This window comes from Rutidosis leptorrhynchoides, chromosome 2 (assembly GCF_046630445.1).
Source record: "Rutidosis leptorrhynchoides isolate AG116_Rl617_1_P2 chromosome 2, CSIRO_AGI_Rlap_v1, whole genome shotgun sequence".
In the NCBI taxonomy this organism is placed as follows: Eukaryota; Viridiplantae; Streptophyta; class Magnoliopsida; order Asterales; family Asteraceae; genus Rutidosis; species Rutidosis leptorrhynchoides.
Genome location: NC_092334.1, coordinates 621,476,077 through 621,620,255, shown reverse-complemented (window position 1 = coordinate 621,620,255; position 144,179 = coordinate 621,476,077). Strand labels below are relative to the sequence as shown.

Below are 144,179 nucleotides of genomic sequence, written 5' to 3'. Positions count from 1 at the left end.
TTTCAAAAATCTGAAAAATTCGAAAAATGGATGTTTGAATTAATGTTGGGAATTGAAGCATGAGTTAGTATAATATAATGACACTAGATCAACGTGATTATATTACAGTAAGTCATGCTAAGTTTCTAATGAAACATGATGATTCACAGTCCATACCGTCATCATGTGCCATGTTACACGACTCTTACATTCTATCTAATCTCTAAATATATCAGGAACATATTTTTTTGATAGTTCTATCTTTTCCTTTGAATTCTAGTAATTTGACAAATCAAGATCGTGCCATTACAATTTCTTTCTTAGAACATTAGTTATGTTCATCCAAAAATTCATACCTACGAATTCTGGACCATTATTCGCTTGATTTAAAGTCGGGAAGATAAAACAAAAGCATGAAGCTTCAAAATATCAATGAGAGTATATATAAATCACAGTAAATTGGAGAGAGTATTAACTGTGGATGTCAATGATTATGAAAAGACAAAAGCAGAGACATTGAAATATAAGGGAATATATAAAACCCAACAACCACCCAGAAATTATAAACCGTATATATCGATGAATATAGCAATATAAAGACAAGGGAGGACTAAAAATACTATAAAACCAAGAGTATAGTAGAAGTGAATAGATTCTTCTGGCGGCAGATGGAAAAGAAGAATGACGGATATGAAGGTTAGAAGTATATCAAGAATCAGAACTGGATGGAGCATATTGACGAATGCTTTAAAATAAGAATTAAGGGAGAAAGAATAAATGGTATGAGCTGTGGAAAATAAGGAAACTAAGGGGGTAGATTTATAGTATAATATCAGATAGGAAAATCGAGACAGATCATCGCATTAAATTGAAAAGAATCATAATTTCTTTAATTACCGAAGAATCAAATCTTATTACGAAGATTTTCTCCAAATCTTTTGAACTCCGGAAATCAACCCATCTACGTCAAAAGATATGATGAAACTTACTTTTTCTCATTTCACTCTTTTGTGATAACTTCACTCGTACACTTCACATAAACAAATTGTTTTATCCATATTACTCAATGATTATAAAACTCTAATTTTCAACTTGTATGAGTCATGAAAACATACTTATTGTCATCCATGACCATCCCAACCAAATTTCGGGACGAAATTTCTTTAACGGGTAGGTACTGTGACAACCCGGAAATTTTTGACCAAATTTAAACTTTATCTTTAAATGATTTAATGTTTTTGACACGATAAACAAAGTCTGTAATGTTGAGTCACGAAAGTTTTGGAACTATATTCATGTAATCAATTATTCTTTGACTGTTCTCGAAGATTCACGAACAATATATATATATTTAACTTAATGTGCATATATATATATATATATATATATATATATATATATATATATATATATATATATATATATATATATATATATATATATATGATTTCAAGTTATTTACTAAACGATAGTAACATTCGATTATTGATTCGATTGATATTTAGATAAGTTAACTAAAACGTTTAAGATGAACCAGTAAAACACTAATTTGCTATAGTATTTTCGAATTTCTACAGTACCCGAAAAGCTACAGTGTTTTCGAAAATCACTATTTTCTACAGTAAAAAAAACTTTTCTACAGTAACTTTGCTACAGTAAAACACTATTTTAAAATGAAAATGTATATATGTATATGTATATACTACGAGACGATGATTTATAGAAGCAAATAACCAAAACACTTAGTTGATTAAAGCTACACTTCGAGTGACATAGTTTATCAATGATTAAGTTTAATTTTTGATAAAGGTACACGTCGCGTAACGAAAAGTACTAGTTTTCTAAGCGTACGAAAATGCATTCGAGAAACCGGAACCGGGACATAAGTCGAGTGACAAAGTACGAGTCAACGGACCAAAAATTACAAGTCAACTATGCACGTGAATATAATATAATATATAATTAATTATATAAATTAAATATATTATATATATTATATAAAAATATGTCGACAAGCTTATGGACAAAAACATACTGAGCTGGAAAAAGGGGCCATGCGATCGCATGGCCATTGCACCTCTAAACCATGCGATCGCATGGGGCTAAACAACTGGCTAGGTACTATAAATTCAAGTGTTTTTACTCGAACGAATATCACACACACATATTTACACAGATATAGATATATACTCCTTAATATTTATTATTATTATTATTATTATTATTATTATTATTATTAAGATTAAGATTAATATTATTATTAATCTAATTATTATTAGTAATATTATTAGTATTATACATAAAATACTACGACGAGGTCATGTCCAAATAATTTCAAACCGAGTTTTCAAATGAGTCAAAGCTAAGGAAACTATGGGCTATAGCGATGGAGGTTATGGGTAATGTACGTGGGTATTATTCGCAAGTCTAACCTAGTGTTTATCATCTCTGTTGCGTCTACATACTTTCCCTGCAATATTGAATCACAATATTGATATGTGAGCATTCATATCTTATCTTTTATATATTAATTGTGTATCCATGTCTAGTGCTCGAGTATATATAATTATGCATGCTTGTATGCTAAATTTCGTCGTTAAACAGTTTATAATGAATTACGAATTAAATACATATATTACTGGTAAAAGGTATATGTTATACATGTTTTTGGAAAGTTGGCGAAAAATCAATAACTTTTCATTTAGAAATCGCGTAATTTCGATGAACGAATTAAAAGATATGGTCAACTGAATTATGATTGACGTTAATCTGTAATTAATATTTAAACAACTTGTTTGTAAGATTGATAAATTGAATTTTTGAATATTACCAACCGAGTAAATGAATCCTTATATAAGGTACGTCTCGTTTTATTGAACTATTGTCAAAATTAACTTTTTGAAACGACTTTGGATAACTTTTGTATGTCGATCTCGAGCATTAGGATTGTGATACACTATGACCTGACCTAGCTTGATAGACATTTATTGATCAACATATGTTCTCTAGGTTGAGATCTACGGTTATTTGGTAATCCGAGTTTCGGTCACATTTTGGTGAACGACTTTATATGCCGCTAAGGTGAGTTTCATTTGCTCCCTTTTTAATTGCTTTTGCAATATATATTTTTGGGCTGAGAATACATGTACTTTATTTAAAACGCAATGGATACAAGTACATACTTAATTCTACACTGAGTTTGAACCGAAAATCCCTTAGCTTTGGTAACTAGTAACTGCCGGTTATAAGAACTGGTGGACGCGAGTAGTTATATATGGATCCATAGGGCTTGACATCCCCGTCTGTTCCAGGTATAGAAACCCTAGCCTGAACTATAAAACAGACCTATGCTATTTGAGTTTAGTACACGTTGGTTGGTGTGTATTGTACATGTTGGTTGCATGCATGTTAAAATAGGGGTACTTATTATAACGTTAAAGTTTAGTTACCAGGGTGCTCAATTTTGTAGAATATTTTGATAAACGTTTCTGGATGAAACAACTAAAATCTTGTGATCCACCTTTATGTACAGATTATGCAAAACATTAAAACTATGAACTCACCAACCTTTGTGTTGACACTTGTTAGCATGTTTATTCTCAGGTTCCCTAGAAGTCTTCCGCTGTTTGCTTATATGTTAGACAAGCTATGTGCATGGAGTCTTACATGGCATATTTTTCAAGGAAACGTTGCATTCACCAAATCATCACCATGTATCTTATTTTGACTGCATTGTCAACGGAAGTACTATTGTAAACTCGGTGATTTTCTATATGTAGAAATCATCAGATATCGAAATCCTTTGATTTAAATATTCATTTATGGTATACCTTTTCAAAAGAGTGCAATGTTTATAAAACATATCATATAGAGGTCAAATACCTCGCAATGAAATCGATGAATGATGTATTCGTCCATATGGATTTGGAGTGATCGTCACATATACAATGTTTTGACATATCATATCGACGTCATCTATATATATTATTTGGAATAACCATAGACACTCTATATGCGGTAATGCTCGAGTTAGCTATACATGGTTGAGGTTGATTCCAAAATAATATATATACTTTGAGTTGTGATCGAGTCTGAGACTTGTATACACTAGGTCGTGGATTGATTCGAGAAAATATATTGATTTATGTACTACTAACTGTGAACTACTAATTGTGGACTACTAACGTTGGGCTGCTAATTTAACAACTTAACACGTCAACACGTAATAAAAATGTTGTGAATATATTTCGATCATATTTTGATATATATATATATATATATATATATATATATATATATATATATATATATATATATATATATATATATATTTGTTATAGGTTCGTGAATCAACCCGTGGCCAAGTTTAAATCTCGACGAATTGGTAATCTGTGAAAGTGAGTTATAGTCCCATTTTTACTATCTAATATTTTTAGGATGAGAATACATGCAGTTTTGAAAATGATTTACAAAATAGACACAAGTATTTGAAACTACATTCTATGTTGAATTGTTATACCGGATATCGCCCTTGTTGAACTTGGTAGCCTAAGAATTGGTGTTTATTATAATTGCCACCAATTGACGCGAATCCTAAAGACAGATCTATGGGCTTTGACACGGCCCAGTCAGAGAATTTGAACTGCTTTAGTACTTCGATATTTATATGTTTGGGGATATTCTAGATGCATTTTTGTTAATGTCGGTTACCAGGTGTTCAATCATATGAATGATTTTTATGCAGATTGCATGTTATTGAAAGATGAAATCTTGTGGTCTATTATTACGATTTGATAAATATATAGGTTAAACCTATAACTCACCAACATTTTTATTGACGTTTAAAGCATGTTTATTCTCAGGTGATTATTAAGTGCTTCCGCTGTTGCATGCTAAATAAAGACAGGATTGGAGTCTGCATGCTTGTATAATATTGTTTAAAAACTGCATTCGAAGACTAAGTTGTTGTGAAATATTATTGTAAACCATTATGTAATGGTCGTGTGAAAACGCTGTATTTTAGATTATCATTATTTGATAATCTTCGTAATGTTTATAAACCTTTATCGATAAAATAAAGGTTATGGTTTGTTTTAAAAATCGAATGCAGTCTTTGAAAAACGTCTCATATAGAGGTCAAAACCTCGCAACGTAATCAATTAATATGAAACGTTTATAATCGATATGAACGGGACATTTCAAGTAATGCCATTTCAAAGTGCGGCGGTGATATCGGCCAAAAAGGCACGTTTTAACCCCCGATATTGAGCCCTAAAACAATAAAGTAATTACCTTTATCGAAGAAATGAGTGTTTGTTTGCTTTATTTGTAGATCAAGTGATTACGAAGATGATGCAAGAAGAATCGAAGAAAACTGACTTAGAAACGAAGAATCTAGAGCGAAAATGGTGAAAACCAAGTTTCGATCTCGGAAACAAGAAAAACTACAGCCATACGGCCTTGGAATACGTCCCAACCATACGGCCTGCCACCAGCCATACGACCTACCATGACCAGATTCAAACGGCCAAGGAACACGGCTTGCCAGTGTGTACGACATGGAATACGACCAGTTCACACGGCCTGGGCCTGCCAAGGTATGGAATCTCCTATTTAAAGGCCACCCGTTTTCTCATTTTATACACACTTCAACACACAACTATTTTATCAATCTCACTTCTCTCTATAGGATTATGAAATAATTATCGGCAAACGGAGTTTGTAACGATTGGGGGTGCGCCTGAAGTGTCACTTTTGTACTTTCGGAACTTGATTAATCTATTGGTACTTCTGTCCCTTTTATATATCTGATATAATGTTTTCCATTATTATTATGATAGCTGATATTGTTGTCATGATTAGCGAGTAGTTATCTTTAAGTGTATGTTACGACGTAGTTAGTTACGATGCTGAAATAATGAGATGTTGTTGAAATGTTTTCCGATTATGCTTTAAGCTCAATCACTTTTCCAACTAATAGAATGTAATTATAGGCTTTGTTATCGGGAAGTCACGAACCCCGATTTAGAGTACACTATATGTGTCCTTCTTTGGTAAGGAAACTCTGTCGGATACATAGTGCGCTTGATGGAGGCACAACGTTTGCAGACAACACTTGATGTGTGTAAAAGTGTGTGCAAAGTGCTTAGCTTATTCTCAACTTTTAAAATTATAATATCTAAATATTTTTATTACTTTTAACACATTACATGCAACAATCCTGGTCAGTGTAGTATAGTAAATCGTAATTTAGGTTATCGTCTCAAGAGACGCGAAAGTTTTAAGAGTTGTTATTTATATTTAGTCCAGCTCTTGCGAAAGAAGTAGAAGTATTTATTATCATAGATTATAATTAACTTTTGATAAGACTATGTTATGAAAGATAGAATATGAGAGTTGGTATATATTAAAAGAGTGGTTGTTCGGTTTTTTGAGTCGTAAGAGATTTCAATGAATTAGTTTTATAATTTATATTGGGTCAAGCCTAGGGCCCGTTATCTAGGGCCCATTAATCTTTGGGCTTTAATGAGTTTTTAAAATTGTATGGACCCATTTAAGACCTTAAAGTAAACCCATATTTTTTGAGATTTTCGGTATCAGGATTCAGCCCAGCCCATGTATTATATTGTTGATACTAGGGGTGTTCATTTTCGGATATCCGAAATTCGGATAGTGAAAAACCTCATCCGAAATCCGAAACTTCGGATTCGGATATCGGATTATCCGAATATCCGATATTTTTTAAGAACTTCCAATATTTTCGGATAATTTGGATATTTTTCGGATATTTCGGATATTTCGGATAGTTTTCGAATATTTCGGATAATTTTCAAATAATTTTCGGATAATTTGGATATTTTTCGGATTCGGATATTTTGAACACCCTGATTGATACCGTACTCGTTACCCTATTAGGTTGTGGACATTAACAGCTGAACAATCGGTGCTGAGCTGAAAAGAGACTCGAGATTTGGTCTTTGAGATGAATTCATCCTTAATTCTGAAGCTTGGTACGTATCTTCTTACTTTTATTATTCTTTGATATCAGAAGCTTTAATTATTATTATTTTCTCTAATTTTTCAAATATAAATTTAATTTAATTGTGTCATACCTTCGTTATCCCATTCAACAGGAATATAACATAAATCTTTAGTAATATATATATTTGGAGTTAGATTATAAGCCCTAAAATTAAAAGCCGGAAGTACAATCGAATTAGTTTAGGTTTCGATTGATTATTTACACAAGCCTAATTTAGAAGGTCTATTTTTATGTCTATAATAATTGTTAAATATAGTTGGTAAAGTAAGTATAATGATAAATTAACTAACTTTGATGATTATCGTTGATAAATTAGCCAACTTTGATGATTATTTGTTGATAAATTAACTAAATTTGATGATTATTTTGATAAATTAACTTTGATGATAGGTAAACGTAAGAGGAGGATGCGTGCCGAAAAGGACAGACTGAGTAGATTGCCAGAGTACTTGATAGAATCAATTTTAGAGCGGGTCCCTGTTGAAGTTGGCTCAAAAAGGGGGTGCTTTTGGTTATAACGGTTTTGTAGGGATTACAAACCAACTGTTTAACTTTGTTGAGGGACCAATCTTGAATGTGCATCGCCACATACCAAAAAAGATGATTATAAATAACTTACAAGATGTCAACCAATGGATTTTCTCCTTGTTAATAAAACACAAGAGTGTGCGGGAACTCGTCCTTACTAATTCAAACAAACGCCCGTACCAACTTCCGTCTTATTTGTTTCATTGTTCAGAATTGAGAAAGTTGCATCTTAAAAACAACTGCATCTTTAAGCCTCCTCCTCCTCCATTCGAGGATTTAAATAATGGATTTCCCTATCTCAATGATCTGTCGCTAGCCTATATTGCATTTGAGGCTAACTTAGGTGAAACTGTCATCAAGTTACCACAACTCGAGAAGTTAGAGCTGTATTTATGCACCAATGTTTACAATTTAAACATAAAGGCTACAAAGCTGAAAAGTCTAAGGGTGGTAGGTTGCCATGATGCCAATTTTATCCGGTTATTGGACAGTGAACGGCTTACTAACGTTGATTTGTTTGTCATTAAACCTGTACCCATTCCACGATTTGAAGAAAGAGTAAATATGGCCACAATGTTAAGTAAATTGCCGTATCTCAGTGTCGTTATCTGCGGATGGGTGTTTTCTCAAGGTATAGTTTGAACTTGGAATTACTCAGAATTAATGATTATTAATAATAATAATAATAATAATCTTTATTTGGGTTGGGTTGGGTTGAATTGGGTCAAAGATCAAACGGGTTTTGGTCGAAACGGGTCAGCTTTTAAATGGGTCAATAGGGTTGGTTCGAGACCCGGGTTGAGTTTGGTTGGGTCGAGACCTTTTTTTTTTTTTTTAAAAAAAAAGAAAGTAATATATCCTTTTCTGAAAGTTTCGCGATTCAGTTGAAAGTTTTGCGTTTCAGTTTTGTGTATCTCAATTCAATTTTCTGTTTCAAACTTCAGTTTCGCGTTGCAGTATATATTTAGTGGCTTATGGATCTTAAATTATTAACTACTTTGTATATAATTATTATTAACTGCAATTTACAGTATTCTCTTGCGGAAAAGATTCCCAAGTGGCTTCGATGTGCATCAGCAGCTAATAGATTACAGAATCTCTACTTCGTTGACTGCAATTTTGGTGAGTTGGATCTACTTCAAGGTGCTTTACTTTTGCTTCGGAATTCACCAAACTTAGAACAACTCTTTCTGTTGAATGTGTGCATGGTAAATAATGCTAATTGCTAAACTTTTTTTTTCTTTATCGCACGTTTTTTATAGTACGGAGTAGTAATTTATTAAGGTAATTATTTCTAATGTTTGAATGAATGGTGTTTGTTTTGTATATAGGATCGTCAGCAGCACTTGCATGTGGATATGGATATGGATTTGAAACCAGCACTTGCTTATTTGGAAGCAGCGTCTTCTGATTGTTTTGATCAGACATTGAATCGATTAAAAACTATAAGAATCAGACGTGTAGCAAGATCAAGACCGGTTTTGCTCTTGATAAAGCTTTTACTTGATCTTTCTCCCAATCTTGAAATGATATCAATCGAACCAGGTGTGACTACTGCTGATGATGATGATGATGAAAACGACAAATTCCTTGAGGATGTTATGCGCTTCCCACGAGCTTCATCAAAAGCAGAGCTTCGCTTAATGGTCCATTAATAACTTAACTAGAAAAAGGAGCCCGCACGATGCCGCGGGCTCTTTGGGTTGCGTATTCATAGTTAACGGAGCGTATTATAGGTGTGTATATGTATTGAATATAGTCCGATGTATTGAGCGTTTTTTTTTTTTTGAAGTGTCCGTTTCGCGTATAGTTAGTCCCGTTGTTTTCGTAAGATTTTTTTTAGTTGAACGGTGGGCTCGGAAAAATTTAACTCGCACCGAGCGAGAAGATAGGACCCGCTAAAAATTCGGGTGGAATTTGTTTCTTTTATTTTAATAAAATTGTATATTTACATTTTTTACCCCTGAGAAAATGTAAACTTGAGGGGTCGTTGTGTAATTTGAGGCAAAGTTGAGAGGCTGCAGTGCGAACGCAAAGTCAAAACTACAATAATAAAGAATTGAAACTACAAAATTCTTCGTGACTTTTAGCATATAGAGATAAATAAATAAATAAATTGAAACTATAAAATTTTAGTATATAGGGATAATAATAATAGTAGTGGCTTTGAAAACTTTCTTGTATTGTCCCTAATTATTATTTAAAAAGTGTACGTAATTGTATAATGTAATGTTTATTTAAATAATGTAATATTTTTAATTTTAATAATGTTATAATAATAATAATAATATAGATATGGATAGTCAATTTTGGTGTATACATATAGTCAATTTTGGTACACAAAGTATGTATTTTTATATTGAGATTTTAGGCTATAAATACTCATGAATGCAAGCATTAAACTTGCACCATTTCTCACACTTACAAAGTGTTTCTTTCTTTCTCTCCATTATCATCTTTGTTCTTACACTTCATTATTAGTATTCTAAATCAAAAATCAAATCACTAAAGGTAGTTATAAGCCTACTGAATTATAACATCAAGAATCAAACCACTAAAGGTAGTTATAAGCCTACTGAATTATAACATCAAGAATCAAACCACTAAAGGTAGTTATAAGCCTACTGAATTATAACACGTTATCAGCACGATAATCTTAATACTAAATATGGTTGGCTCTGCCACCAAAATGATATATGGTCGGTTATACCACCAAAATGATATATGGTCGGTTATACCACCAAAATGATATATGGTCGGTTATACCACCAGAATGATATAGGTCGGTTATACCACCTGAAAAAATATATGGTCGACACTGTCGCCAAATTTTCATTTATGTTTACTAATATTTATATTTTTGTTATATAACATTTATTTATGATTGCTTACACATGGTCGACACTGTCACCTACTTATCATTTATGTTATATTAAATTTATGTTTAATGTTTATATACTTATGAATATAAATTGACTCTAATTTATCATGATGTTTGTTTTAATTTTTGATAATAGAAAATGTCGAATCTGGAAAAGCTTAAATTTACTCCTTTAGAATCAACTGGAAACAACTACATGCCATGGGTTATAAAAGTAAAAATGCATCTTAAATCAATGGGCATTCTTGAAACCATAAATGAAAACAACACTTGTTCTGAAAAAGAACAAGCTACGGCATGTTGCTTTATTCATCAACATATTGATGAATGCTTACAAAATAATTATGTGACTGTAGAAGATCCCCATGTTTTATGGGAAGGTCTGTAGTGACCCGAACTTTTCCATGTTTATATATATTAATTGAGATTGATGTTTACATGATTAAATGTTTCCAACATGTTAAGCAATCAAACTTGTTAAGACTTGATTAATTGAAATAGGTTTCATATAGACAATTGACCACCCAAGTTGACCGGTGATTCACGAACGTTAAAACTTGTAAAAACTATATGATGACATATATATGGATATATATATAGTTAACATGATACTATGATAAGTAAACATATCATTAAGTATATTAACAATGAACTACATATGTAAAAACAAGACTACTAACTTAATGATTTTTTAAACGAGACATATATGTAACGATTATCGTTGTAAAGACATTTAATGTATATATATCATATTAAGAGATATTCATACATGATAATATCATGATAATATAATAATTTAAAATCTCATTTGATATTATAAACATTGGTTTAACAACATTTAACAAGATCGTTAACCTAAAGGTTTCAAAACAACATTTACATGTAACGACTAACGATGACTTAACGACTCAGTTAAAATGTATATACATGTAGTGTTTTAATATGTATTTATACACTTTTGAAAGACTTCAATACACTTATCAAAATACTTCTACTTAACAAAAATGCTTACAATTACATTCTCGTTCAGTTTCATCAACAATTCTACTCGTATGCACCCGTATTCGTACTCGTACAATACACAGCTTTTAGATGTATGTACTATTGGTATATACACTCCAATGATCAGCTCTTAGCAGCCCATGTGAGTCACCTAACACATGTGGGAACCATCATTTGGCAACTAGCATGAAATATCTCATAAGATTACAAAAATATGAGTAATCATTCATGACTTATTTACATGAAAACAAAATTACATATCCTTTATATCTAATCCATACACCAACGACCAAAAACACCTACAAACACTTTCATTCTTCAATTTTCTTCATCTAATTGATCTCTCTCAAGTTCTATCTTCAAGTTCTAAGTGTTCTTCATAAATTCCAAAAGTTCTAGTTTCATAAAATCAAGAATACTTTCAAGTTTGCTAGCTCACTTCCAATCTTGTAAGGTGATCATCCAACCTCAAGAAATCTTTGTTTCTTACAGTAGGTTATCATTCTAATACAAGGTAATAATCATATTCAAACTTTGGTTCAATTTCTATAACTATAACAATCTTATTTCAAGTGATGATCTTACTTGAACTTGTTTTCGTGTCATGATTTTGCTTCAAGAACTTTGAGCCATCCAAGGATCCATTGAAGCTAGATCCATTTTTCTCTTTTCCAGTAGGTTTATCCAAGGAAATTAAGGTAGTAATGATGTTCATAACATCATTCGATTCATACATATAAAGCTATCTTATTCGAAGGTTTAAACTTGTAATCACTAGAACATAGTTTAGTTAATTCTAAACTTGTTCGCAAACAAAAGTTAATCCTTCTAACTTGACTTTTAAAAATCAACTAAACACATGTTCTATATCTATATGATATGCTAACTTAATGATTTAAAACCTGGAAACACGAAAAACACCGTAAAACCGGATTTACGCCGTCGTAGTAACACCGCGGGCTGTTTTGGGTTAATTAATTAAAAACTATGATAAACTTTGATTTAAAAGTTGTTATTCTGAGAAAATGATTTTTATTATGAACATGAAACTATATCCAAAAATTATGGTTAAACTCAAAGTGGAAGTATGTTTTCTAAAATGGTCATCTAGACGTCGTTCTTTCGACTGAAATGACTACCTTTACAAAAACGACTTGTAACTTATTTTTCCGACTAGAAACCTATACTTTTTTTGTTTAGATTCATAAAATAGAGTTCAATATGAAACCATAGCAATTTGATTCACTCAAAACGGATTTAAAATGAAGAAGTTATGGGTAAAACAAGATTGGATAATTTTTCTCATTTTAGCTACGTGAAAATTGGTAACAAATCTATTCCAACCATAACTTAATCAACTTGTATTATATATTATGTAATCTTGAGATACCATAGACACGTATACAATGTTTCGACCTATCATGTCGACACATCTATATATATTTCGGAACAACCATAGACACTCTATATGTGAATGTTGGAGTTAGCTATACAGGGTTGAGGTTGATTCCAAAATATATATAGTTTGAGTTGTGATCAATACTGAGATACGTATACACTGGGTCGTGGATTGATTCAAGATAATATTTATCGATTTATTTCTGTACATCTAACTGTGGACAACTAGTTGTAGGTTACTAACGAGGACAGCTGACTTAATAAACTTAAAACATCAAAATATATTAAAAGTGTTGTAAATATATTTTGAACATACTTTGATATATATGTATATATTGTTATAGGTTCGTGAATCAACCAGTGGCCAAGTCTTACTTCCCGACGAAGTAAAAATTTGTGAAAGTGAGTTATAGTCCCACTTTTAAAATCTAATATTTTTGGGATGAGAATACATGCAGGTTTTATAAATGATTTACAAAATAGACACAAGTACGTGAAACTACATTCTATGGTTGAATTATCGAAATCGAATATGCCCCTTTTTATTAAGTCTGGTAATCTAAGAATTAGGGAACAGACACCCTAATTGACGCGAATCCTAAAGATAGATCTATTGGGCCTAACAAACCCCATCCAAAGTACCGGATGCTTTAGTACTTCGAAATTTATATCATATCCGAAGGGTGTCCCGGAATGATGGGGATATTCTTATATATGCATCTTGTTATTGTCGGTTACCAGGTGTTCACCATATGAATGATTTTTATCTCTATGTATGGGATGTGTATTGAAATATGAAATCTTGTGGTCTATTGTTACGATTTGATATATATAGGTTAAACCTATAACTCACCAACATTTTTGTTGACGTTTTAAGCATGTTTATTCTCAGGTGAATATTAAGAGCTTCCGCTGTTGCATACTTAAATAAGGACAAGATTTGGAGTCCATGCTTGTATGATATTGTGTAAAAACTGCATTCAAGAAACTTATTTTGTTGTAACATATTTGTATTGTAAACCATTATGTAATGGTCGTGTGTAAACATGATATATTAGATTATCATTATTTGATAATCTACGTAAAGCTTTTTAAACCTTTATTTATGAAATAAAGGTTATGGTTTGTTTTAAAAATGAATGCAGTCTTTGAAAAACGTCTCATATAGAGGTCAAAACCTCGCAACGAAATCAATTAATATGGAACGTTTTTAATCAATAAGAACGGGACATTTCAGTTGGTATCCGAGCGTTGGTCTTAGAGAACCAGAAAATTTGCATTAGTGTGTCTTATCGAGTTTGTTAGGATGCATTAGTGAGTCTGGACTTCGACCGTGTTTTCTTTAAAAATGATTGCTTAACATTTTTGTTGGAAACTATATATTTTTAACATATGAATATTATGTGATATATTAATCTCTTAACGTGTTTGATATTATGTGATAGATGTCTACCTCTAGAACAAGTCCCATTGACTCACCTAATAATAATGAAGAGTCAAATGTAAATTGGAATGATTTGTGGACTGATTCACAAGTTCCCGAAGAGGAACCGGAAGAAGAGTCGGAACCGGAAGAAGAATCGGAACCGGAAGAAGAATCGGAACCGGATGAAGAAATAGAACCGGTGGGGGAAATAATAAAACGGTTAAGTAAAAGAAAATCCTCAACCAACCGACCAAAGTTAATTATGGTCAATGGTGTTTCCGCCAAGGAAGCAAAATATTGGGAGGATTACCAATTCTCCGATGAATCGGATTCCGACGAGAATTCCGATGATGTTATAGAAATTACCCCAACTGAATTTAAAAAGGCAAAAGAAAATAATAAGGGAAAGGGCATAAAAATAGAGAAATCTAATTCCAACCCCGATGAACTTTATATGTATCGTCAACCCCCGAAGTCCTTAAGTTGTAACAATGACCCGGGAACCTCTAAACCACCAGGTTTTTCTAAACCAATGTGGACAACGACGGTTCGTATTAGGGGAACATCATATATCCCTAGAAACTTGGCAAAACGAACCAAAATCGAAGAAGAAGAAACGAGCGAGTCGGAATAAGATAGTTGTATTCGTGTGGTGTAATATATGGAATATAGTGTTCTTATGCTTTATGATATATGTAAAAATTGCTTGTATTAATAAGTATTTTTTTTATTTTATGAAACTAACTCTTGTCTATTTTACAGTTTAAAAACACAAAATGGATAGACAACCCAATATTTTAAGAGACCTACCCGGAGACATGATTGATGAAATCTTGTCTAGAGTCGGCCAGAATTCTTCGGCACAACTATTTAAGGCGAGATCAGTTTGTAAGACATTCGAAGAACGTTCCAAGAATGTCTTGGTTTATAAGAGACTTTCGTTTGAAAGATGGGGGATATCACATTGGGAAACCCATAAGTTACGATGTGTTTACTTTGACGCATATATTGCGGGGAACCCAAATGCTATTTTACGCAACGGGTTAAGAAATTATTTTGACTCAATATATCCGAATATTGGACTTCGTGATTTAGAAAAAGCGGCTAACATGCAACATAAAGAAGCATGTTATGCTTACGGATTAGTAATGTTCGCTTCTCACCAAAGTGAGAACAAGAACATCGGGCTACAACTATTAAACAAAACGTTTCCACAAGTGACGGAGTCGGTAATTGGGGTAAGAAATGAGGTTTTTAGATTGTTACGGGACTGTTGGACATTACGTAACCCTCGTCCCTTTGATGACGTTACAACACGCTGTCTTATCAACGGCCATAACGGTTATGTTGCACAAGACCAAGGATGGGAAGTAGTCCTAGTAAAACCAGAATGCATGACTTGTTTCTGGACGTATGAATTACGTGTATTTATTGCCTTTGCTGAACGACTTGTGTACTAGCTAGAATTGTCTTCACAACTATCTTGTATCAAAGTTATTGTGTGCTATATTTCATGCTTTATGTAAAATAAGCGGTATTGTAAGTTTGTAAAATATTGTATAAAAGTTTGAACGCGAAATATTATTATAATCAGTTTTTCATATAGAATTGTAGTAGTTGAATTGTATATTAGCTACTAAGTATGAACTTAACGGGTAAGTACTACCCGAATTTAAACTTATAAAACGCTAATATGAAGAAAAAGCTTTTATAAATGAGTTCATATTATGCTACGAAATACTATTAACTACTCTTAATATTCTGTATGATTAACTTGTTCCATTTAACTATTTTGAAGGAAATGGCACCGACTACTCGACACACCGTGAATATGAATGAAGAGGAATTCCGTACTTTTCTAGCTTCAAACATAGCCGCAGTACAGGCTGCACTACATACCAACAATAACCTTGGATCTAGCAGTACAGGAAATCGTGTAGGATGCACCTACAAAGAATTCACTGCCTGCAAACCTTTGGAATTTGATGGAACCGAAGGACCGATCGGATTGAAACGGTGGACCGAGAAGGTTGAATCGGTGTTTGCCATAAGTAAGTGTACTGAAGAGGACAAAGTGAAGTACGCTACGCATACCTTCACAGGTTCTGCGTTAACATGGTGGAATACCTATCTAGAGCAAGTGGGACAAGATGATGCGTACGCACTACCGTGGTCAGCATTCAAGCACTTGATGAACGAGAAGTACCGTCCCAGAACCGAGGTCAATAAGCTCAAGACAGAACTTAGAGGGTTACGAACCCAAGGATTTGATATTACCACGTACGAAAGACGATTCACAGAATTGTGCCTATTGTGTCCGGGAGCATTCGAAGATGAGGAAGAGAAGATCGACGCGTTTGTGAAAGGATTACCGGAAAGAATCCAAGAAGATATAAGTTCACACGAGCCCGCCTCCATACAACAGGCATGTAGAATGGCTCACAAACTAGTGAACCAGATTGAAGAAAGAATTAAAGAACAGACTGCTGAAGAGGCCAATGTGAAGCAAGTCAAAAGAAAGTGGGAGGAAAACGGTGATAAGAATCACCAATACAACAACAACAGCAATTACAACAATAATCGCAACAATTATCCCAACAATCGCAACATCAATCGCAACTACAACAAACGGCCCAACAACAACAACAACAACAGCAACTACAACAATCATCCCAACAACAACAATAACCGCAACAACAACAACAATCAGAAGCAACTATGCTAAAGGTGTGAAAAGAATCACTCGGGGTTCTGCACCAAATTTTGCAACAAATGTAAAAGAAATGGTCATAGCGCGGCGAAGTGTGAGGTCTACGGACCAGGGGTTAATAGAACGAAAGGAACAAATGGTGTCGGAACGAGTAATGGCGGAGCAAGTAGTGTCGGAGCAAGTTATGCCAATGTAGTTTGTTATAAATGTGGAAAACCAGGCCACATTATTAGAAATTGCCCGAACCAGGAGAACACGAATGGACAAGGCCGTGGAAGAGTTTTCAATATTAATGCGGTAGAGGCACAGGAAGACCCGGAGCTTGTTACGGGTACGTTTCTTATTGACAATAAATCTGCTTACGTTTTATTTGATTCGGGTGCGGATAGAAGCTATATGAGTAGAGATTTTTGTGCTAAATTAAGTTGTCCATTGACGCCTTTGGATAGTAAATTTTTACTCGAATTAGCAAATGGTAAATTAATTTCAGCAGATAATATATGTCGGAATCGAGAAATTAAACTGGTTAGCGAAACATTTAAGATTGATTTGATACCAGTAGAGTTAGGGAGTTTTGATGTGATAATCGGTATGGACTGGTTGAAAGAAGTGAAAGCGGAGATCGTTTGTTACAAAAATGCAATTCGCATTATACGAGAAAAAGGAAAACCCTTAATGGTGTACGGAGAAAAGGGCAACACGAAGCTACATCTTATTAGTAATTTGAAGGCACAAAAACTAATAAGAAAAGGTTGCTATGCTGTTCTAGCACACGTCGAGAAAGTACAAACTGAAGAAAAGAGCATCAATGATGTTCCCATTGCAAAAGAATTTCCTGATGTATTTCCGAAAGAATTACCGGGATTACCCCCACATCGATCCGTTGAATTTCAAATAGATCTTGTACCAGGAGCTGCACCAATAGCTCGTGCTCCTTACAGACTCGCACCCAGCGAGATGAAAGAACTGCAAAGCCAATTACAAGAACTTTTAGAGCGTGGTTTCATTCGACCAAGCACATCACCGTGGGGAGCTCCTGTTTTGTTTGTCAAGAAGAAAGATGGTACATTCAGGTTGTGTATCGACTACCGAGAGTTGAACAAACTTACCATCAAGAACCGCTACCCACTACCGAGAATCGACGACTTATTTGATCAACTACAAGGCTCGTCTGTTTATTCAAAGATTGACTTACGTTCCGGGTATCATCAAATGCGGGTGAAAGAAGATGATATTCCAAAGACTGCTTTCAGAACACGTTACGGTCATTACGAGTTTATGGTCATGCCGTTTGGTTTAACTAATGCACCAGCTGTGTTCATGGACCTTATGAACCGAGTGTGTGGACCATACCTTGACAAGTTTGTCATTGTTTTCATTGATGACATACTTATTTACTCAAAGAATGACCAAGAACACGGTGAACATTTGAGAAAGGTGTTAGAAGTATTGAGGAAGGAAGAATTGTACGCTAAGTTTTCAAAGTGTGCATTTTGGTTGGAAGAAGTTCAATTCCTCGGTCACATAGTGAACAAAGAAGGTATTAAGGTGGATCCGGCAAAGATAGAAACTGTTGAAAAGTGGGAAACCCCGAAAACTCCGAAACACATACGCCAGTTTTTAGGACTAGCTGGTTACTACAGAAGGTTCATCCAAGACTTTTCCAGAATAGCAAAACCCTTGACTGCATTAACGCATAAAGGGAAGAAATTTGAATGGAATGATGAACAAGAGAAAGCGTTTCAGTTATTGAAGAAAAAGCTAACTACGGCACCTATATTGTCATTGCCTGAAGGGAATGATGATTTTGTGATTTATTGTGACGCATCAAAGCAAGGTCTCGGTTGTGTATTAATGCAACGAACGAAGGTGATTGCTTATGCGTCTAGACAATTGAAGATTCACGAACAAAATTATACGACGCATGATTTGGAATTAGGAGCGGTTGTTTTTGCATTAAAGACTTGGAGGCACTACTTATATGGGGTCAAAAGTATTATATATACCGACCACAAAAGTCTTCAACACATATTTAATCAGAAACAACTGAATATGAGGCAGCGTAGGTGGATTGAATTATTGAATGATTACGATTTTGAGATTCGTTACCACCCGGGGAAGGCAAATGTGGTAGCCGATGCCTTGAGCAGGAAGGATAGAGAACCCATTCGAGTAAAATCTATGAATATAATGATTCATAATAACATTACTACTCAAATAAAGGAGGCGCAACAAGGAGTTTTAAAAGAGGGAAATTTAAAGGATGAAATACCCAAAGGATCGGAGAAGCATCTTAATATTCGGGAAGACGGAACCCGGTATAGGGCTGAAAGGATTTGGGTACCAAAATTTGGAGATATGAGAGAAATGGTACTTAGAGAAGCTCATAAAACCAGATACTCAATACATCCTGGAACGGGGAAGATGTACAAGGATCTCAAGAAACATTTTTGGTGGCCGGGTATGAAAGCCGATGTTGCTAAATACGTAGGAGAATGTTTGACGTGTTCTAAGGTCAAAGCTGAGCATCAGAAACCATCAGGTCTACTTCAACAACCCGAAATCCCGGAATGGAAATGGGAAAACATTACCATGGATTTCATCACTAAATTGCCAAGGACTGCAAGTGGTTTTGATACTATTTGGGTAATAGTTGATCGTCTCACCAAATCAGCACACTTCCTACCAATAAGAGAAGATGACAAGATGGAGAAGTTAGCACGACTGTATTTGAAGGAAGTCGTCTCCAGACATGGAATACCAATCTCTATTATCTCTGATAGGGATGGCAGATTTATTTCAAGATTCTGGCAGACATTACAGCAAGCATTAGGAACTCGTCTAGACATGAGTACTGCCTATCATCCACAAACTGATGGGCAGAGCGAAAGGACGATACAAACGCTTGAAGACATGCTACGAGCATGTGTTATTGATTTTGGAAACAGTTGGGATCGACATCTACCGTTAGCAGAATTTTCCTACAACAACAGCTACCATTCAAGCATTGAGATGGCGCCGTTTGAAGCACTTTATGGTAGAAAGTGCAGGTCTCCGATTTGTTGGAGTGAGGTGGGGGATAGACAGATTACGGGTCCGGAGATTATACAAGAAACTACCGAGAAGATCATCCAAATTCAACAACGGTTGAAAACCGCCCAAAGTCGACAAAAGAGCTACGCTGACATTAAAAGAAAAGATATAGAATTTGAAATTGGAGAGATGGTCATGCTTAAAGTTTCACCTTGGAAAGGCGTTGTTCGATTTGGTAAACGAGGGAAATTAAATCAAAGGTATATTGGACCATTCAAGATTATTGATCGTGTCGGACCAGTAGCTTACCGACTTGAGTTACCTCAACAACTCGCGGCTGTACATAACACTTTCCACGTCTCGAATTTGAAGAAATGTTTTGCTAAAGAAGATCTCACTATTCCGTTAGATGAAATCCAAATGAACGAAAAACTCCAATTCATCGAAGAACCCGTCGAAATAATGGATCGTGAGGTTAAAAGACTTAAGCAAAACAAGATACCAATTGTTAAGGTTTGATGGAATGCTCGTAGAGGACCCGAGTTCACCTGGGAGCGTGAAGATCAGATGAAGAAGAAATACCCGCATCTATTTCCAGAAGATTCGTCAACACCTTCAACAGCTTAAAATTTCGGGACGAAATTTATTTAACGGGTAGGTACTGTAGTGACCCGAACTTTTCCATGTTTATATATATTAATTGAGATTGATGTTTACATGATTAAATGTTTCCAACATGTTAAGCAATCAAACTTGTTAAGACTTGATTAATTGAAATAGGTTTCATATAGACAATTGACCACCCAAGTTGACCGGTGATTCACGAACGTTAAAACTTGTAAAAACTATATGATGACATATATATGGATATATATATAGTTAACATGATACTATGATAAGTAAACATATCATTAAGTATATTAACAATGAACTACATATGTAAAAACAAGACTACTAACTTAATGATTTTTTAAACGAGACATATATGTAACGATTATCGTTGTAAAGACATTTAATGTATATATATCATATTAAGAGATATTCATACATGATAATATCATGATAATATAATAATTTAAAATCTCATTTGATATTATAAACATTGGTTTAACAACATTTAACAAGATCGTTAACCTAAAGGTTTCAAAACAACATTTACATGTAACGACTAACGATGACTTAACGACTCAGTTAAAATGTATATACATGTAGTGTTTTAATATGTATTTATACACTTTTGAAAGACTTCAATACACTTATCAAAATACTTCTACTTAACAAAAATGCTTACAATTACATTCTCGTTCAGTTTCATCAACAATTCTACTCGTATGCACCCGTATTCGTACTCGTACAATACACAGCTTTTAGATGTATGTACTATTGGTATATACACTCCAATGATCAGCTCTTAGCAGCCCATGTGAGTCACCTAACACATGTGGGAACCATCATTTGGCAACTAGCATGAAATATCTCATAAGATTACAAAAATATGAGTAATCATTCATGACTTATTTACATGAAAACAAAATTACATATCCTTTATATCTAATCCATACACCAACGACCAAAAACACCTACAAACACTTTCATTCTTCAATTTTCTTCATCTAATTGATCTCTCTCAAGTTCTATCTTCAAGTTCTAAGTGTTCTTCATAAATTCCAAAAGTTCTAGTTTCATAAAATCAAGAATACTTTCAAGTTTGCTAGCTCACTTCCAATCTTGTAAGGTGATCATCCAACCTCAAGAAATCTTTGTTTCTTACAGTAGGTTATCATTCTAATACAAGGTAATAATCATATTCAAACTTTGGTTCAATTTCTATAACTATAACAATCTTATTTCAAGTGATGATCTTACTTGAACTTGTTTTCGTGTCATGATTTTGCTTCAAGAACTTTGAGCCATCCAAGGATCCATTGAAGCTAGATCCATTTTTCTCTTTTCCAGTAGGTTTATCCAAGGAAATTAAGGTAGTAATGATGTTCATAACATCATTCGATTCATACATATAAAGCTATCTTATTCGAAGGTTTAAACTTGTAATCACTAGAACATAGTTTAGTTAATTCTAAACTTGTTCGCAAACAAAAGTTAATCCTTCTAACTTGACTTTTAAAAATCAACTAAACACATGTTCTATATCTATATGATATGCTAACTTAATGATTTAAAACCTGGAAACACGAAAAACACCGTAAAACCGGATTTACGCCGTCGTAGTAACACCGCGGGCTGTTTTGGGTTAATTAATTAAAAACTATGATAAACTTTGATTTAAAAGTTGTTATTCTGAGAAAATGATTTTTATTATGAACATGAAACTATATCCAAAAATTATGGTTAAACTCAAAGTGGAAGTATGTTTTCTAAAATGGTCATCTAGACGTCGTTCTTTCGACTGAAATGACTACCTTTACAAAAACGACTTGTAACTTATTTTTCCGACTAGAAACCTATACTTTTTTTGTTTAGATTCATAAAATAGAGTTCAATATGAAACCATAGCAATTTGATTCACTCAAAACGGATTTAAAATGAAGAAGTTATGGGTAAAACAAGATTGGATAATTTTTCTCATTTTAGCTACGTGAAAATTGGTAACAAATCTATTCCAACCATAACTTAATCAACTTGTATTATATATTATGTAATCTTGAGATACCATAGACACGTATACAATGTTTCGACCTATCATGTCGACACATCTATATATATTTCGGAACAACCATAGACACTCTATATGTGAATGTTGGAGTTAGCTATACAGGGTTGAGGTTGATTCCAAAATATATATAGTTTGAGTTGTGATCAATACTGAGATACGTATACACTGGGTCGTGGATTGATTCAAGATAATATTTATCGATTTATTTCTGTACATCTAACTGTGGACAACTAGTTGTAGGTTACTAACGAGGACAGCTGACTTAATAAACTTAAAACATCAAAATATATTAAAAGTGTTGTAAATATATTTTGAACATACTTTGATATATATGTATATATTGTTATAGGTTCGTGAATCAACCAGTGGCCAAGTCTTACTTCCCGACGAAGTAAAAATTTGTGAAAGTGAGTTATAGTCCCACTTTTAAAATCTAATATTTTTGGGATGAGAATACATGCAGGTTTTATAAATGATTTACAAAATAGACACAAGTACGTGAAACTACATTCTATGGTTGAATTATCGAAATCGAATATGCCCCTTTTTATTAAGTCTGGTAATCTAAGAATTAGGGAACAGACACCCTAATTGACGCGAATCCTAAAGATAGATCTATTGGGCCTAACAAACCCCATCCAAAGTACCGGATGCTTTAGTACTTCGAAATTTATATCATATCCGAAGGGTGTCCCGGAATGATGGGGATATTCTTATATATGCATCTTGTTATTGTCGGTTACCAGGTGTTCACCATATGAATGATTTTTATCTCTATGTATGGGATGTGTATTGAAATATGAAATCTTGTGGTCTATTGTTACGATTTGATATATATAGGTTAAACCTATAACTCACCAACATTTTTGTTGACGTTTTAAGCATGTTTATTCTCAGGTGAATATTAAGAGCTTCCGCTGTTGCATACTTAAATAAGGACAAGATTTGGAGTCCATGCTTGTATGATATTGTGTAAAAACTGCATTCAAGAAACTTATTTTGTTGTAACATATTTGTATTGTAAACCATTATGTAATGGTCGTGTGTAAACATGATATATTAGATTATCATTATTTGATAATCTACGTAAAGCTTTTTAAACCTTTATTTATGAAATAAAGGTTATGGTTTGTTTTAAAAATGAATGCAGTCTTTGAAAAACGTCTCATATAGAGGTCAAAACCTCGCAACGAAATCAATTAATATGGAACGTTTTTAATCAATAAGAACGGGACATTTCAAGGTCTCAAAAGCAGATTCAATAATCAAAGAGAAATTTTACTTCCAGCTGCAATGGAACAATGGAGAACATTAAGGTTCCAAGACTTTAAGAAAGTAAATGAATACAGCTCAGCTCTGTATAATACATGTTCACAACTTAAATTCTGTGGACATGAAATTAGTGATGCAGACATGATGGAGAAAACTTTCTCCACAATGAATGCTGCAAACATCACAGTGCAAAGAAATTTGAGAATGCTAAAGTTCAAAACATATCCTGAACTTAATTCATATCTCTTAGTTGCAGAGCAAAATGATGAGCTATTAATGAAAAATCAGCAATCCCGTCCTACTGGTACACTTGCAATCCCTGAAGCAAATACTGCAAATAATTATAAACAGGGACAAGGACGCGGGCAAGGTCGTGGTTATAATAACCATCACCATCATCATGCCAAAAGCCATAACTATGGTAGAAACCATCCTTATGGTAATGGTAATGGGCGTGGACGTGGTCGTGGTCGTGGCCGTGGTGGTCAAAGAAATAGTAATCCACGAAAATATAAATATCAACCACAAAACAAGCCCATTAAACAAGATGTTGAAGAAAATTCTTCTAAAAATTCTGAAGAATCTTGCTACAGATGTGGTAGAATGGGCCACTGGGCTAATACTTGCCGAACATCTAAACATCTTGTTAAGATGTATCAGGATTCGCTGAAAGGTAAAGAAAAGGAAGTAAATTTTGTGGATAATATTGATCCAACAGTCACTGAGAAACCATCTGATTTATATGAAGATTTCTTGAATGTTTAAGTTGTGTGTCTTTTGAAAAATAAACGATTTAATATCGTCTGTCTTTGTCATTATGTTTGCTAAATGTTTCAGTACTATCTATTTGCGTTTAAAATATTGTGTAATATTAATGTACTCACTATTTATTTCTTATATATGAAGTTCAATATGAATTTTGCTGGAATACAACATCAATCAAGTGGTGGAGATCTCTGTATAGCAGACAGTGGAACTACACACACTATACTTAAATCCGAGAAATATTTTATTGATCTAAAACCAACGGAAGGAACTATACATACAATATCAGGACCTGCTAACTTGATAAAAGGGATAGGAAAGGCAAATTTCATACTACCAAATGGTACAAAATTTTTAATAAATGATGCCTTATTTTCTCCCAAGTCAAGCAGAAATTTATTGAGTTTCTCCGACATATACCTTAACGGGTATGATTATCAGTCAGTGACAACAGAAAATGAGAAATATTTAAGTATCACTGACAAGAGTCATGTGGTTGAAAAACTGCCAAGACTTAGTTCTGGATTACATTATACACATATAAATGTACCAGAAATACATATGGTAGTTAACGAAAAATATATTGATCCTGGTGTATTCAGTTTATGGCATAACAGATTAGGCCATCCAGGATCAACAATGATGAAAAGGATTATTGAATGTACTCATGGACATCCACTAAAGGATAGAAAAATCCATCATGATACAATGGTTCCATGTACATCTTGCTCTCTTGGAAAATTGATAACTAGACCCTCACCACTTAAGGTTGAGAAAGAATCACCAATGTTTCTTGAAAGAATTCAAGGTGATATATGTGGACCAATTCATCCACCATGTGGACCATTTAGATATTTCATGGTTCTAATAGACGCATCTAGCAGATGGTCTCATGTTTGTCTGTTATCAAGCCGTAATGTGGCATTTGCAAAATTTCTTGCCCAAATTATTAAATTGAGAGCTCATTTTCCTGATTACACCATTAAAAGGGTGAGACTTGATAATGCTGGTGAATTTACATCTCAAGCATTTAATGACTATTGCATGTCTATAGGAATTGTTGTTGAACATTCTGTTGCTCATGTGCATACACAAAATGGTTTAGCCGAGTCATTAATTAAACGTTTACAATTAATCGCTAGACCATTGATAATGAGAACAAAACTCCCTGTATCTATATGGGGTCATGCAATTTTACATGCTGCTGCATTGATTCGCATCAGACCAAGTGCAAGTCATAAATATTCCCCCCTACAACTTGCTTTTGGTCAAGAGCCAAATATTTCCCATCTTAGAACATTTGGTTGTGCAGTGTATGTTCCAATTGCGACACCACAACGTACAAAAATGGGTCCTCAAAGGAGGTTGGGAATATATGTTGGATATGAAACATCTTCAATATTAAGGTATATTGAACCTATGACAGGTGACGTTTTTACAGCACGTTTTGCTGATTGTCATTTTAATGAAACATTGTTCCCTAGATTAGGGGGAGAAATGAAAAATAAAGAAAATGATGTTTCATGGTGTGAACCTCAATTAAAGTATCTTGATCCTCGCACAAAAGAATGCGAGACAGAAGTTCAAAAGATAATGCATATACAAGAACTTGCAAATCAATTGCCTGATGCATTTACAGATACAAAAACGGTGACAAAATCATATATACCAGCAGTAAATACTCCAGCTCGAATTGAAATTCCAAAAGCTGGCAATAACGTCACTCATGAATCTTTGCCACGTCAGAAACGTGGAAGACCAATCGGTTCAAAGGATAAAAATCCTCGAAAAAGAAAATCAGCTGATAATGAAGTAAAAGAAAGTGTTCAAGAAGAACCACAAATCAGTACTCCTACTGCAGAGGAGATTGATGATGTCAATACAGAAATTGCAATCAATTATGCATATTCAAAAATATTATGGAACCGAAATGAAATGAAAAATCTTGATGAGAAATTTTCATTTAATGTTGCATATGACATCATGAATAATGATGATGATCCAGAACCAACATCTATGGTTGAATGTCAAAATAGACATGATTGGGCTCAATGGAAAGAAGTAATACGAGCTGAATTAGAATCACTCAATAAAAGAAAAGTTTTCGGATCCATCATTCTCACTCCTAAAGATGTGAAACCTGTAGGATACAGATGGATTTTTGTCCGAAAAAGAAATGAGAAAAATGAAGTTACAAGGTATAAAGCTAGACTTGTAGCTCAAGGTTTTTCTCAAAGACCGGGAATTGATTATGAAGAAACTTATTCTCCTGTTATGGATGCAATTACTTTTAGGTACTTAATCAGTCTGGCAGTTTCTAAAAATTTAGAAATGCATCTCATGGATGTTGTGACTGCTTATCTATATGGATCACTTGATAGTGATATATATATATGAAGATACCTGAAGGATTTAAGGTACCAGAAGCATCAAATGCAAAACCCAAAGAAATGTATTCGATTAAATTACAAAGATCTTTATATGGGTTAAAACAATCGGGACGTATGTGGTATAACCGATTAAGTGATTACTTGATAAGCAAAGGGTATACAAATAATCTTACTTGCCCTTGTGTTTTCATTAAGAAAACAACATCCGGATATGTGATCATAGCTGTTTATGTTGATGATCTTAACATCATAGGTACAAATAAAGAGATCCATGAAGCCATTCAACTTCTAAAGAAAGAATTTGAAATGAAAGATCTCGGAAAAACCAAGTATTGTCTTGGTTTACAAATTGAGCATATGCCTAATGGTTTACTTGTACATCAAACAACATATACTGAAAAGATTTTGAAACGTTTCAATATGGACAAGGCAAAACCATTAAGTACTCCTATGGTTGTTAGATCACTCAATGTTGAAGCTGATCCATTTCGTCCATGTGAAGATCAAGAAGACATTCTTGGACCAGAAGTACCATATCTTAGTGCAATTGGAGCTCTTATGTATCTTACAAATTGTACAAGACCTGACATTTCTTTTGCAGTTAATTTGTTGGCAAGGTTCAGCTCTGCTCCTACCAAAAGACACTGGAATGGGATCAAATACATATTTCGATACCTTCGAGGAACTACTGATTTAGGATTATTTTATTCTAACGAATCAAAACAAGATTTGGTTGGTTATGCAGATGCAGGTTATTTATCTGATCCACATAAAGCTAAATCTCAAACTGGATATGTATTCCTAAATGGAGGTACTGCAATATCATGGCGTTCTCAAAAACAAACACTTGTTGCTACATCGTCAAATCATGCCGAAGTGATCGCATTACATGAAGCTACTCGAGAATGTTTTTGGTTGAGATCAATGACACAACTCATTACTGATTCTTGTGGACTAGAACGCGATAAAAGTCCAACAACTATCTATGAAGATAATGCAGCTTGCATAGCACAGATGAAAGAAGGGTATATCAAAAGTGACCGAACAAAACACATACCACCTAGATTCTTCTCATACACTCAAAATCTCATTAAGGACAACCAGATTGAAATGAGATATGTGCAATCTAGCAAAAACTCTGCTGATCTTTTCACGAAAGCACTTCCAACTGCTATTTTCAGAACACACGTTCATAACATTGGCATGAGACATGTTCAAAAGATGTAACAGCTGAAGCGATGTCTACTTGAGGGGGAGTCAACTCCATGCTGCACTCTTTTTCCCTTAGCTAAAGTTTTTTCCCACTGGGTTTTCTTTAGCAAGGTTTTTAACGAGGCAGTAATTTATAGTTGATCTTCAACAAAATAAAATTGCTATCCAAGGGGGAGTGTTATAATAATAATAATAATATAGATATGGATAGTCAATTTTGGTGTATACATATAGTCAATTTTGGTACACAAAGTATGTATTTTTATATTGAGATTTTAGGCTATAAATACTCATGAATGCAAGCATTAAACTTGCACCATTTCTCACACTTACAAAGTGTTTCTTTCTTTCTCTCCATTATCATCTTTGTTCTTACACTTCATTATTAGTATTCTAAATCAAGAATCAAATCACTAAAGGTAGTTATAAGCCTACTGAATTATAACATCAAGAATCAAACCACTAAAGGTAGTTATAAGCCTACTGAATTATAACATCAAGAATCAAACCACTAAAGGTAGTTATAAGCCTACTGAATTATAACAAATAATGTATTGTTTTTTATTTTATTAATGTGTTGATTGATGCTTACATAATGCAAATGTTGATGGCTTAAATGGTATTATCTACGTATATATCTACATTATATTATATTATATTATTATAATTATAAAATATACTAAATTCCATGAACATTTACTGTTCACGGGTTAATTCTGTCTTTTTACACACTTTACAAGGGTAACTTGGTAATTACAAATTATTTACGATGTCAGTTTTTCTTCTCATAGCTACACCTCCTCCTTAGCTACTTTAGGGTTGTTAAGCGCTAATAAATTGAAGATCTAGAGTGTTTTCCTAGGTTGTCTCTCGACCGTCCGTTAGGTAGGGTGTTAACAGGTTAGGATTACTAGGTTGAACACAATTTGGGGTTTGCTTGGTTTTACAGGCCATCGAGGATATGTTCTGGGTTTTTGGTTGCGGTCTCGAGGCGGGTGTTCTTGGGTTGCCCGGCGTGTGTTTTGGCTTCAAACTTTCCAGTTTCGGGTTGAAGTGGTTTGGTGCGTGGGCTCGTGGATTGTGGTTCGCAGTTGCAGACTTCGGTTCAGGTGAGGACTTTTTTAAGATTCGATGGTCTCGGCGGCGGTTACTACACCGAAGCAGTAGCTTCTTATCATTGTGTTGGTTGGTCGTTTCCCGAGTATTATAGTTGATTGGTTATAGCTATATGGTGAACTTTAGTTAAAGTCAAGTTCATGTGGAACATTTGATGTTATTGTAACACTTCATGTAACGCCGTGAGATCATCGTATATCTTTTTATTTATTTATAATATTTGCATTTTTTGCCAAAAAAAAAAACTACACCACCACCTGCCACCTTTAACCACAGATTTCCAACCACCACCACAATCGCAATCCGTCCACCATAATGGGTACTGTCACCACACTGTCACCACCACCATTACCTTTTATGTTGAAAACCCCTAAACCTAAAAGAAAAACTACCAGCGTCAACCACCTCCCCAAATAACTACCGTCAACCGCAAATTACCGACCTTACCACTACCATCACCCACCTTAACGCCACCATCACGGCATCACCCACCGTCCGCCACCACCAAAATCCAACACCACCAACCAAAACCGTTGAATCTACGTCAGCCACCACCACCACGATCGTCAATTTACGATCATCACCACCATCTACATTCATACACCATCATCACTAACCTCCGTCAGCCACCACCTTCCATCAAGGTTGCTTCGAGCAGTGGCGAGTCCACCTTTGGGCATGTGGGGTCCCATGACCCCATTAAAATGAAATTTTTTAACACTATTTATGTATCAAATTGTATGTGACACCACTAAATTCAATTATAGGACCCCATATATTTTTAAAATTTATGGTTTTTTGGGAGTAAACAACCACTAAAATACACTTTACATATAATTATTTATGAAAAAAAAAATTTAGGACCCCATTGCGTTTTCATCCTAGATTCGCCACCGTTCGAGCACCACCACTTCAAGGTTTCCATTTGAGAAAAAAAGATGGTGAAATCTTCAAGGTCTTATGTAACATTGGATGGTATGGTGAATTTATTTAAGTTAGAATAGAGCAAAAAGAGGCCGGAGAGAGGATTAACCCAGTAGCCGGCGAGAGGATTTACCCGGTAGCAGGAGAGAGGATTACACACGCATAAACAAATCGAAAAAGAAGGAATGAAGATGAAGACAACAGCAGCAGCGGCCAAGTAGCAGGGTTGGAAGATTAAGGTTTTGAAAAAATAAAATTGACTCTTGGAAAGGAGGTATTTTGTGGAGAGAGTTTTTACACTGTCAAATGTCAATCTCACAAAAAAAAATTAAAGTAAATAGAGATGGTGGCAATAAAGATTTTACAAGCTTTTGTAATGGATTTGGCCCCACAAACCTATAATCATATCAAGCAAATAAATCAAACAATGTCCCATGTGCTTACATTGACACATAACAGTACATAAGCATATTATAATATTACATACATGATACGGATTAATATATAATAACGATTAATGATAATCAACAGCCTTAAATATCAATTTATAAAAACATGATCCACTATATAACTCTAACTAGAAATAGAAAAACACAAAACCTATCTTTTTACGTTCCTTTTCTTTTTTTCTAGTATTTCTACATATAATACATATAGATAAAGCACATTCCCGTCATTGCACCAAACGTTAGTTTAAAATTGAAAAACTAAATTTGAATTTACACGAACTTCGGGATCTTTTGGTAAGCCGTTTTTTTTTTTTATAAATCGTTACTTCTTTTTCCCTTCCATTTTCATTCCTTTATCTTTTTAACGTTTAATTGCTTGACAATTACATTATTTTACCGTTCAATTAGCCGACTATTAACCGACCCATTAACCGTTTTATAACGTTTAAATTAACCGACCGTTAACTGATCAATAATACCCCGCAGCGAAGCGCGGGCTATTAATCCTCGTTAAGACTACTATTCGTGAACTACATGGGTCAATTTGCATTCAGTTTTTTTTTTTGACATTTAGAATTCCTTAATTTCCAAAAAAGTGCAATCAGAGTCCTTGCGTTTAACTTTCGTTAAATAAGTCCGTTAAGTCTTAACATGTGCATTGCATGTGAGAGGAAATTTGTCTTTTTACTCTTTTTCTTCATCTTCTTCATCTCTTATTCTTCTTCATCTTCCCCATTTTCTTCATCTTTGTTCATCACAAAAATCACAAATTCTAATATTAATCCATATTCTAATCGATAACCATATCAAATTCTAAATTTAGGTTGGGACTTCATAATCATTAGAGATAACTTTCTTTTTTCTTTTTTTTCAAAAAAACCCCAACCCTTGGTTTCAGAGGCGAAACTAGGATTTTTTTCACCGGGGCAAAAAAAAAAAATTTTAACCGTAGCAATTTTTTTGGACAAAATTTGAAGATTTTTGGGCAAAAGTTGGAGATTTTGGGGCAAAATTTGAAGATTTTGGGGCAAAAGTTGGAGAATTTGGGGCAAAATTTGAAGGTTTTGGGGCAAAATATGTAGGTTTGGGGGCAAAAAAAAAAATCCACCGGGGGCAAAGTCGAAAAACCCAAAAATTTTACACTGAAAAAAAAAATCCACCGGGGGCGCCCGCCCCCCCTGCCCCATACCATCTTCGCCCCTGCTTGGTTTATGGATGATAAGGCGAGTGGGTTCCGACATCACATTCGAGCCCGTCAGTTAATTCTACAAGTCAAAAAAAAAAAAAAAAAATAGGTGTTTAGGAAAGAAGTTGTTTTTGGTGGTGGTGGTGTTGTTGTGGACATAAGTGAAAGCATGAAAGAGAAGACAATTGAAACTACAAAGAATGGACTGGTTGGAGTACTCTCAAAGCTCGATCAAGAGGTTTCATTTCGTATAATGACATTTAACCCGTCTGTCATCTGATCGCAACCTACATTTCTCGGTCATGAATGAGAACCGGTCATAACCGGGTCGTTGCTCGATCACTACATACTGCAAACCCGTCTATCACCGTTGCAGTGTGTGGTTCACGACTTCGACCAAGATTTAATTTTCCCGCTCATGACTACGGCACGCGTTATGCGTCTTGAATGACATATTGGAGTTGGACCTAACCTAATAATATGTCTAACAATATCTACCTTTAAATATGGTGTTTTGTGTAGCCTCCGTTTCTTGAATCATAAGCCTCATTTTGTTTTTTTTTTTTGTTGGGTTGGGTAAAACCCAGGTATTGTTAATGAACATCGCATGGTTATCCATCAGACCGGAGCCGAAGATGGGCTTTCAGCTTCTTCAGCAAGCTGCTTTTTCTGGTTTTTGGCTTTCTAAACCGTCACCTCATCGTTTGTGTAACCAAAATGGATGTCGAGAAAGGCATCGAAGCGGAGTTAATCGTTCTTGTTTAAGTTGTTTCAGTGAAGATAGATCGTTTTACCGTTATAAGTACGGTGTAGGAACACCCGAACACTTGTTGAAACTTCCTAGCGGGACGTACACGCTTGCAGTATCAGACCCAATTAACCAAGGAAGTTAGCAGCAGAGCCAAGCGGTTACTACACTTGGGGTTTGGAAAATATTGCGTGTTCGCTAACAACTGTGAATATTTTGCTTTGGGCTTCCCAGGGTATGTTAATTTGGCAACTCATATGATAAAGAAGTTGTTTTTGTTGTTGTTGATATAAATGAAAGCATGAAAGAGAAGTCAACTGAGACTACAAAGAATGGACTGATACGTTGCACTACTCTCAAAGCTTGATCAAGAGGATTCATTTCGTATAATAGCATTTAACGATCAGACTCACATATACTTATCAACCTTGGTGTTAGCAACTAAACAAGCAATAAAAAAATACGTGTCCTAATGGATTGACAATAACTTTGTTGTTTCTGGTGGTACAAAACATATCAATTGCTCTTACTCGGGTTATTATGTTGACTGGTTTGTGTTATTAATACTCGTATGACTTTTAATTCACATTATGTCAATGTTTGTTTTTGACTTAATGGTATGAATCTTAATTCAAAAAGTCATTGAGGAGTGTTTGTTTTTAACTTATTAAATAAGACGCGTCTTAAGAGTACTAGGAGTTCAGTGTTAAATCTCAGTGTTAAATCATTATTTAATTGTTTTTTTTAACACTTTTAATAATATTAATTAAGAAAAAGTATGAAAAAAAAGAAACACGGCGTTATATAAAGTAAATTTATAATATAAATAAATATAATATATAATATAAAGTATAAATATTTATAATTTTAAAAAGACTGAAATTTGTTAATGTCTAAGAGCCCATTTAAAGAATATATATATATAAAGTAAATTTAGCCCACAAAATTCGGCCCACTTAATTAGCAAATTGGTCCATTTGATTTAACCTAAATACTAGCCACTATCTTATTCTTCTTCCATCTTCATCTTCAAAAAATGTCATCTGCAAACAAAAGATACCCCTGAATTACCAAAAGCAAAAACTAAAAATAAAAGAAAAAAATAAATAAAGAAAGAAAGAAGCCAATCAAAAGGAAGGATACATTGAAATATCACCGTCGCATGGCCAACGCTGAAACCCGACGCCGGAGTTTAACGGCGATTTAACGCCGGCTTGGAGTGGGATTCCCACCGTCCCCACCGTTAAATGCGTTTAACGCCGAAAAAAATTGTTCGACTCCTAGAGCTCTTAATAAAAAAAACTGAATCAAGTGTGAATTTCCATTTAAGTTCTTACTTTTTAATAATTGTTCTTATAACTGCTCACATACAGGGTTAATTTAGTAATTCTAATTATTCAGACAATTTTTCAGCACATAAAACAAACACTAGTTATTTATACATCACTTATTCCTCACAGACATCATATATTCGTTCAGATTCAGAACTTAATAAGAAAAAAAATCAAACGGGCTCTATTCCATATGGACATTCACATCCAACTCATTTACATACAAAGCACACAAAAGTGTTAGTCGTGTATGACCAAACACGAACCAGCGCAAAGAGGCACAAAAAATCGGTCACTTGTTACAATTTTCTGTAACAAACTAACAAAGTGCTTTGTACATGCTTCATACTCAAACGAATAGTGTAAATTCACAAAAAAAAAAAAAAAAAAAAAAAAAAAAAAAAAAAATAATAATAATATCATCGTAAAGTATATATTTTGATAAAACGAATTGTGAAAATGTGTATTTTAATTATTATCCCTAAAAGATCCAAACTTGATCTAAGTTGTTGTTGTGACCTATCTTATGTAGCGACACTGAAACCATACCCAACACAAATATATCCATTCCAACACATATGTATTACCATTTGTTTTTTCAAGCGTATTACCATTTGTTGTCTGTGGACTATTAATATGGGACGGAGGGAGTACCATATAAGCAAAACATATCAATCGTATTGGCATATGTCCTAAGCGCCAAGGTTATGGACTATTTGGTTGCAAGAGTAATTCACCACTCAAAATTAATAGAGACACTAATTATGTCATTATGTGTATCCATGACTACCTCACATGAAAAGTTAGCCTCTCCGAAGTTGTTATAGCATTATCAGAAAGAAACAGATGCTTTAAAATGACAAAATTCAAAAACAAAATGATTTCGAAATCTTACTCGATTTCTATCCTTTGCTGGAGGGATCTGTGAATAATAACTTTGACCGGTTTCGACCCATGACCCGTTTAAACTTTGACCAGATTCAACCCAAATAAAGATAAAGATTAATAATAATCATCGATTATGAGTAATTCCTAGGTTCAAACTATATATACCTTGAGAAAACACCATCCGCAAATAAAGACATGAGATAGGGCAAGTTACTTAACATTGTTGCCAGATTTACCCTTTCTTCAAATCGTGGAATGGGTATGGGTTTAATGACAATTATATCAATGTCTGTAAGCCGTTGACTGTCCCATAACCCGATAAACTTGGCATTATGACAACCTACCACCCTGAGACTTTTCAGCTTTGTAGCCTTTATGTTAAAATTGTAAACATTGGTGCATAGAGACAGCTCTAACTTCTCGAGTCCTGGTAACTCGAAGACAGTTTCACCTAAGTTAGCCTCAAATGTAATATTGGATAGCGACAGATCATTGAGATGGGGAAATCCATTATTCAAATCCTCGAATGGGGGAGGAGGAGTCTTAAAGATGCAGTTTTTAAGATGCAACTTTCACAATTCTGAACAATGAAACAAATAAGACGGAAGTTGGTACGGGGGTTTATTTGAATTTGTTAGGACGAGTTCCCGCAAACCGTTGTGTTATCTTTTTTTTTTTTTTTTGGACATCAATTTGGGATCACCAGGGGGACTTAACCACCCACGCGTTCATCTCCCGTATTTGCATAACCCGCCCCCAACTATTGCCCTGGAGGAAACCCGGACCAATCCGAGGGCATGACCGGTAAAAACCCACCCTCCCCGCTGCCCCCGCACTTAGCGAAAGGCGACCTGGTGGATACTTCAGGTCAGGAAACCTGTTGTGTTTTCCAATTATGCTTTTTTAATACAGCATATACATACAACTTGGAAAAGGGAAAGTGATAATTTAATTATTAATTAATACAATAATTTAATATGCATAAATAATAAATAATACGGAGTAAATAGTAATCACAAAGAAAGAATACAAGTAAATTTTCATAGCCATTATTATTATTATTAAGTTGTTAATAATAATGGATGGATAGATTGTGCTTACAGCAGATCCATGGATGGATGGATTGTGCTTACAGCAGATCCACGAAGCGAAGCTTTGCTTTTGAGGAAGCTCGTGGGAAGTGCCTAACATCTTTAAAGAATTTGTCCTTTTCGTGATCATCAGCAGTTATACTGGGTTCGATTAATATCAATTCAAGATTGGGAGAACGATCAAGTAAAAGCTTTATCAACAGCAAGAGCGCTCTTGTTCCTGCTAGACGTCTGATTTTTATAGTTTTTAATCGATTCAATGTCTGATTAAAACAGTCAAAAGACGCTTCCAGATAAGCTAGTGCTGGTTTCACATCCAAATGCAAGTGCTGACGATCCTATATATATATATATATATATATATATATATATATATATATAGGATCGTCAGCACTTGCATTTGGATGTGAAACCAGCACTAGCTTATCTGGAAACACAATTCAGTCAAAGGGAGACCCCCATGCTTTAGAAATACCTACGGAGTAGACATCAAGGCCGGTCTTTCCTATGAACCACATGGGCAATGGCCCAGGGCACCATGAAGAAAGGGGGCACCATTTATGTTTAGTCCACTTAACATACTAGGTTAATTTTAAGTACAAATTTAATATACTATTTGGGAAAAACTTGGCCCACTAATATACAAACTAAAAAAAATGCAATATTACGTGATGTATGAAACTGTAATAACCTCATATTGTAAAACTTTTATTTAATAATAACAATCGATGTGAAGATAAACCACCTATCTTGAATCTATAATAATATCTATTAAATCTTTAAAATGATGATTTCATAAATAAACATTTTCTAAGCATAAAAATAATTCAAAATAAAAAAGAAAAATTTTAAAACATCTTTGATGATGTCATTATTTTATATTAATTTAATTAAAAAAATAATACGAAATCTTTTATAAAAGGAAATAGTAATCTCTCCTAAATTGTACATCTTCTACAGAACACCCAATGAACACATTTACAAATTTTAAAGCATCTTGTACAATCTTTATATAATAATTGTATTTTAATTTTTTTTAAAAATTTCAAAAGGCATTTATTATTACTAATTACTAATAATTATTATTAAAAATATAAATACTCAACTTTGAGCAAACTTTATTATTATTATTTATTTTTATTATAATTATTATATTATTAATATTCAAATATGGATTTCCTTTACGAGATTAATTACGTTACATATGTATGCGAAAATACATGTCTCTATATATTTGTAAAAACAACGACAAGTTTCTTAGTCGAACGGGTCATTAAAAAAATTGACTTTAGCATTTACATTCACTTGATAACTAAAACATGTCATTAAATTGTTCCGTTTAAATAAAAACGTGAATCCACGGGTCAATTCACTAGTATGTTCTAAACTCCTAAAACATAAAGTGTTACTGTATTTGTTTATAAGAGGGGCGTTTTTTCCGACTCGTCCAGGGCACTAGTCTTGGGAGTAGTACTATATAATAAACATAAACTTGCGATAAAGAAAAAGTTTAGCATTATTTACCAGGCACACATTCATCACAATGAGTAGTTCTAAGTTTGGTGAATTCCGAAGCAAAAGTAAAGCCCCTTGAATTTGATCCAACTGACCAAAATTGCAGTCAATAAAGTAGAGTCTGTGTAATAATCTATTAGCTGCTGCTGCACATGGAAGCCACTTGGGAATCTTTTCCCCAACAGAATACTGTAAATTAAATTGCAGTCAATAATAATATAAGAAGTAGTTAATAGTTTAAGGTCCATAAGCCATTACATATATACTGCAATGCGAAACTGAATATTGAATTGAGAAACGCAAAACTAAAAACTGAAATGTGAAACTGTAAAGTGATACGCAAAACTTAAAACTGAAACGGGAAACTTTCAGAAAAAGATATATTACTTCCTTTTAAAAAAAAAGGGTCTCGATCCAACTCGCTTGACCTAATTAAAAGTTGACCCATTTCGACCCATGACCCGTTTCAACCCAAACAAGTATAATTTTTGACCAAATTCAACGCAACCCGAATAAAGATTAATAATAATCATTAATTATGAGTAAATCCAAGTTCAAACTATATATATACCTTGAGAAAACACCCATCCGCAGATAAAGACACAAGATAGGGCAAGTTACTTAACATTGTTGCCAGATTTACTCTTTCTTCAAATCGTGGAATGGGTATGGGTTCAGTGATAAATAAATGAACGTCGGTAAGCCGTTGACTGTCCAATAAACGGATAAACTTGACATCATGGCAACCTTCCACCGTTAGACTTTTCAGCTTTGTAGCCTTTATGTTAAAATTGCAAACATTGGTGCATAGAGACAGCTCTAACTTCTCGAGTCCTGGTAACTCGAAGACAGTTTCACCCAAGTTAGCCTCAAATGTAATATTGGATAGCGACAGATCATTGAGATGGGGAAATCCATTATTTAAATCATCGAATGGAGAAGGAGGCTTAAAGATACAGTTTTTAAGATGTAACTTTCTCAATTCTGAACAATGAAACAAATATGACGGAAGTTGGTACGGGACTTTATTTGAGTTCGTAAGGACGAGTTCCCGCACGCCGTTGTGTTTTCTTGACAAAGAGAAAATCCATTGGTTGACTTCTTGGAAGTTATCTACAACCATGTTTTTTGGTATGTGGAGATGCACATTCAAGATTGGACCCTCAAGAAAGTTAAACAATTGGTTTGTAATTCTTATAAAACCGTTATAACCAAAAGCACCCCCATTTCGAGCCAACTTTTCAGAGAAATGCTCATCAAGAATCAGCGACCTCATTCTCGTCCACCTGTACCTCCAGTTTCTTGATAGAACGCTCGTCCTCACAGCATCTTCAACAGGGACCCGCTCTAAAATTGAGTCTATCAAGTACTCTGGCAATCTACTCAGTCTGTCCTTTTCGGCACGCATCCTCCTCTTACGTTTACCTATCATTGTATCAATGGACTGGATTTTAAATATATGTTTGTTGACAGACATATAGACCACAGCAAGGCGAACCTTTTCCAAAACCAACAGTCACAACTAATGTCGACAACAAAGTCGAGCATGGACTCACAAAGAAAATGCAAGATAAATACTGATGTATAGTTAACAAACTTGTGTTAACATTTTGACAAAATAAGACAATGTAGTAGCATTATGAATAATGAGATTTAAACTTACGCACTTGTGCAGCTAAAAAAAAAAAGCAGAATGCCAAAAGAAACTCAACCAAACAATCATCAAATTACACCTTGACCACGTATATTAATTTATGCAAAACTTAAGAAACTAATTTTTTTTCTTAACAGTAATCATCAAAGTTAGTTAATTTATCAACTAAACATCAAAGTTAGTTAATTTATCAACAATAATCATCAAAGTTAGTTAATTTATCAAAAATAATCATCAAAGTAAGTTAATATATCAACAATAATCATCAAAGTTACTTAATTTATCAACAATAATCATCAAAGTTAGCTAATTTATCAACGATAATCATCAAAGTTAGTTAATTTATCACTATATTTACTATACCAACTATATTTAACAATTATTATAGACATAAAAATAGACCTTCTAAATTAGGCTTGTGTAGATAATCAATCGAAACCTAAACTAATTCGATTGTACTTCCTGTTTTTAATTTTAGGGATTGTAATCTAACTCCAAATATATATTACTAAAGATTTATGTTATATTCCTGTTGAATGGAATAACGAAGGTATCGCACAATTAAATTAAATTTATATGTGGATTAGAGAAAATAATAATAATTAAATCTTCTGATATCAAAGAATAAATAAAAGTAAGAAGATACGTACCAAGCTTCAGAATTAAGGATGAATCCATCTCAAAGACCAAATCTCGAGTCTCTTTTCAGCTCAGCACGATTCTTCAGCTGTTAATGTCCACAACCTAATAGGGTAACGAGTACTGTATCAACAATCAACAATCAACAATATAATACATGGGCTGGGCTGAATCCGGATACCGAAAACCTCAAAAAATATTGAAAGATTGATGGGTCCATACAATTTTAAAAACTCATTAAAGCCCAAAAGATTGATGGGCCCTAGATAACGGGCCCTAGGCTTGACCCAATATAAATTATAAAACTAATTCATTGAAATCTCTTATGACTCAAAAAATCGAATAACCACTCTTTTAATATATACCAACTCTCATATTCTATCTTTCATAAGATAGTCTTATCAAAAGTTAATTATAATCTATGATAATAAATACTTCTACTTCTTTCGCAAGAGATGGACTAAATATAAATAACAACTCTTAAAACTCCCGCGTCTCTTGAGACGATAACCTAAATTACAATTTACTATACTACACATATCGGGACTATAGCATGTAATGTGTTAAAAGTAATAATAAAAATTTAGCTATTATAATTTTAAAAGTTGGGAATAAGCTAAGCACTTTGCACACACTTTTACACACATCAAGCGTCGTCTGCAAACGTTGTGCCTCCGTCAAGCGCACTATGTATCTGTGACGATCGCTCCAAATTCATATGGACGAACACGTCATTCATCGATTTCATTGCGAGGTATTTGACCTCTATATAATACGTTTTGTAAACATTGCATTCTTTTGAAAAGGCACACCATAAATGAATATTTAAATCAAAGGTTTTCGACATCTGATGATTTCTACATATAGACAATCACCGTAAATAATAGTTTACAATAGTAATTCCGTTGACAATGCAGTCAAAATAAGATACATGGTGATGATTTGGTGAATGCAACGTTTCCTTGATAAATATGCCATGTAAGACTCCATGCACATAGCTTGTCTAACATATAAGCAAACAGCGGAAGACTTCTAGGGAACCTGAGAATAAACATGCTAACAAGTGTCAACACAAAGGTTGGTGAGTTCATAGTTTTAGTGTTTCGCATAATCTGTATATAAAGGTGGATCACAAGATTTCAGTTGTTTCATCCGAAACGTTTATCAAAATATTCTACGAAATTGAGCACCCTGGTAACTAAACTTAACGTATATATAATAAGTACCCCTATTTTAACATACATGCAACCAACATGTACAATACACGCAATCCAACGTGTACTAAACTCAAATAGCATATGTCTGTTTTATAGTTCAGGCTAGGGTCTCTATACCTGGAACAGACGGGGATGTCAAGCCCTATGGATCCATATATAACTACTCGCGCCCACCAGTTCTTATAACCGGCAGTTACTAGTTACCAAAGCTAAGGGATTTTCGGTTCAAACTTGGTGTAGAATTTAGTATGTACTTGTATCCATTGTGTTTAAAATAAAGTGCATGTATTCTCAGCCCAAAAATATAGATTGCAAAAGCAATTAAAAAGGGAGCAAATGAAACTCACCTTAGCAGCACATAAGGTCCTTCATCAAAAAGTGACCGTAACTCGGAATACAAGATTAACCGCAGATCTCAACCTAGAGAACATATTGAAATGTCCCGTTCTTATTGATTAAAAACGTTCCATATTAATTGATTTCGTTGCGAGGTTTTGACCTCTATATGAGACGTTTTTCAAAGACTGCATTCATTTTAAAACAAACCATAACCTTTATTTCATCAATAAAGGTTTAAAAAGCTTTACGTAGATTATCAAATAATGATAATCTAAAATATCCTGTTTACACACGACCATTACATAATGGTTTACAATACAAATATGTTACAACAAAATAAGTTTCTTGAATGCAGTTTTTACACAATATCATACAAGCATGGACTCCAAATCTCGTCCTTATTTAAGTATGCGACAGCGGAAGCTCTTAATAATCACCTGAGAATAAACATGCTTAAAACGTCAACAAAAATGTTGGTGAGTTATAGGTTTAACCTATATATACCAAATCATAATAATAGACCACAAGATTTCATATTTCAATACACATCCCATACATAGAGATAAAAATCATTCATATGGTGAACACCTGGTAACCGACAATAACAAGATGCATATATAAGAATATCCCCATCATTCCGGGACACCCTTCGGATATGATATAATTTCGAAGTACTAAAGCATCCGGTACTTTGGATGGGGTTTGTTAGGCCCAATAGATCTATCTTTAGGATTCGCGTCAATTAGGGTGTCTGTTCCCTAATTCTTAGATTACCAGACTTAATAAAAAGGGGCATATTCGATTTCGATAATTCAACCATAGAATGTAGTTTCACGTACTTGTGTCTATTTTGTAAATCATTTATAAAACCTGCATGTATTCTCATCCCAAAAATATTAGATTTTAAAAGTGGGACTATAACTCACTTTCACAGATTTTTACTTCGTCGAGAAGTAAGACTTGGCCACTGTTGATTCACGAACCTATAACAATATATACATATATATTAAAGTATGTTCAAAATATATTTACAACACTTTTAATATATTTTGATGTTTTAAGTTTATTAAGTCAGCTGTCTTCGTTAGTAACCTACAACTAGTTGTCCACAGTTAGATGTACAGAAATAAATCAATAAATATTATCTTGAATCAATCCACGACCCAGTGTATACGTATCTCAGTATTGATCACAACTCAAACTATATATATTTTGGAATCAACCTCAACCCTGTATAGCTAACTCCAACATTCACATATAGAGTGTCTATGGTTGTTCCGAAATATATATAGATGTGTCGACATGATAGGTCGAAACATTGTATACGTGTCTATGGTATCTCAAGATTACATAATATACAATACAAGTTGATTAAGTTATGGTTGGAATAGATTTGTTACCAATTTTCACGTAGCTAAAATGATAAAAATTATCCAATCTTGTTTTACCCATAACTTCTTCATTTTAAATCCGTTTTGAATGAATCAAATTGCTATGGTTTCATATTGAACTTTATTTTATGAATCTACACAGAAAAAGTATAGGTTTATAGTCGGAAAAATAAGTTACAAGTCGTTTTTGTAAAGGTAGTCATTTCAGTCGAAAGAACGACGTCTAGATGACCATTTTAGAAAACATACTTCCACTTTGAGTTTAACCATAATTTTTGGATATAGTTTCATGTTCATAATAAAAATCATTTTCTCAGAATAACAACTTTTAAATCAAAGTTTATCATAGTTTTTAATTAACTAACCCAAAACAGCCCGCGGTGTTACTACGACGGCGTAAATCCGGTTTTACGGTGTTTTTCGTGTTTCCAGGTTTTAAATCATTAAATTAGCATATCATATAGATATAGAACATGTGTTTAGTTAATTTTAAAAGTCAAGTTAGAAGGATTAACTTTTGTTTGCGAACAAGTTCAGAATTAACTAAACTATGTTCTAGTGATTACGAGTTTAAACCTTCGAATAAGATAGTTTTATATATATGAATCGAATGATGTTATGAACATCATTACTACCTCAAGTTTAGTAGGTAAACCTACTGGAAGTGACAAGAAATGATCTAGCTTCAAAGGATCTTGGATGGCTTGAAAGTTCTTGAAGTAGGATCATGACACAAAAACAAGTTCAAGTAAGATTTTTGCTCGAATTAAGATAGTTTATAGTTATAGAAATTGAATCAAAGTTTGAATATGAATATTACCTTGAATAAGAAAGATAACCTACTGTATATAACAAAGGTTTCTTGATCTTAGATGATTACTTGGAATGGATTAGAAAGCTTGGAAGTAAATTAGTAAACTTGAAGGGATTTTTGAAGTATTCTTGAAGTGTTCTTCCTATGATGATTATAGCTTGATTCTTGAAGTGATTTTTGATGAAGATGATGATTAACTACTGGAAAAATACGTTCATAATAGTGTGGGTGTGTTGAGAGAGAATTAGAAAGAGATTTGGAAGTGAAATGGAGTGAATGATGAGTGTTAATTGGTGAGTGGTGAGTGGGGTTAAAAGGAGTTCTAGTTAGTTGACTAGCTCATGGTAGAAGTTAAAATTGATTAGTCATACATGACATAATCAAGAGTGGAATCCCATGCTAGTTCCTATTGGTATATACCCATAGTAAGTACGTTTTGAAGCTGTGTATAATACGGGTAAGAATACGACTAGAATTCTTGATGAAAGAAAAGAATGGGAAAGTAACTGTAACCATTTTCGTTAAGTATGAGTGTTTCGATATATGTCTTGAAGTCTTCCAAAAGTATTTTAATACATCTAAATACACTACATGTATATACATTTTAACGGAGTCGTTAAGTCATCGTTAGTCGTTACATGTAAGTGTTGTTTTGAAACCTTTAAGTTAACGATCTCAATTAATGTTGTTAACCCATTGTTTATTATATCTAATGAGATGTTAAATTATTATATTATCATGATATTATGATATATTAATATATCTTAATATGATATATATTCATTTAAATGTCGTTACAACGATAATCGTTACATATATGTCTCGTTTAAAAATCATTAAGTTAGTAGTCTTGTTTTTACATATGTAGTTCATTGTTAATATACTTAATGATATGTTTACTTATCATAATATCATGTTAACTATATATATAACCATATATATGTCATCATATAGTTTTTACAAGTTTTAACGTTCGTGAATCACCGGTCAACTTGGGTAGTCAATTGTCTATATGAAACCTATTTCAATTAATCAAGTCTTAACAAGTTTGATTGCTTAACATGTTGGAAACGTTTAATCATGTAAATATCAATCTCAATTAATATATATAAACATGGAAAAGTTCGGGTCACTACAGTACCTACCCGTTAAATAAATTTCGTCCCGAAATTTTAAGCTGTTGAAGGTGTTGACGAATCTTCTGGAAATAGATGCGGGTATTTCTTCTTCATCTGATCTTCACGCTCCCAGGTGAACTCGGGTCCTCTACGAGCATTCCATCGAACCTTAACAATTGGTATCTTGTTTTGCTTAAGTCTTTTAACCTCACGATCCATTATTTCGACGGGTTCTTCGATGAATTGAAGTTTTTCGTTGATTTGGATTTCATCTAACGGAATAGTGAGATCTTCTTTAGCAAAACATTTCTTCAAATTCGAGACGTGGAAAGTGTTATGTACAGCCGCGAGTTGTTGAGGTAACTCTAGTCGGTAAGCTACTGGTCCGACACGATCAATAATCTTGAATGGTCCAATATACCTTGGATTTAATTTCCCTCGTTTACCAAATCGAACAACGCCTTTCCAAGGTGCAACTTTAAGCATGACCATCTCTCCAATTTCAAATTCTATATCTTTTCTTTTAATGTCAGCGTAGCTCTTTTGTCGACTTTGGGCAGTTTTCAACCGTTGTTGAATTTGGATGATCTTCTCGGTAGTTTCTTGTATAATCTCCGGACCCGTAATCTGTCTATCCCCCACTTCACTCCAACAAATCGGAGACCTGCACTTTCTACCATAAAGTGCTTCAAACGGCGCCATCTCAATGCTTGAATGGTAGCTGTTGTTGTAGGAAAATTCTGCTAACGGTAGATGTCGATCCCAACTGTTTCCGAAATCAATAACACATGCTCGTAGCATGTCTTCAAGCGTTTGTATCGTCCTTTCGCTCTGCCCATCGGTTTGTGGATGATAGGCAGTACTCATGTCTAGACGAGTTCCTAATGCTTGCTGTAATGTCTGCCAGAATCTTGAAATAAATCTGCCATCCCTATCAGAGATAATAGAGATTGGTATTCCATGTCTGGAGACGACTTCCTTCAAATACAGTCGTGCTAACTTCTCCATCTTGTCATCTTCTCTTATTGGCAGGAAGTGTGCTGATTTGGTGAGACGATCAACTATTACCCAAATAGTATCAAAACCACTTGCAGTCCTTGGCAATTTAGTGATGAAATCCATGGTAATGTTTTCCCATTTCCATTCCGGGATTTCGGGTTGTTGAAGTAGACCTGATGGTTTCTGATGCTCAGCTTTGACCTTAGAACACGTCAAACATTCTCCTACATATTTAGCAACATCGGCTTTCATACCCGGCCACCAAAAATGTTTCTTGAGATCCTTGTACATCTTCCCCGTTCCAGGATGTATTGAGTATCTGGTTTTATGAGCTTCTCTAAGTACCATTTCTCTCATATCTCCAAATTTTGGTACCCAAATCCTTTCAGCCCTATACCGGGTTCCGTCTTCCCGAATATTAAGATGCTTCTCCGATCCTTTGGGTATTTCATCCTTTAAATTTCCTTCTTTTAAAACTCCTTGTTGCGCCTCCTTTATTTGAGTAGTAAGGTTATTATGAATCATTATATTCATAGATTTTACTCGAATGGGTTCTCTGTCCTTCCTGCTCAAGGCATCGGCTACCACATTTGCCTTTCCCGGGTGGTAACGAATCTCAAAGTCGTAATCATTCAATAATTCAATCCACCTACGCTGCCTCATATTCAGTTGTTTCTGATTAAATATGTGTTGAAGACTTTTGTGGTCGGTATATATAATACTTTTGACCCCATATAAGTAGTGCCTCCAAGTCTTTAATGCAAAAACAACCGCACCTAATTCCAAATCATGCGTCGTATAATTTTGTTCGTGAATCTTCAATTGTCTAGACGCATAAGCAATCACCTTCGTTCGTTGCATTAATACACAACCGAGACCTTGCTTTGATGCGTCACAATAAATCACAAAATCATCATTCCCTTCAGGCAATGACAATATAGGTGCCGTAGTTAGCTTTTTCTTCAATAACTGAAACGCTTTCTCTTGTTCATCATTCCATTCAAATTTCTTCCCTTTATGCGTTAATGCAGTCAAGGGTTTTGCTATTCTGGAAAAGTCTTGGATGAACCTTCTGTAGTAACCAGCTAGTCCTAAAAACTGGCGTACGTGTTTCGGAGTTTTCGGTGTTTCCCACTTTTCAACAGTTTCTATCTTTGCTGGATCCACCTTAATACCTTCTTTGTTCACTATGTGACCGAGGAATTGAACTTCTTCCAACCAAAATGCACACTTTGAAAACTTAGCGTACAATTCTTCCTTCCTCAATACTTCTAACACCTTTCTCAAATGTTCACCGTGTTCTTGGTCATTCTTTGAGTAAATAAGTATGTCATCAATGAAAACGATGACAAACTTGTCAAGGTATGGTCCACACACTCGGTTCATAAGGTCCATGAACACAGCTGGTGCATTAGTTAAACCAAACGGCATGACCATAAACTCGTAATGACCGTAACGTGTTCTGAAAGCAGTCTTTGGAATATCATCTTCTTTCACCCGCATTTGATGATACCCGGAACGTAAGTCAATCTTTGAATAAACAGACGAGCCTTGTAGTTGATCAAATAAGTCGTCGATTCTCGGTAGTGGGTAGCGGTTCTTGATGGTAAGTTTGTTCAACTCTCGGTAGTCGATACACAACCTGAATGTACCATCTTTCTTCTTGACAAACAAAACAGGAGCTCCCCACGGTGATGTGCTTGGTCGAATGAAACCACGCTCTAAAAGTTCTTGTAATTGGCTTTGCAGTTCTTTCATCTCGCTGGGTGCAAGTCTGTAAGGAGCACGAGCTATTGGTGCAGCTCCTGGTACAAGATCTATTTGAAATTCAACGGATCGATGTGGGGGTAATCCCGGTAATTCTTTCGGAAATACATCGGGAAATTCTTTTGCAATGGGAACATCATTGATGCTCTTTTCTTCAGTTTGTACTTTCTCGACGTGTGCTAGAACAGCATAGCAACCTTTTCTTATTAGTTTTTGTGCCTTCAAATTACTAATAAGATGTAGCTTCGTGTTGCCCTTTTCTCCGTACACCATTAAGGGTTTTCCTTTTTCTCGTATAATGCGAATTGCATTTTTGTAACAGACGATCTCTGCTTTCACTTCTTTCAACCAGTCCATACCGATTATCACATCAAAACTCCCTAACTCTACTGGTATCAAATCAATCTTAAATGTTTCGCTAACCAGTTTAATTTCTCGATTCCGACATATATTATCTGCTGAAATTAATTTACCATTTGCTAATTCGAGTAAAAATTTACTATCCAAAGGCGTCAATGGACAACTTAATTTAGCACAAAAATCTCTACTCATATAGCTTCTATCCGCACCCGAATCAAATAAAACGTAAGCAGATTTATTGTCAATAAGAAACGTACCCGTAACAAGCTCCGGGTCTTCCTGTGCCTCTGCCGCATTAATATTGAAAACTCTTCCACGACCTTGTCCATTCGTGTTCTCCTGGTTCGGGCAATTTCTAATAATGTGGCCCGGTTTTCCACATTTATAACAAACTACATTGGCATAACTTGCTCCGACACTACTTGCTCCGCCATTACTCGTTCCGACACCATTTGTTCCTTTCGTTCTATTAACCCCTGGTCCGTAGACCTCACACTTCGCCGCGCTATGACCATTTCTTTTACACTTGTTGCAAAATTTGGTGCAGAACCCCGAGTGATTCTTTTCACACCTTTGGCATAGCTGCTTCTGATTGTTGTTGTTGTTGCGGTTATTATTGTTGTTAGGATGATTGTTGTAGTTGCTGTTGTTGTTGTTGTTGTTGTTGTTGGGCCGTTTGTTGTAGTTGCGATTGTTGGGATAATTGTTGCGATTATTGTTGTAATTGCTGTTGTTGCTGTATTGGCGATTCTTATCACCGTTTTCCTCCCACTTTCTTTTGACTTGCTTCACATTGGCCTCTTCAGCAGTCTGTTCTTTAATTCTTTCTTCAATCTGGTTCACTAGTTTGTGAGCCATTCTACATGCCTGTTGTATGGAGGCGGGCTCGTGTGAACTTATATCTTCTTGGATTCTTTCCGGTAATCCTTTCACAAACGCGTCGATCTTCTCTTCCTCATCTTCGAACGCTCCCGGACACAATAGGCACAATTCTGTGAATCGTCTTTCGTATGTGGTAATATCAAAGCCTTGGGTTCGTAACCCTCTAAGTTCTGTCTTGAGCTTATTGACCTCGGTTCTGGGACGGTACTTCTCATTCATCAAGTGCTTGAATGCTGACCACGGTAGTGCGTACGCATCATCTTGTCCCACTTGCTCTAGATAGGTATTCCACCATGTTAACGCAGAACCTGTGAAGGTATGCGTAGCGTACTTCACTTTGTCCTCTTCAGTACACTTACTTATGGCAAACACCGATTCAACCTTCTCGGTCCACCGTTTCAATCCGATCGGTCCTTCGGTTCCATCAAATTCCAAAGGTTTGCAGGCAGTGAATTCTTTGTAGGTGCATCCTACACGATTTCCTGTACTGCCAGATCCAAGGTTATTGTTGGTATATAGCGCAGCCTGTACTGCGGCTATGTTTGAAGCTAGAAAAGTACGGAATTCCTCTTCATTCATATTCACGGTGTGTCGAGTAGTCGGTGCCATTTCCTTCAAAATAGTCAAATGGAACAAGTTAATCATACAGAATATTAAGAGTAGTTAATAGTATTTCGTAGCATAATATGAACTCATTTATAAAAGCTTTTTCTTCATATTAGCGTTTTATAAGTTTAAATTCGGGTAGTACCTACCCGTTAAGTTCATACTTAGTAGCTAATATACAATTCAACTACTACAATTCTATATGAAAAACTGATTATAATAATATTTCGCGTTCAAACTTTTATACAATATTTTACAAACTTACAATACCGCTTATTTTACATAAAGCATGAAATATAGCACACAATAACTTTGATACAAGATAGTTGTGAAGATAATTCTAGCTAGTACACAAGTCGTTCAGCAAAGGCAATAAAGACACGTAATTCATACGTCCAGAAACAAGTCATGCATTCTGGTTTTACTAGGACTACTTCCCATCCTTGGTCTTGTGGAACATAACCGTTATGGCCGTTGATAAGACAGCGTGTTGTAACGTCGTCAAAGGGACGAGGGTTACGTAATGACCAACAGTCTCGTAATAACCTAAAAACCTCATTTCTTACCCCAATTACCGACTCCGTCACTTGAGGGAACGTTTTGTTTAATAGTTGTAGCCCGATGTTCTTGTTCTCACTTTGGTGAGAAGCGAACATTACTAACCCGTAAGCATAACATGCTTCTTTATGTTGCATGTTAGCCGCTTTTTCTAAATCACGAAGTCCTATATTTGGATATACTGAGTCAAAATAATTTCTTAACCCGTTGCGTAAAATAGCATTTGGGTTCCCCGCAATATATGCGTCAAAGTAAACACATCGTAACTTATGGATTTCCCAATGTGATATCCCCCATCTTCCGAACGAAAGCCTTTTATAAACCAAATCATTCTTGGAACGTTCTTCGAATGTCTTACAAACTGATCTCGCCTTAAATAGTTGTGCCGAGGAATTCTGACCGACTCTAGACAAGATTTCATCAATCATGTCTCCGGGTAGGTCTCTTAAAATATTGGGTTGTCTATCCATTTTGTGTTTTTATACTGTAAAATAGACAAGAGTTAGATTCATAAAAAAAAAATACTTATTAATACAAGCAATTTTTACATATATCATAAAGCATAAGCACACTATATTACATATATTACACCACACGAATACAACTATCTTATTCCGACTCGCTTGTTTCTTCTTCTTCGGTTTTGGTTCGTTTTGCCAAGTTTCTAGGGATATATGATGTTCCCCTAATACGAGCCGTAATTTTCCACATTGGTTTAGAAAAACCTGGTGGTTTAGAGGTTCCCGGGTCATTGTTACAACTTAAGGACTTCGGGGGTTGACGATACATATAAAGTTCATCGGGGTTGGAATTAGATTTCTCTATTTTTATGCCCTTTCCCTTATTATTTTCTTTTGCCTTTTTAAATTCAGTTGGGGTAATTTCTATAACATCATCGGAATTCTCGTCGGAATCCGATTCATCGGAGAATTGGTAATCCTCCCAATATTTTGCTTCCTTGGCGGAAACACCATTGACCATAATTAACCTTGGTCGGTTGGTTGAGGATTCTCTTTTACTTAACCGTTTTATTATTTCCCCCACCGGTTCCGATTCTTCTTCCGGTTCCGATTCTTCTTCCGGTTCTGATTCTTCTTCCGGTTCCGACTCTTCTTCCGGTTCCTCTTCGGGAACTTGTGAATCAGTCCACGAATCATTCCAATTTACATTTGACTCTTCATTATTATTAGGTGAGTCAATGGGACTTGTTCTAGAGGTAGACATCTATCACATAATATCAAACACGTTAAGAGATTAATATATCACATAATATTCATATGTTAAAAATATATAGTTTCCAACAAAAATGTTAAGCAATCATTTTTAAAGAAAACACGGTCGAAGTCCAGAATCACTAATGCATCCTAACAAACTCGATAAGACACACTAATGCAAATTTTCTGGTTCTCTAAGACCAACGCTCGGATACCAACTGAAATGTCCCGTTCTTATTGATTAAAAACGTTCCATATTAATTGATTTCGTTGCGAGGTTTTGACCTCTATATGAGACGTTTTTCAAAGACTGCATTCATTTTAAAACAAACCATAACCTTTATTTCATCAATAAAGGTTTAAAAAGCTTTACGTAGATTATCAAATAATGATAATCTAAAATATCCTGTTTACACACGACCATTACATAATGGTTTACAATACAAATATGTTACAACAAAATAAGTTTCTTGAATGCAGTTTTTACACAATATCATACAAGCATGGACTCCAAATCTCGTCCTTATTTAAGTATGCGACAGCGGAAGCTCTTAATAATCACCTGAGAATAAACATGCTTAAAACGTCAACAAAAATGTTGGTGAGTTATAGGTTTAACCTATATATACCAAATCATAATAATAGACCACAAGATTTCATATTTCAATACACATCCCATACATAGAGATAAAAATCATTCATATGGTGAACACCTGGTAACCGACAATAACAAGATGCATATATAAGAATATCCCCATCATTCCGGGACACCCTTCGGATATGATATAATTTCGAAGTACTAAAGCATCCGGTACTTTGGATGGGGTTTGTTAGGCCCAATAGATCTATCTTTAGGATTCGCGTCAATTAGGGTGTCTGTTCCCTAATTCTTAGATTACCAGACTTAATAAAAAGGGGCATATTCGATTTCGATAATTCAACCATAGAATGTAGTTTCACGTACTTGTGTCTATTTTGTAAATCATTTATAAAACCTGCATGTATTCTCATCCCAAAAATATTAGATTTTAAAAGTGGGACTATAACTCACTTTCACAGATTTTTACTTCGTCGAGAAGTAAGACTTGGCCACTGTTGATTCACGAACCTATAACAATATATACATATATATTAAAGTATGTTCAAAATATATTTACAACACTTTTAATATATTTTGATGTTTTAAGTTTATTAAGTCAGCTGTCTTCGTTAGTAACCTACAACTAGTTGTCCACAGTTAGATGTACAGAAATAAATCAATAAATATTATCTTGAATCAATCCACGACCCAGTGTATACGTATCTCAGTATTGATCACAACTCAAACTATATATATTTTGGAATCAACCTCAACCCTGTATAGCTAACTCCAACATTCACATATAGAGTGTCTATGGTTGTTCCGAAATATATATAGATGTGTCGACATGATAGGTCGAAACATTGTATACGTGTCTATGGTATCTCAAGATTACATAATATACAATACAAGTTGATTAAGTTATGGTTGGAATAGATTTGTTACCAATTTTCACGTAGCTAAAATGATAAAAATTATCCAATCTTGTTTTACCCATAACTTCTTCATTTTAAATCCGTTTTGAATGAATCAAATTGCTATGGTTTCATATTGAACTTTATTTTATGAATCTACACAGAAAAAGTATAGGTTTATAGTCGGAAAAATAAGTTACAAGTCGTTTTTGTAAAGGTAGTCATTTCAGTCGAAAGAACGACGTCTAGATGACCATTTTAGAAAACATACTTCCACTTTGAGTTTAACCATAATTTTTGGATATAGTTTCATGTTCATAATAAAAATCATTTTCTCAGAATAACAACTTTTAAATCAAAGTTTATCATAGTTTTTAATTAACTAACCCAAAACAGCCCGCGGTGTTACTACGACGGCGTAAATCCGGTTTTACGGTGTTTTTCGTGTTTCCAGGTTTTAAATCATTAAATTAGCATATCATATAGATATAGAACATGTGTTTAGTTAATTTTAAAAGTCAAGTTAGAAGGATTAACTTTTGTTTGCGAACAAGTTCAGAATTAACTAAACTATGTTCTAGTGATTACGAGTTTAAACCTTCGAATAAGATAGTTTTATATATATGAATCGAATGATGTTATGAACATCATTACTACCTCAAGTTTAGTAGGTAAACCTACTGGAAGTGACAAGAAATGATCTAGCTTCAAAGGATCTTGGATGGCTTGAAAGTTCTTGAAGTAGGATCATGACACAAAAACAAGTTCAAGTAAGATTTTTGCTCGAATTAAGATAGTTTATAGTTATAGAAATTGAATCAAAGTTTGAATATGAATATTACCTTGAATAAGAAAGATAACCTACTGTATATAACAAAGGTTTCTTGATCTTAGATGATTACTTGGAATGGATTAGAAAGCTTGGAAGTAAATTAGTAAACTTGAAGGGATTTTTGAAGTATTCTTGAAGTGTTCTTCCTATGATGATTATAGCTTGATTCTTGAAGTGATTTTTGATGAAGATGATGATTAACTACTGGAAAAATACGTTCATAATAGTGTGGGTGTGTTGAGAGAGAATTAGAAAGAGATTTGGAAGTGAAATGGAGTGAATGATGAGTGTTAATTGGTGAGTGGTGAGTGGGGTTAAAAGGAGTTCTAGTTAGTTGACTAGCTCATGGTAGAAGTTAAAATTGATTAGTCATACATGACATAATCAAGAGTGGAATCCCATGCTAGTTCCTATTGGTATATACCCATAGTAAGTACGTTTTGAAGCTGTGTATAATACGGGTAAGAATACGACTAGAATTCTTGATGAAAGAAAAGAATGGGAAAGTAACTGTAACCATTTTCGTTAAGTATGAGTGTTTCGATATATGTCTTGAAGTCTTCCAAAAGTATTTTAATACATCTAAATACACTACATGTATATACATTTTAACGGAGTCGTTAAGTCATCGTTAGTCGTTACATGTAAGTGTTGTTTTGAAACCTTTAAGTTAACGATCTCAATTAATGTTGTTAACCCATTGTTTATTATATCTAATGAGATGTTAAATTATTATATTATCATGATATTATGATATATTAATATATCTTAATATGATATATATTCATTTAAATGTCGTTACAACGATAATCGTTACATATATGTCTCGTTTAAAAATCATTAAGTTAGTAGTCTTGTTTTTACATATGTAGTTCATTGTTAATATACTTAATGATATGTTTACTTATCATAATATCATGTTAACTATATATATAACCATATATATGTCATCATATAGTTTTTACAAGTTTTAACGTTCGTGAATCACCGGTCAACTTGGGTAGTCAATTGTCTATATGAAACCTATTTCAATTAATCAAGTCTTAACAAGTTTGATTGCTTAACATGTTGGAAACGTTTAATCATGTAAATATCAATCTCAATTAATATATATAAACATGGAAAAGTTCGGGTCACTACACATATGTTGGTCAATACATGTCTAATAAACTAGGTTGGGTTATAGTGTATTACAATCCTAATGCTCGAGATCGACATAAAAAAGTTATCAAAAGTCATTTCAAAAAGTCAATTTTGACAATTGTTCAACAAAACGAGACGTGCCTTATATAAGGATTCATTTACCTGGCTAGTAGTATTTTATCAATCTCATAATCAGGTTGTTTAAATATTAATTGCAGATTCAAAAGCAATTCCAATTAACGTCAATTATAATTCAGTTGACCATATCTTTTGATTCGTTCATCGAAATTACGCGATTTCTAAATGAAAAGTTATTGATTTTTCGCCAGCTTTCCGAAAACATGTATATCATATACCTTTATGTATTTAATTCGTGATTCATTATAAACTGTTTAACGACGAAATTTAGCATACAAGCATGTATAAATATATACTCGAGCACTAGACATGTATACACTATTAATATATAAAAGATAAGATATGAGTGCTCACGTATCAATATTGAGATTCAATATTGCAGGAAAGTACGTAGACGCAACAGAGATGATAAATACTAGGTTTGACTTGCGAACAATACCCATGAACATTACCCATAACTTCCATAGTTATAACCCATAATTTCCTTAGTTCTATCCCGTTTGAAGCTTGTTTTGAAAGTGACACGCTCATGACCTCGTCGTAATATTTTATGTATAATATTACTAAAAATATTAAGATTAATAATAATAATAATCTTAATAATAATAATAATATAATAATAATAATAATAATAATAATAATAATAATAATAATAATAATAATAATAATAATAATAATAATAATAATAATAATAATAAATAAATACTTAGGAGTAATATGTGTAAAAAAACATGCGCAAGAAACCTGGTATTTATAGCCATAATTCTTGATTCTGATACCCATGCGATCGCATGGGTTTTATGCCTATTTCTCATGCGATCGCATGGCCGTCAGATCCAGCTCACATATTTTTTTTGTTTTCTTGTTTGTCGACATAATTAAATATAATATATATAATTTAAATAATTAATTATATATTATATTAAATTCATGTGCATAGTTGACTTGTAATTTTCGTTCCGATGACTCGTACGTTGTCACTCGACTTATGTCCCGGTTCCGGTTTCTCGAACGCATTTTCGTACGCTTAGAAAACTCGCAATTTACGTTTTGTGAGTCGTACTTTTGTCAAAATATAGTCTTAAATTATCAATAAACTATATCATTCAAAGTGTATCTTAAACTTTCGAGTGTTTTGGTCATTTACTTCTATAAATCATTGTCTCACTATTTGTTAATATATATATATATATATATATATATATATATATATATATATATATATATATATATATATATATATATAATAACAAATCGTTTTATGACCAAGTTAATATATATTTTTAACATTCATAAACACGTTTTAAATATACGTCGTAAGTTATTCATACAATTAATATTCCAACTTATCATATATATTCAAATAAATATTTAAACCAATAAGTTTAATGTACGGTATCAAAAAAATTAATACATTCTTACGTTTTCAAGTTATAGTATATATATATGTATCTATATACATATAATTGTTCGTTAATCGTCGAGAACAACCGAAAGGTATTTGAATATATGAAAATAGTTCAAAAATTTTGAGATTCAGTTTTACAGACTTTGTTTATCGTGTCGAAAATGTTACTCATACAAAGATTAAGTTTAAATTTGGTCAGAAATTTCCGGGTCATCACAGTATCCGACAGATTTTTCTTACCAAAGAAGGACACAGATAGTGTACTCTAAATCGGGGTTTGCGACTTCCCAATAAAAAAGCCTATAATTAAATTCTATTAGTTGGAAAAACGATTGAGCTTAAAGCATAATCGGAAAGCATTATTTCAGCATCGTAACTAACTACGTCGTAATATACACTTAAAGATAACTACTCGCTAATCATGACAACATATCAGCTATCATAATAATAATGGATTACATTATAATAGATATATAAAAGGGACAGAAGTACCAGTACATTAATCAATTTCCGAAAGTACAAAAGTGACAACTTCAGGCGCACCTCCAATCGTTTACAGACTCCGTTTGCCACCTAATCTAGATGATTATTGCTAATCGATAATTATTTCATAATCCTAGAGAGAGAAGTGTAGTGACCCGAACTTTTCCATGTTTATATATATTAATTGAGATTGATATTTACATGATTAAATGTTTCCAACATGTTAAGCAATCAAACTTGTTAAGACTTGATTAATTGAAACAGGTTTCATATAGACAATTGACCACCCAAGTTGACCGGTGATTCACGAACGTTAAAACTTGTAAAAACTATATGATGACATATATATGGATATATATATAATTAACATGATACTATGATAAGTAAACATATCATTAAGTATATTAACAATGAACTACATATGTAAAAACAAGACTACTAACTTAATGATTTTTAAACGAGACATATATGTAACGATTATCGTTGTAAAGACATTTAATGTATATATATCATATTAAGAGATATTCATACATGATAATATCATGATAATATAATAATTTAAAATCTCATTTGATATTATAAACATTGGGTTAACAACATTTAACAAGATCGTTAACCTAAAGGTTTCAAAACAACACTTACATGTAACGACTAACGATGACTTAACGACTCAGTTAAAATGTATATACATGTAGTGTTTTAATATGTATTTATACACTTTTGAAAGACTTCAATACACTTATCAAAATACTTCTACTTAACAAAAATGCTTACAATTACATCCTCGTTCAGTTTCATCAACAATTCTACTCGTATGCACCCGTATTCGTACTCGTACAATACACAGCTTTTAGATGTATGTACTATTGGTATATACACTCCAATGATCAGCTCTTAGCAGCCCATGTGAGTCACCTAACACATGTGGGAACCATCATTTGGCAACTAGCATGAAATATCTCATAAAATTACAAAAATATGAGTAATCATTCATGACTTATTTACATGAAAACAAAATTACATATCCTTTATATCTAATCCATACACCAACGACCAAAAACACCTACAAACACTTTCATTCTTCAATTTTCTTCATCTAATTGATCTCTCTCAAGTTCTATCTTCAAGTTCTAAGTGTTCTTCATATATTCTACAAGTTCTAGTTACATAAAATCAAGAATACTTTCAAGTTTGCTAGCTCACTTCCAATCTTGTAAGGTGATCATCCAACCTCAAGAAATCTTTGTTTCTTACAGTAGGTTATCATTCTAATACAAGGTAATAATCATATTCAAACTTTGGTTCAATTTCTATAACTATAACAATCTTATTTCAAGTGATGATCTTACTTGAACTTGTTTTCGTGTCATGATTCTGCTTCAAGAACTTCGAGCCATCCAAGGATCCGTTGAAGCTAGATCCATTTTTCTCTTTTCCAGTAGGTTTATCCAAGGAACTTAAGGTAGTAATGATGTTCATAACATCATTCGATTCATACATATAAAGCTATCTTATTCAAAGGTTTAAACTTGTAATCACTAGAACATAGTTTAGTTAATTCTAAACTTGTTCGCAAACAAAAGTTAATCCTTCTAACTTGACTTTTAAAATCAACTAAACACATGTTATATATCTATATGATATGCTAACTTAATGATTTAAAACCTGGAAACACGAAAAACACCGTAAAACCGGATTTACGCCGTCGTAGTAACACCGCGGGCTGTTTTGGGTTAGTTAATTAAAAACTATGATAAACTTTGATTTAAAAGTTGTTATTCTGAGAAAATGATTTTTATTATGAACATGAAACTATATCCAAAAATTATGGTTAAACTCAAAGTGGAAGTATGTTTTCTAAAATGGTCATCTAGACGTCGTTCTTTCGACTGAAATGACTACCTTTACAAAAACGACTTGTAACTAATTTTTCCGACGATAAACCTATACTTTTTCTGTTTAGATTCATAAAATAGAGTTCAATATGAAACCATAGCAATTTGATTAACTCAAAACGGATTTAAAATGAAGAAGTTATGGGTAAAACAAGATTGGATAATTTTTCTCATTTTAGCTACGTGAAAATTGGTAACAAATCTATTCCAACCATAACTTAATCAACTTGTATTGTATATTATGTAATCTTGAGATACCATAGACACGTATACAATGTTTCGACCTATCATGTCGACACATCTATATATATTTCGGAACAACCATAGACACTCTATATGTGAATGTTGGAGTTAGCTATACAGGGTTGAGGTTGATTCCAAAATATATATAGTTTGAGTTGTGATCAATACTGAGATACGTATACACTGGGTCGTGGATTGATTCAAGATAATATTTATCGATTTATTTCTGTACATCTAACTGTGGACAACTAGTTGTAGGTTACTAACGAGGACAGCTGACTTGATAAACTTAAAACATCAAAATATATTAAAAGTGTTGTAAATATATTTTGAACATACTTTGATATATATGTATATATTGTTATAGGTTCGTGAATCAACCAGTGGCCAAGTCTTACTTCCCGACGAAGTAAAAATCTGTGAAAGTGAGTTATAGTCCCACTTTTAAAATCTAATATTTTTGGGATGAGAATACATGCAGATTTTATAAATGATTTACAAAATAGACACAAGTACGTGAAACTACATTCTATGGTTGAATTATCGAAATCGAATATGCCCCTTTTTATTAAGTCTGGTAATCTAAGAATTAGGGAACAGACACCCTAATTGACGCGAATCCTAAAGATAGATCTATTGGGCCTAACAAACCCCATCCAAAGTACCGGATGCTTTAGTACTTCGAAATTTATATCATATCCGAAGGGTGTCCCGGAATGATGGGGATATTCTTATATATGCATCTTGTTAATGTCGGTTACAAGGTGTTCACCATATGAATGATTTTTATCTCTATGTATGGGATGTGTATTGAAATATGAAATCTTGTGGTCTATTATTATGATTTGATATATATAGGTTAAACCTATAACTCACCAACATTTTTGTTGACGTTTTAAGCATGTTTATTCTCAGGTGATTATTAAGAGCTTCCGCTGTCGCATACTTAAATAAGGACAAGATTTGGAGTCCATGCTTGTATGATATTGTGTAAAAACTGCATTCAAGAAACTTATTTTGTTGTAACATATTTGTATTGTAAACCATTATGTAATGATCGTGTGTAAACAGGATATTTTAGATTATCATTATTTAATAATCTACGTAAAGCTTTTTAAAACCTTTATCTATGAAATAAAGGTTATGGTTTGTTTTAAAAATGAATGCAGTCTTTGAAAAACGTCTCATATAGAGGTCAAAACCTCGCAACGAAATCAATTAATATGGAACGTTTTTAATCAATAAGAACGGGACATTTCAAGAAGTGAGATTGATAAAATAGTTGTGTTGAAGTGTGTAATAAATGAGAAAACAAGTGGCATTTAAATAGGAGATTCCATACCTTGGCAGGCCGTATGGGATGGCCGTGTGGAATGGCAGGTCGTGTGCACTGGTCGTATTCCATGTAGTTCACACTGGCAAGTCGTGTTCCTTGGCCGTTTGAATCTGTTCATGGCAGGCCATACGGCTCTTGGCAGGCCGTATGGCTGGGCCGTATTTCAAGGCCGTATGGCTCTAGTTTTTCTTGTTTTCGAGATCGAAACTTGGTTATCACCGTTTTCGCTCTAGATTCTTTGTTTTTAAGTCCGTTTTCTTCGATTCTTCTTGCATCGTCGTCGTAATCACTTGATCTATCAAATAAAGCAAATAAATGCTTATTTCTTCGATAAAGTTAATTACTTTATTGTTTTATGGCTCAATATCGGGGGTAAAAACGTGAATTTTTGGAAGATATCACCGATGCACTTTGAAATGGCATTACTCCTAACACCACCTCTAATGTTATACAACCGACTGGCCATATAGATTTGATATTGAACCCAACGAGCGATGTCATTGCTATCTTTTTCAATTTCCTTATTCCTTCTGGTAGTTGCAAGAAACGGTGTTCGAACATCACGTATGCCCCTGAACCAATGTTCGTATGGATTCTTGCTAGTTGACAGTTTGATATATGTGCCTTTATTATTACTGGATGACTCGATGGACTTATGCTAAATAGAGATGGGAACACAATAGGTTCTTTTTTCCATTTTTTCAACACCTCTACCTTTCGCCTCTGTCCAGTTTTCCATGGGTGAATCATGGATATCTCCGACGTACATAGTGTTTCCCTTGATTCTTCCTTTGTGTGCTCTGTTACTACCTCTTTCTCTATGAGAGATGATTCGTTCGTATCTTTAGATAGTGCCATTTGATCGAACCTAATATGAAATGTCCCGTTCATATTGATTATAAACGTTCCATATAAACTGATTTCGTTGCGAGGTTTTGACCTCTATATGAGACGTTTTTCAAAGACTGCATTCATTTTTAAAACAACCATAACCTTTATTTTATCAATAAAGGTTTTAAAAACATTACGTAGATTATCAAATAATGATAATCTAAAATATACTGTTTACACACGACCATTACATAATGGTTTACAATAGAAATATATTACATCGACATATGTTTCTTGAATGCAGTTTTTACACAATATCATACAATCATGGACTCCAAATCTTGTCCTTATTTTAGTATGCAACGGCGGAAGCTCTTAGTATTCACCTGAGAATAAACATGCTTTAAACGTCAACTAAAATGTTGGTGAGTTATAGGTTTAACCTATATATATCAAATCGTAACAATAGACCACAAGATTTCATATTTCAATACACATCCCATACATAGAGATAAAAATCATTCATATGGTGAACACCTAGTAACCGACATTAACAAGATGCATATATAAGAATATCCCCATCATTCCGGGACACCCTTCGGATATGATATAAATTTCGAAGTACTAAAGCATCTGGTACTTTGGATGGGGTTTGTTAGGCCTAATAGATCTATCTTTAGGATTCGCGTCAATTAGGGTGTCTGTTCCCTAATTCTTAGATTACCAGACTTAATAAAAAGGGGCATATTCGATTTCAATAATTCAACCATAGAATGTAGTTTCACGTACTTGTGTCTATTTTGTAAATCATTTATAAAACCTGCATGTATTCTCATCTCAAAAATATTAGATTTTAAAAGTGGGACTATAACTCACTTTCACAGATATTTCCTTCCTCAGAAATAAGACTTGGCCACGGATCGATTCACGAACCTATGCAAATATGTACATATATATCAAAGTATGATCAAAATATAATTACAACCATTTTTATTATGTTTTAAAGATTTGAGTGTATTAAGTCATGTGTCCTCGTTAGTAACATACAACTAGTTGTCCACAGTTAGATGTACAGAAATAAATCGATATATATTATCTTGAATCAATCCACGACCCAGTGTATATATGTCTCAGGCTAGATCACAACTCAAAGTATATATATTTTTGGAATCAACCTCAACCCTGTATAGCTAACTCTAACATTACTGCATATAGAGTGTCTATGGTTGTTCCAAATAATATATATACATTGGTCGATATGAGATGTCAAAACATTTGCATACGTGTCTATGGTATCCCAAGATTACATAATATATTAGAATACATGTATAATACAATATAAGTTAGCTAGGATATGATTTGTATAGATTTGTTAAACATTTTTCGTAGCTAAAAAGATCAAAAATATCCAATCTTGTTTTACCCATAACTTCTTCATTTTAAATCCGTTTTGAGTGAATCAAATTGCTATGGTTTCATATTGAACTCTAATTTAAGAATCAAAACAGAAAAAGTATAGGTTTATAGTCGAAAATTTAAGTTACATGTCAATTACTAAAGAGGTAGTCATTTCCGTCGAAAGAACGACATCTTGATGACCATTTTGAAAAACATAATTTCACTTTGAGTTTAACCAAGATTTTTGGATATAGTTTCATGTTCATATGAAAAATTATTTTCCCAGAAGAACAACTTTTAAATCAAAGTTTATCATAGTTTTTAATTATCCAAACCAAAACAGCCCCCGGTTTCATTACGACGGCGTATATCCGATTTTATGGTGTTCATCGTGTTTTCAGGTTTTAAATCATTAAGTTAGCATATCATATAGATATAGAACATGTGTTTAGTTGATTTTAAAAGTCAAGTTAGAAGGATTAACTTTTGTTTGCGAACAAGTTTAGAATTAACTAAACTATGTTCTAGTGATTACAAGTTTAAACCTTCGAATAAGATAGCTTTATATGTATGAATCGAATGATGTTATGAAAATCATTACTACCTCAAGTTTTCTGGATAAAACTACTGGAAATGAAAAAAATGGATCTAGCTTCAAAGGATCCTTGGATGGCTTGAAAGTTCTTGAAGCAGAATCATGACACGAAAACAGTTCAAGTAAGATTTTCACTCGAAATAAGATTGTTATAGTTGTAGAAATTGAATCAAAGTTTGAATATGAATATTACCTTGAATTAGAAAGATAACCTACTATAAATAACAAAGGTTCCTTGATCTTAGATGATTACTTGGAATGGATTAGAAAGCTTGGAAGTAAACTTGCAAACTTGGAAGTATTCTTGATTTTTATGAAACTATACTTATGAAATTTATGAAGAACACTTAGAACTTGAGGATGGAACTTGAGAGAAATCAATTAGATGAAGAAAATTGAAGAATGAAAGTGTTTTTAGGTGTTTTTGGTCGTTGGTATATGGATTAGATATAAAGGATATGTAATTTTGTTTTCATGTAAATAAGTCATGAATGATTACTAATATTTTTGTAATTTTATGAGATATTGCTAGTTGCCAAATGATGGTTCCCACATGTGTTAGGTGACTCACATGGGCTGCTAAGAGCTGATCATTGGAGTATATATACCAATAGTACATACATCTAAAAGCTATGTATTGTACGAGTACGAATACGGGTGCATACGAGTAGAATTGTTGATGAAACTGAACAAGGATGTAATTGTAAGCATTTTTGTTAAGTAGAAGTACTTTGATATGCGTATTGAAGTTTTTCAAAAGTGTAAGAATACATATCAAAACACAACATGTATATACATTCTAATAAATTCGTTAAGTCTTCGTTAGTCGTTACATGTAAGTGTTGTTTTGAAACCTTTAAGTTAACGATCTCAATTAATGTTGTTAACCCAATGTTTATTATATCAAATAAGATGTTAAATTATTATATTATCATGATATTATGATGTATGAATATCTCTTAATATGATATATACATTAAAATATCGTTATAACGATAATCGTTACATATAAGTCTCGTTTCGTAATTCTTGAGTTAGTAGTCTTGTTTTTACATATGTAGTTCATTTTTAACACACTTAATGATATATTTAAATATCATTTTATCATGTTAAATATAGTGTATCAATATCTTAATATGATACATATGTATTTAGTAGACGTTATCATAACGATAATCGTTATATATATCATTTCGAGTTTCTTAACTTAATAATCTCATTTCTTATGTATATCACACATTGTTAATATACTTAGTGAGATACTTACTCATCATAATCTCATGTCAACCATATATATATGTCTATATATACCATAACATGTAGTTTTCACAATTTTGTAACGTTCGTGAATCGCCGGTCAACTTGGGTGATCAATTGTCTATATGAAACTTATTTCATTTAATCAAGTCTTAACAAGTTTGATTGCTTAACACGTTGGAAACATTTAGTCATGTAAATATCAATCTCAATTAATATGTAGTGACCCGAACTTTTTCATGTTTATATATATTAATTGAGATTGATATTTACATGATTAAATGTTTCCAACATGTTAAGCAATCAAACTTGTTAAGGCTTGATTAATTGAAATATGTTTCATATAGACAATTGACCACCCAAGTTGACCAGCGATTCACGAACGTTAAAACTTGTAAAAACGACATGACGATATATATATGGATATACATATGGTTAACATGAGATTATGATAAGTAAGTATCTCCATAAGTATATTAACAATGAGTTATATACATATAAACAAGACTACTAACTTAAGGATTTCGAAACGAGACATATATGTAACGATTATAGTTGTAACGACATTTAAATGTATATATATCATATTAAGATATATTAATATATCATAATATCATGATAATATAATAATTTAATATCTCATTAGATATAATAAACAATGGGTTAACAACATTAATTGAGATCGTTAACTTAAAGGTTTCAAAACAACACTTACATGTAACGACTAACGATGACTTAACGACTCAGTTAAAATGTATATACATGTAGTGTATTTAGATGTATTAAAATACTTTTGGAAGACTTCAAGACATATATCAAAACACTCATACTTAACAAAAATGGTTACAATTACTTTCCCATTCTTTTCTTTCATCAAAAATTCTAGTCGTATTCTTACCCGTATTATACACAGCTTCAAAACGTACTTACTATGGGTATATACCAGTAGGAACTAGCATGGGATTCCACTCTTGATTATGTCATGTATGACTAATCAATTTTAACTTCTACCATGAGCTAGTCAACTAACTAGAACTCCTTTTAACCCCACTCACCACTCACCAATTACCACTCATCATTCACTCCATTTCACTTCCAATTCTCTTTCTAATTCTCTCTCAACACACACACACTATTATGAACGTATTTTTCCAGTAGTTAATCATCATCTTCATCAAAAATCACTTCAAGAATCAAGCTATAATCATCATAGGAAGAACACTTCAAGAACACTTCAAAAATCCCTTCAAGTTTACTAATTTACTTCCAAGCTTTCTAATCCATTCCAAGTAATCATCTAAGATCAAGAAACCTTTGTTATATACAGTAGGTTATCTTTCTTATTCAAGGTAATATTCATATTCAAACTTTGATTCAATTTCTATAACTATAAACTATCTTAATTCGAGTAACAAATCTTACTTGAACTTGTTTTTGTGTCATGATCCTACTTCAAGAACTTTCAAGCCATCCAAGATCCTTTGAAGCTAGATCATTTCTTGTCACTTCCAGTAGGTTTACCTACTAAACTTGAGGTAGTAATGATGTTCATAACATCATTCGATTCATATATATAAAACTATCTTATTCGAAGGTTTAAACTCGTAATCACTAGAACATAGTTTAGTTAATTCTAAACTTGTTCGCAAACAAAAGTTAATCCTTCTAACTTGACTTTTAAAATTAACTAAACACATGTTCTATATCTATATGATATGCTAACTTAATGATTTAAAACCTGGAAACACGAAAAACACCGTAAAACCGGATTTACGCCGTCGTAGTAACACCGCGGGCTGTTTTGGGTTAGTTAATTAAAAACTATGATAAACTTTGATTTAAAAGTTGTTATTCTGAGAAAATGATTATGAACATGAAACTATATCCAAAAATTATGGTTAAACTCAAAGTGGAAGTATGTTTTCTAAAATGGTCATCTAGACGTCGTTCTTTCGACTGAAATGACTACCTTTACAAAAACGACTTGTAACTTATTTTTCCGACTATAAACCTATAATTTTTCTGTTTAGATTCATAAAATAGAGTTCAATATGAAACCATAGCAATTTGATTCACTCAAAACGGATTTAAAATGAAGAAGTTATGGGTAAAACAAGATTGGATAATTTTTCTCATTTTAGCTTCGTGAAAATTGGTAACAAATCTATTCCAACCATAACTTAATCAACTTGTATTGTATATTATGTAATCTTGAGATACCATAGACACGTATACAATGTTCGACCTATCATGTCGACACATCTATATATATTTCGGAACAACCATAGACACTCTATATGTGAATGTTGGAGTTAGCTATACAGGGTTGAGGTTGATTCCAAAATATATATAGTTTGAGTTGTGATCAATACTGAGATACGTATACACTGGGTCGTGGATTGATTCAAGATAATATTTATCGATTTATTTCTGTACATCTAACTGTGGACAACTAGTTGTAGGTAACTAACGAGGACAGCTGACTTAATAAACTTAAAACATCAAAATATATTAAAAGTGTTGTAAATATATTTTGAACATACTTTAATATACATGTATATATTGTTATAGGTTCGTGAATCAACAGTGGCCAAGACTTACTTCTCGACGAAGTAAAAATCTGTGAAAGTGAGTTATAGTCCCACTTTTAAAATCTAATATTTTTGGGATGAGAATACATGCAGGTTTTATAAATGATTTACAAAATAGACACAAGTACGTGAAACTACATTCTATGGTTGAATTATCGAAATCGAATATGCCCCTTTTTATTAAGTCTGGTAATCTAAGAATTAGGGAACAGACACCCTAATTGATGCGAATTCTAAAGATAGATATATTGGGCTTAACAAACCCCATCCAAAGTACCGGATGCTTTAGTACTTCGAAATTTATATCATATCCGAAGGGTGTCCCGGAATGATGGGGATATTCTTATATATGCATCTTGTTAATGTCGGTTACCAGGTGTTCACCATATGAATGATTTTTATCTCTATGTATGGGATGTGTATTGAAATATGAAATCTTGTGGTCTATTGTTACGATTTGATATATATAGGTTAAACCTATAACTCACCAACATTTTTGTTGACGTTTTAAGCATGTTTATTCTCAGGTGATTATTAAGAGCTTCCGCTGTCGCATACTTAAATAAGGACGATATTTGGAGTCCATGCTTGTATGATATTGTGTAAAAACTGCATTCAAGAAACTTATTTTGTTGTAACATATTTGTATTGTAAACCATTATGTAATGGTCGTGTGTAAACAGGATATTTTAGATTATCATTATTTGATAATCTACGTAAAGCTTTTTAAACCTTTATTGATGAAATAAAGGTTATGGTTTGTTTTAAAATGAATGCAGTCTTTGAAAAACGACTCATATAGAGGTCAAAACCTCGCAACAAAATCAATTAATATGGAACGTTTTTAATCAATAAGAACGGGACATTTCAGTTGGTATCCGAGCGTTGGTCTTAGAGAACCAGAATTTTGCATTAGTGTGTCTTATCAAGTTTGTTAGGATGCATTAGTGAGTCTGGACTTCGACCGTGTTTAACCTCGCAACAAAATCAATTAATATGGAACGTTTTTAATCAATAAGAACGGGACATTTCAGTTGGTATCCGAGCGTTGGTCTTAGAGAACCAGAATTTTGCATTAGTGTGTCTTATCAAGTTTGTTAGGATGCATTAGTGAGTCTGGACTTCGACCGTGTTTACTTGAAAAATGATTGCTTAACAAATTTTGTTGGAAACTATATATTTTTAACATGTGAATATTATGTGATATATTAATCTCTTAACGCGTTTGATATTATGTGATAGATGTCTACCTCTAGAACAAGTCCCATTGACTCACCTAATAATAATGAAGAGTCAAATGTAAATTGGAATGATTCGTGGACTGATTCACAAGTTCCCGAAGAGGAACCGGAAGAAGAGTCGGAACCAGAAGAAGAATCGGAACTGGAAGAAGAATCGGAACCGGATGAAGAAATAGAACCGGTGGGGGAAATAATAAAACGGTTAAGTAAAAGAAAATCCTCAACCAACCGACCAAGGTTAATTATGGTCAATGGTGTTTCCGCTAAAGAAGCAAAATATTGGTAGGATTACCAATTCTCCGATGAATCGGATTCTGACGAGAATTCCGATGATGTTATAGAAATTACCCCAACTGAATTTAAAAAGGCAAAAGAAAATAATAAGGGAAGGGGCATAAAAATAGAGAAATCTAATTCCAACCCCGATGAACTTTATATGTATCGTCAACCCCCGAAGTCCTTAAGTTGTAACAATGACTCGGGAACCTCTAAACCACCAGGTTTTTCTAAACCAATGTGGAAAACGACGGCTCGTATTAGGGGAACATCATATATCCCTAGAAACTTGGCAAAACGAACCAAAACCGAAGAAGAAGCAACAAGCGAGTCGGAATAAGATAGTTGTATTCGTGTGGTGTAATATATGTAATATAGTGTGCTTATGCTTTATGATATATGTAAAAATTGCTTGTATTAATAAGTATTTTTTTTATGAATCTAACTCTTGTCTATTTTACAGTATAAAAACACAAAATGGATAGACAACCCAATATTTTAAGAGACCTACCCGGAGACATGATTGATGAAATCTTGTCTAGAGTCGGTCAGAATTCTTCGGCACAACTATTTAAGGCGAGATCAGTTTGTAAGACATTCGAAGAACGTTCTAAGAATGCCTTGGTTTATAAAAGGCTTTCGTTCGAAAGATGGGGGATATCACATTGGGAAATCCATAAGTTACGATGTGTTTACTTTGACGCATATATTGCGGGGAACCCAAATGCTATTTTACGCAATGGGTTAAGAAATTATTTTGACTCAATATATTCGAATATTGGACTTCGTGATTTAGAAAAAGCGGCTAACATGCAACATAAAGAAGCATGTTATGCTTACGGATTAGTAATGTTCGCTTCTCATAAAAGTGAGAACAAGAACATCGGGCTACAACTATTAAACAAAACGTTCCCACAAGTGACGGAGTCGGTAATTGGGGTAAGAAATGAGGTTTTTAGATTGTTACGGGACTGTTGGACATTACGTAACCCTCGTCCCTTTGACGACGTTACAATACGCTGTCTTATCAACGGCCATAACGGTTATGTTCCACAAGACCAAGGATGGGAAGTAATCCTAGTAAAACCAGAATGCATGACTTGTTTCTGGACGTATGAATTACGTGTCTTTATTGCCTTTGCTGAACGACTTGTGTACTAGCTAGAATTATCTTCACAACCATCTTGTATCAAATTTATTGTGTGCTATATTTCATGCTATATGTAAAATAAGCGGTATTGTAAGTTTGTAAAATATTGTGTAAAAGTTTGAACGCGAAATATTATTATAATCAGTTTTTCATATAGAATTGTAGTAGTTGAATTGTATATTAGCTACTAAGTATGAACTTAATGGGTAGGTACTACCCGAATTTAAACTTATAAAATGCTAATATGAAGAAAAAGCTTTTATAAATGAGTTCATATTATGCTACGAAATACTATTAACTACTCTTAATATTCTGTATGATTAACTTGTTCCATTTGACTATTTTGAAGGAAATGGCACCGACTACTCGACACACCGTGAATATGAATGAAGAGGAATTCCGTACTTTTCTAGCTTCAAACATAGCCGCAGTACAGGCTGCGCTACATACCAACAATAACCTTGGATCTAGCAGTACAAGAAATCGTGTAGGATGCACCTACAGAGAATTCACTGCCTGCAAACCTTTGGAATTTGATGGAACCGAAGGACCGATCGGATTGAAACGGTGGACCGAGAAGGTCGAATCGGTGTTTGCCATAAGTAAGTGTACTGAAGAGGACAAAGTAAAGTACGCTACGCATACCTTTACAGGTTCTGCGTTAACATGGTGAAATACCTATCTAGAGCAAGTGGGACAAGACGATGCGTATGCACTACCGTAGTCAGCATTCAAGCACTTGATGAACGAGAAGTACTGTCCCAGAACCGAGGTCAATAAGCTCAAGACAGAACTTAGAGGGTTACGAACCCAAGGATTTGATATTACCACATACGAAAGACGATTCACAGAATTGTGCCTATTGTGTCCGGGAGCATTCGAAGATGAGGAAGAGAAGATCGACGCGTTTGTGAAAGGATTACCGGAAAGAATCCAAGAAGATATAAGTTCACACGAGCCCGCCTCCATACAACAGGCATGTAGAATGGCTCACAAACTAGTGAACCAGATTGAAGAAAGAATTAAAGAACAGACTGCTGAAGAGGCCAATGTGAAGCAAGTCAAAAGAAAGTGGGAAGAAAACGGTGATAAGAATCACCAATACAACAACAACAGCAATTACAACAATAATCGCAACAATTATTCCAACAATCACAACATCAATCGCAACTACAACAAACGGCCCAACAACAACAACAACAACAACAACAACAACAACAACAACAACAGCAACTACAACAATCATCCCAACAACAATAATAACCGCAACAACAACAATCAGAAGCAGCTATGCCAACGGTGTGAAAAGTATCACTCGGGGTTCTGCACCAAATTTTGCAACAAGTGTAAAAGAAATGGTCATAGCGCGGCGAAGTGTGAGGTCTACGGACCAGGGGTTAATAGAACGAAAGGAACAAATGGTGTCGGAACGAGTAATGGCGGAGCAAGTAGTGTCGGAGCAAGTTATGCCAATGTAGTTTGTTATAAATGTGGAAAACCGGGCCACATTATTAGAAATTGCCCGAACCAGGAGAACACAAATGGACAAGGCCGCGGAAGAGTTTTCAATATTAATGCGGCAGAGGCACAGGAAGACCCGGAGCTTGTTACGGGTACGTTTCTTATTGACAATAAATCTGCTTACGTTTTATTTGATTCGGGTGCGAATAGAAGCTATATGAGTAGAGATTTTTGTGCTAAATTAAGTTGTCCATTGACGCCTTTGGATAGTAAATTTTTACTCGAATTAGCAAATGGTAAATTAATTTCAGCAGATAATATATGTCGGAATCGAGAAATTAAACTGGTTAGCGAAACATTTAAGATTGATTTGATACCTGTAGAGTTAGGGAGTTTTGATGTGATAATCGGTATGGACTGGTTGAAAGAAGTGAAAGCAGAGATCGTTTGTTACAAAAATGCAATTCGCATTATACGAGAAAAAGGAAAACCCTTAATGGTGTACGGAGAAAAGGGCAACACGAAGCTACATCTTATTAGTAATTTGAAGGCACAAAAACTAATAAGAAAATGTTGCTATGCTGTTCTAGCACACGTCGAAAAAGTACAAACTGAAGAAAAGAGCATCAATGATGTTCCCATTGCAAAAGAATTTCCTGATGTATTTCCGAAAGAATTACCGAGATTACCCCCACATCGATCCGTTGAATTTCAAATAGATCTTGTACCAGGAGCTACACCAATAGCTCGTGCTCCTTACAGACTCGCACCCAGCGAGATGAAAGAACTGCAAAGCCAATTACAAGAACTTTTAGAGCGTGGTTTCATTCGACCAAGCACATCACCGTGGGGAGCTCCTGTTTTGTTTGTCAATAAGAAAGATGGTACATTCAGGTTGTGTATCGACTGCCGAGAGTTGAACAAACTTACCATCAAGAACCGCTACCCACTACCGAGAATCGACGACTTATTTGATCAACTACAAGGCTCGTCTGTTTATTCAAAGATTGACTTACGTTCCGGGTATCATCAAATGCGGGTGAAAGAAGATGATATTCCAAAGACTGCTTTCAGAACACGTTACGGTCATTACGAGTTTATGGTCATGCCATTTGGTTTAAATAATGCACCAGCTGTGTTCATGGACCTTATGAACCGAGTGTGTGGACCATACCTTGACAAGTTTGTCATTGTTTTCATTGATGACATACTTATTTACTCAAAGAATGACCAAGAACACGGTGAACATTTGAGAAAGGTGTTAGAAGTATTGAGGAAGGAAGAATTGTACGCTAAGTTTTCAAAGTGTGCATTTTGGTTGGAAGAAGTTCAATTCCTCGGTCACATAGTGAACAAAGAAGGTATTAAGGTGGATCCGGCAAAGATAGAAACTGTTGAAAAGTGGGAAACCCCGAAAACTCCGAAACACATACGCCAGTTTTTAGGACTAGCTGGTTACTACAGAAGGTTCATCCAAGACTTTTCCAGAATAGCAAAACCCTTGACTGCATTAACGCATAAAGGGAAGAAATTTGAATGGAATGATGAACAAGAGAAAGCGTTTCAGTTATTGAAGAAAAAGCTAACTACGGCACCTATATTGTCATTGCCTGAAGGGAATGATGATTTTGTGATTTATTGTGATGCATCAAAGCAAGGTCTCGGTTGTGTATTAATGCAACAAACGAAGGTGATTGCTTATGCGTCTAGACAATTGAAGATTCACGAACAAAATTATACGATGCATGATTTGGAATTAGGCGCGGTTGTTTTTGCATTAAAGACTTGGAGGCACTACTTATATGGGGTCAAAAGTATTATATATACCGACCACAAAAGTCTTCAACACATATTTAATCAGAAACAACTGAATATGAGGCATCGTAGGTGGATTGAATTATTGAATGATTACGACTTTGAGATTCGTTACCACCCGGGGAAGGCAAATGTGGTAGCCGATGCCTTGAACAGGAAGGACAGAGAACTAATTCGAGTAAAATCTATGAATATAATGATTCATAATAACATTACTACTCAAATAAAGGAGGCACAACAAGGAGTTTTAAAAGAGGGAAATTTAAAGGATGAAATACCCAAAGGATCAGAGAAGCATCTTAATATTCGGGAAGACGGAACCCGGTATAGGGCTGAAAGGATTTGGGTACCAAAATTTGGAGATATGAGAGAAATGGTACTTAGAGAAGCTCATAAAACCAGATACTCAATACATCCTGGAACGGGGAAGATGTACAAAGATCTCAAGAAACATTTTTGGTGGCCGGGTATGAAAGCCGATGTTGCTAAATACGTAGGAGAATGTTTGACGTGTTCTAAGGTCAAAGCTGAGCATCAGAAACCATCAGGTCTACTTCAACAACCCGAAATCTCGGAATGGAAATGGGAAAACATTACCATGGATTTCATCACTAAATTGTCAAGGACTGCAAGTGGTTTTGATACTATTTGGGTAATAGTTGATCGTCTCACCAAATCAGCACACTTCCTACCAATAAGAGAAGATGACAAGATGGAGAAGTTAGCACGACTGTATTTGAAGAAAGTCGTCTCCAAACATGGAATACCAATCTCTATTATCTCTGATAGGGATGGCAGATTTATTTCAAGATTCTGGCAGACATTACAGCAAGCATTAGGAACTCGTCTAGACATGAGTACTGCCTATCATCCACAAACTGATGGGCAGAGCGAAAAGACGATACAAACGCTTGAAGACATGCTACGAGCATGTGTTATTGATTTCGGAAACAGTTGGGATCGGCATCTACCGTTAGCAGAATTTTCCTACAACAACAGCTACCATTCAAGCATTGAGATGGCGCCGTTTGAAGCACTTTATGGTAGAAAGTGCAGGTCTCCGATTTGTTAGAGTGAAGTGGGGGATAGACATATTACGGGTCCGGAGATTATACAAGAAACTACCGAGAAGATCATCCAAATTCAACAACGGTTGAAAACCGCCCAAAGTCGACAAAAGAGCTACGCTGACATTAAAAGAAAAGATATAGAATTTGAAATTGGAGAGATGGTCATGCTTAAAGTTGCACCTTGGAAAGGCGTTGTTCGATTTGGTAAACGAGGGAAATTAAATCCAAGGTATATTGGACCATACAAGATTATTGATCGTGTCGGACCAGTAGCTTACCGACTTGAGTTACCTCAACAACTCGGGGCTGTACATAACACGTTCCACGTCTCGAATTTGAAGAAATGTTTTGCTAAAGAAGATCTCACTATTCCGTTAGATGAAATCCAAATCAACGAAAAACTTCAATTCATCGAAGAACCCGTCGAAATAATGGATCGTGAGGTTAAAAGACTTAAGCAAAACAAGATACCAATTGTTAAGGTTCGATGGAAAGCTCGTAGAGGACCCGAGTTCACCTGGGAGCGTGAAGATCAGATGAAGAAGAAATACCCGCATCTATTTCCAGAAGATTCGTCAACACCTTCAACAGCTTAAAATTTCGGGACGAAATTTATTTAACGGGTAGGTACTGTAGTGACCCGAACTTTTCCATGTTTATATATATTAATTGAGATTGATATTTACATGATTAAATGTTTCCAACATGTTAAGCAATCAAACTTGTTAAGGCTTGATTAATTGAAATATGTTTCATATAGACAATTGACCACCCAAGTTGACCGGCGATTCACGAACGTTAAAACTTGTAAAAATGACATGATGATATATATATGGATATACATATGGTTAAAATGAGATTATGATAAGTAAGTATCTCCATAAGTATATTAACAATGAGTTATATACATATAAACAAGACTACTAACTTAAGGATTTCGAAACGAGACATATATGTAACGATTATAGTTGTAACGACATTTAAATGTATATATATATCATATTAAGATATATTAATATATCATAATATCATGATAATATAATAATTTAACATCTCATTTGATATAATAAACAATGGGTTAACAACATTAATTGAGATCGTTAACTTAAAGGTTTCAAAACAACACTTACATGTAACGACTAACGATGACTTAACGACTCAGTTAAAATGTATATACATGTAGTGTATTTATATGTATTAAAATACTTTTGGAAGACTTCAATACATATATCAAAACACTCATACTTAATGAAAATGGTTACAGTTACTTTCCCATTCTTTTCTTTCATCAAGAATTCTAGTCGTATTCTTACCCGTATTATACACAGCTTCAAAACGTACTTACTATGGGTATATACCAGTAGGAACTAGCATGGGATTCCACTCTTGATTATGTCATGTATGACTAATCAATTTTAATTTCTACCATGAGCTAGTCAACTAACTAGAACTCCTTTTAACCCCACTCACCACTCACCAATTACAACTCATCATTCACTCCATTTCACTTCCAATTCTCTTTCTAATTCTCTCTCAACACACACACACACACTATTATGAACGTATTTTTCCAGTAGTTAATCATCATCTTCATCAAAAATCGCTTCAAGAATCAAGCTATAATCATCATAGGAAGAACACTTCAAGAACACTTCAAAAATCCCTTCAAGTTTACTAATTTACTTCCAAGCTTTCTAATCCATTCCAAGTAATCATCTAAGATCAAGAAACCTTTGTTATATACAGTAGGTTATCTTTCTTATTCAAGGTAATATTCATATTCAAACTTTGATTCAATTTCTATAACTATAAACTATCTTAATTCGAGTAAAAAATCTTACTTGAACTTGTTTTTGTGTCATGATCCTACTTTAAGAACTTTCAAGCCATCCAAGATCCTTTGAAGCTAGATCATTTCTTGTCACTTCCAGTAGGTTTACCTACTAAACTTGATGTAGTAATGATGTTCATAACATCATTCGATTCATATATATAAAACTATCTTATTCGAAGGTTTAAACTCGTAATCACTAGAACATAGTTCAGTTAATTCTAAACTTGTTCGCAAACAAAAGTTAATCCTTCTAACTTGACTTTTAAAATTAACTAAACACATGTTCTATATCTATATGATATGCTAACTTAATGATTTAAAACCTGGAAACACGAAAAACACCGTAAAACCGGATTTACGCCGTCGTAGTAACACCGCGGGCTGTTTTGGGTTAGTTAATTAAAAACTATGATAAACTTTGATTTAAAAGTTTTTATTCTGAGAAAATGATTTTTATTATGAACATGAAACTATATCCAAAAATTATGGTTAAACTCAAAGTGGAAGTATGTTTTCTAAAATGGTCATCTAGACGTCGTTCTTTCGACTGAAATGACTACCTTTACAAAAACGACTTGTAACTTATTTTTCCGACTATAAACCTATACTTTTTCTGTTTAGATTCATAAAATATAGTTCAATATGAAACCATATCAATTTGATTCACTCAAAACGGATTTAAAATGAAGAAGTTATGGGTAAAACAAGATTGGATAATTTTTCTCATTTTAGCTACGTGAAAATTGGTAACAAATCTATTCCAACCATAACTTAATCAACTTGTATTGTATATTATGTAATCTTGAGATACCATAGACACGTATACAATGTTTCGACCTATCATGTCGACACATCTATATATATTTCGGAACAACCATAGACACTCTATATGTGAATGTTGGAGTTAGCTATACAGGGTTGAGGTTGATTCCAAAATATATATAGTTTGAGTTGTGATCAATACTGAGATACGTATACACTGGGTCGTGGATTGATTCAAGATAATATTTATTGATTTATTTATGTACATCTAACTGTGGACAACTAGTTGTAGGTTACTAACGAGGACAGCTGACTTAATAAACTTAAAACATCAAAATATATTAAAAGTGTTGTAAATATATTTTGAACATACTTTAATATACATGTATATATTGTTATAGGTTCGTGAATCAACAGTGGCCAAGTCTTACTTCTCGACGAAGTAAAAATCTGTGAAAGTGAGTTATAGTCCCACTTTTAAAATCTAATATTTTTGGGATGAGAATACATGCAGGCTTTATAAATGATTTACAAAATAGACACAAGTACGTGAAACTACATTCTATGGTTGAATTATCGAAATCGAATATGCCCCTTTTTATTAAGTCTGGTAATCTAAGAATTAGGGAACAGACACCCTAATTGACGCGAATCCTAAAGATAGATCTATTGGGCTTAACAAACCCCATCCAAAGTACCGGATGCTTTAGTACTTCGAAATTTATATCATATCCGAAGGGTGTCCCGGAATGATGGGGATATTCTTATATATGCATCTTGTTAATGTCGGTTACCAGGTGTTCACCATATGAATGATTTTTATCTCTATGTATGGGATGTGTATTGAAATATGAAATCTTGTGGTCTATTGTTACGATTTGATATATATAGGTTAAACCTATAACTCACCAACATTTTTGTTGACGTTTTAAGCATGTTTATTCTCAGGTGATTATCAAGAGCTTCCGCTGTCGCATACTTAAATAAGGACGATATTTGGAGTCCATGCTTGTATGATATTGTGTAAAAACTGCATTCAAGAAACTTATTTTGTTGTAACATATTTGTATTGTAAACCATTATGTAATGGTCGTGTGTAAACAGGATATTTTAGATTATCATTATTTGATAATCTACGTAAAGCTTTTTAAACCTTTATTGATGAAATAAAGGTTATGGTTTGTTTTAAAATGAATGCAGTCTTTGAAAAACGTCTCATATAGAGGTCAAAACCTCGCAACGAAATCAATTAATATGGAACGTTTTTAATCAATAAGAACGGGACATTTCATAATATATATAAACATGGAAAAGTTCGGGTCACTACAGTACCTACCCGTTAAATAAATTTCGTCCAGAAATTTTAAGCTGTTGAAGGTGTTGACGAATCTTCTGAAAATAGATGCGGGTATTTCTTCTTCATCTGATCTTCACGCTCCCAGGTGAACTCGGGTCCTCTACGAGCATTCCATCGAACCTTAATAATCGGTATCTTGTTTTGCTTAAGTCTCTTAACCTCACGATCCATTATTTCGACGGGTTCTTCAATGAATTGAAGTTTTTCATTGATTTGGATTTCGTCCAGCGGAATAGTGAGATCTTCTTTAGCAAAACATTTTTCAAATTCGAGACGTGGAAAGTGTTATGTACAGCCGCGAGTTGTTGAGGTAGCTCCAGTTGGTAAGCTACTAGTCCGACACGATCTATAATCTTGAATGGTCCAATGTACCTTGGATTTAGTTTCCCCCATTTACCAAATCGAACAACGCCTTTCCAAGGTGAAACCTTAAGCATGACCATTTCTCCAATTTCAAACTCTATATCTTTTCTTTTAATGTTAGCGTAGCCCTTTTTTCGACTTTGGGCGGTCTTCAACCGTTGTTGAATTTGAATGATCTTCTCGGTAGTTTCTTGTATTATCTCCGGACCCGTAATCTGTATATCCCCCACTTCATTCCAACAAATCGGAGACCTGCACTTTCTACCATAAAGTGCCTCAAACGGCGCCATCTCAATACTAGAATGATAACTGTTATTGTAGAAAAATTCTGCTAACGGTAGGTGTCGATCCCAACTGTGTTCGAAATCAATAACACATGCTCGTAGCATGTCCTCAAGCGTTTGTATCGTCCTTTCACTCTGCCCATCAGTTTGTGGATGATAGGCAGTACTCATGTCTAGACGAGTCCCCAATGCTTGTTGCAACGTCTGACAGAACCTTGAAACAAATCTACCATCCCTATCAGAGATAATAGAGACGGGTATTCCATGTCTGTAGACAACCTCCTTCAAATACAATCGTTCCAACTTCTCCATTTTGTCATCTTCTCTTATTGGCAGGAAGTGTGCTGACTTGGTGAGACGATAAACTATTACCCAAATAGTATTATAACCACTTGCAGTCCTTGGCAATTTAGTAATGAAATCCATGGTAATGTTTTCCCATTTCCATTCTGGGATTTCAGGTTGTTGTAGTAGACCTGATGGTTTCTGATGTTCAGCTTTGACCTTAGAACACGTCAAACATTCTCCTACATATTTAGCAATATCGGATTTCATACCCAGCCACCAAAAATGTTTCTTGAGATCTTTATACATCTTCCCCGCTCCGAGATGTATTGAATATCTGGTTTTATGTGCTTCTTTAAGTACCATTTCTCTCACATCTCCAAACCTTGGTACCCAAACTCTATCAGCCCTATATCGGGTTGCGTCTTCCCGAATATTAAGATGTTTCTCTGATCCTTTGGGTATCTCATTCTTCAACTTTCCTTCTTTTACAACTCCCTGTTGCGCCTCCTTTATTTGAGTAGTAAGGTTAGTACGAATAATTATATTCATAGCTTTTACCCGTATAGGTTCTCTGTCCTTTCTACTCAAAGCATCGGCTACCACATTCGCCTTCCCCGGGTGGTATCGAATCTCAAAATCATAATCATTTAACAGTTCAATCCACCTGCGTTGTCTCATATTCAGTTGCTTCTGATTAAATATATGTTGGAGACTTTTGTGGTCGGTATATATAATACTTTTGACTCCATATAAATAATGCCTCCAAGTCTTTAATGCAAAAACAACAGCACCCAATTCCAAATCGTGAGTTGTATAATTTTGCTCGTGAATCTTCAATTGTCTAGACGCATAGGCAATCACCTTCGTTCGTTGCATTAATACACAACCGAGACCTTGCTTTGATGCGTCACAATAAATCACAAAATCATCATTCTCTTCAGGCAATGACAATATAGGTGCCGTAGTTAGCTTTTTCTTCAATAACCGAAATGCCTTCTCTTGTTCATCCTTCCATTCAAGTTTCTTCCCTTTATGCGTTAATGCAGTCAAGGGTTTTGTTATTTTGGAGAAATCTTGGATGAATCTTCTGTAGTAACCAGCCAATCCTAAAAATTGACGTATATGCTTCGGAGTTTTTGGGGTTTCCCACTTTTCAACGGTTTCGATCTTTGCCGGGTCCACCTGGATACCTTCTTTGTTCACTATGTGACCGAGGAATTGAACTTCTTCCAACCAAAATGCACACTTTGAAAACTTAGCGTACAATTTTTCTTTCCTCAATACTTCTAGCACTTTTCTCAAATGTTCTTCATGCTCTTGATCATTCTTTGAGTAAATAAGTATGTTATCGATGAAAACAATGACAAATTTGTCAAGATATGGCCCACACACACGATTCATAAGGTCCATGAACACAGCTGGTGCGTTAGTCAATCCAAACGGCATAACCATAAACTCGTAATGACCATAACGCGTCCTAAAAGCAGTTTTTGGAATATCATCCTCCTTTACTCGCATTTGATGATATCCAGAACATAAATCGATTTTCAAATAAACCGACGAGCCTTGTAGTTGATCAAATAAGTCGTCAATTCTCGGCAGTGGATAACGGTTTTTGATGGTAAGTTTATTCAACTCTCTGTAGTAAATACACAACCTAAATGTACCATCCTTCTTCTTGACAAACAAAACAGGAGCTCCCCATGGTGATGTGCTTGGTCGAATGAAACCACGTTCTAATAGTTTTTGCAGTTGGCTTTGCAGTTCTTTCATCTCGCTGGGTGCGAGTCTGTAAGGAGCACGAGCTATTGGTGCAACTCCTGGTACAAGATCTATTTGAAATTCAACAGATCGATGTGGAGGTAGTCCCGATAATTCTTTCGAAAATACATCGGGAAATTCTTTTGCGACGGAAACATCATTAATGCTCTTTTCTTCAGTTTGTACTTTCTCGACGTGTGCTAGAACAGCATAGCAACCTTTTCTTATTAGTTTTTGTGCCTTCAAATTACTAATAAGATGTAGCTTTGTGTTGCCCTTTACTCCGTACACCATTAAGGGTTCTCTGAAATGTCCCGTTCTTATTGATTAAAAACGTTCCATATTAATTGATTTCGTTGCGAGGTTTTGACCTCTATATGAGACGTTTTTCAAAGACTGCATTCATTTTAAAACAAACCATAACCTTTATTTCATCAATAAAGGTTTAAAAAGCTTTACGTAGTTTATCAAATAATGATAATCTAAAATATCCTGTTTACACACGACCATTACATAATGGTTTACAATACAAATATGTTACAACAAAATAAGTTTCTTGAATGCAGTTTTTACACAATATCATACAAGCATGGACTCCAAATCTCGTCCTTATTTAAGTATGCGACAGCGGAAGCTCTTAATAATCACCTGAGAATAAACATGCTTAAAACGTCAACAAAAATGTTGGTGAGTTATAGGTTTAACCTATATATATCAAATCATAATAATAGACCACAAGATTTCATATTTCAATACACATCCCATACATAGAGATAAAAATCATTCATATGGTGAACACCTGGTAACCGACATTAACAAGATGCATATATAAGAATATCCCCATCATTCCGGGACACCCTTCGAATATGATATAAATTTCGAAGTACTAAAGCATCCGGTACTTTGGATGGGGTTTGTTAGGCCCAATAGATCTATCTTTAGGATTCGCGTCAATTAGGGTGTCTGTTCCCTAATTCTTAGATTACCAGACTTAATAAAAAGGGGCATATTCGATTTTGATAATTCAACCATTGAATGTAGTTTCACGTACTTGTATCTATTTTGTAAATCATTTATAAAACCTGCATGTATTCTCATCCCAAAAATATTAGATTTTAAAAGTGGGACTATAACTCACTTTCACAGATTTTTACTTCGTCGGGAAGTAAGACTTGGCCACTGGTTGATTCACGAACCTATAACAATATATACATATATATCAAAGTATGTTCAAAATATATTTACAACACTTTTAATATATTTTGATGTTTTAAGTTTATTAAGTCAGCTGTCCTCGTTAGTAACCTACAACTAGTTGTCCACAGTTAGATGTACAGAAATAAATCGATAAATATTATCTTGAATCAATCCACGACCCAGTGTATACGTATCTCAGTATTGATCACAACTCAAACTATATATATTTTGGAATCAACCTCAACCCTGTATAGCTAACTCCAACATTCACATATAGAGTGTCTATGGTTGTTCCGAAATATATATAGATGTGTCGACATGATAGGTCGAAACATTGTATACTTGTCTATGGTATCTCAAGATTACATAATATACAACACAAGTTGATTAAGTTATGGTTGGAATAGATTTGTTACCAATTTTCACGTAGCTAAAATGAGAAAAATTATCCAATCTTGTTTTACCCATAACTTCTTCATTTTAAATCCGTTTTGAGTGAATAAAATTGCTATGGTTTCATATTGAACTCTATTTTATGAATCTAAACAGAAAAAGTATAGGTTTATAGTCGGAAAAATAAGTTACAAGTCATTTTTGTAAAGGTAGTCATTTCAGTCGAAAGAACGACATCTAGATGACCATTTTAGAAAACATACTTCCACTTTGAGTTTAACCATAATTTTTGGATATAGTTTCATGTTTATAATAAAAATCATTTTCTCAGAATAACAACTTTTAAATCAAAGTTTATCATAGTTTTTAATTAACTAACCCAAAACAGCCCGCGGTGTTACTACGACGGCGTAAATCCGGTTTTACGGTGTTTTTCGTTTTTCCAGGTTTTAAATCATTAAGTTAGCATATCATATAGATATATAACATGTGTTTAGTTGATTTTAAAAGTCAAATTAGAAGGATTAACTTTTGTTTGCGAACAAGTTTAGAATTAACTAAACTATGTTCTAGTGATTACAAGTTTAAACCTTCGAATAAGATAGCTTTATATGTATGAATCGAATGATGTTATGAACATCATTACTACCTTAAGTTCCTTGGATAAACCTACTGGAAAAGAGAAAAATGGATCTAGCTTCAACGGATCCTTGGATGGCTCGAAGTTCTTGAAGCAAAATCATGACACGAAAACAAGTTCAAGTAAGATCATCACTTGAAATAAGATTGTTATAGTTATAGAAGTTGAACCAAAGTTTGAATATGATTATTACCTTGTATTATAATGATAACCTACTGTAAGAAACAAAGATTTCTTGAGGTTGGATGATCACCTTACAAGATTGGAAGTGAGCTAGCAAACTTGAAAGTATTCTTGATTTTATGTAACTAGAACTTGTAGAATTTATGAAGAACACTTAGAACTTGAAGATAGAACTTGAAAGAGATCAATTAGATGAAGAAAATTGAAGAATGAAAGTGTTTGTAGGTGTTTTTGGTCGTTGGTGTATGGATTAGATATAAAGGATATGTAATTTTGTTTTCATGTAAATAAGTCATGAATGATTACTCATATTTTTGTAATTTTATGAGATATTTCATGCTAGTTGCCAAATGATGGTTCCCACATATGTTAAGTGACTCACATGGGCTGCTAAGAGCTAATCATTGGAGTGTATATACCAATAGTACATACATCTAAAAGCTGTGTATTGTACGAGTACGAATACGGGTGCATACGAGTAGAATTGTTGATGAAACTGAACGAGGATGTAATTGTAAGCATTTTTATTAAGTAGAAGTATTTTGAAAAGTGTATTGAAGTCTTTCAAAAGTGTATAAATACATATTAAAACACTACATGTATATACATTTTAACTGAGTCGTTAAGTCATCGTTAGTCGTTACATGTAAGTGTTGTTTTGAAACCTTTAGGTTAACGATCTTGTTAAATGTTGTTAACCCAATGTTAATAATATCAAATGAGATTTTAAATTATTATATTATCATGATATTATCATGTATGAATATCTCTTAATATGATATATATACATTAAATGTCTTTACAACGATAATCGTTACATATATGTCTCGTTTAAAAATCATTAAGTTAGTAGTCTTGTTTTTACATATGTAGTTCATTGTTAATATACTTAATGATATGTTTACTTATCATAGTATCATGTTAACTATATATATATATATCCATATATATGTCATCATATAGTTTTTACAAGTTTTAACGTTCGTGAATCACCGGTCAACTTGGGTGGTCAATTGTCTATATGAAACATATTTCAATTAATCAAGTCTTAACAAGTTTGATTGCTTAACATGTTGGAAACATTTAATCATGTAAATATCAATCTCAATTAATATATATAAACATGGAAAAGTTCGGGTCACTACAGTACCTACCCGTTAAATAAATTTCGTCCCGAAATTTTAAGCTGTTGAAGGTGTTGACGAATCTTCTGGAAATAGATGCGGGTATTTCTTCTTCATCTGATCTTCACGCTCCCAAGTGAACTCAGGTCCTCTACGAGCATTCCATCAAACCTTAACAATTGGTATCTTGTTTTGCTTAAGTCTTTTAACCTCACGATCCATTATTTCGACGGGTTCTTCGATGAATTGAAGTTTTTCGTTGATTTGGATTTCATCTAACGGAATAGTGAGATCTTCCTTAGCAAAACATTTCTTCAAATTCGAGACGTGGAAAGTGTTATGTACAGCTGTGAGTTGTTGAGGTAACTCAAGTCGGTAAGCTACTGGTCCGACACGATCAATAATCTTGAATGGTCCGATATACCTTAGATTTAATTTCCCTCGTTTACCAAATCGAACAACGCCTTTCCAAGGTGCAACTTTAAGCATGACCATCTCTCCAATTTCAAATTCTATATCTTTTCTTTTAATGTCAGCGTAGCTCTTTTGTTGACTTTGGGCGGTTTTCAACCGTTGTTGAATTTGGATGATCTTCTCGGTAGTTTCTTGTATAATCTCCGGACCCGTAATCTCTCTATCCCCCACTTCACTCCAACAAATCGGAGACCTGCACTTTCTACCATAAAGTGCTTCAAACGGCGCCATCTCAATGCTTGAATGGTAGCTGTTGTTGTAGGAAAATTCTGCTAACGGTAGATGTCGATCCCAACTGTTTCCGAAATCAATAACACATGCTCGTAGCATGTCTTCAAGCGTTTGTATCGTCCTTTCGCTCTGCCCATTAGTTTGTGGATGATAGGCAGTACTCATGTCTAGACGAGTTCCTAATGCTTGCTGTAATGTCTGCCAGAATCTTGAAATAAATCTGCCATCCCTATCAGAGATAATAGAGATTGGTATTCCATGTCTGGAGACGACTTCCTTCAAATACAGTCGTGCTAACTTCTCCATCTTGTCATCTTCTCTTATTGGCAGGAAGTGTGCTGATTTGGTGAGACGATCAACTATTACCCAAATAGTATCAAAACCACTTGCAGTCCTTGGCAATTTAGTGATGAAATCCATGGTAATGTTTTCCCATTTCCATTTCGGGATTTTGGGTTGTTGAAGTAGACCTGATGGTTTCTGATGCTCAGCTTTGACCTTAGAACACGTCAAACATTCTCCTATGTATTTAGCAACATCGGCTTTCATACCCGGCCACCAAAAATGTTTCTTGAGATCCTTGTACATCTTCCCCGTTCCAGGATGTATTGAGTATCTGGTTTTATGAGCTTCTCTAAGTACCATTTCTCTCATATCTCCAAATTTAGGTACCCAAATCCTTTCAGCCCTATACCGGGTTTCGTCTTCCCGAATATTAAGATGCTTCTCCGATCCTTTGGGTATTTCATCCTTTAAATTTCCCTCTTTTAAAACTCCTTGTGGCGCCTCCTTTATATGAGTAGTAAGGTTATTATGAATCATTATATTCATAGATTTTACTCAAATGGGTTCTCTGTCCTTCCTGCTCAAGGCATCGGCTACCACATTTACCTTCCCCGGGTGGTAACGAATCTCAAAGTCGTAATCATTCAATAATTCAATCCACCTACGCTGCCTCATATTCAGTTGTTTCTGATTAAATATGTGTTGAAGACTTTTGTGGTCGGTATATATAATACTTTTGACCCCATATAAGTAGTACCTCCAAGTCTTTAATGCAAAAACAACCGCGCCTAATTTCAAATCATGCGTCGTATAATTTTGTTCGTGAATCTTCAATTGTCTAGACGCATAAGCAATCACCTTCGTTCGTTGCATTAATACACAACCAAGACCTTGCTTTGATGCGTCACAATAAATCACAAAATCATCATTCCCTTCAGGCAATGACAATATAGGTGCCGTAGTTAGCTTTTTCTTCAATAACTGAAACGCTTTCTCTTGTTCATCATTCCATTCAAATTTCTTCCCTTTATGCGTTAATGCAGTCAAGGGTATTGCTATTCTGGAAAAGTCTTGGATGAACCTTCTGTAGTAACCAGCTAGTCCTAAAAACTGGCGTATGTGTTTCGGATTTTTCGGGGTTTCCCACTTTTCAACAGTTTCTATCTTTGCCGGATCCACCTTAATACCTTCTTTGTTCACTATGTGACCGAGGAATTGAACTTCTTCCAACCAAAATGCACACTTTGAAAACTTACCGTACAATTCTTCCTTCCTCAATACTTCTAACACCTTTCTCAAATGTTCACCGTGTTCTTGGTCATTCTTTGAGTAAATAAGTATGTCATCAATGAAAACAATGACAAACTTGTCAAGGTATGGTCCACACATTCAGGTCATAAGGTCCATGAACACAGCTGGTGCATTAGTTAAACCAAACGGCATGACCATAAACTCGTAATGACCGTAACGTGTTCTGAAAGCAGTCTTTGGAATATCATCTTCTTTCACCCGCATTTGATGATACCCGGAACGTAAGTCAATCTTTGAATAAACAGACGAGCCTTGTAGTTGATCAAATAAGTCGTCGATTCTCGGTAGTGGGTAGCGGTTCTTGATGGTAAGTTTGTTCAACTCTCGGTAGTCGATACACAACCTGAATGTACCATCTTTCTTCTTGACAAATAAAACTGGAGCTCCCCACGGTGATGTGCTTGGTCGAATGAAACCACGCTCTAAAAGTTCTTGTAATTGGCTTTGCAGTTCTTTCATCTCGCTGGGTGCGAGTCTGTAAGGAGCACGAGCTATTGGTGCAGCTCCTGGTATAAGATCTATTTGAAATTCAACGGATCGATGTGGGGGTAATCCCGGTAATTCTTTCGGAAATACATCGGGAAATTCTTTTGCGATGGGAACATCATTGATGCTCTTTTCTTCAGTTTGTACTTTCTCAATGTGTGCTAGAACAGCATAACAACCTTTTCTTATTAGTTTTTGTGCCTTCAAATTACTAATAAGATGTAGCTTCGTGTTGCCCTTTTCTTCGTACACCATTAAGGGTTTTCCTTTTTCTCGTATAATGCGAATTGCATTTTTATAACAAACGATCTCTGCTTTCACTTCTTTCAACCAGTCCATACCGATTATCACATCAAAACTCCCTAACTCTACTGGTATCAAGTCAATCTTAAATGTTTCGCTAACCAGTTTAATTTCTCGATTTCGACATATATTATCTGCTGAAATTAATTTACCATTCGAGTAAAAATTTACTATCCAAAGGCGTCAATGGACAACTTAATTTAGCACAAAAATCTCTACTCATATAGCTTCTATCCGCACCCGAATCAAATAAAATGTAAGCAGATTTATTTTCAATAAGAAACGTACCCGTAACAAGCTCCGGGTCTTCCTGTGCCTCTGCCGCATTAATATTGAAAACTCTTCCGCGGCCTTGTCCATTTGTGTTCTCCTGGTTCGGGAAATTTCTAATAATGTGGCCCGGTTTTCCACATTTATAACAAACTACATTGGCATAACTTGCTCCGACACTACTTGCTCCGCCATTACTCATTCCGACACCATTTGTTCCTTTCGTTCTGTTAACCCCTGGTCCGTAGACCTCACACTTCGCCGCGCTATGACCATTTCTTTTACACTTGTTGCAAAATTTGGTGCAGAACCCTGAGTGATACTTTTCACACCTTTGGCATAGCTGATTCTGATTGTTGTTGTTGTTGCGGTTATTATTGTTGTTGGGATGATTGTTGTAGTTGCTGTTGTTATTGTTGTTGTTGTTGTTGTTGTTGTTGTTATTGTTGTTATTGTTGTTGGGCTGTTTGTTGTAGTTGCGATTGATGTTGCGATTGTTGGGATAATTGTTGCGATTATTGTTGTAATTGCTGTTGTTGTTGTTGTATTGGTGATTCTTATCACCGTTTTCCTCCCACTTTCTTTTGACTTGCTTCACATTGGCCTCTTCAGCAGTCTGTTCTTTAATTCTTTCCTCAATCTGGTTCACTAGTTTGTGAGCCATTCTACATGCCTGTTGTATGGAGGCGGGCTCGTGTGAACTTATATCTTCTTGGATTCTTTCCGGTAATCCTTTCACAAATACGTCGATCTTCTCTTCCTCATCTTCGAACGCTCCCGGACACAATAGGCACAATTCTGTGAATCATCTTTCGTACGTGGTAATATCAAATCCTTGGGTTCGTAACCCTCTAAGTTCTGTCTTGAGCTTATTGACCTCGGTTCTGGGACGGTACTTTTCGTTCATCAAGTGCTTGAATGCTGACCATGGTAGTGCGTAAGCATCATCTTGTCCCACTTGCTCTAGATAGGTATTCCACCATGTTAACACAGAACCTGTGAAGGTATGCGTAGCGTACTTCACTTTGTACTCTTCAGTACACTTACTTATGGCAAACACCGATTCGACCTTCTCGGTCCACCGTTTCAATCCGATCGGTCCTTCGGTTCCATCAAATTCCAAAGGTTTGCAGGCAGTGAATTCTTTGTAGGTGCATCCTACACGATTTCCTGTACTGCTAGATCCAAGGTTGTTGTTGGTATGTAGCGCAGCCTGTACTGCGGCTATGTTCGAAGCTAGAAAAGTACGGAATTCCTCTTCACTCATATTCACAGTGTGTCGAGTAGTTGGTGCCATTTCCTTCAAAATAGTCAAATGGAACAAGTTAATCATACAGAATATTAAGAGTAGTCAATAGTATCTCGTAGCAAAATATGAACTCATTTATAAAAGCTTTTTCTTCATATTAGCGTTTTATAAGTTTAAATTCGGGTAGTACCTACCCGTTAAGTTCATACTTAGTAGCTAATATACAATTCAACTACTACAATTCTATATGAAAAACTGATCATAATAATATTTCGCGTTCAAACTTTTACACAATATTTTACAAACTTACAATAACGCTTATTTTACATATAGCATGAAATATAGCACACGATAAATTTGATACAAGATGGTTGTGAAGATAATTCTAGCTAGTACACAAGTCGTTCAGCAAAGGCAATAAAGACACGTAATTCATACTTCCAGAAACAAGTCATGCATTCTGGTTTTACTAGGACTACTTCCCATCCTTGGTCTTGTGGAACATAACCGTTATGGCCGTTGATAAGACCGCGTGTTGTAACGTCGTCAAAGGGACGAGGGTTACGTAATGTCCAACAGTCACGTAACAATCTAAAAACCTCATTTCTTACCCCAATTATCGACTCCGTCACTTGTGGGAACTTTTTGTTTAATAGTTGTAGCCCGATGTTCTTGTTCTCACTTTGGTGAGAAGCGAACATTACTAACCCGTAAGCATAACTTGCTTCTTTATGTTGCATGTTAGCCGCTTTTTCTAAATCACGAAGTCCTATATTCGGATATATTGAGTCAAAATAATTTCTTAACCCGTTGCGTAAAATAGCATTTGGGTTCCCCGCAATATATGCGTCAAAGTAAACACATCGTAACTTATGGATTTTCCAATGTGATATCCCCCATCTTTCGAACGAAAGCCTTTTATAAACCAAGGCATTCTTGGAACGTTCTTCGAATGTCTTACAAACTGATCTCGCCTTAAATAGTTGTGCCGAGGAATTCTGACCGACTCTAGACAAAATTTCATCAATCGTGTCTCCGGGTAGGTCTCTTAAAATATTGGGTTGTCTATCCATTTTGTGTTTTTATACTGTAAAATAGACAAGAGTTAGATTCAAAAAAAAAATACTTATTAATACAAGCAATTTTTACATATAACATAAAGCATAAGCACACTATATTATATATATTACACCACACGAATACAACTATCTTATTCCGACTCGCTCGTTTCTTCTTCTTCAGTTTTGGTTCGTTTTTCCAAGTTTCTAGGGATATATGATGTTCCCCTAATACGAGCCGTCATTTTCCACATTGGTTTAGAAAAACCTAGTGGTTTAGAGGTTCCCGGGTCATTGTTATAACTTAAGGACTTCGGGGGTTGACGATACATATAAAGTTCATCGGGGTTGGAATTAGATTTTTCTATTTTTATGCCCTTTCCCTTATTATTTTCTTTTGCCTTTTTAAATTCAGTTGGGGTAATTTCTATAACATCATCCGAATCCTTGTCGGGATCCGATTCATCGGAGAATTGGTAATCCTCCCAATATTTTGCTTCCTTGGCGGAAACACCATTGACCATAATTAACCTTGGTCGGTTGGTTGAGGATTTTCTTTTGCTTAACCGTTTTATTATTTCCCCCACCGATTCTATTTCTTCATCCGGTTCCGATTCTTCTTCCGGTTCCGATTCTTCTTCCGGTTCCGACTCTTCTTCCGGTTCCTCTTCGGGAACTTGTGAATCAGTCCACGAATCATTCCAATTTACATTTAACTCTTCATTATTATTAGGTGAGTCAATGGGACTTGTTCTAGAGGTAGACATCTATCACATAATATCAAACGCGTTAAGAGATTAATATATCACATAATATTCACATGTTAAAAATATATAGTTTCCAACAAAATTTGTTAAGCAATCATTTTTCAGGTAAACACGATCGAAGTCCAGACTCACTAATGCATCCTAACAAACTCGATAAGACACACTAATGCAAAATTCTGGTTCTCTAAGACCAACGCTCGGATACCAACTGAAATGTCCCGTTCTTATTGATTAAAAACGTTCCATATTAATTGATTTCGTTGCGAGGTTTTGACCTCTATATGAGACGTTTTTCAAAGACTGCATTCATTTTTAAAACAAACCATAACCTTTATTTCATAGATAAAGGTTTTAAAAAACTTTACATAGATTATCAAATAATGATAATCTAAAATATCCTGTTTACACACGACCATTACATAATGGTTTACAATACAAATATGTTACAACAAAATAAGTTTCTTGAATGCAGTTTTTACACAATATCATACAAGCATGGACTCCAAATCTCGTCCTTATTTAACTATGCGACAGCGGAAGCTCTTAATAATCACCTGAGAATAAACATGCTTAAAATGTCAACAAAAAATGTTGGTGAGTTATAGGTTTAACCTATATATATCAAATCATAATAATAGACCACAAGATTTCATATTTCAATACACATCCCATACATAGAGATAAAAATCATTCATATAGTGAACACCTGGTAACCGACATTAACAAGATGCATATATAAGAATATCCCCATCATTCCGGGACACCCTTCGGATATGATATAAATTTCGAAGTACTAAAGCATCCGGTACTTTGGATGGGGCTTGTTGGGCCCGATAGATCTATCTTTACGATTCGCGTCAATTAGGGTGTCTGTTCCCTAATTCTTAGATTACCAGACTTAATAAAAAGGGGCATATTCGATTTCGATAATTCAACCATAGAATGTAGTTTCACGTACTTGTGTCTATTTTGTAAATCATTTATAAAATCTGCATGTATTCTCATCCCAAAAATATTAGATTTTAAAAGTGGGACTATAACTCACTTTCACAGATTTTTACTTCGTCGGGAAGTAAGACTTGGCCACTGGTTGATTCACGAACCTATAACAATATATACATATATATCAAAGTATGTTCAAAATATATTTACAACACTTTTAATATATTTTGATGTTTTAAGTTTATTAAGTCAGCTGTCCTCGTTAGTAACCTACAACTAGTTGTCCACAGTTAGATGTACAGAAATAAATCGATAAATATTATCTTGAATCAATCCACGACCCAGTGTATACGTATCTCAGTATTGATCACAACTCAAACTATATATATTTTAGAATCAACCTCAACCCTGTATAGCTAACTCCAACATTCACATATAGAGTGTCTATGGTTGTTCCGAAATATATATAGATGTGTCGACATGATAGGTCGAAACATTGTATACGTGTCTATGGTATCTCAAGATTACATAATATACAACACAAGTTGATTAAGTTATGGTTGGAATAGATTTGTTACCAATTTTCACGTAGCTAAAATGAGAAAAATTATCCAATCTTGTTTTACCCATAACTTCTTCATTTTAAATCCGTATTGAGTGAATAAAATTGCTATGGTTTCATATTGAACTCTATTTTATGAATCTAAACAGAAAAAGTATAGGTTTATTGTCGGAAAAATAAGTTACAAGTCATTTTTGTAAAGGTAGTCATTTCAGTCGAAAGAACGACGTCTAGATGACCATTTTAGAAAACATACTTCCACTTTGAGTTTAACCATAATTTTTGGATATAGTTTCATGTTCATAATAAAAATCATTTTCTCAGAATAACAACTTTTAAATCAAAGTTTATCATAGTTTTTAATTAACTAACCCAAAACAGCCCGCGGTGTTACTACGACGGCGTAAATCCGGTTTTACGGTGTTTTTCGTGTTTCCAGGTTTTAAATCATTAAACTATGTTCTAGTGATTACAAGTTTAAACCTTCGAATAAGATAGCTTTATATGTATGAATCGAATGATGTTATGAACATCATTACTACCTTAAGTTCCTTGGATAAACCTACTGGAAAATAGAAAAATAGAGCTAGCTTCAACGGATCCTTGGATGGCTCGAAGTTCTTGAAGCAAAATCATGACACGAAAACAAGTTCAAGTAAGATCATCACTTGAAATAAGATTGTTATAGTTATAGAAGTTGAACCAAAGTTTGAATATGATTATTACCTTGTATTAGAATGATAACCTACTGTAAGAAACAAAGATTTCTTGAGGTTGGATGATCACCTTACAAGATTGGAAGTGAGCTAGCAAACTTGAAAGTATTCTTGATTTTATGTAACTAGAACTTGTAGAATTTATGAAGAACACTTAGAACTTGAAGATAGAACTTGAGAGAGATCAATTAGATGAAGAAAATTGAAGAATTAAAGTGTTTGTAGGTGTTTTTGGTCGTTGGTGTATGGATTAGATATAAAGGATATGTAATTTTGTTTTCATGTAAATAAGTCATGAATGATTACTCATATTTTTGTAATTTTATGAGATATTTCATGCTAGTTGCCAAATGATGGTTTCCACATGTGTTAGGTGACTCACATGGGCTGCTAAGAGCTAATAATTGGAGTGTATATACTAATAGTACATACATCTAAAAGCTGTGTATTGTACGAGTACGAATACGGGTGCATACGAGTAGAATTGTTGATGAAACTGAACGAGGATGTAATTGTAAGCATTTTTATTAAGTAGAAGTATTTTGATAAGTGTATTGAAGTCTTTCAAAAGTGTATAAATACATATTAAAACACTACATGTATATACATTTTAACTGAGTCGTTAAGTCATCGTTAGTCGTTACATGTAAGTGTTGTTTTGAAACCTTTAGGTTAACGATCTTGTTAAATGTTGTTAACCCAATGTTTATAATATCAAATGAGATTTTAAATTATTATATTATCATGATATTATCATGTATGAATATCTCTTAATATGATATATATACATTAAATGTCTTTACAACGATAATCGTTACATATATGTCTCGTTTAAAAATCATTAAGTTAGTAGTCTTGTTTTTACATATGTAGTTCATTGTTAATATACTTAATGATATGTTTACTTATCATAGTATCATGTTAACTATATATATATCCATATATATGTCATCATATAGTTTTTACAAGTTTTAACGTTCGTGAATCACCGGTCAACTTGGGTGGTCAATTGTCTATATGAAACATATTTCAATTAATCAAGTCTTAACAAGTTTGATTGCTTAACATGTTGGAAACATTTAATCATGTAAATATCAATCTCAATTAATATATATAAACATGGAAAAGTTTGGGTCACTACCTTCTCCTTCTTCTCGTACAATGCGAATTGCATTTTTGTAACATACGATCTCTGCTTTCATCTCCTTCATCCAGTCCATGCTAACTATTACATCAAAACTCCCTAACTCTACTGGTATCAAATCAATCATAAATATTTCGCTACCCAGTTTAATTTCTTGATTTCGGCATATATAATCTGCTGAAATTAATTTACCGTTTGCTAATTCGAGTAAAAATTTACTATCCAACGGCGTCAATGGACAACTTAATTTAGCACAAAAATCTCTACTCATATAGCTTCTATCCGCACCCGAATCAAATAAAACGTAAGCAGATTTATTGTCAATAAGAAATGTACTCGTAACAAGATCCGGGTCTTCCTGTGCCTCTGCCGCATTAATATTGAAAACTCTTCCGCGGCCTTGTCCATTCGTGTTCTCCTGGTTCGGGCAATTTCTAATAATGTGGCCCGGTTTTCTACATTTATAACAAACTACATTGACACTACTTGCTCCGACACTACTTGCTCCATCATTACTCGTTCTGACACCATTTGTTCCTTTCATTCTGTTAACCCCTGGTCCATAGACCTCACACTTCGCCGCGCTATGACCATTTCTTTTACACTTGTTGCAAAATTTGGTGCAGAACCCCGAGTGATACTTTTCACACCTTTGGCATAGCTGCTTCTGATTGTTGTTGTTGTTGTTGCGGTTGTTATTGTTGTTGGGATGATTGTTGTAGTTGTTGTTGTTGTTGTGTCGTTTGTTGTAGTTGCGATTGATGTTGCGATTGTTGGGATAGTTGTTGTTGTTTTGGTGACTCTTATCACCGTTTTTCTCCCACTTTCTTTTGACTAGCTTCACGTTGGCCTCTTCGGCCGCCTGTTCTTTAATTCTTTCCTCAATCTGGTTCACTAGTTTGTGAGCCATTCTACATGCCTTTTGTATGGAGGTAGGCTCGTGTGAACTTATATCTTCTTGGATTCTCTCCGGTAACCCTTTCACAAACGCGTCGATCTTCTCTTCCTCATCTTCGAACGCTCTCGGACACAATAGGCACAATTCTGTGAATCGTCTTTCGTACGAAGTAATATCGAATCCCTGTGTTCGTAACCCTCTAAGTTCTGACTTGAGCTTATTGACCACGGTTCTGGGACATTATTTCTCATTCATCAAGTGCTTGAATGCTGACCACGGTAGCGCGTAAGCAGCATCTTGTCCCACTTACTCTAGATAGGTATTCCACCATGTTAACGCAATACCTGTGAAGGTATGTGTAGCGTACTTCAATTTGTCTCCTTCAGCACACTTACTTATGGCAAACACCGATTCAACTTTCTCGGTCCACTGTTTCAATCCGATTGGTCCTTCAGTCCCATCAAATTCTGAAGGTTTGCAGGCAGTGAATTCCTTGTAGGAGCATCCTACACGATTTCTTGCGCCGTTAGCTGTATTGCTAGATTCAGAGTTATTGTTGGTATGTAGCGCGGCCTGTATTGCGGCTATATTTGAAGCAAGAAAGGCACGAAATTCCTCTTCGCTCATAATCAAGGTGTGTCGAGTAGTCGGTGCCATTTCCTTCAAAATAGTCAAATGAAACAAGTTAATCATACAGAATATTAAGAGTAGTCAATAGTATCTCGTAGCATAATATGAACTCATTTATAAAAGCTTTTTCTTCATATTAGCGTTTTATAAGTTTAAATTCGGGTACTACCTACCCGTTAAGTTCATACTTAGTAGCTAATATACAATTCAACTACTATAATTTCATATGAAAAACTGATTATAATAATATATCACATACAAATATTCTTCAAACTTACAACTTCGCTATATTACATATAACATGAAATATAGTACACTATGATACAGGACAGTTTTGAAGATAAATCTAGTTAATACGCAAGTTGTTCAGCAAAGGAAATAAAGACACGTAATTCATAAGTCCAGAAACAAGTCATGCATTCTGGTTTTACTAAGACGACTTCCCATCCTTGGTCTTGTGGAAAATAACCGTTATGACCATTGGCTAGGCAGCATGTTGTAATGTCGTCAAAAGGACGAGGGTTTCGTAATGTCCAACAGCCCCGTAATAATCTAAAAACCTTGTTTCTCACCCCAACTACTGAATCCGTCACTTGTGGGAAAGTTTTATTTAAAAGCTGCAATCCGATGTTCTTTTCTCACTTTGGTAAGAAGCGAACATCACTAACCCGTAAGCATAACATGCTTCTTTATGTTGCATGTTAGACGCTCTTTCTAATTCACGAAATCTTATGTTGGGATATGTTGAGTCAAAATAGGTTCTTAACCCGTAGCGTAAAATTGCATTTGGGTTCCCCGCATTTAACGCTTTAAAGAAAACACGGCGTAACTTAAAGTCTCCCCAATGTGATATACCCCACCTATCAAAGGAAAGCCTTTTATAAACTAAGGCATTTCTAGAAAGTCTTTCAAATATTTGACAAGTTAATTTCGCCATAACTAAATGTGCTGATGAATTCTGACCGACTCTAGACAAGATTTCCTCAATCATATCCTCTGGTAGGTCTTCTAAAATATTTGGTTGTCTACCCTTAACGTCCATTTTGTTCTTATACTGTAAAACAGAAAAGGATTAGATTCGTAATAACAAACAATACAAGCAATTTTTACATAGAATATAAAAGTACAAGCACACTACAATACATTTATTACACAACATGCTCACACCCCTCTAATCTGAATCACTGGTTTCTTCTTCTTCGGACTTGGTTCTTTTTCCTAATCTTCTAGGGATATATGATGTTCCTCTAATACGAGTCGTCGTTTTCCACATTGGTTAAGAAAAACCTGGTGGTTTAGAGGTTCCCGGGTTATTGTCACGATATTGAAAATACGGGTGTTGACGGTGTAGTGACCCGAACTTTTCCATGTTTATATATATTAATTGAGATTGATATTTACATGATTAAATGTTTCCAACATGTTAAGCAATCTCACTTGTTAAGACTTGATTAATTGAAATAGGTTTCATATAGACAATTGACCACCCAAGTTGACCGGTGATTTACGAACGTTAAAACTTGTAAAAACTATATGATGACATATATATGGTTATATATATAGTTAACATGATATTATGATAAGTAAACATATCATTAAGTATATTAACAATGAACTACATATGTAAAAACAAGACTACTAACTTAATGATTTTGAAACGAGACATATATGTAACGATTATCGTTGTAACGACATTTAATGTATATATATCATATCAAGAGATATTCGTACATCATAATATCATGATAATATAATAATTTAAAATCTCTTTTGATATTATAAACATTGGGTTAACAACATTTAACAAGATCGTTAACCTAAAGGTTTCAAAACAACATTTACATGTAACGACTAACGATGACTTAACGACTCAGTTAAAATGTATATACATGTAGTATTTTAATATGTATTCATACAATTTTGAAAGACTTCAAGACACTTATCAAAATACTTCTACTTAACAAAAATGCTTACAATTACATCCTCGTTCAGTTTCATCAACAATTCTACTCGTATGCACCCGTATTCGTACTCGTACAATACACAGCTTTTAGATGTATGTACTATTGGTATATACACTCCAATTATCAGCTCTTAGCAGCCCATGTGAGTCACCTAACACATGTGGGAACCATCATTTGGCAACTAGCATGAAATATCTCATAAAATTACAAAAATATGAGTAATCATTCATGACTTATTTACATGAAAACAAAATTACATATCCTTTATATCTAATCCATACACCAACGACCAAAAACACCTAAAAACACTTTCATTCTTCAATTTTATTCATTTAATTGATCTCTCTCAAGTTCTATCTTCAAGTTCTAAGTGTTCTTCATAAATTCCAAAAGTTCTAGTTTCATAAAATCAAGAATACTTTCAAGTTTGCTAGCTCACTTCCAATCTTGTAAGGTGATCATCCAACCTCAAGAAATCTTTGTTTCTTACAGTAGGTTATCATTCTAATACAAGGTAATAATCATATTCAAACTTTGGTTCAATTTCTATAACTATAACAATCTTATTTCAAGTGATGATCTTACTTGAACTTGTTTTCGTGTCATGATTCTGCTTCAAGAACTTCGAGCCATCCAAGGATCCATTGAAGCTAGATCCATTTTTCTCTTTTCCAGTAGGTTTATACAAGGAACTTAAGGTAGTAATGATGTTCATAACATCATTCGATTCATACATATAAAGCTATCTTATTCGAAGGTTTAAACTTGTAATCACTAGAACATAGTTTAGTTAATTCTAAACTTGTTCGCAAACAAAAGTTAATCCTTCTAACTTGACTTTTAAAATCAACTAAACACATGTTCTATATCTATATGATATGCTAACTTAATGATTTAAAACCTGGAAACACGAAAAACACCGTAAAACTGGATTTACGCCGTCGTAGTAACACCGCGGGCTGTTTTGGGTTAGTTAATTAAAAACTATGATAAACTTTGATTTAAAAGTTGTTATTATGAGAAAATGATTTTTATTATGAACATGAAACTATATCCAAAAATTATGGTAAACTCAAAGTGGAAGTATGTTTTCTAAAATGGTCATCTAGACGTCGTTCTTTCGACTGAAATGACTACCTTTACAAAAACGACTTGTAACTTATTTTTCCGACTATAAACCTATACTTTTTATGTTTAGATTCATAAAATAGAGTTCAATATGAAAACATAGCAATTTGATTCACTCAAAACGGATTTAAAATTAAGAAGTTATGGGTAAAACAAGATTGGATAATTTTTCTCATTTTAGCTACGTGAAAATTGGTAACAAATCTATTCCAACCATAACTTAATCAACTTGTATTGTATATTATGTAATCTTGAGATACCATAGACACGTATACAATGTTTTGACCTATCATGTCGACACATCTATATATATTTCGGAACAACCATAGACACTCTATATGTGAATGTTGGAGTTAGCTATACAGGGTTGAGGTTGATTCCAAAATATATATAGTTTGAGTTGTGATCAATACTGAGATACGTATACACTGGGTCGTGGATTGATTCAAGATAATATTTATCGATTTATTTCTGTACATCTAACTGTGGACAACTAGTTGTAGGTTACTAACGAGGACAGCTGACTTAATAAACTTAAAACATCAAAATATATTAAAAGTGTTGTAAATATATTTTGAACATACTTTGATATATATGTATATATTGTTATAGGTTCGTGAATCAACCAGTGGCCAAGTCTTACTTCCCGACGAAGTAAAAAATCTGTGAAAGTGAGTTATAGTCCCACTTTTAAAATCTAATATTTTTGGGATGAGAATACATGCAGATTTTATAAATGATTTACAAAATAGACACAAGTACGTGAAACTACATTCTATGGTTGAATTATCGAAATCGAATATGCCCCTTTTTATTAAGTCTGGTAATCTAAGAATTAGGGAACAGACACCCTAATTGACGCGAATCGTAAAGATAGATCTATCGGGCCCAACAAGCCCCATCCAAAGTACCGGATGCTTTAGTACTTCGAAATTTATATCATATCCGAAGGGTGTCCCGGAATGATGGGGATATTCTTATATATGCATCTTGTTAATGTCGGTTACCAGGTGTTCACTATATGAATGATTTTTATCTCTATGTATGGGATGTGTATTGAAATATGAAATCTTGTGGTCTATTATTATGATTTGATATATATAGGTTAAACCTATAACTCACCAACATTTTTTGTTGACATTTTAAGCATGTTTATTCTCAGGTGATTATTAAGAGCTTCCGCTGTCGCATAGTTAAATAAGGACGAGATTTGGAGTCCATGCTTGTATGATATTGTGTAAAAACTGCATTCAAGAAACTTATTTTGTTGTAACATATTTGTATTGTAAACCATTATGTAATGGTCGTGTGTAAACAGGATATTTTAGATTATCATTATTTGATAATCTATGTAAAGTTTTTTAAAACCTTTATCTATGAAATAAAGGTTATGGTTTGTTTTAAAAATGAATGCAGTCTTTGAAAAACGTCTCATATAGAGGTCAAAACCTCGCAACGAAATCAATTAATATGGAACGTTTTTAATCAATAAGAACGGGACATTTCAGTTGGTATCCGAGCGTTGGTCTTAGAGAACCAGAATTTTGCATTAGTGTGTCTTATCGAGTTTGTTAGGATGCATTAGTAAGTCTGGACTTCGACCGTGTTTACTTGAAAAATGATTGCTTAACAAATTTTGTTGGAAACTATATATTTTTAACATGTGAATATTATGTGATATATTAATCTCTTAACGTGTTTGATATTATGTGATAGATGTCTACCTCTAGAACAAGTCCCATTGACTCACCTAATAATAATGAAGAGTCAAATGTAAATTGGAATGATTCGTGGACTGATTCACAAGTTCCCGAAGAGGAACCGGAAGAAGAGTCGGAACCGGAAGAAGAATCGGAACCGGAAGAAGAATCGGAATCGGATGAAGAAATAGAACCGGTGGGGGAAATAATAAAACGGTTAAGTAAAAGAAAATCCTCAACCAACCGACCAAGGTTAATTATGGTCAATGGTGTTTCCGCCAAGGAAGCAAAATATTGGGAGGATTACCAATTCTCCGATGAATCGGATTCCGACGACAATTCCGATGATGTTATAGAAATTACCCCAACTGAATTTAAAAAGGCAAAAGAAAATAATAAGGGAAAGGGAATAAAAATAGAGAAATCTAATTCCAACCCCGATGAACTTTATATGTATCGTCAACCCCCGTGTAGTGACCCGAACTTATCCATGTTTATATATATTAATTGAGATTGATATTTACATGATTAAATGTTTCCAACATGTTAAGCAATCAAACTTGTTAAGACTTGATTAATTGAAATAGGTTTCATATAGACAATTGACCACCCGAGTTGACCGGTGATTCACGAACGTTAAAACTTGTAAAAACTATATGATAACATATATATGGTTATATATATAGTTAACATGATATTATGATAAGTAAACATATCATTAAGTATATTAACAATGAACTACATATGTAAAAACAAGACTACTAACTTAATGATTTTGAAACGAGACATATATGTAACGATTATCGTTGTAACGACATTTAATGTATATATATCATATTAAGAAATATTCGTACATCATAATATCATGATAATATAATAATTTAAAATCTCTTTTGATATTATAAATATTGGGTTAACAACATTTAACAAGATCGTTAACCTAAAGGTTTCAAAACAACATTTACATGTAACGACTAACGATGACTTAACGACTCAGTTAAAATGTATATACATGTAGTGTTTTAATATGTATTCATACACTTTTGAAAGACTTCAAGACACTTATCAAAATACTTCTACTTAACAAAAATGCTTACAATTACATCCTCGTTCAGTTTCATCAACAATTCTACTCGTATGCACCCGTATTCGTACTCGTACAATACACAGCTTTTAGATGTATGTACTATTGGTATATACACTCCAATGATCAGCTCTTAGCAGCTCATGTGAGTCACCTAACACATGTGGGAACCATCATTTGGCAACTAGCATGAAATATCTCATAAAATTACAAAAATATGAGTAATCATTCATGACTTATTTACATGAAATCAAAATTACATATCCTTTATATCTAATCCATACACCAACGACCAAAAACACCTACAAACACTTTCATTCTTCAATTTTCTTCATCTAATTGATCTCTCTCAAGTTCTATCTTCAAGTTCTAAGTGTTCTTCATAAATTCCAAAAGTTCTAGTTTCATAAAATCAAGAATACTTTCAAGTTTGCTAGCTCACTTCCAATCTTGTAAGGTGATCATCCAACCTCAAGAAATCTTTGTTTCTTACAGTAGGTTATCATTCTAATACAAGGTAATAATCATATTCAAACTTTGGTTCAATTTCTATAACTATAACAATCTTAATTCAAGTGATGATCTTACTTGAACTTGTTTTCGTGTCATGATTTTGCTTCAAGAACTTCGAGCCATCCAAGGATCCATTGAAGCTAGATCCATTTTTCTCTTTTCCAGTAGGTTTATCCAAGGAACTTAAGGTAGTAATGATGTTCATAACATCATTCGATTCATACATATAAAGCTATCTTATTCGAAGGTTTAAACTTGTAATCACTAGAACATAGTTTAGTTAATTCTAAACTTGTTCGCAAACAAAAGTTAATCCTTCTAACTTGACTTTTAAAATAAACTAAACACATGTTCTATATCTATATGATATGCTAACTTAATGATTTAAAACCTGGAAACACGAAAAACACCGTAAAACCGGATTTACGCCGTCGTAGTAACACCGCGGGCTGTTTTGGGTTAGTTAATTAAAAACTATGATAAACTTTGATTTAAAAGTTGTTATTATGAGAAAATGATTTTTATTATGAACATGAAACTATATCCAAAAATTATGGTAAACTCAAAGTGGAAGTATGTTTTCTAAAATGGTCATCTAGACGTCGTTCTTTCGACTGAAATGACTACCTTTACAAAAACGACTTGTAACTTATTTTTCTGACTATAAACCTATACTTTTCTGTTTAGATTCATAAAATAGAGTTCAATATGAAACCATAGCAATTTGATTCACTCAAAACGGATTTAAAATGAAGAAGTTATGGGTAAAACAAGATTGGATAATTTTTCTCATTTTAGCTACGTGAAAATTGGTAACAAATCTATTCCAACCATAACTTAATCAACTTGTATTGTATATTATGTAATCTTGAGATACCATAGACACGTATACAATGTTTCGACCTATCATGTCGACACATCTATATATATTTCGGAACAACCATAGACACTCTATATGTGAATGTTGGAGTTAGCTATACAGGGTTGAGGTTGATTCCAAAATATATATAGTTTGAGTTGTGATCAATACTGAGATACGTATACACTGGGTCGTGGATTGATTCAAGATAATATTTATCAATTTATTTCTGTACATCTAACTGTGGACAACTAGTTGTAGGTTACTAACGAGGACAGCTGACTTAATAAACTTAAAACATCAAAATATATTAAAAGTATTGTAAATATATTTTGAACATACTTTGATATATATGTATATATTGTTATAGGTTCGTGAATCAACCAGTGGCCAAGTCTTACTTCCCGACGAAGTAAAAATCTGTGAAAGTGAGTTATAGTCCCACTTTTAAAATCTAATATTTTTGGGATGAGAATACATGCAGGTTTTATAAATGATTTACAAAATAGACACGAGTACGTGAAACTACATTCTATGGTTGAATTATCGAAATCGAATATGCCCCTTTTTATTAAGTCTGGTAATCTAAGAATTAGGGAACAGACACCCTAATTGACGCGAATCCTAAAGATAGATCTATCGGGCCCAACAAGCCCCATCCAAAGTACCGGATGCTTTAGTACTTCGAAATTTATATCATATCCGAAGGGTGTCCCGGAATGATGGGGATATTCTTATATATGCATCTTGTTAATGTCGGTTACCAGGTGTTCACCATATGAATGATTTTTATCTCTATGTATGGGATGTGTATTGAAATATGAAATCTTGTGGTCTATTATTATGATTTGATATATATAGGTTAAACCTATAACTCACCAACATTTTTGTTGATGTTTTAAGCATGTTTATTCTCAGGTGATTATTAAGAGCTTCCGCTGTCGCATACTTAAATAAGGACGAGATTTGGAGTCCATGCTTGTATGATATTATGTAAAAACTGCATTCAAGAAACTTATTTTGTTGTAACATATTTGTATTGTAAACCATTATGTAATGGTCGTGTGTAAACAGGATATTTTAGATTATCATTATTTGATAATCTACGTAAAGCTTTTTAAACCTTTATTGATGAAATAAAGGTTATGGTTTGTTTTAAAATGAATGCAGTCTTTGAAAAACGTCACATATAGAGGTCAAAACCTCGCAACGAAATCAATTAATATGGAACGTTTTTAATCAATAAGAACGGGACATTTCAGTTGGTATCCGAGCGTTGGTCTTAGAGAACCAGAAAATTTGCATTAGTGTGTCTTATCGAGTTTGTTAGGATGCATTAGTGAGTCTGGACTTCTACCGTGTTTTCTTTAAAAAATGATTGCTTAACATTTTTGTTGGAAACTATATATTTTTAACATATGAATATTATGTGATATATTAATCTCTTAACGTGTTTGACATTATGTGATAGATGTATACCTCTAGAACAAGTCCCATTGACTCACCTAATAATAATGAAGAGTCAAATGTAAATTGGAATGATTCGTGGACTGATTCACAAGTTCCCGAAGAGGAACCGGAAGAAGAGTCGGAACCGGAAGAAGAATCGAAACCGGAAGAAGAATCGGAACCGGATGAAGAAATAGAACCGGTGGGAGAAATAATAAAACGGTTAAGTAAAAGAAAATCCTCAACCAACCGACCAAGGTTAATTATGGTCAATGGTGTTTCCGCCAAGGAAGCAAAATATTGGGAGGATTACCAATTCTCCGATGAATCGGATTCCGACGAGAATTCCGATGATGTTATAGAAATTACCCCAACTGAATTTAAAAAGGCAAAAGAAAATAATAAAGGAAAGGGCATAAAAATAGAGAAATCTAATTCCAACCCCGATGAACTTTATATGTATCGTCAACCCCCGAAGTCCTTAAGTTGTAACAATGACCCGGGAACCTCTAAACCACCAGGTTTTTCTAAACCAATGTGGACAACGACAGTTAGTATTAGGGGAACATCATATATCCCTAGAAACTTGGCAAAACGAACCAAAACCGAAGAAGAAGAAACGAGCGAGTCGGAATAAGATAGTTGTATTCGTGTGGTGTAATATATGTAATATAGTGTGCTTATGCTTTATGATATATGTAAAAATTGCTTGTATTAATAAGTATTTTTTTATGAATCTAACTCTTGTCTATTTTACAGTTTAAAAACACAAAATGGATAGACAACCCAATATTTTAAGAGACCTACCCGGAGACATGATTGATGAAATCTTGTCTAGAGTCGGTCAGAATTCCTCGGCACAACTATTTAAGGCGAGATCAGTTTGTAAGACATTCGAAGAACGTTCCAAGAATGTCTTGGTTTATAAGAGACTTTCATTTGAAAGATGGGGGATATCACATTGGGAAACCCATAAGTTATGATGTGTTTACTTTGACGCATATATTGCGGGGAACCCAAATGCTATTTTACGCAACGGGTTAAGAAATTATTTTGACTCAATATATCCGAATATTGGACTTCGTGATTTAGAAAAAGCGGCTAACATGCAACATAAAGAAGCATGTTATGCTTAGGGATTAGTAATGTTCGCTTCTCACCAAAGTGAGAACAAGAACATCGGGCTACAACTATTAAACAAAACGTTTCCACAAGTGACGGAGTCGGTAATTGGGGTAAGAAATGAGGTTTTTAGATTGTTACGGGACTGTTGGACATTACGTAACCCTCGTCCTTTTGACGACGTTACAACACGCTGTCTTATCAATGGCCATAACGGTTATGTTCCACAAGACCAAGGATGGGAAGTAATCCTAGTAAAACCAGAATGCATGACTTGTTTCTGGACGTATGAATTACGTGTCTTTATTGCCTTTGCTGAACGACTTGTGTACTAGCTAGAATTATCTTCACAACTATCTTGTATCAAAGTTATTGCGTGCTATATTTCATGCTTTATGTAAAATAAGCGGTATTGTAAGTTTGTAAAATATTGTATAAAAGTTTGAACGCGAAATATTATTATAATCAGTTTTTCATATAGAATTGTAGTAGTTGAATTGTATATTAGCTACTAAGTATGAACTTAACGGGTAGGTACTACCCGAATTTAAACTTATAAAACGCTAATATGAAGAAAAAGCTTTTATAAATGAGTTCATATTATGCTACGAAATACTATTAACTACTCTTAATATTCTGTATGATTAACTTGTTCCATTTGAATATTTTGAAGGAAATGGCACCGACTACTCGACACACCGTGAATATGAATGAAGAGGAATTCCGTACTTTTCTAGCTTCAAACATATCCGCAGTACAGGCTGCGCTACATACCAACAATAACCTTGGATCTAGCAGTACAGGAAATCGTGTAGGATGCACCTACAAAGAATTCACTGCCTGCAAACCTTTGGAATTTGATGGAACCGAAGGACCGATCGGATTGAAACGGTGGACCGAGAAGGTCGAATCGGTGTTTGCCATAAGTAAGTGTACTGAAGAGGACAAAGTGAAGTACGCTACGCATACCTTTACTGGTTCTGCGTTAACATGGTGGAATACCTATCTAGAGCAAGTGGGACAAGACGATGCGTACGCACTACCGTGGTCAGCATTCAAGCACTTGATGAACGAGAAGTACCGTCCCAGAACCGAGGTCAATAAACTCAAGACAGAACTTAGAGGGTTACGAACCCAAGGATTTGATATTACCACGTACGAAAGACGATTCACAGAATTGTGCCTATTGTGTCCGGGAGCATTCGAAGATGAGGAAGAGAAGATCGACGCGTTTGTGAAAGGATTACCGGAAAGAATCCAAGAAGATATAAGTTCACACGAGCCCGCCTCTATACAACAGGCATGTAGAATGGCTCACAAACTAGTGAACCATATTGAAGAAAGAATTAAAGAACAGACTGCTGAAGAGGCCAATGTGAAGCAAGTCAAAAGAAAGTGGGAGGAAAACGGTGATAAGAATTACCAATACAACAACAACAGCAATTACAACAATAATCGCAACAATTATCCCAACAATCGCAACATCAATCGCAACTACAACAAACGGCCCAACAACAACAACAAAAACAACAGCAACTACAACAATCATCCCAACAACAATAATAACCGCAACAACAACAACAATCAGAAGCAGCTATGCCAAAGGTGTGAAAAGTATCACTCGGGGTTCTGCACCAAATTTTGCAACAAGTGTAAAAGAAATGGTCATAGCGCGGCGAAGTGTGAGGTCTACGGACCAGGGGTTAATAGAACGAAAGGAACAAATGGTGTCGGAACGAGTAATGGCGGAGCAAGTAGTGTCGGAGCAAGTTATGCCAATGTAGTTTGTTATAAATGTGGAAAACCGGGCCACATTATTAGAAATTGCCCGAACCAGGAGAACACGAATGGACAAGGCCGCGGAAGAGTTTTCAATATTAATGCGGCAGAGGCACAGGAAGACCCGGAGCTTGTTACGGGTACGTTTCTTATTGACAATAAATCTGCTTACGTTTTATTTGAGTCGGGTGTGGATAGAAGCTATATGAGTAGAGATTTTTGTGCTAAATTAAGTTGTCCATTGACGCCTTTGGATAGTAAATTTTTACTCGAATTAGCAAATGGTAAATTAATTTCAGCAGATAATATATGTCGGAATCGAGAAATTAAACTGGTTAGCGAAACATTTAAGATTGATTTGATACCAGTAGAGTTAGGGAGTTTTGATGTGATAATCGGTATGGACTGGTTGAAAGAAGTGAAAGCAGAGATTGTCTGTTACAAAAATGCAATTCGCATTATACGAGAAAAAGGAAAACCCTTAATGGTGTACGGAGAAAAGGGCAACACGAAGCTACATCTTATTAGTAATTTGAAGGCACAAAAACTAATAAGAAAAGGTTGCTATGCTGTACTAGCACACGTCGAGAAAGTACAAACTGAAGAAAAGAGCATCAATGATGTTCCCATTGCAAAAGAATTTCCCGATGTATTTCCGAAAGAATTACCGGGATTACCCCCACATCGATCTATTGAATTTCAAATAGATCTTGTACCAGGAGCTGCACCAATAGCTTGTGCTCCTTACAGACTCGCACCCAGCGAGATGAAAGAACTGCAAAGCCAATTACAAGAACTTTTAGAGCATGGTTTCATTCGACCAAGCACATCACCGTGGAGAGCTCCTGTTTTGTTTGTCAAGAAGAAAGATGGTACATTTAGGTTGTGTATCGACTACCGAGAGTTGAACAAACTTACCATCAAGAACCGCTACCCACTACCGAGAATCGACGACTTATTTGATCAACTACAAGGCTCGTCTGTTTATTCAAAGATTGACTTACGTTCCGGGTATCATCAAATGCGGGTGAAAGAAGATGATATTCCAAAGACTGCTTTCAGAACACGTTACGGTCATTACGAGTTTATGGTCATGCCGTTTGGTTTAACTAATGCACCAGCTGTGTTCATGGACCTTATGAACCGAGTGTGTGGACCATACCTTGACAAGTTTGTCATTGTTTTCATTAATGACATACTTATTTACTCAAAGAATGACCAAGAACACGGTGAACATTTGAGAAAGGTGTTAGAAGTATTGAGGAAGGAAGAATTGTACGCTAAGTTTTCAAAGTGTGCATTTTGGTTGGAAGAAGTTCAATTCCTCGGTCACATAGTGAACAAAGAAGGTATTAAGGTGGATCCGGCAAAGATAGAAACTGTTGAAAAGTGGGAAACCCTAAAAACTCCGAAACACATACGCCAGTTTTTAGGACTAGCTGGTTACTACAGAAGGTTCATCCAAGATTTTTCCAGAATAGCAAAACCCTTGACTGCATTAACGCATAAAGGGAAGAAATTTGAATGGAATGATGAACAAGAGAAAGCGTTTCAGTTATTGAAGAAAAAGCTAACTACGGCACCTATATTGTCATTGCCTGAAGGGAATGATGATTTTGTGATTTATTGTGACGCATCAAAGCAAGGTCTCGGTTGTGTATTAATGTAACGAACGAAGGTGATTGCTTATGCGTCTAGACAATTGAAGATTCACGAACAAAATTATACGACGCATGATTTGGAATTAGGAGCGGTTGTTTTTGCATTAAAGACTTGGAGGCACTACTTATATGGGGTCAAAAGTATTATATATACCGACCACAAAAGTCTTCAACACATATTTAATCAGAAATAACTGAATATGAGGCAGCGTAGGTGGATTGAATTGTTGAATGATTACGACTTTGAGATTCGTTACCACCCGGGGAAGGCAAATGTGGTAGCCGATGCCTTGAGCAGGAAGGACAGAGAACCCATTCGAGTAAAATCTATGAATATAATGATTCATAATAACCTTACTACTCAAATAAAGGAGGCGCAACAAGGAGTTTTAAAAGAGGGAAATTTAAAGGATGAAATACCCAAAGGATCGGAGAAGCATCTTAATATTCAGGAAGACGGAACCCGGTATAGGGCTGAAAGGATTTGGGTACCAAAATTTGGAGATATGAGAGAAATGGTACTTAGAGAAGCTCATAAAACCAGATACTCAATACATCCTGGAACGGGAAAGATGTACAAGGATCTCAAGAAACATTTTTGGTGGCCGGGTATGAAAGCCGATGTTGCTAAATACGTAGGAGAATGTTTGACGTGTTCTAAGGTCAAAGCTGAGCATCAGAAACCATCAGGTCTACTTCAACAACCCGAAATCCCGGAATGGAAATGGGAAAACATTACCATGGATTTCATCACTAAATTGCCAAGGACTGCAAGTGGTTTTGATACTATTTGGGTAATAGTTGATCGTCTCACCAAATCAGCACACTTCTTGCCAATAAGAGAAGATGACAAGATGGAGAAGTTAGCACGACTGTATTTGAAGGAAGTAATCTCCAGACATGGAATACCAATCTCTATTATCTCTGATAGGGATGGCAGATTTATTTCAAGATTCTGGCAGACATTACAGCAAGCATTAGGAACTCGTCTAGACATGAGTACTGCCTATCATCCACAAACTGATGGGTAGAGCGAAAGGACGATACAAACGCTTGAAGACATGCTACGAGCATGTGTTATTGATTTCGGAAACAGTTGGGATCGACATCTACCGTTAGCAGAATTTTCCTACAACAACAGCTACCATTCAAGCATTGAGATGGCGCCGTTTGAAGCACTTTATGGTAGAAAGTGTAGGTCTCCGATTTGTTGGAGTGAAGTGGGGGATAGACAGATTACGAGTCCGGAGATTATACAAGAAACTACCGAGAAGATCATCCAAATTCAACAACGGTTGAAAACCGCCCAAAGTCGACAAAAGAGCTACGCTGACATTAAAAGAAAAGATATAGAATTTGAAATTGGAGAGATGGTCATGCTTAAAGTTGCACCTTGGAAAGGCGTTGTTCGATTTGGTAAACGAGGGAAATTAAATCCAAGGTATATTGGACCATTCAAGATTATTGATCGTGTCGGACCAGTACCTTACCGACTTGAGTTACCTCAACAACTCGCGGCTGTACATAACACTTTCCACGTCTCGAATTTGAAGAAATGTTTTGCTAAAGAAGATCTCACTATTCCATTAGATGAAATCCAAATCAACGAAAACTTCAATTCATCGAAGAACCCGTCGAAATAATGGATCGTGAGGTTAAAAGACTTAGGCAAAACAAGATACCAATTGTTAAGGTTCGATGGAATGCTCGTAGAGGACCCGAGTTCACCTGGGAGCGTGAAGATCAGATGAAGAAGAAATACCCGCATCTATTTCCAGAAGATTCGTCAACACCTTCAATAGCTTAAAATTTCGGGACGAAATTTATTCAACGGGTAGGTACTGTAGTGACCCGAACTTTTCCATGTTTATATATATTAATTGAGATTGATATTTACATGATTAAATGTTTCCAACATGTTAAGCAATCAAACTTGTTAAGACTTGATTAATTGAAATAGGTTTCATATAGACAATTGACCACCCGAGTTGACCGGTGATTCACGAACGTTAAAACTTGTAAAAACTATATGATAACATATATATGGTTATATATATAGTTAACATGATATTATGATAAGTAAACATATCATTAAGTATATTAACAATGAACTACATATGTAAAAACAAGACTACTAACTTAATGATTTTGAAACGAGACATATATGTAACGATTATCGTTGTAACAACATTTAATGTATATATATCATATTAAGAGATATTCGTACATCATAATATCATGATAATATAATAATTTAAAATCTCTTTTGATATTATAAACATTGGGTTAACAACATTTAACAAGATCGTTAACCTAAAGGTTTCAAAACAACATTTACATGTAACGACTAACGATGACTTAACGACTCAGTTAAAATGTATATACATGTAGTATTTTAATATGTATTCATACACTTTTGAAAGACTTCAAGACACTTATCAAAATACTTCTACTTAACAAAAATGCTTACAATTACATCCTCGTTCAGTTTCATCAACAATTCTACTCGTATGCACCCGTATTCGTACTCGTACAATACACAGCTTTTAGATGTATGTACTATTGGTATATACACTCCAATGATCAGCTCTTAGCAGCCCATGTGAGTCACCTAACACATGTGGGAACCATCATTTGGCAACTAGCATGAAATATCTCATAAAATTACAAAAATATGAGTAATCATTCATGACTTATTTACATGAAAACAAAATTACATATCCTTTATATCTAATCCATACACTAACGACCAAAAACACCTACAAACACTTTCATTCTTCAATTTTATTCATCTAATTGATCTCTCTCAATTTCTATCTTCAAGTTCTAAGTGTTCTTCATAAATTCCAAAAGTTCTAGTTTCATAAAATCAAGAATACTTTCAAGTTTGCTAGCTCACTTCCAATCTTGTAAGGTGATCATCCAACCTCAAGAAATCTTTGTTTCTTACAGTAGGTTATCATTCTAATACAAGGTAATAATCATATTCAAACTTTGGTTCAATTTCTATAACTATAACAATCTTATTTCAAGTGATGATCTTACTTGAACTTGTTTTCGTGTCATGATTCTGCTTCAAGAACTTCGAGCCATCCAAGGATCCATTGAAGCTAGATCCATTTTTCTCTTTTCCAGTAGGTTTATCCAAGGAACTTAAGGTAGTAATGATGTTCATAACATCATTCGATTCATACATATAAAGCTATCTTATTCGAAGGTTTAAACTTGTAATCACTAGAACATAGTTTAGTTAATTCTAAACTTGTTCGCAAACAAAAGTTAATCCTTCTAACTTGACTTTTAAAATCAACTAAACACATGTTCTATATCTATATGATATGCTAACTTAATGATTTAAAACCTGGAAACACGAAAAACACCGTAAAACCGGATTTACGCCGTCGTAGTAACACCGCGGGCTGTTTTGGGTTAGTTAATTAAAAACTATGATAAACTTTGATTTAAAAGTTGTTATTCTGAGAAAATGATTTTTATTATGAACATGAAACTATATCCAAAAATTATGGTTAAACTCAAAGTGGAAGTATGTTTTCTAAAATGGTCATCTAGACGTCGTTCTTTCGACTGAAATGACTACCTTTACAAAAACGACTTGTAACTTATTTTTCCGACTATAAACCTATACTTTTCTGTTTAGATTCATAAAATAGAGTTCAATATGAAACCATAGCAATTTGATTCACTCAAAACGGATTTAAAATGAAGAAGTTATGGGTAAAACAAGATTGGATAATTTTTCTCATTTTAGCTACGTGAAAATTGGTAACAAATCTATTCCAACCATAACTTAATCAACTTGTATTGTATATTATGTAATCTTGAGATACCATAGACACGTATACAATGTTTCGACCTATCATGTCGACACATCTATATATATTTCGGAACAACCATAGACACTCTATATGTGAATGTTGGAGTTAGCTATACAGGGTTGAGGTTGATTTCAAAATATATATAGTTTGAGTTGTGATCAATACTGAGATACGTATACACTGGGTCGTGGATTGATTCAAGATAATATTTATTTATTTCTGTACATCTAACTGTGGACAACTAGTTGTAGGTTACTAACGAGGACAGCTGACTTAATAAACTTAAAACATCAAAATATATTAAAAGTGTTGTAAATATATTTTGAACATACTTTGATATATATGTATATATTGTTATAGGTTCGTGAATCAACCAGTGGCCAAGTCTTACTTCCCGACGAAGTAAAAATCTGTGAAAGTGAGTTATAGTCCCACTTTTAAAATCTAATATTTTTGGGATGAGAATACATGCAGGTTTTATAAATGATTTACAAAATAGACACAAGTACGTGAAACTACATTCTATGGTTGAATTATCGAAATCGAATATGCCCCTTTTTATTAAGTCTGGTAATCTAAGAATTAGGGAACAGACACCCTAATTGACGCGAATCCTAAAGATAGATCTATCGGGCCCAACAAGCCCCATCCAAAGTACCGGATGCTTTAGTACTTCGAAATTTATATCATATCCGAAGGGTGTCCCGGAATGATGGGGATATTCTTATATATGCATCTTGTTAATGTCGGTTACCAGGTGTTCACCATATGAATGATTTTTATCTCTATGTATGGGATGTGTATTGAAATATGAAATCTTGTGGTCTATTATTATGATTTGATATATATAGGTTAAACCTATAACTCACCAACATTTTTTGTTGACGTTTTAAGCATGTTTATTCTCAGGTGATTATTAAGAGCTTCCGCTGTTGCATAGTTAAATAAGGACGAGATTTGGAGTCCGTGCTTGTATGATATTGTGTAAAAACTGCATTCAAGAAACTTATTTTGTTGTAACATATTTGTATTGTAAACCATTATGTAATGGTCGTGTGTAAACAGGATATTTTAGATTATCATTATTTGATAATCTATGTAAAGTTTTTTAAAACCTTTATCTATGAAATAAAGGTTATGGTTTGTTTTAAAAATGAATGCAGTCTTTGAAAAACGTCTCATATAGAGGTCAAAACCTCGCAACGAAATCAATTAATATGGAACGTTTTTAATCAATAAGAACGGGACATTTCAGACGGTACATATAAAGTTCATCGGGTTCGGAATCAGATTTCTCTATTTTGATGCCTTTTCTCTTATTATTTTCTTTTGCCTCATTAAATTGGGTTGGGGTAATTTCTATAACATCATCGGAATCCTCATCAGGATCCTATTCATCAGAAAATTGGTAATTTTCCCAATATTTTGCTTCCTTAGCGGAAACACCATTGACCATTATTAACTTTGGTCCATTGGTTGAGGATTTTCTTTTACTTGACCGGTTTTCTTTGGTTCCTACTATTCCCCCCTCCGGAACTTCTTCTTCTTCCGGTTCCTCTTCTTCTGGTTCCTCTTCTTCCGGTTCCTCTTCTTCCGGTTCCGTTTCCTCTTCTTCCGGTTCTTCGGGAACTTGTGAATCTTGCCAATATATATTCGACTCTTCGTTATTTTTAGGTGAGTCAATGGGATTTGTGCTAGAGGTAGACATCTATCACACAATATCAAACATGTTAAGAGATTAATATATCACATAATATTTACATGTTAATAATATATAGTTTCCAACAAAAATGTTAAGCAATTATTTTTAAAGAAAACACGGTCGAAGTCCAGACTCACTAATGCATCCTAACAAACTCGATAAGACACACTAATGTAAATTTTCTGGTTCTCTAAGACCAACGCTCGGATACCAACTGAAATGTCCCGTTCATATTGATTATAAACGTTCCATATAAACTGATTTCGTTGCGAGGTTTTGACCTCTATATGAGATGTTTTTCAAAGACTGCATTCATTTTTAAAACAACCATAACCTTTATTTTATCAATAAAGGTTTTAAAAATATTACGTAGATTATCAAATAATGATAATCTAAAATATACTGTTTACACACGACCATTACATAATGGTTTACAATAGAAATATATTACATCGACATATGTTTCTTGAATGCAGTTTTTACACAATATCATACAATCATGGACTCCAAATCTTGTCCTTATTTTAGTATGCAACAGCGGAAGCTCTTAGTATTCACCTGAGAATAAACATGCTTTAAACGTCAACACAAATGTTGGTGAGTTATAGGTTTAACCTATATATATCAAATCGTAACAATAGACCACAAGATTTCATATTTCAATACACATCCCATACATAGAGATAAAAATCATTCATATGGTGAACACCTGGTAACCGACATTAACAAGATGCATATATAAGAATATTCCCATCATTCCGGGACACCCTTCAGATATGATATAAATTTCGAAGTACTAAAGCATCTGGTACTTTGGATGGGGTTTGTTAGGCCTAATAGATCTATCTTTAGGATTCGCGTCAATTAGGGTGTCTGTTCCCTAATTCTTAAATTACCAGACTTAATAAAAAGGGGCATATTCGATTTCGATAATTCAACCATAGAATGTAGTTTCACGTACTTGTGTCTATTTTGTAAATCATTTATAAAACCTGCATGTATTCTCATCTCAAAAATATTAGATTTTAAAAGTGGGACTATAACTCACTTTCACAGATATTTCCTTCCTCAGAAATAAGACTTGACCACGGAACGATTCACGAACCTATACAAATATGTACATATATATCAAAGTATGATCAAAATATAATTACAATCATTTTTATTATGTTTTAAAGATTTGAGTGTATTAAGTCATGTGTCCTCGTTAGTAACATACAACTAGTTGTCCACAGTTAAATGTACAGAAATAAATCGATATATATTATCTTGAATCAATCCACGACCCAGTGTATATACGTCTCAGGCTAGATCACAACTCAAAGTATATATATTTTTGGAATCAACCTCAACCCTGTATAGCTAACTCCAACATTACTGCATATAGAGTGTCTATGGTTGTTCCAAATAATATATATACATGGGTCGATATGATATGTCAAAACATTTGCATACGTGTCTATGGTATCCCAAGATTACATAATATATTAGAATACACGTATAATATAATATAAGTTAGCTAAGATATGATTTGTATAGATTTGTTAAACATTTCTCGTAGCTAAAAAGATCAAAAATATCCAATCTTGTTTTACCCATAACTTCTTCATTTTAAATCCGTTTTGAGTGAATCAAATTGCTATGGTTTCATATTGAACTCTAATTTAAGAATCCAAACAGAAAAAGTATAGGTTTATAGTCAGAAATTTAAGTTACATGTCAATTACTAAAGAGGTAGTCATTTCCGTCGAAAGAACGACATCTTGATGACCATTTTGAAAAACATACTTTCACTTTGAGTTTAACCAAGATTTTTGGATATAGTTTCAGGTTCATATGAAAAATAATTTTCCCAGAAGAACAACTTTTAAATCAAAGTTTATCATAGTTTTTAATTATCCAAACCAAAACAGCCCCCGGTTTCACTACGACGGCGTATATCCGATTTTATGGTGTTCATCGTGTTTCCAGGTTTTAAATCATTAAGTTAGCATATCATATAGATATAGAACATGTGTTTAGTTGATTTTAAAAGTCAAGTTAGAAGGATTAACTTTTGTTTGCGAACAAGTTTAGAATTAACTAAACTATGTTCTAGTGATTACAAGTTTAAACCTTCGAATAAGATAGCTTTATATGTATGAATCGAATGATGTTATGAATATCATTACTACCTCAAGTTTTCTGGATAAAACTACTGGAAATGAGAAAAATGGATCTAGCTTCATAGGATCCTTGGATGGCTTGAAAGTTCTTGAAGCAGAATCATGACACGAAAACAGTTCAAGTAAGATTTTCACTCGAAATAAGATTGTTATAGTTGTAGAAATTGAATCAAAGTTTGAATATGAATATTACCTTGAATTAGAAATATAACCTACTGTAAATAACAAAGGTTCCTTGATCTTAGATGATTACTTGGAATGGATTAGATAGCTTGGAATTAGACTTGCAAACTTGGAAGTATTCTTGATTTTTATGAAACTATACTTATGGAATTTATGAAGAACACTTAGAACTTGAAGATGGAACTTGAGAGAGATCAATTAGATGAAGAAAATTGAAGAATGAAAGTGTTTGTAGGTGTTTTTGGTCGTTGGTATATGGATTAGATATAAAGGATATGTAATTTTGTTTTCATGTAAATAAGTCATGAATGATTACTAATATTTTTGTAATTTTATGAGATATTTCATGCTAGTTGCTAAATTATGGTTCCCACATATGTTAGGCGACTCACATGGGCTGCTAAGAGCTGATCATTGGAGTGTATATACCAATAGTACATACATCTAAAAGCTGTGTATTGTACGAGTACGAATACGGGTGCATACGAGTAGAATTGTTGATGAAACTGAACGAGGATGTAATTGTAAGCATTTTTGTTAAGTATAAGTACTTTGATATGTGTCTTGAAGTCTTTCAAAAGTGTAAGAATACATATCAAAACACAACACATATATACATTCTAATGGATTCGTTAAGTATTCGTTAGACGTTACATGTAAGTGTTGTTTTGAAACCTTTAAGTTAACGATCTCAATTAATGTTGTTAACCCAATGTTTATTATATCAAATGAGATGTTAAATTATTATATTATCATGATATCATGATGTATGAATATCTCTTAATATGATATATACATTAAAATATTGCTACAACGATAATCGTTACATATAAGTCTCGTTTCGTAATTCTTGAGTTAGTAGTCTTGTTTTTACATATGTAGTTCATTGTTAACACACTTAATGATATATTTAAATATCATTTTATCATGTTAAATATAGTGTATCAATATCTTAATATGATACATATGTATTTAGTAGACGTTATCATAACGATAATCGTTATATATATCATTTCAAGTTTCTTAACTTAGTAATCTCATTTCTTATGTATATGACACATTGTTAATATACTTAGTGAGATACTTACTCATCATAATCTCATGTCAACCATATATATATATATATATATATATATATATATATATATATATATATATATATATATATATATATATATATATATATATATATATATATATATATATATATATATATATATATATATATATATATATATATATATATATATATGTCTATATATACCACAACATGTAGTTTTCACAATTTTGTAACGTTCGTGAATCGCCGGTCAACTTGGGTGATCAATTGTCTATATGAAACTTATTTCATTTAATTAAGTCTTAACAAGTTTGATTGCTTAACATGTTGGAAACATTTAGTCATGTAAATATCAATCTCAATTAATATATATAAACATGAAAAAGTTCGGGTACATAATACTCATGGTAACAAGTTTGAGTGCTTAATTTGGAAAAAAAAAATGATTGAGAGATAATTCAACTTCAGAAATCGTGCAAACTCGATCGAAATTTGGATTCGCGAGGGTGTAAAACAATCAATTAGAATAATTTACTCAATTAGATTCAGTAAATTAATATCTAAGAGGATTGAGCTCCGGTGGTCGACCGGAATTCAATCAAAGTGTTACTGATAGTGTTCATCCAATGTAAGTTCGAAAGAGTAATATTGTTGTGATTGTCATGATGACAATGAATGGCCCAAGGGTGTATTATAGGCGCCTAAGGTTTGTTAGAGGGAATGATGGCATGACACATGTCTCTTTCATGGCTATAACAAACTGGCGTAACAAACTTCCCTGAAATCATGCGCTGACGTGGTGATATGCTCATCCACGCTATGTTTCTCACGCAATATCTACCTCGTTTTACTCGGTTTTTGTTTCCAAAGTGCTCAAAAAGTTATGATCTTGGGTTTAATCGCGTTCTGAGTACTATTGCAGTTCTAAGTGTAAATTTGGTGTAAAATTGACCAAAGTGTGCAAAATGATCAAGAAAACTGCAAAGTGCCCAATCTGGCAACAAGAACGACGTTCCATAATCTAAGAACGTCGTTCCAACATCAAGAACGGTGTTTCAAAGTCAAGAACGATGTTCTACCTGGGAATTTACAAAGGAAATGGAAACAGAGAAAATGGCCATTTAGATAACGATTCAGGAACGACGTTTGTAGCATTCAAGAACGGCGTTCCTCCTTTCGAGCCAAGGAACGACGTTCCTAAAACAGGAACGACGTTCCTCTGTATTTTCTGGGCAGTTTTTGTGGAATATATATAGAAAGAGAAAAGGGATTTTTCATCATCAACATTCAATAAAATAGTATCTACTGTGTGGTGGTTGATCAAATTAGGGTTTCATAGTTAGAATATTGAGTTTTTCATCAAGTTTTCATCCATTCTTCCATTCTACATCAAGGATTTAAAGATTGAATCAAGATCTAGGGCTTGTTCTTCATCATCTTCATCTTCTTCATTTAACTTTATTGTAACTTTCATAAATTTGGTATAATCTACTCTTGTTTATTGCTTAATAATGTTTAGATTTACTCTTATTGCTTGTATTGATCTTGTTCTAGCCATGATTGGAGAGATTTTATTATGTGCACTTGTTATGAAGCTTGATAGCTAAGGATTGTTCATATCTATGTTATTGATTGTGTTTGGATGAATATTTGAGTTGATAATTGTAGTTTGTCAATAGAATTAGTCACAAGATCCTTTGTTATGCTTGTTTTGGACTTGACTTTGATTATATGAGTTGTGTAGCCTTCAAAGGGATTTGGTTAGTGAAGCAACTTGTACTGCAACACTTAGGTGATCTAGACAATCAAATTGGGCCTTTCAAGGGATTGGGGTCTTAGTTTGGATTGGTTTTCAATTGGTCCTTAGTCAACATAGTGAAGTTGGTTTTCTTAAGGGATTTTGATTACCAAAGGGTTTTAGGGGACTTTAACCTAGGCTAAGTGCTAATGATAATTGCATGATTCAACTAGATTCAATTAATGCAAGCTTATGGGAATTTGTAAGTGTTGATTGATCATAATAACATCTCGTAGGGATACTTGAAAGGACCCGTTCATATACATTATAAACGATTCACAATAGTTGATTACATCGCGAGGTATTTGACCTCTATATGATACGTTTTACAAACATTGCATTTGTTTTTAAAAGTTACATCAAAAATTGACGGCATGCATACCATTTCATATTACATCCAACTATAATTGACTTAATATTAATCTTGATGAACTCAATGACTCGAATGCAACGTCTTTCAAAGTATGTCATGAATGACTCCAGGTAATATCCTTAAAATGAGCTAATGCACAGCGGAAGATTTCTTTAATACCTGAGAATAAACATGCTTTAAAGTGTCAACCAAAAGGTTGGTGAGTTCATTAGTTTATCATAATCCATCATTTCCGTAATAGTAATAGACCACAAGATTTCAGTTTCTATAAATATCCGTACACTCGCAAGTGTATAAAAGTATTCTATAAGTTGTAGGCACCCGGTAACAAGCCTTAACGTTCATGTTTTACCCTCTGAAGTACACCAGATCTGGTGTGTTTAAAATAACCTCGAAGTACTAAAGCATCCCATAGTCAGGATGGGGTTTGTCAGACCCAATAGATCTATCTTTAGGATTCGCGCCTACCATACATAGACAAGTAGTTTAATGTTACCAAGCTAAGGGTATATTTCTGGTTTAAACCCACATAGAATTAGTTTTAGTACTTGTACCTATTTCGTAAAATATTTATAAATCAGCGCATGTATTCTTAGCCCAAAAATATATATAAAAAGGGAGCAAATGAAACTCACAATACTGTATTTCGTAGCAATTATGTATATGACGGCACTGAACAAGTGCAGGGTTTGTCTCGGATTCACGAACCTATATTAAGTATATATATTTATATGTTGGTCAATATCTGTCTAACAATTTAGGTCAAGTCGTAGTGTATCACAATCCTAATGCTCGAGACCGACATGCAAAAGTCAACAAAAGTCAACTTGACCCAAAATGACTTCCAAAATCTATACATGTTTATTATATAACTTATATATAGTCGTTTTATATATTTAAATATATTTATCAGATCTTATTATACTAAATAATACAAGTCATTTATTAATAAATAAAAATTTATATTTAAATTCATATATGATAAAAATATACTATTATATATCTCAAGTAATAAAATTTATAAAATTCACTTAATATCATAAAAATATAGTGGTATGTATTATTAATGTAATTATATTACGTGTGGTAAAAATATCTTTGTACGCATATTTATTTGATTAAATAATATTGATAATAATAATAATGATAAAAATAATAAAATGATAGTTTCAATAAAAATATTAATTTTTAGTAATAAAAATAATTTTAGTAATAACATCAACTGATAACAATTATAATAATCGTTTTAATAATAATATTAAAATTAATAATAATTCAGTTGACCATATCTTTTAATTCGTTCATCGAACCCACACGATTTCTAAATGAAAAGTTATTAATTTTTCTTTAGCTTTTCAACGACATGCATATCATATACCTTATCTCAGTAGCATATGTATCAAATTCGTGATTTATCATAAACTATTTAACGACGAAACTAAGCATACAAACATGCATAATCATATATACTCGAGCACTAGTCAGGGATACACTATTAATATATAAAAGATAAGATATGAATGCTCACGTATCAATATTGTGATTCAATATTGCAGGAAAGTACGTAGACGCAACGAAAATGATAAAAGTTAGGTTGACCTCACGAGCAATACCCTCGAACAATATCCATAACCTCCGTAGCTATAACCCATAATTTCCTTAGCTCTATCCCGTTTGAAAACTTATTTTAAAATCGTCTGAATATAACTCCGTCGTAGTATTTTATGTATACTAATAATATCTTGAAATAATACTAAGTAAATATATTTATGTAATTCAATTGAGAGAGTTTAGAGAAATATATTTTCAAGTTCCTATGAAATAATAAAACCTATTGAATTCTATTTATAATAGATTTTTAAATTATTAAAGTGAATTATTAAAGTATGATTATTAAAGTGAATTATTAAAGTATGAATTATTAAAGTATGAATTATTAAAGTATGAATTATTAAAGTGAATTATTAAAGTTAAAGTAAAGTAAAGTAAAAGTAAAGTAAAGGTAAAGTTAAAGTATAGTAAAAGTATAAAACTATGTACGTATAATACGCGTATAAATATATTTAATATTAATTTAAATCGTTATATCATAAAACATTTTAGAAAAGTAGAATTATATATATTCATAATAGGTTTCAAGTTTTTAAATTACAGTCTGTTGGTGAAGCATGGGATAAAATCCAAAGGTTTAATAAACGTATGAAATCATCTTAATGAAAAATGTCGAGTTACTTAACTTGTCGATATCCAACATCTAAGTTATTTACACTCCACGTTCTTACTTATAGATCACTTTACCATTTTCCGAATATTGTCAAAAAGAATAGATTTCTTAAATCACAGTGGACCTCATAACATTGGCCCGTAATCATATCATAATGTATCTGATAATTCAATCATTTGATATTATCTCTTAATTCTGTCGATAAATATATGAAACAAATACGTTCATGTAAAGTATCATATATATCAAATACTTTGTTAATGTTTTCAGTTATTATATATTATATATACATATCTATATACACATAATTGTTCGTGAATCGTCAAACACGGTCAAAGGGTAATTGATTACATGAATGTAGTTCCAAACTTTTTGAGATTCAACATTACAAATTCTGCTTATCGTGTCGGAAATATATAAAGGTTAGGTTTAAATTTGGTCGGAAATTTCCGGGTCGTCACAGTACCTACCCGTTAAAGAAATTTCGTCCCGAAATTTGATCGAGGTCGTCATGGCTAACTTTAAAAATGTTTTCATGATGAATATGAGTTGATAAATAGAGTTTTATCATCATTGAGTAATATAGATAAAACAATTTGATTACGCGAAGAGTATAAGTGAAGCTATCGCAAGAGAGTGAAATGAGTAAACGTATATTCGTTTTAACCGATGACGTAGTTATGATTGATTTCCGGAATTCATGGAATTTAAAGAAAATCTTTGCAATAAGATTTGGTTCTTTGGCGATTAAGGAAATCAGGATCTTATTTGATTAAATGCGATAATCTGTCTCGATTTCTCTGTCTGATATTTTACTATAAATCTGCCCCTTCGTTTCTTTATTTCCACAGCTCACACCTTCTAGTCTTTCTCCCCAATTCATACTTTAAAGCATTCGTTAATATGCTTCATCCACTATTGATTCTTGATATACTCTTAACTTTCATATCTGTCATTCTTCTTTTTCATCTACCACCGGAGGAAATTATTTTCTTCTACCATTACCTTGGGGTTATTGTGTTTTTCATCCTCCCGTGTCTTTATATTGCTATACGCATTGATATACAAGGTTTGTAATTTCGGGGTTGTTATCGGGCTTTATATTCTCCATTATATTTCGGAGCTTCATGCTTTCGTTTTCTCTTCCCGGCCTTAAGTCAAGCGGATAATGGTCCAGAATTTGTAGATATGAATTTTTGGATGAACATAGTTAATGTTCCAAGAAGAAAATCATAATGGCACGATCTTGATTTGGCAAATTACCAGAATATCCTAAAATATAGAGCTATCAAGATGATATGTTCTTAATATGTTTGGAAATTGGGTAGAATGTAAGAGTCGTGTAAATAGTACATGATGATGGTATGTTCTGTGAATCATCACGTTCCATTAGAAACTCAGTATGACTTACTGTAATATAATCACATTGATCAAGTGTCATTATATTATACTAACTCATGCTTCAGTTCCCCATACTACTTCAAAAACATTCCTATTTTAAATTCGAATTTTTTTTCCTTCAGAATTTAGAAACTAACACAGTTTCTTTTTATGTTGTAATGCAGATATTGCGAATAGATAGAAGATTTTGGATAAGAATAGTTGTGAAAATATCTTCAGGAATATCGAAGATATTTATAATAAAAGATACGATAATATCTTAGAATTCTTAACATAGATGGATGATGAAGAAGATTTGTCTGTGAAGGTTTAGAATAAGAAGTAAGGTGTTTGCTAACTATTTCAGTAGACTCTGAATCATTTGGATCCTTTGAAGGCAGGTTTAGTCTTTGTGATTTGTCCACAGCCTCCTTCATGGTCTGCTCAATCCGTTTTTCAGTTTCAAACCTTCTCTTTTTCTCAGCTTTACCACCATACTATTCTTTATCATCAAACTTTTGACTGTTAAAGTCGTTTACAGTTTTTGCTGCTTCATCAGCATTTTTCCAATTTCGGAGAACTAGTTCATAGTTTGGGATGTTTTTCAGAAAATTCACATTCGAAGTATGTAAGTCTAGGAGATAGACGTTATATGTATACATATAACTTTTGACGTAAAATTGTCGCGAAATTCAAAATACTGATTGCTAATTCCCAGTAGTTGATGTGATAATTATTGTTACAGGATGTAGGTGAGTACATGATGGGGTTTTAATGAATAAGTATAGTGGCTTTTCGGAGAGGCTTAAGTCGAAGGTTAATGAAGTTTTTGATAAGTTTACTGCTAATGTGGCGAGATATGAAAGGTTCCTCGGTAACAATGATGAAGGGGTAATTGTTATAATAAGGTTTATTCGTATAAACAAATGAAGGTGATTTGTTGAAGCTATGACAAAACTGTCTATTTTGGAAAGAGATTGAAAAATTATATTTGGTAATAAATATCAAAGGATCTGACACGGATACGTGCTAAACAATAACTTTGGTTTCGAGAGCTTTTCAGGTGCATGGCAGTGGGTAATGTGTGGTTGGATCATCATCTCGCATGTCTTTAATAATTTCGAAGTGTTTGAACACATATTGTAATTGTTAATATACATATGATGTTCTAAGATTTTGAATGATACAAATATTTTTGTGAGTTCCATGAATAGAAATGAGGTTCTAGGACAGTTTTGAAGTCAAAGTATAGTTTTGAAAGATGTAGAAATATAAGAGTGATGATTTCGGTTATATCTTGAATCGAATTCTGAGATTTCAAAATCAGAATATGTAATTAGATTTTGAATGAGTATGGTTGTTTTGATTTCTATAAAAGAATGTATATTGTTGTGAAAGTAGGGAGTATAATGGATGATTTGCTGAATCAGATTCGAAGAATGTAACATATTAATTGTGAATTTATATATCTCTCGGGTATTACCTACCCGTTAAAAAAAATTTCACAATTAATATTTTGTACAAAAGAATTTTATTACAGTCTTTATGGAAATATATATGTGTATATTTCTTCAGATATAATATAGATTTAATGAGTTAATATTAAATTAAACTCATTTGATTTATGGTTAAGGCTAGCATAGATAATTTCTAAACTTTAGAAATTACATAATCGTCGTAGAATGTTTTCCCAATGAAGTTATGAATCAGTACTTCATCGTTGTGGTATTCCTTGGTATCTACATGGCGTATGACGTCGATGCTCGTGGGACAGATTGTGAAGTTGAGGTTTGCGATGCGGTTGTTGTTGGTGGTGGTAATGGTACTGTTGATGTTGTTGATGGTGGTACTGGTTATGCTGCTGGTGCTGCTAACCTTTGCACCATATTCTCCAAAGCCACTACCCGAGCGCGAAGCTCGTTGACTTCTTCTATTACACCGGGGTGATTGTCGGTTCGGACGAGCGGATAAATAAGATCTAGAATTTGGTGTAGTATATAATCATGACGAGATACTCTGGAAATGAGAGAGAAAATGGTGTTTCGGACAGGTTCGCCGGTAAGTGCTTCAGGTTCATTACCAAGAGGGCAATGTGGTGGATGGAAAGGATCGCCTTCTTCTTGTCTCCAATGATTAAGGAGGCTACGAACCCATCCCCAATTCATCCAGAATAGATGATGGCTGATTGGTTGATCCATTCCAGTCACACTGCTTTTGGAGCTTGAGTGGGATTCCATTTCGGAATCCGAGGAACTTGAACTGATGACGAATTCCATTTCGTACGATTTGATAAAGGATTTTTTTGATACGAAATGATTTTCCGGCTATCGGGTGGTATTCTAACTACATAGAATATCTATATATATATAGATCAAAAGATTTCATAGATTACGGAGGAATTTACGGAATATGTCAGGCAAAGTTTACGGTAATAGATACGATAAGATATGATTTAGCAGATACGCTAAGATATGAATTTTGTCTATACACTATTCATGCAATCAATGCAGCAAGACGTGTCTAGACTAAGAATGATAAGCAGGTAATTTCCTAAGGATGGTAAGTAGATGATTTCTGACTAAAAATGATAAACAAAACTTTTGACATGCAGACACGGTCGAAGTCCAGACTCACTAATGCATCTTAACAACTATCAGTTAGACACACTAATGCAAGACCTGGTTCGCTAAGACCACCGCTCTGATACCAACTGAAAGTTGGGGATGCATCCCACCCAGTGCCTTCCCAGCTAACCGCCTGTGACCACTGAGCGTACCTCAGACACTGATTTTACGGCCCGCCTCTCGGCAGTACAGCCAACCCTAATAGGGACCGCGAGGAGTAAGAGCCAATGCTTCGTCACAGGTAACACTGTGAGAACCCCCTCTACGATTAACCCGCTAATAAACGGCATTAAACCAGCTCTGATACCAACTGAAAGGACCCGTTCATATACATTATAAACGATTCACAATAGTTGATTACATCGCGAGGTATTTGACCTCTATATGATACGTTTTACAAACATTGCATTCGTTTTTAAAAGTTACATCAAAAATTGACGGCATGCATACCATTTCATATTAGATCCAACTATAATTGACTTAATATTAATCTTGATGAACTCAACGACTCGAATGCAACGTCTTTCAAAGTATGTCATGAATGACTCCAGGTAATATCCTTAAAATGAGCTAATGCACAGCGGAAGATTTCTTTAATACCTGAGAATAAACATGCTTTAAAGTGTCAACCAAAAGGTTGGTGAGTTCATTAGTTTATCATAATCCATCATTTCCGTAATAGTAATAGACCACAAGATTTCAGTTTCTATAAATATCCGTACACTCGCAAGTGTATAAAAGTATTCTATAAGTTGTAGGCACCCGGTAACAAGCCTTAACGTTCATGTTTTACCCTCTGAAGTACACCAGATCAGGTGTGTTTAAAATAACCTCGAAGTACTAAAGCATCCCATAGTCAGGATGGGGTTTGTCAGACCCAATAGATCTATCTTTAGGATTCGCGCCTGCCATACATAGACAAGTAGTTTAATGTTACCAAGCTAAGGGTATATTTCTGGTTTAAACCCACATAGAATTAGTTTTAGTACTTGTGCCTATTTCGTAAAACATTTATAAATCAGCGCATGTATTCTCAGCCCAAAAATATATATAAAAAGGGAGCAAATGAAACTCACAATACTGTATTTCGTAGCAATTATGTATATGACGGCACTGAACAAGTGCAGGGTTTGTCTCGGATTCACGAACCTATATTAAGTATATATATTTATATGTTGGTCAATATCTGTCTAACAATTTAGGTCAAGTCGTAGTGTATCACAATCCTAATGCTCGAGACCGACATGCAAAAGTCAACAAAAGTCAACTTGACCCAAAATGACTTCCAAAATCTATACATGTTTATTATATAACTTATATATAGTCGTTTTATATATTTAAATATATTTATCAGATCTTATTATACTAAATAATACAAGTCATTTATTAATAAATAAAAATTTATATTTAAATTCATATATGATAAAAATATACTATTATATATCTCAAGTAATAAAATTTATAAAATTCACTTAATATCATAAAAATATAGTGGTATGTATTATTAATGTAATTATATTACGTGTGGTAAAAATATCTTTGTACGCATATTTATTTGATTAAATAATATTGATAATAATAATAATGATAAAAATAATAAAATGATAGTTTCAATAAAAATATTAATTTTTAGTAATAAAAATAATTTTAGTAATAACATCAACTGATAACAATTATAATAATCGTTTTAATAATAATATTAAAATTAATAATAATTCAGTTGACCATATCTTTTAATCCGTTCATCGAACCCACACGATTTCTAAATGAAAAGTTATTAATTTTTCTTTAGCTTTTCAACGACATGCATATCATATACCTTATCTCAGTAGCATATGTATCAAATTCGTGATTTATCATAAACTATTTAACGACGAAACTAAGCATACAAACATGCATAATCATATATACTCGAACACTAGTCAGGGATACACTATTAATATATAAAAGATAAGATATGAATGCTCACGTATCAATATTGTGATTCAATATTGCAGGAAAGTACGTAGACGCAACGAAAATGATAAAAGTTAGGTTGACCTCACGAGCAATACCCTCGAACAATATCCATAACCTCCGTAGCTATAACCCATAATTTCCTTAGCTCTATCCCGTTTGAAAACTTATTTTGAAATCGTCTGAATATAACTCCGTCGTAGTATTTTATGTATACTAATAATATCTTGAAATAATACTAAGTAAATATATTTATGTAATTCAATTGAGAGAGTTTAGAGAAATATATTTTCAAGTTCCTATGAAATAATAAAACCTATTGAATTCTATTTATAATAGATTTTTAAATTATTAAAGTGAATTATTAAAGTATGAATTATTAAAGTGAATTATTAAAGTATGAATTATTAAAGTGAATTATTAAAGTGAATTATTAAAGTGAATTATTAAAGTTAAAGTAAAGTAAAGTAAAAGTAAAGTAAAGGTAAAGTTAAAGTATAGTAAAAGTATAAAACTATGTACGTATAATACGCGTATAAATATATTTAATATTAATTTAAATCGTTATATCATAAAATATTTTAGAAAAGTAGAATTATATATATTCATAATAGATTTCAAGTTTTTAAATTACAGTCTGTTGGTGAAGCATGAGATAAAATCCAAAGGTTTAATAAACGTATGAAATCATCTTAATGAAAAATGTCGAGTTACTTAACTTGTCGATATCCAACATCTAAGTTATTTACACTCCACGTTCTTACTTATAGATCACTTTACCATTTTCCGAATATTGTCAAAAAGAATAGATTTCTTAAATCACAGTGGACCTCATAACATTGGCCCGTAATCATATCATAATGTATCTGATAATTCAATCATTTGATATTATCTCTTAATTCTGTCGATAAATATATGAAACAAATACGTTCATGTAAAGTATCATATATATCAAATACTTTGTTAATGTTTTCAGTTATTATATATTATATATACATATCTATATACACATAATTGTTCGTGAATCGTCAAACACGGTCAAAGGGTAATTGATTACATGAATGTAGTTCCAAACTTTTTGAGATTCAACATTACAAATTCTGCTTATCGTGTCGGAAACATATAAAGGTTAGGTTTAAATTTGGTCGGAAATTTCCGGGTCGTCACAATACTAGTCCAAAGTTTGAACACAATTAGCTCTTAAGTGAACAATAGAACAATCTGAATGCTTCAAGTGGATCAAGCAAGTGTACATTCTTTTAATATTGATAATTACTTAATCATTTCTAGTTCTCAGTTTAATTTGAAATAGTTTTCTTAATATCTCAAATTCAAACCCCCCCCCCCCCCAATCAAACACAACTTAGGATGATTATGAGTTTTCATCGATTCAACTAGCAACTACCGCTCTCTTGAGACGAATCTTAAACATAACACTTACTAATTGCAACTACTGAGTCATTGTTTCTCGTGAGTTTGTTTCATAGTCGAATCAAAGTTTAATTCAATTACAAATTTTAAAGAGAGCAAGTAAACATGTTTGCAACGAACTCATCAAACTTTATGGCGCCGCTCCCGGGGAACGGTTAGCTAGTTGTATCTTTAAGGTTTAGCTTTTAATTGTTCGATCCTTTTGTAAGGATTTATCCTTGCAAAAGTTACTTTTCTTATTTTTATATATTATTTGTGTTTGGAAAACCTTTTGTGTTTGTGTTGTGATAGAAGGTTAGGTACTTTGGTGTATGAAAAGGAGATCCTAAAAGGATAAAGAGTTCAAACATCCATTTTTCGATCCGGAGAGACACGTTCACGGGGTTTACAAGTGTAGAGAAGAAAGGGTATTAAGAAAAAATCTTGAGGTTTTACCATTTTGTTTTGAAGATATGGAAGGAGGTGAAGAGGGTAATCCATTTGATCATGGTCTACCTAATAACACACCACTTGTTAATCAAGAGCAAGTTGATCCAAATGACAGCCAATGTGGAATATTTTACAATATTTAAAATAAATTGTACAATATTTTACTAAACACCTCATGAATACATATACAAACTTTGAAACATATTGTAAAACCTTCATATAATAATTGTATTTTAAATTTTAAAAGAAATTATTATAGTCATTTATTAATACTAATAATTATTATTAAAAAAAAATATTCAATACTTAAACAAACTTTATTATTATTATTATAATTATTTATTATAATTATAATTATAATTATAATTATAATTTTATTATTATTCAAATATAAGTTCTCTCTTTACATGATTAAATACGTTGCATATGTATGCGAAATACATGTTACAATAAAAAATTGTAATGTAGGCTTTTATGACAAGGAAAATAGTAATTGTGATAAAAATTATAAGAGGGTGGTGGGAGAATGAACATTTATTATGTTAAATATGTTTGTAGTTTATCTTTAATTATTTCGGATACATATCTTACGGGCAAAATATTTGTTGTACGCTTTCGTTGTAATTATTTGCTATATGCATTTTATAAGCTTCAATAATTTGGTTATGTTTTCAATGGTTTAGTAAGTATTCTCGATAATAGTATGTTCAAACTTGAATTATTTAATAAACCCGTAATTTCACGGGTCGTCTTACTAGTTTTTTTTTTTTTTTTTTTAACGGCGAATTTTGCATCAGCGGATCATTTATTTCAACGACCCTCATCATTTGCACGTAACACACACGTTCATGCGGAAACCCGAACCCGAACGGCAGTGTCCGGGTAGAGGTCCGTGAACGGATCTGGTAAAACCTCCAAGCCAGGCTTATTTTAACGAGACACCTTCTCTCACGAAGAGATTTAAATTGGTGACCTCAATCCAAGTATCCCACGTGATTGTGGTGGGGGGGGGAGCGAGCTTGAGAATTAATTGTGTCTTCAAAAATTCGAACTCGCATCTCCACTGTGAGAAGAATGCATCAATCCACTACACCAAGCCACAAGTTAGGTACTCTTTGACTTTAGAGGTCAAATAGACTTAATATCTATCTATCTGAAATAAAATGAACGATAATAATATTACAGGTTCTTATAGAAAGAAAAATAGAAAAGAACCAAATGAAATTCCCTCTAAAGTTGCATATGATGATATTTCAAATAAAATACTATTTTAATGTTATGATAATGGATCAACTGAATTGTACCACCAGGATTTGAGTTTGCTGATATTGGCCGCATCTCACATTCTGCAACTCGTCTATTTTTTGTCTCTAACTTTAAACTATTGAAATTAATAGATAAAAAACAATACATTAATAAAGTTAAAGATATTACATTAATTTAAATAAACATTACATTAATACGATTACAGTTTTAAATAATACGTAGTAATAATCTGAAAAAAAACAAGTAAATTTCCAAAGCCATTATTATTAAGTTATTCATATTAATGGACCATTAAGCGAAGCTGTGCTTTCGAGGAAGCTCGTGGGAAGCGCATAACATCCTGAAGGAATTTGTCGTTTTCATCATCATCAGCAGTCACACGGGGTTCGATTGATATCATTTCAAGATTGGGGGAATGATCGAGTAAAAGCTTTATCAAGAGCAATACCGGTCTTGATCCTGCTACACGTCTGATTCTTATTGTTTTTAATCGATTCAATGTCTCATCAAAACAGTCAGAAGAAGACGCTGCTTCCAAATAAGCTAGTGCTGGTTTCATATCCAAATCCAAATGCAAGTGCAGCTGAAGATTTTATATATGTATACGAAAAAACAAACACCATTCATTCAAAGGACGACCACATGCATTAGAAATACGTAGAGTACTATATAAAGATAAAAAAACGTGCGAGAAATACACAGAAAGAAAAAAGTGGTTGAATTATTTACCGGGAGGCCAACATTCGTCACAGAGAGTTTTTCTAAGTTTGGTGAATTCCGAAGTAAAAAAAAGCAGCTTGTAGTTGATCCAACTGACCAAAATTACAGTTAATAAAGTAGAGTCTGTGTAATAATCTATTAGCTGCTGCTGCACATGGAAGCCACTTGGGATTCTTTTCCCCAACAGAATACTGTAAATTAAATTGCAGTCAATAATAATATACCTAAGTAGTTAAATAGTTAATAGTTTAAGGTCCATAAGCCATTACATATATACTGCAATGCGCAACCCGCTTGACCCAATTAAAAGCTGACCGGTTTCGACCCATGACCCGTTTCAACCCAAACCCGTTTGATCTTTGACCAAATTCAACCCAACCCAAATAAAGATTAATAACAATCATCATTAATTTCGAGTAATTCTAATATATATATATATATATATATATATATATATATATATATATATATATATATATATACCTTGAGAAAACACCCATCCGCAGATAAAGCCACGAGATAGGGCAAGTTACTTAACATTGTTGCCAGATTTACTCTTTCTTCAAATCGTGGAATGGGTATGGGTTTATTGACAATTATATCAATGTCAGTAAGCCGTTGACTGTCCAATAACCGGATAAACTTCGCATCATGGCAACCTACCACCCTTAGACTTTTCAGCTTTGTAGCTGTGATGTTGAAATTGTAAACATTGGTGCATAAAAACAGCTTTAACTTCTCGAGTTGTGGTAACTTGATGACAGTTTCACCTAAGTTAGCCTCAAATGCAATATAGGCTAGCGACAGATCATTGAGATAGGGAAATCCATTATTTAAATCCTCGAATGGAGGAGGAGGAGGAGGAGGCTTAAAGATGCAGTTGTTTTTAAGATGCAACTTTCTCAATTCTGAACAATGAAACAAATAAGACGGAAGTTGGTACGGGAGTTTATTTGAATTAGTTAGGACGAGTTCCCGCAAACCGTTGTGTTTTCTTGACAAGGAGAAAATCCATTGGTTGACATCTTGAAAGTTATTTAGAACCACGTTTTTTGGTATGTGGAGATGCAGATTCAAGATTGGACCCTCAAGAAAGTTAAAACAGTTGGTTTGTAATCCTTATAAAACCTTTATAACCAAAAGCACCTCCATTTTGAGCCAACTTTTCAGAGAAATGCTCATCAAGAATCAGCGACCTCATTCTCGTCCACCTGTACCTCCATTTACTTGATAAACCGCTCGTCCTCAAAGCATCTTCAACAGGGACCCGCTCTAAAATTGAGTCTATCAAGTACTCCGGCAATTTACTCAATCTGTCCTTTTCGGCACGCATCTTCCTCTTAGGTTTACCTATCATTGTATCATTGGACTGGACTGGATTGGATTCAAAAAACAAACCAACAGTGAATATGTTTAATTATATGTTGACAGACATATAGACTAATAGACCAAGAGAGTTAAAACTAGTGTTGACAAAGTTAGTTAATTTATCAACAATAATCATCAAAGTTAGCTAATTTATCAACAATAATCATCAAAGTTAGTTAATTTATCATCAACAATAATCATCACAGTTAGTTAATTTATCATTATACTTACTTTATCAACCATATTAAACAAAAGAATCAAAGTGTAAAAATCTCTATTAAGAGTTATGGGTTTAAAGCTTTCCAAGCTCAATGTTGACTAGAATACAGAAATACTAAAGCTTAACCAAACGATCTTCAAATTACACTTTGACACCCGCTTATATCAGTCTCTAGTACATAGCCAGGTTAACTAAATTAAACGATTACTATTACTATTAGACATTAAAAAAATAAAAAATAAAAATTGTAAATTAGGCTTGTGTAAATAATCAATCGACACCTAAACTAATTCGATTATACTTCCTTTGTTTAATTTTAAGAGCTTGTAATCTCAATCCAAATCCAAATAGAGTACTAACGATCTTTCCTATGGAATGGAATAAAGAAGATATGACACAATTAAATTAAATACATATACATATTTGAATTAAAGAAGATAATTAAATCTTCTGATATCAAAGAATAATACAAGTAAGAACAAACGTACCAAGCTTCAGAATTAAGGAAGAATCCATCTCAAAGACCAAATCTCGAGTCTCTTTTCAGCTCAGCACGATTCTTCAGTTGTTAATGTCTACAACCTAATAACGTAACGAGTACTGTATCAAGAATATATAATACATGGGCTGTGCTGGGCTGAATCCTGATACAGAAAGCCTCAAAAAAGATGGGTTTACTTTAAGACCTAGATGAGTCCATACAACTTTAAAAACTCTTTTAAAAAGATTAACGGGCCCTAGGCTTGACACAATTGGATCCCGATAAAATTAAGTCGTTTTTTGAGGCGCGTTTTTAATTTTTTTTTTTTTTTTTTTGAACGGCAAGCTTGCATCGGCGCGTTTTTAATTTTGTATTATATTTTAAAAGTAAGTCACAACAAGAGGCACTATGAGAAACTTTAGAACATGATAACTAATTAACTAACTATCCAATGATATTTCTAATAGTCATAAACAAGATACTTAGTACGAAATAAATTCAACAACTTAAACAAGGTAAGTTTCCTAATAAATTGAAACACAAATATTTAGAGATTAGCATAGAGAGAATTACTTAATTGTCAAGTCCATCTATTCATCAAAGATAGCGTCAGGAACCAAAGCCGATTTATGTTGCATTCGTATTGGTTCGCGTGAACCGAACTACCCATAACAATGATTCACGTGTACGCTCGTAACAGTGAGCGAACCAAGTGACCCATTCGCACATATAGGTGGGCGAACCCTTGAAATCGTTCGCATGATTAAATTTGGTAACAAAATAGTCAGATCCAAAATACATAAAGTTGGTATAGATGGACCGTTGAAACCGTATGCTAGTGGTATCCGTTTTAAGTACTCTGTAATTAATATCTCATCAATATGTAACTAAATAATAAGATATAAGTATTATTATTTTTATTTATTTTTGGCAAAAATAAGAATATATAAATAAAAGAGGGAAAATTCATCAAAAAGATGAAAAGCCCGACTCGACAATTAAAAAGAAAAATTGAAATACAACGTTAAACCAACAAGCTAGCTAGCAAAGCCTAACACAAATATATATATAGAACATTTATGCTTTTAGTCTTCTTAACATCACAACACTAAAAGCATAAATGCTCTATTTGGAACCGAAGCCTCGATTTGTAAGAATGTTTACCTACATCAAAAAATAGCAAGTTATGCTTTTAGTGTTGTTAAATGTTAAGCGTCTTATTAGCATCAGCTCAACGGAATGATCCAAAAGAAGCTTTATAAGAGCAGTAATGAACTTTAATCTTTGTTTATTTTATTTTATTTATTTTTCTTTTCTTTATCTTTGTTTATTTATGGTCGGAGGTCCTTATGGAAGCAATCTCTCTATCCTGGAATAGAGAGAAGGATGACTTTCTCTTCCGGTGGGTGAAGATTTTTCTCAACCCGTGGGTAGAGAGACGAATTCTCTTCTATTCTAGGGTAGAGGAATGATTGTTTACAGCTCACCTCCCCCATACCTCGCATTGTGCGGGATTGGGTATTGTTGTTGTTTAATCTTGTATACGTGTTTTTTTTTTTTTTTTAAAGCCCCTAGTTTAGAACCCCAGTTGATGGATAAGCAAATAAGGCCCTATGACCAAACATGCTTGCAACACATTCTTGATCCTTCTATAAGTACGTAAGTTTTTAGTTGGTTTGTTTGTCTACGTATTTGAGAGATCTTTATCGAATTGTACAGAGCAATGCATAGGCAAAACACTGTCTAAATATGTGATTGAGTATGTTTGACAAAACTAGCTGGAAGCTTTTAACTTGTAACTTGTAACTTTTAGCTAGTAACTGTTAGCTTCTTAGATATGCGTTGGTGTTTGGTAGAGTACCCGAATTTGTAAAATAAAGAGTAAAATAATAACAAACTACAGCTAAAAGAAAGCTAACATTCTTCTGTCTAAAAACTTTAACATTCTTAACCAAACGGAACTTTTAATATATAGAAACTTTTTAATAAAAATTAAAATCTAAAAGCCCCTAAAAGCTCCTCATCAAACATAGTCTATATGTATTTTTTTATCCAAGAAATCAATGTAAAATATGCATTTCCTATATGCTTATTTCTCGACCATCACTAAAGGACACCATATCATTTTACCAACTCTGTTTAACCTGTTTATTCAACATAAACTAGTTAAGTTAGGAGTTAAGTAGGAGACTCATGTTAATGAATCCGATTGAACCGGTCAAAAGCAAATAAAATAATAATTGAGAGACGATTGTGAAGGTGCAAGATTCATTCAATATATTTATTAATTTAATTAATGATTAGTGATGATTATTTGAAACCAAAAACTCACATGTCTTACCAATCATCATCATCATCATCATCATCATCATCATCATCATCATCATCATCATTATTATTATTATATAGAGACAACAAGAAGCCAGTAAAGTAAGTAAGCAGGAATTAAAAAAAAAGAAAAAGAAAAAAAAAAGATTGATGTCTCCTTTGTGCCAGTAAAGTAAAGTAACAAGAGAAGGGGTGGATTATGCCATTGTGGTTACATATACATGAAACAAATGTCTGCTTTGGAGGAAGCTCGTGGGAAGCGCATAACATCCCTATAGTAGCTGGACTTTTTACGAAAATCGGGAATTATATTTATGTGAGTATTATAGTTGATTGACATCAATTCAAGATTGGGAGAATGAGCAAGCAAAAGCTTTATCAAGAGCAAAAAGGGTCTTGATGGTGGTACCCATTCGATCTTTATAGTTTTTAATCGACTCATCGTCTGATCAAAACATTTAGAGGACGCTTCCAAGAAAGCTACTGCCGGTTTCGAATCGAAATGCAAGTGACGACGATCATACAAACACATTCATTCATTCATTCATTCATTCATTCATTCATTCGGACAGAGAAACCAAACTGTGTACGTGCATTAGAAATACCCCTACCACCTTGAATAAATTACTATTACTATTACTATATAGACCATATATATAAAAACGTAAAAAAGTAAAGTTGAAGAGCATTCTTTACCATGGACACATCCATCATATAGAGTGTTTCTAAGTTAGGTGAATTCCGAAGCATAAATAAAGCACCTTGAAGTTGAACCAAGTCACAATAATGGAAGTCAATAAAAAATAGAGTGTTCAATCTATTAGATGCTGCACGTGGAAGCCACTTTGGAACCATCTTTTCTGCAATACAAAACTGAAAAGCTAAAAGTGATGAGATGAGACACACACTTCAACAACAACAACAACTTACTACTTAACCATACGTTTTTGTTCGACTACTATTTACTAGATAGAAAGAAAGAAAGGTAAAGTTGTTTATTCAAATCAAATCAAATCAAATCAAATTTTATATATAACAATATAATAATAGAGATTAATTAAAAATATATATATTATTACGAGTAATTCCAAGAGTTGAAATTGTAATTATTAGCATACGTACCTTGACAAAAGACTGATCCACAGCTAAAGTCGAAAGATAGGGAAAGTTAGTTAAGATTGTGTCCAGATTTAGCGTTTCTTCTTCTTCTTCTTCTTCAACTCGTGGAATATTGGGTTCGAAAATATGTAGATTAACGACAGTAAGGCGTCGACTCATGTTCAATAACCGGATAAACATGGCATCATGGCAACCTACCACCCTTAGTCTTTTCAGCCTTGTAGCCGAGATGTTGAAATTGTAAACATTGGTGCAACGAATTAGCTCTAACTTGCTAAGTCGTGGTAACTCGATCACACGAGTTGCATGTCCAAATTCAATTCTGGCTAGCGATAGATTATTGAGATAGATTATTGAAACTTGAGCCATAGACACTAATTAACACTTTTATAAGTTACAAACATCAAGAACCAAGAATCTAGTGATTTTAGAAAGTTACCCAAAAATGATGAAGTTGGTATGGAATCGAAGAGGAAGTTGCAAGGATTCCAAATATGTAATTTGTTTTGTAAAATACTTGCTAGATCGGAAATAGATGATGAATCTTTGTATTGGGTGTTTGAGAGTAAAAGGTGAAAGTATTAGATTTGAGGAGGTGAATGAATGGATGAGGAAGAAGTTGACCACTTTGACCTAGTCAAAACTTTGGTCACTTAGAAAGTTTAGTCCCTCGACTTTAAAAGCGGGTGCGTGAATTACCTAAACCAGTTATTTTAAAACGCGTTTCAACGGAAGATGTTATAATCATATAACGGACTTTAAATAAATAAACAGAAAGTAAACGGAAAAAGGCGGGATGTTACAAATGGTGTTATGTCATTTGATGAATAACATTATTGTGTATGGTTAACCATATTTGTGTGTTTGTAGTGTAACATATTATATTGTGATTATATGCGTTTGTGATGATATCTTTTATGCGGATTTGTGTATGTATGTGCAAGTAAGTAGGTTATGTATGTATGCATATAATTATTGCACTCAGTAAGCATGTTGCTTACTCCCTCGTTGTTTACTCTTTTTAAGGCGTTGGAGTAGCTTTTGCATTTGGAATTGCTTATGGTAGTTTGCCTGGATGGTCATGCTCTCTTTTGGGTCAAGTGTTATGTTTTGGGTCGAAGTTAAACATTTATCATGTTATCGGTCAAGTGGTACCCGTCGTTAAAAACTCATGGTAATTGTTGTATGTTGTGTTAAACAGCATTTTGGAATATCAAGAATTGTTTTTCGTTGGAAATTGTAGTGTTTCACACTTAAATTAAACTACAGCTCTAATCCATTTGTTATGGCGTACCGCGCAAATGTTTACGCTCTGCACGGATGGCTTGAGGCTGGCAATCAGTATTGTTAAAACTATTGTCTTGAAAACAAGCGCCACACAAATTTTTTGCGCGCCGCGCCAACCCCTTGTAAAAAATATGGGTCGATTTTTTCGCAAGTGTGTTTAAGTCGTTTCAGAGGCGTAGCACCAAATTGATTAAGAGCATAGGTACCCAGTTGACCCCGACACAACGAGAACGATTCAAGCAGACTATTTTTGAGTCATGGTTAAAGGTGCTGTCTATAAAGAACGACCCGACCTACGTAATTCTTATGATTAAGAAGAAGAAGAAGAGACGGACATTTAGGGTCAAAATCCAAGACGAACGCGATGATCTTTGGTTTGGGTTGTCACATGCACTCACCTTGAGGTTTGGTCGATGAGAATTTTGTTTGATGACTGGTCTTAGATTATGTGTGCTTACATCCACGAATTATTGTGTTCCTGCCGAGGTGAGACAGACAACGCCTCTTATTAGGGAACAATGTTTCCTTAAAAATATTGGCGAACACACCTTGACTTACGGACATATGAAAGCCCGATTTGTGAACACACGCGGACTATAGACTGCTGATGACGATCACGTCCGACTAGCTATTATTATCATCGTAGAGATGGGAATGATGGGTAAGCAACCACATCATAAGATTGACAGCACGTTTGCTACAATTCATCGAGGATTTTAATGTTATAGCACAATATCCGTGGGGTTCTCGTGTCAGGGATTATATGTACCCAGGGTTAAAAGACCATTTTTTAAAGCATGATATGAAACCAATTGTTAAAGTTAAATGCATCATTCATGAATCCGTCTAGGCATTTCAGGTATTAATTAATCAGTTGTGTTTATATTAATATAGTCAATTATTTAATAAAAGTTAACATGTTATTTTAACTTAGTGACTTACTGATTATATACATGTAAAATTTTAGATTTGAATTTGGGAGATATTTTCGAGGCAAATTGGGAGTAAAGCCACGAAAGTCTTGGAGAATGGTATTATGAGGGCGGTTTACTGGGAGCGTCGGAAGAAGGCACTTTGGAAGGAGTGTTTGGCCGTGCTAGACTTGGTAATTTGTTTCTTATTTTCGTCCGTTAACATATTCATTTATCTTTTAACATATTGTTCGTGTTGATGAATCAAGATGATATTGCTACTGATGACAGACCTCCTAGGACGATGGAGCCTACGCCAGCGGAATAATAAAACCGGTAAAAATTGAATCCGAAAAAACCGAGGTCGAATCTAGAAAACAGCTGAACCATCAAACCCGGTTCAAAACTGATTCTGAAAAAAAGCCGATAAAAAGGAACCCTGAAAAAATGAAACAAGACCGAAACCATTATAGTAAAATTACGGTTTATATAGAATCATTTTTTATTAAACGAACCGGTTAAAAACCGGGTTATGTGCACCTCTAGCTCCGCCCCTGCATTCAATCTGATAATGAACTCATCTTCATTCCGTTTTTCTTTAATTAAATTATAATTCCTCACTATGAAGAGTAGATCAGCTAATTTGCTAATATCTTAAACATAATACGGAGTAAAAAATTAAACAGAACAATAATTATGAGACTAATGTAATACGGAGTACACATTACGACTACTTACGGAGTATATGTACGGAGTATATTATATTAAGTGTAAAGTTCTACGTAAATACTCCGTGACTCTAACCTCATATTCCATGTCAATCTACGCTTCCATCAAATATACTTGTGTCCATTGATTACAAGTCCATGGACGGCTCAGATCGTTTTAAACGACATCACACGGATCGTCAACATTTACCGTCCATTAAATTTTTCACATCCCGCTGTTTTGAAAACCCCTTGACCGTCTCAAAAATTCAAAATCCCCCAATTCCATCCCTTTATAAACCCTAATTCCTTCTGCTATCAAAAAGCATCACAATCATCACCTCTCTAAACTAAAACATAAACTAATTCAACAATGTCTGGACGTGGAAAGGGTGGGAAGGGGCTCGGAAAGGGCGGAGCTAAGCGTCATCGCAAAGTGCTCCGGGATAATATTCAGGGAATCACAAAACCGGCGATCAGGAGATTGGCTAGAAGAGGCGGTGTTAAGAGGATTAGCGGTTTGATATATGAAGAGACACGTGGCGTGTTGAAGATATTTTTGGAGAATGTGATTAGAGATGCTGTTACGTATACTGAGCATGCCAGAAGGAAGACTGTAACTGCAATGGATGTTGTTTATGCTTTGAAGAGACAAGGAAGGACTTTGTATGGATTTGGAGGTTAAATGTTACTCCGTATTTTGATCTATGCATGTTTATTTGATTGTATTGAATGATGTTTCAGTATCTGCAACTGATGAAATCAAATTGGAATGAATTGAATTGCTTAGTTTCTTTTTTCTTTGAAATGCAATTTCAATTGCTCAGTACCTTTTATATTTTATTTTATTTAACTTTACTTAGAAGGTGTTTAGCTTGAATTAAATTTGTTATGGGTTTTTCAAACCCAACACTATCATTTTCTTTGGCCTATCCCAAACTCATGGGTTTCATTTTCAGTTTTCAAAATCTAACACTTTTAATGATAAATGATGCCCATTTGTTTACTCCCTTTGAAATCTAAATCCAAACAAATTAACTTGTGTTTGTAACATTAAAAGGCTTAAAACAGATTCCTGAATTTTTTGCCAACAAGCTAAGCTCATAGTCCTCCTTGCACTGAATATTGTATTATGGTACATATGTCTCAAAAGAATGAGTAATGGTAGTGTTATTGCCTTAGTAAATTATGAAGTAACATCATTATGATTTATGAACTGGTGGATGCTAAGCAAAAAGTTTTGATATTTAATCAAGTTTGTATCTGTCAGTTATAGGAGAAAAGGATGATTTAGATCTTAAAAACTTGGCCAAAAAGAAAAGTCAACTAGGAAATAAAAATACTCAAAAGTATTATTAATTCACAAATCATTATATATAAAAATATTCATTTAGTGGAAAAGTATTTGCATCTCTTAACCTTGTAAAGGTGTTGCATAATACGATGATATATCATTTCGCATTAACCAAGTATACAATGTAAAACCTAGAACACAGACATGATTAAATTGCAGAAATGGACAACTCATATATAACTATGACTTTAAAATTGGGTATTAAAATCAATGTAGGTCTTCATGCCCTTTTAGGGATTCCAAGCCTCTTATGGAAGTTATACGGGGAAGGCCATCACGCGACTTAATTGTTGGTTCCCAACCAAGCTCCTCCTTTGCCTTGGTGATAACCGGCTTTCTTTGGCGAGGATCATTGGGTGTGTTTTCCACATGTATAATTTTCACTTCTGGGTTTATCAGCTACAATCCATTTTTCACATATTAACCTTATTGCAAACTCATGAATTATCAAATTTTATCATTTACAGTAATAAAGATTTCTAACTTTACAATGTAAAGGAATAAATAACATGTGATGTCAATTTAGAAGCCAATTTCTTAAAAAATGCTAGTGGTACAATTAATCAAAGTAGCTATTGACTGATTTTAACCTCATGGCAGATTAGAGGGTATTTTGGACATTTGACAATGTAGTCATATCTTGTTCAATGAAATATAATTTAGTTTCACATGAGGATAAAATCATACTTCTAGTATTATAAGGTTCGAATTCGACTTAAAATAGAACAAAACTGACCTCTTTCACATTTTCGGCTAGTTCAAGCATGGTGAGTTCACCTGAGTATAATTGGGAAGGATTAGTAATGCCGTGCCATCATAAATCTGATTCAGCAAGATATAAAGTAATACACTGATATTCATGCTACATATAATAATGAATAAAACAAGCTTAAAGGAAACGCGTCAAATTGGCCTCATGTTTTTCAAACTGTACTTTTCGTGCATAAAACCTCATACAACTATTTTACTCAAAAAAGAAGATTATTATTGAAAGATTGTTGTTTTTCTAATCATCATTGATACACTAATTGTTCATAGATATTATAGTGTAATATTATTGCCATGTTTAGATAATGGTTGTCATTGATATACTAATGGTTGTTTAACGATAATCCAGCGCGGTACCCCCTTTGGGGATAATGGGGCAGCGCCCGTTGTGGTGTGACTTTTGTCAACCGGTTTTGCCACCAAACCTGAAGGGTTGCATCCCTTCATGATTAATTGCCATTAACTACTACAGTATTAATTTTGTTTTGGGGCAGATTTGATTTCACACAGAAAACTCATACAGAAACATACGACTCTCAAATACTTGTTTTTGATTTCTTTTTGCCTAGAAACAAAATCGTTCTTGTCTTATCCCAATTAGAATTTCGTGTAAACCCGAGGCTTGTGAGGGACGAAATACTTAATTGTGAAAGTGTTTCACAATTCAAGAACAATCCAGATAATCTGTCCCATACCCGTTTTCTTACAAACCATTCTTGGGCTGGGTCGATGTTGCCTATTGCCTTTGCACGTGTAGAGCCGTCCCTGCAGGAATGCGGTAGTAGCTGTTTAGTCACTGTTTTGTATAGGGTGAAAAATTGAATTGTTTAACAGTTTGGCAAGCAAATAAGTAAATAGCAATAATAAATGGTTTTGGCAAGGCTTTGTATGTTTCCAAGTCGAAGTTTGTGGCCATCTCATCCCAAAGGGTTAGCTGTATTGTTTGTTGTATTGCTAACATGGTATAACATGTAAAAGTGTTTTCTATTTTTTGGCTGGGAAATGGTAAGTATAAAACTTTGAATATATGAATGGTTAAGTTACTTACTTGAGATTAATAATGTCTATTGAGCGCCGTAGTTTTTTTTCCCCATTTGGCGCGGTACTTTGTTCTACCTTTCCAATGTATTGGATGCATACGATAAGGACTGATCAGATTTATATGCATTTATTTTGCAGGCACGATAGATATATTTAAAATGATATAGTTTATTGTGTTACCTGTGATGTTGTAGGCCTTTAATTGATTTTGATTGTAGGATTTGAATTAGAAAAAATGTGTATGAACTTCCTGGCCAATCTTTGTTCCTGTAATGATTTCGGCTTCAACTGTTGTTGGTAGGCGCATTTTTCTTCTAAAGTGATTATTCTGAAGTGCATCCATAAGTGGGAATAATCGATGGAAGCTTTTATGATTTCTCGTTTACCACATCCTTTCTTGACCGGAAGTGTTTGTCAGAAATCGCCTCCTAAAACGATACTAAGACCTCCAAATGGTACTTCTGGTGCATCATAAATCAGCCGTAGCGTTCTATCAAGTGCATCGAGACATTTTCCCATATTATTAACTATGTTCTTTTCAGAAGTGTAGCCATGTGCATTTTTTTTTATATTGCAAACGCGAATGCGCAGTCTGACCGGATGGTAAAAGCGACGGCTAAAACGATTTTCCCTTCAGCTCTGAATCCCGTTGTGATAGCTTTCCAAAGAAAAGTTTTGCAAGTTCCCCATGCCCGTAAACGAATATTAGTTCCTGTTGTTGACTGGCGTTTGAGCCAGCTAATATTAGTACTAGTGACACCTGAAGCTGGAAACTCAAAAAAATAAAGTACATTCAGCAAACATTACTAAAGCAACATAAAAATGTTAAAAAGAAATACAGCATGTAACACACCTTCATTAAAAACAGAAATGACCAGCCACATGTGACACATTAGGAACAC

The 144,179-nt window shown here is 33.8% G+C and overlaps 4 protein-coding genes across 8 annotated transcripts; 2 read left to right on the top strand and 2 right to left on the bottom strand.

Annotated features, from left to right (window-relative positions):
- Positions 1 to 7,521: 7,521 nt before the first annotated feature.
- On the top strand, positions 7,522 to 9,609 carry LOC139893561 (uncharacterized). Of its 2 annotated transcripts, none has more exons than XM_071876734.1 (3): positions 7,522 to 8,180; positions 8,581 to 8,671; positions 8,881 to 9,609. In XM_071876734.1, exons 1-3 carry the CDS (start codon positions 8,164 to 8,166, stop codon positions 9,202 to 9,204), a joined length of 432 nt encoding a protein of 143 aa, XP_071732835.1. In that variant the 5' UTR covers positions 7,522 to 8,163; the 3' UTR covers positions 9,205 to 9,609. The 2 variants fall into 2 exon arrangements, 1 of the variants encoding a protein (XP_071732835.1); XR_011774592.1 differs by having other exon boundaries at positions 7,532 to 8,180; positions 8,581 to 8,757.
- Positions 9,610 to 35,861: 26,252 nt separating this feature from the next.
- LOC139893559 (F-box/FBD/LRR-repeat protein At1g13570-like) lies at positions 35,862 to 133,800 on the bottom strand. Of its 4 annotated transcripts, none has more exons than XM_071876733.1 (4): positions 39,865 to 39,974; positions 38,132 to 38,985; positions 37,570 to 37,749; positions 35,862 to 36,265 (listed from the first exon to the last, which is right to left on the bottom strand). In XM_071876733.1, the coding sequence occupies exons 1-4, from the start codon at positions 39,890 to 39,892 to the stop codon at positions 36,242 to 36,244; spliced, it is 1,086 nt and encodes a 361-aa protein (XP_071732834.1). In that variant the 5' UTR covers positions 39,893 to 39,974; the 3' UTR covers positions 35,862 to 36,241. The 4 variants fall into 4 exon arrangements, with proteins under 4 accessions (XP_071732834.1, XP_071732832.1, XP_071732831.1 ...); XM_071876731.1 differs by lacking the exon at positions 39,865 to 39,974 and adding an exon at positions 133,770 to 133,800 and having other exon boundaries at positions 35,864 to 36,383; XM_071876730.1 differs by having other exon boundaries at positions 35,864 to 36,383.
- LOC139894248 (F-box/FBD/LRR-repeat protein At1g13570-like) lies at positions 131,168 to 133,050 on the bottom strand. Its single transcript, XM_071877450.1, has 3 exons — positions 132,921 to 133,050; positions 132,177 to 132,811; positions 131,168 to 131,556 (listed from the first exon to the last, which is right to left on the bottom strand). The coding sequence occupies exons 1-3, from the start codon at positions 133,048 to 133,050 to the stop codon at positions 131,254 to 131,256; spliced, it is 1,068 nt and encodes a 355-aa protein (XP_071733551.1). The 3' UTR covers positions 131,168 to 131,253.
- A 6,582-nt stretch (positions 133,801 to 140,382) lies between the features above and the next one.
- Positions 140,383 to 140,872, top strand: LOC139893558 (histone H4). Its single transcript, XM_071876729.1, has one exon. The coding sequence runs from the start codon at positions 140,488 to 140,490 to the stop codon at positions 140,797 to 140,799; it is 312 nt and encodes a 103-aa protein (XP_071732830.1). The 5' UTR covers positions 140,383 to 140,487; the 3' UTR covers positions 140,800 to 140,872.
- Positions 140,873 to 144,179: the final 3,307 nt, after the last annotated feature.

What these genes read in the sequence shown, in the direction of transcription:
- LOC139893561 (XM_071876734.1), top strand. An exon ending in CTTCGTTGACTGCAATTTTG is followed by an intron (nt 8,672 to 8,880) that starts GTGAGTTGGATC and finishes TTTTGTATATAG; the next exon opens with GATCGTCAGCAGCACTTGCA.
- LOC139894248 (XM_071877450.1), bottom strand. Translation starts at nt 133,050, where the DNA reads ATGATAGGTAAACCTAAGAGGAAGATGCGTGCCGAAAAGGACAGATTG. An exon ending in GAGGACGAGCGGTTTATCAA is followed by an intron (nt 132,812 to 132,920) that starts GTAAATGGAGGT and finishes AGGTTTTATAAG; the next exon opens with GATTACAAACCAACTGTTTT. An exon ending in CGGATGGGTGTTTTCTCAAG is followed by an intron (nt 131,557 to 132,176) that starts GTATATATATAT and finishes TAAAATCTTCAG; the next exon opens with CTGCACTTGCATTTGGATTT.
- LOC139893559 (XM_071876731.1), bottom strand. Translation starts at nt 133,797, where the DNA reads ATGGATTCTTCCTTAATTCTGAAGCTTG. An exon ending in CGGATGGGTGTTTTCTCAAG is followed by an intron (nt 37,750 to 38,131) that starts GTATATATATAG and finishes TTTAATTTACAG; the next exon opens with TATTCTGTTGGGGAAAAGAT. An exon ending in TTGTGATGAATGTGTGCCTG is followed by an intron (nt 36,384 to 37,569) that starts GTAAATAATGCT and finishes ATATATATATAG; the next exon opens with GATCGTCAGCACTTGCATTT.
- LOC139893558 (XM_071876729.1), top strand. Translation starts at nt 140,488, where the DNA reads ATGTCTGGACGTGGAAAGGGTGGGAAGGGGCTCGGAAAGGGCGGAGCT.